At 42.0% G+C, this 144,179-nt stretch overlaps 1 protein-coding gene and 2 pseudogenes across 1 annotated transcript; 1 reads left to right on the top strand and 2 right to left on the bottom strand.

Annotated features, from left to right (window-relative positions):
• Window positions 1-10,664: 10,664 nt before the first annotated feature.
• Window positions 10,665-106,790, bottom strand: CD44 (CD44 molecule (IN blood group)). The gene is given in 25 exon segments (XM_066639190.1): window positions 10,665-12,959; window positions 17,774-17,852; window positions 21,049-21,132; window positions 23,330-23,515; window positions 25,218-25,359; window positions 25,856-26,055; window positions 26,705-26,887; window positions 28,035-28,208; window positions 28,448-28,627; window positions 30,008-30,190; window positions 30,616-30,798; window positions 31,995-32,138; window positions 32,973-33,140; window positions 34,761-34,946; window positions 37,037-37,246; window positions 39,744-39,854; window positions 43,742-43,752; window positions 45,595-45,717; window positions 46,098-46,161; window positions 49,903-50,028; window positions 50,945-51,112; window positions 52,769-52,840; window positions 54,887-55,023; window positions 59,182-59,347; window positions 106,601-106,790. Coding segments are annotated over 25 exon segments (3,564 nt in total). The 5' UTR covers window positions 106,668-106,790; the 3' UTR covers window positions 10,665-12,742.
• Window positions 106,791-135,159: 28,369 nt separating this feature from the next.
• Window positions 135,160-135,276, top strand: LOC136638017 (5S ribosomal RNA; annotated as a pseudogene).
• Window positions 135,277-141,054: 5,778 nt separating this feature from the next.
• Window positions 141,055-141,174, bottom strand: LOC136638285 (5S ribosomal RNA; annotated as a pseudogene).
• Window positions 141,175-144,179: the final 3,005 nt, after the last annotated feature.

Genomic DNA, 144,179 nt, shown 5'->3' on the forward strand with positions numbered 1-144,179 from the left:
CAGAAAATATTCAAGATGTTGCCATATACCTGAAACGGAGATGTTGCAAATGCACAATGCTAGTAGGAAAGGGAATCACTTTTTGCAGTACTGTCCAGGGTGGTGATGGTGGTGTATAGATCCTTCTCTAAATCATAGTCAGAAGCTGACCTCACACAAGAAAATCTTAAGAACAAAAACAAAAAAACCCCATGGTTTTACTGAGCACATAAATCCACTTGGTGATACAGGGCTGGCTTCCTATCCCATGATATCACCTTCTCTATGTTGTCTGCTGAATAAATTCAGCGGGTAGAATGAACAGGGCTTGCTTCCTACCCCATGATCTCCCCTTCTCTGTTTGGACAGGGGTGCAATTTTGGTGCTTGCCATGGGAGCCATTTTTTCTAGATATGCCACTGGCTTGAATAAATGGGTTTGGGCCACTAATATGCATTCAGACTTGTCAAACTTTCCTTTTAATTAATCACTTTGATATGCAAATTGCAATAATTCCTAGACAAACTGCCATCAAAGTGTTTCATTTTATTGTAGCAGGAAAAGGGTACATGTTTAAGCAGAATATGATCTAATCTAGGGCTTGTCACCTTTTTTTGTGTAAGTCCCATCTTTTGCTGGTATTGTTTTTGTAAGTACCATGACTGCCACTAGAGATGACAGCTGGGCACAGCAGTGGGTGCCTTGCCCCACGATTGAGGCTTCACTTTGCATCCTCCTTCCCCAAAGTGTTTCCCTGTGTGCTATATCTTTCCCACTGGTGTAACAACTGGTGCACCAACTCCTTACCACCGGGTTAGGCCAGGCAGGGCAGTGCCACATGGCCATCATGACAGTGAGGCATACTATAAAGTATGCCCTGCCATACTATAAAGTATCAGTGTTTGAAAAGCACTGATTTAGTTTCTTACTGCTGGAGGTGTTGTTGCTCTAAATTTTTCAGGATTCTTCCAGAATTATGTAGGGTACTATGCCGCTACTCAATAAGAAGAAATCCTCATAGAACTCAAGTGAGCCATGTTTCTCCCCTGTGGCCCCTTAAAGTGCATGCCAATAATGTCATGGCCATGATGGAGTTTGCAGCCATCCTAGTCCCCTCTCCATGCAGAGAAAATAAGATCACTGGAGATGAGGCTGCATTGCTTTGCAACAGCTGCTCTAACCATGTGGTTCCATCTCCAAAGCTTTTGTTTTCTCTTGATCAATAAGGTGTCAAGATGGCTGTAATGGCAGTGGATTGAGTTATGGTTCAGTGAAGTATTGGGGGGAAGGTGGGGAGGAATCCAAGTGTGCAGGACAGCTTTGGGGGTGGAAGGTAGATGCAGTTGTCACAGAAGGTCATCTAAATGTGTCAGAAGCATAAGCATAATGGGATAGAAATGTACGGTTGGTGGTTGGTGCTCAATATTTGCAACAATTAATACCCTCTTTTCATTTCCATTTGCAGTTTCCCCTAATCTTCTACCTCTTCCTTTATTATTCTTATTCGTTTTTAACTGCTTTAGGCATGGTTTCAAGGAAAACTGGTGTAACATTTTTATAAACCAAGTTTATTCTTGATCCCACAGCCTAATCCAATGAAGCGTGATGAGTAGCCATCAATCCACTTTCTATAGGCTCCTTTTTTACTTTAAAATGACATCTGCTGCTAATTTTGCTGATCCAGTGAACTATTGGAAATGTCTGCCTTGGGGGAACCTTAGATTCAACCTAGTGGTGCTGCTGGAGTTGCATTTTCAGAAATCTTCCATCAGTTTGGGTTAAACCGGCTTGCGCTCCAGCCCAGTACGGAAGTGTGTGGCAATTCGTTCACATGAGGCATATTGCTGCATTCATCTTGATGTGTGTGCCTAAGCTGAGTCCAGAACCAGACCCATTTCTGTGTTACTGCAGGCTTTCTCACCATGCCTACAATCAGTGACATAGCACAGATGCTTGGGTATGATGGTTTTTTTCCCTGCACTGTAATTAAATGAAAGCAATACGAAGTCATGACACACTATCTCAGTTGTTTTGGAGCGACACTAGCCAATGAGCAAGCAGAAAACCTTTGAATGCAATCCTATGCATACTTTGGAGTAAATACCACTAAAAGCCCAATCCTATTGTTCCCCCTTTCCTGCCTATGCACAACACCAGAATGGCTACTGCTGCATCCTGTGGTGGAGGGAGAGGCAGTCCTGGCGATCTCTTCTGTGTTAGGGACCAATTTTTCCCTTACCCAGGGTAAACCTCCTTGGTGCAGAGGGGACAACTCAGACTTGCGCTAGTTATATAGCTGGCACAGGGCCATATAGACCCACGCTGCGGAATTGGGTCTGGGAAAGGGTTAGGATTCAGCAGCAGTCGCTGACGCCAAACCTGTCCTCTTCCCAGTCCTAATCCACCCACCTCGCCAACGCCCCCTGCCTGTTGCCGCCTCATTTTGCCCTCCCCCACCCCGTTCTGTTCCTCCTGCCACTCCTCCTACCTACCCTGTGTTCTTACCTGGATCGACAAGCAGCTCTAGATGCGCTGGCGCCAGTGGGAAGGCTCTGGCCTTCCCAACAGCATCCCTGACAGTGCGCTGATCGCATATGCATAAGATTGTTCTGCTTGTTACCGTAACAGAATAAATTCAGCTTTTCAATTAACTGAATTTAGATTTAAATATCTTATTTACTGCTGTTGGAGTAAAAGGTTTATTGGAATATAAAAGGAAACAAGCCCTAAGTGCATGCACATGGAGATCCCAGGGGTTTCCCTTTCTTTGAATGGAAGGAACGGGTCCATTGGCTGGATCAGGAAGATTATTTGAAATTATGTTCCACTTAAGTCAACAGCCTGTCCAGATAGATTCTCTAGGATTGTGGTTTAGCTTAACAACATATCCTTCAGCACTGATGGTGCCAGATTGCACCATCCTGGAGCAAAGCCCTTCAGTGCCCTTTGATGGTGTTTTGCGCACTGCCACCAGTACTGAGGGTTTGGGGGCCAGCCTCGCAATGTGGGCCCTCTGAAGAGTGTGGACCCCTGACCTGGCCAACCTCTGAATCATACCCCCCTCCCCCAGTGCTCCAGTATCAAATTATAAAATGTTAATTCATAAGCCCTTAAGTGAAGGGAAACTGACACAATTTCAGGCTGTGAATCTTTCACATTAGCAGCTAGTATTTTATACATAACGTAGGATATTCCACAGGGACTTTTGTATTTTTTATTTGTTTTCTACGGATACAAAAGATAATTTGCAAAACTTGATTATAAATTAATTGTTTTTAGTTCGTGCTGTAGTTTCCAACATTCCATTTTTAACTTTTTCCAAGTGTTTGCTTCAAGCTTTATAAAATATGGCAACAAAAATCTTTCTTCCTTCTTAGTATGAACTGTAATTTATGGAATGCATGAGAAAACTGTCTTTTTACTTCTTGGATGTCACTTCATTACTGATGTAGCCATTTATGTATTCAGTGTGTATCTTTTTTTTCCAGAAATCACGAACTACAGTGTAGACTGAATTAACATATTTAGTATCTGTAATTTACAGATATGCAGATATTTTTTCTTATACTATTTTCTATACAACCTTTTTAAAATGGAAAGAGTTTAAATATCCTTGCAGGGAACCCATATTAAGGGGGAAGTGGCAGATTTTCTATAAATAGATGGACAACAATTATCCGTTTTGTCACATTAAATTAACCCTATAAACTTGACTTATAACTATAAGCAAAGCACAACTAGAAATTTGAGGTGTCTTGGAATGCTGCAGTTCATTATGGAATGCTTACATTGTTATAGCAGTCTTTTAGACTGATCAGATGAGCAGATGGCTGTTCCATTATTTTTGATAAATGATCTAGTTTTTACCAGGAGAATTCTGAAGAGTTTTAATTCAAAACACACATAGGGTATGGCCTAGATTACTGTAGTATTGCTTTATCCTTTTGCTATCCTATTGCTTTATCTTTTGTTCCCAAATGCCCCTATCCTAAGTGCATTTACTAGCATGCCCCAGAATCTGCAGCTTCAGTATCCACCATTTCAGTTATCCATGGATACCATAGATACGAGGAAAACCTCTTTAAAAGATAGGGGAACAGTTTTTTAAAAAAAATCTTGTTTTACCAAGATTTTTAAAACTTTCCCCTATCTTTTTAAAGGTGTCCCCAGTATCCACAGTTTCAGGTATCCACGGGGGAGTCCAGAATGGAACCCCAGTGAATACTGGGGCACACCTGTATTTGAGAGTAAGTCCATTCTTTTCAGAGGAACTAAAGTCTGCATACTTTAGGTTTACAGCAAGATTCAGCAGAAGTCAAAGACTAGTCAGGCAAAGTTACTGGTAGTGCTGGATCCAGCTAGTTCAATAGGGCTCAAATGAGCATTGTGATACGTAGGGGAATGTGCAACTGCATTGGAGTATGTCAACAAATTTTTCTTGCTAGACTAGATGTTTTCTGAGACCTGGTCTGCAGTGCTCTCACTGTCTGATTCAGCTTAATGAGTTTTCTTTGAACTGAGTTTTGGATGGTCCAAAGATGCAATAAAGGAGGCAGCCAGCAAAGCCAATAAGGTGTAGTGGTTATTTAATAAATATTTCCCCGTGCATTTCACTGATCATTATCAAAGACATTTGTTTGGTATTGAGTTATTTCTTTATTACACTGCCTTAAGACAGCTGTGTTGCCATGCACACCTGAGATGTAGTATGTTTCTAACCTACTATTGAGAAACTTCTATGGATGAAATCAGCAAAAATGCATCAGGAAATGCTTAATGAGTAACTACTATACCTTACTGATTTTGTGTGTTGCACTCTTTTTGGTTTTTGATGTGCTCCCGCTTATTTTGGTCAGGGAATACATGGCCAAGCACTCAATATAAATTCATCAGGCAAAATAAAGTTACACAAGTTCAAATGGTGCAAGGAACTACAGGATTTGGGATGTAATCCTAACCAGCTTTCCAGCACTGATATAAGGGCAATGCAACTCCAAGGTATGGGAACAAATATTGTCTTATCTTGAGGAGGCCTCTGTGACTGCCCCCCAACTGCAGGATGTGGCACATGCCCCATTAGCACAGCTATGCCACTGCTGGAAAGTTGGTTAGGATTGCGCCCTTGGTCTCTTATCTGCCTTTTTCCAGCGTACCTACGGGACCGTGTCAAAAGAGTAGCATATATCGAAATACCTCCTAATTTTTAAAATTTATAAGAAAAACAGTATATTTTTCACTGGGATGAGTGGATCTGGTGGTTGTTTTTAACCCCCTTTTCTAACAGGTAAATACAAAATACCTATAGTCGTATGGCCTTGCTATTACCCAAGCACACTGATTAAGCAAATAAAAATTCTTATAACCCAAGGAACAGTTTAAATACAATACAGACATTGCCCCTTTTGGCCCACCAACTGCCTCGCATGCAACAGAGGATATGACCTGAAACCATCAGTGTTCCACAAAACAGGTATATATTTAATTGTGAAACCTGTTGTACATGCCTTGCGTTTGGGTGAGCAAAATGTACAGTAGACAATAAGAAGTGTGTTGCTGTATCATTATTTTGTAATCCTCTTATATTTTAAAGCAGAGTTTTCAGGTATTCTCATAGTTAGAACCAAACATAGTCTGGTAGCAAGACAAAGTACTAAAAGTAGCTGTAAAAGCATGACGCTCTTATAAATACCCGTTTTGATGCGTCATTTTCCGCATGAAGAACAGTGCCTCTCCGCACTTTGTGTAGATAATGTAGCTTATCTTGGTGTAATTTCAGTGAAATTGTGTATACAGTATTAATAGTTGCTATTTGATTTTAATTTAATTTAACGTCCATTGAGCTGGAGTAGAAATTTTATAACGTGTATTGAAAAGAATTTTTGTTGGGTTGGCTTAGGTTTGGTTGCTCTTTTGAAATCCCCATTCCCAGACATTTAATAGAATAATATCTGAAGATGGCTAATCATTTTTATATGTTGGTAATATGAAGAACATGTTGATGCATGTCGTGGTTGAATAATTGTCAAAGTATTATATTGAGCCAACTCATTGTAAATATTTTAGTTTTTGTTTATATATATATATATCTCTAACCAGCAGCATGCATGTGAGTGTGTGTGTAAAATCCCTGGCACTTAGTGAATGTGATCGATTGTCTGGACTTGCTGCAATGTGAATGCAATATCATTACTACATTAATGAATTAATGTAGGGGTACTGTTATTCTGCGTTTATATTATTAATATAACTTCTTCTGTATCTGTGATATGTTGGAAATATAGTGGCATAAAATTAGTAAACTGCTGCATCAGTTAGCACATGGGTCATAAGGAAAAGCCAGCCTTGCTGTACACTTTGCTTTGGATGCCATGTTTATCTTTTTGTGATTGCAATTTAAAATTTTGCTTTGCAACATGGAATCCCCAGTCATCCGACAACATTTCAAGATTCCTTAGATGTTCATTTGCTCTCACTGATTACAATCTCCATTCAAGAATCTTCAAAGACTAACAGTACAATCCTATACGTATTTACTCAGAAGTAAGTTCCATTATATGATATGGGACTTAGGGCGCAATCCTAACCCCTTATGTCAGTGCTTTCCAGCACTGACTTAAGGGCAATGACGCTCCAAGGTAAAGGAACAAAAATTCTCTTACTTTGAGGAGGCCTCCGTGAACAACACCCAGCAACAGGATGAAGCACAAGTCCCATTGGCACCGCTGTGCCAGTGCTGGAAAACACTGACGCAAGGGGTTAGGATTGCACCCTTACTCAGGTAAATGTGTGTAAGATTGCAGCTGAAGCCTACCGTTTCGTTTTAAATCCAAGTTTAAGTGAAACTAGAATGTATGGTATTTTCATCCCTATATATTTATGAACAACGCTAACAAGAACCAAAAGCACAAATACTGCTTCCATTAAAAAAAAATGAGCACATTATGAAGTTTTGAAATCCAGAACATGTTATCTGTGGGGAAGACAAAAAGTATAGTATTTTTGAGGTCTGCTTCATACCTCTCGTGTTCTTATAAACACCTCTTCCTCATAATTCCATGACCTGATACTCAAATTCTATGAGTATGTCTATTAAAATACTGTATAAACTTTTGGCAGCTGACCGAAAAAAAGATTCAAAGGCATCTATCATGTTACGTAATTGATGTTAGATGAATCTGCAAGAATTGGAAAAGCAACAAAATGTTCTTAGTTTATAGAGATTTTGTATGCATTTAAAAGTAACCTGCACAAACCTGTATGATCAATTCAATTTACATAGGGCATAAGAACCTGTGCTGGGCTGGGTCTAGTACAAGGAAGTATATTTGCATGCAAAATTCACTATTGCCTTCACTTAAGAGAAATAATACCTTTTCTGTGGCTTGTACATGGAATAAATGGTTTACTATTGAGGTAGGCTACAATTATCCCTTAGTCAGTTCTGGCTTTCTTCTTGTGACTCAACTTTAGCAACTGCTAAGGAGCAAGTCTGACCAAGCAGCGTGATCCTGGAACCATGAGTGAGAGGATCTTCTAGAACAGGGGTGCCCAAACCCCTGCCCTGGGGCCACTTGCAGCCCTCAAGGACTCCTAATCCAGCCCTCAGGGAGCCCCCAGTCTCCAATGAGCCTCTGGCCCTCTGGAGCCTTGCTGGAGCCCGCGTTGGCCTGATGCAACTGCTCTCAACGTGATGGCCAACTGTGCTATGTCTCACGTGAGCTGTGTGGCGAGGGCTCCCTCCACTGCCTGCTGTTTCACATCTGTGATGCAACAGTGGCAGCAAAGGAAAGGCTGGCCTTGCTTTGTGCAAGGCCTTGGGCTATTGCAAGACTTTCATTCATTCATATGTTTCATCTCTAATATATTCATTTATTCAAATTTATTCAAATTTGAAATGTAAATTATTTTCCCCCATCCCCCAACACAGTGTCAGAGAGATGATGTTGCCCTCCTGCTATAAAGTTTGGACACTCCTGTTCTAGAATCAGGTATGACAATAGGAAAATCCTCATGATTCCAATGTGTGTACATATGTCCCTTTCCATGGTGCTCATGGGTCTTGGGATCACCACCAATGTGTACACAATCCCTCAGGTTGTATATTATGTGGTCATCCTCCAATTATTGCCTAACCTTAGGCACAGCCCGATGTATGTCCAAACATACCCGTTCTAAGAATTCTGTCAAAAGAGAACTTTGATTGAAAATGTTCACCTGGGACTTGTAATGATGTATTGTATAGTACCTGTACCACATGTTGTGTAATGTCTAATGAGTGCAGGTGATAAAACTTCCTATTAACTGATTACCTTCTTGTGTACTGTAGTAGGAGCACCTGATTTATGGAGCGTATTTTTCATAGTTCTAAACCTCCTAATCTTCCTTAACCATATATCTTTAGTAAATATTTGCTTTTTAATACTTTCTTATTGTGTGAACTGATTTCTGTAACTTATGTATAAAACAAAACTGGATATTCTTTATATACTGGAAATAATCTGCAAAGACAATATTTCACTAAGTGTTGTACTTTTTATGTACATATCATCAATAAATGTGGATTCATAATTTTCATGGTTAGCAGGAGTGTGAGTGTGAGTCTTTTACTGTTCTGAATCATATGTGACTATGATAGATAGCTCCTTGCCCAATAATATCTGTCATTTTTCACTGGGCATACGTAAGCTTTTCTTACATGCAAGAGCCATAGGGCACAATCCTAACCAGGTCTACTCAGAAGTAAGTCCTATTTTGTTCAATGGGGCTTACTCTTAGGAAAAAGCATGGTTAGGATTAGTTTTCTGTGAATTGGGTACCATCAGTCAAACCAATTGTGCTACTGACAGATATGTGCCTCAGATTTGTATATACACCAAGGTTTCTTTCATCCTAGTCCTTATAAGCAGCCAGGGAAATCCACTCCTTTCTGGCAAAACGCTGTAAGACCAGTAGTGGAACCAGAGGAGTGGGCGGAGTCAATGGCTAAGGGGGTGCGGCGACACCGGGTGACATGCCAGGGGGGTGACGCACTAAAATCACGGCTTTAGGAGCTACCCTGTCATGCCATACACCGTTGGATGCAGAATGTCCAGCAGAGAGCAATGCAAATAACAGAATTGAAAGAGCTCCTTTCCTTCAAAAGTTATGGTAAAAAAACTAGAAAGAAAAAAAGCATGGAGCCCTATGGAAAGTGAAAGTGAGCAGTATCGCATGTTTATGCGTGAGTAGGCATACTTGCCTTAGTCCGTCCGAAAGAGCAGGCTGAGAGGACTCCAAAGACGTCAGAATGGTCCTGATCCAATGAATGCAGCCCCCCAAAACACCCGAGAAGGAGGTCCCCTCTCCCAGCTGCAAGTCTATTGAGCCCTATGGAAAGCGAAGCAGCCTCACGGCTGCGTTTACTCACAAGTAGGCAGATGTGCCTTGGCTGGTGGTCAGGACAGGCAAAGGGGAATGTGAGGACACCAGAATGGTCCTGAGCCGATGGAGCTGGAGTGCAACAAATGCTCCAGATGGCAGCCCCCCCCCCCCCAAAGGACAAAAAAGAGGCTTGAACTGGTAAGGGGAAAGTTTTCTATTTTGCACTTGCAAAACCAGGTGGGTCTTTATCTTGATATACCTGAAATAGAAGAACTTTAAACTGGGCACTGGGAGGACTGGAAATCTCACTGATTCTTTTTGGGGGGTTGTTATTGCAGGCAGGTTACAGAGTAAGCTCCATTGACCACTATGGTACTTACTTCAGAGTAGACATGCATAGGATTGGGCTCACAGGCTGCATTCCTACCCACACTTTCCTGAGAGTAAGCCCCATTGACCACAATAGGACTTACTTCAGAGTAGATTCACTTGGTGGAACAGGACTGGCTCCCCTTGATTTAATTATTTCTTTTCTTTTAATTTAATTATTTATAATTATTTATTTTGCTTGGTGATGTCACTTCTGGCCATGACATCACTTCCAGTGGGTCCTGGACAGATTGTCATTGTAAAAAGTGGGTCCCAGTGCTAAAAGTTTGAGAACTGCTGCAATAAGTTGACACGGTGTGTGTGTGTGTGTGTATAAAACTCTACAAGTTTTCAAAATCACTAAAATCAGAGTTTGGAGGAATAATCCCATCATGTTATATATCAACCAATGCGTAATTTCATGCAGAATGCAATGAAACAAACCACATTGAAACATCTGGGTTCTAACAAAAGGTACAGCCAAAAAAACCAGTGGGGGCAGGGCGATGGCACATCACCATGCCCACCACCCGGGCCGTTGCCCTGCCCACTGCATGGGGTGATGCGTAGGCCTCCCGCACCGGGTGACGCGAATCCTAGTGATGCCACTGGACGGAGTTGTAAGTCCTGCATGACTCTGAAACTTGCCATGTAAGCAGCCTCTCCCTCTTGCTCTCAGACCTTGTCTGGGGGCTAAAGCAATGTGGAGGAGATGCCTTCACATTGCTTTTGCTCCTCAGAATGGCCCTGAGAGTGAGGGGAAGGACAGATTACACGGTGAGTTCTGGACCTGTGCAGGGTTTACAGCTCTGCCGCCCCCCCGGCTCCGCTAATGTGTGAGACTACACAAATGATCTGTATCAGCAAGATGGTCCTCTGCGAGTTTTTTTTCAACAACTTCCCTCACCAAGGCCCTAAATCCCACTTTTAAATGAAAATGCTGAGGAAAGCCAGAATACTTTCGCACATTTTATTCATTCATCTTGAGCATGACCTTTGAGAATATTTTAACTTTTACATTCATTAACCAATAAATGAGATCATTTCAGTAAACCAAAACTGTTGTTGATTGACAACAATAATTTTAAAACTCCTTTGCAATCTTCAGTAAGGGTATATATATTTTGGATGCAACCTGTTCCATAAGAGTGCTCTGTGGGAGTGGGGAGTACATCAAAGGAAAAATGTTCCATAAGATTGCATCTATTCTGGAGGCATTGACTAACAATAATCCCTTCTCTGCTTGTTACTCAAGCAAACATCTCCTGAAACCAGTGTCTTGAATACCAAGTGATGTAATGGCATTCTGCTTGTTCAGTGTGCCACCAAAACCGCAGACACGGTCCACTTGGACTGAGAAAAAAAACTACAATAACAGAATGGAGGCCTTCCAAAGGATTCAAAACAAAAGCGGGCAAATGCTGGGAATCTGAAAAAAGCATCCCTGAGTGAAGAAAAACTAGGACAGTTTGTGGAAATGGGGAATGAACGCTGCAGTTCAGTTTTGGGGTTATCGCTGGACAGCCTTTGACCAGGTAGAGTCTGTCTGGCCTTGGGCTTTCACGCCTGCACAAAAACACTGAGCTGGCAAGAGCTGGCTGGCTGAAACATCAATACTTTCATGCAGGTGGAGTCTGTCCGGCCTTACTTTCATACCCACACAATAGTGTTTTTCTGAGTTAACGCTGATTTCCGCTTCTGGATAAATGTCTAAAAAGGAACCTGGACATGTCAGGGACTGCCTATGATATGAAATAGCTAATATGAGTAAATGGATTAGATAAGTATTGTTATCTTACATGTAATACTCAAAGCAGGAAGAGATATTATCTTATTTTTTAGGATAGGCTGACTTGCCTGGGAGAAATTCCCTTTGAACATTGTGGGAGTTACTTCAGAGGGAACATATATAGGGTTGCACTGTATTGTATGTTTGATGTGCACAGAACTAGCCTTTCACATGCACATTTGCTGCTAGGATGGGAATTGTGCCTGCAAAAAGGTGGGGCAACTGCCTGCATTGTTCTTGGATCTCTAAATCCAGCATATAGAACTCCATGTGCTATTCCTGTCAAGCATTGGGAACCAGCCACAGGGCAAAAAACAGCTGATTGAAGTGAGGACCAAACTCAGCCATATCAGGCCCCTCGAATTTTATGTATGATAGGCACAAGGGCAATCCATTGACCTGCATCTGAATTAGGGTTAACTTGCGCAGGAATCACTGAACTGATTCAACAATCTGATGAATAGGCCAACTATGAACTCCACAGTTGGAGTAGATAACTGAAACTCAAAGATAACACCACAGATTTTTTTAGATTATAGAGAATAAAAATTTATTTGCTATAAAATTGATTTTTTTCTTTCTTGTATTTTCACTCTTTCTATTAAAAAAATGTTATTGGATAGCCATTGACCTTTTTTTTTTTTTTGACAAATTTGTCTTTCAGGTTTCATTCATTGCAGCACATCATTCCAGAATACCAAGAAGCGAGTGACATTTATTCTTTACACATTCTTCAGGGTCTTATGACAAATTCCAGTACCCCCATTTTGAGTAATGACACCTATCTTGTAAGCTCATCTTTCTAAGTACATACTGTGCAGTCATAGACATGTTTGGTACCTTAAATGTCCTGATGGCTAGACATTCTAGTGGCTCAATTTGGATATAATGAGGGACGGTTGGTGCAAGGAACTTGTTAGGAACTTATTATTACTTATTGACTTATTAGGGGAAAAATAAGTCAAAGTTGGTATTCTGTCTTATCAGATAACTGAGCATGAACAGAACATGGAGGTTGTTGGTAATACTGTGAACACCAATTTGGACTGGGCAAAGTTATGCAATGTTGGGCAGAGAAAAATGAAAATTTTATCTTGTATTTGACCATTGAAAAAAAAGAAGAAATGTATGCTTAATTATGCTTCAAAGACATCAGTAGCACATTGCATTTGTGAGTTCTAGTCCCAGTTTCATATGATTTTTTCTTTTCCCCAACTCTGAGCCAATGGGACTGGCTTAGCTTTCTTACACACCAGTCTTCAAGTCCATATCTTGTTGATTTTGTGTTTCATCAATTGCGAGGAATTCATCATGTGGGCCTGTTCGGTCCTCTGACAGCTCTGTGTGTACCAAGTGCGTCATTTCTTGAGATTTACTGGCGTCTCCATTCAGTCCCCCCATGTTTTTGTTGTCTGCGGCTCCTTTGCCATTGTTGATCACAAGCTTTTGCTTCTGTCCACATCTAAGAGAAAGAGGAAAAATGGGAAGTCAAAGAACACAGCGACATTATGAATCCCAATGAATCTAAATTTTGTTTAGAATGGCAAAGTTTTACACTAAATGTTAGCTCACTATTCAAGGGGAGGCAAATTTTAATGAGCAGATGTCATTTTTTATTTTGTGTCTATATTAGTCAGTGGGCATGATCCAGGCCAAGAACCTAGCCCCCTTTCCCTGCCCAAAAATGCCCCTGAGTTTCTTTGGACTAAATAGCAGGCATAGGTCCAAGGAGACCCCCTGAAGGCCAGATGGCCCAGAGGGAGATAAGTAAAAAATATTTTCACTTACCTCTTCTGGGCTGTCTGGTTGCCCCCCCCCAATAGTATACAGTGCATGCTTGGGCAGCAGCGCAGCATGCTATGGACTGGCTGGAGACAGGATTGGGCCCTCTTATGTAGTAGATTTTGATTATTAAATTGCAGCTTACATTTCTTTTTAATGTCTTAAAAAAGAGCAATATTAAATTTGTGCTAAGTTACTTAAATTTAATATTTAAATTAAATTAGTGTTTTAACTGGTCAAAAGACAGCCTTCTAAAATTTGCTTTAACAGACAGGCAGCCCAATCCTATATTGGACCTATGGCAGTAGATTTTGTGATTTGCTTCTGTAAGCCCTTTTTCAGCACATGGAAGCCACTGGAATCATGGGTGCTTTTGAGCCATAGGTGCAAATGGTCAGCAGCTCTGGACATGTGCCAGAACTGCCCGGATGCTGTCCCGGTAAGGTAAGTTGGCGGGATGCTCTGCCAGTAAGGTAAGGTGGTCTGTGGGAGGATTGAGGCAGAAATCGGACCAGGGACACGTCAGGGAGGATGGCAGTGGTGGCTCCAATATCCTCTGTCCCCGGCCTGGGCCCTAAATACCCCATTGTACCTAATTGGATTTATGCCATCAAAGGAGCTGGGGTATATCCAAGTAGACCAATTGGGGACCAGAGAGTAGCGGAAGAGATAACTATGAAAGTTCTGTACTAACCTCTCCACTACTGCCTGGTTCCCAGCTGGCCAAAAGCATGCAGTGGAGGCTGTGCAGGGCTGCCACATGCTCTGGGTCAGCCCAGGATAGGACTGGGTTTGCATGGACCTACTTCCATGCAAGCATGCTCAGGATTGCAGTTCAAATCATAAAATCATATTAACACGCTTTGGCCATCTGGATTCCACAAGGAGATAGAAAGTATTACACATGGCAATTCATAAGAAAGGCAGCAATGAATACTGATTCATTCAAAATGAATCAATCCAAATTGATTCAAAATGGATGATCCAAACAAACCATCTCATACATTATGGAGAAAAACACAAAAATTCTCAAGAGTCAATCAGTATTAAGACATAATTCCTTTTGAACTCCTAATATCAACACTGGTTGTCCCTGGCAAATGTGGCGCACACCCTGTCCTTCAATATACGTCCTCCAAATGTTCTTTACACTGTATTAGCAATAATCACAGCTTTCTCAAGTATTTCCTATTGCCTCTTCCTCTGGTTTTTCAGAGAAGGGAAGTGAATCCCAAGAGGACCCTAACAGGACAATTCAGATGCATCACATGAAAACAAATTATTTACAACTCTTCCCAGATTTAGAAATGGGCTATGCCAGATGCAAGGGAGGGCACCAGGATGCTGGTCTCTTGTTATCAGGTGTGCTCCCTGGGGCATTTGGTGGGGCTGCTGTGAATACAGGAAGCTGGACTAGATGGGCCTATAACCTGATCCAGTGGGGCTGTTCTTATGTTCTTATTTAACCGCTTGGAGGCAGGCTGTGCAGCATGGCCCTTTCCCAGTTTGAAGAGACACTTGGCCAACAGACTGAGGCAAAGAGGCAAAGAAGGAAGGCCCATAGCCAGGGAGACACCCCAGGGACAGACTGCACCTGCTCCCAGTGTGGAAGGGATTGTCACTCCCGAATTGGCCTTTTCAGCCACACTAGACTCTGTTCCAGAACCACCATTCCGAGCGCGATACCATAGTCTTTCGAGACTGAAGGTTGCCAACAGAACAGAATTTAACCAGTCCCAATGTATGCATCTAACAGAGTGTGTCCATGTTGTTGCAGCCAATCACATCTTCCATTTGTAAATGTTGAGTGTGAAACCCCTCCAGAATGAGCCTTGTTTCTTGCTGGATACCCCCAAAAAAGAATCCATCTCCCTGGAGAAATATGTAATCTGTTCAGAAGAGCTATATTACACACATTGGAAAAGTAGATTTTCCAATCTGTTAATCTACAATTAGATTTTTTTTAAGTACCACTGCAGTAAAATGATTTGAAATCCAAAAGTTACATTGCACCTCAGGGTACACAGTTCAAAATAAATTCAAGTGGAAACTGAGCTAAACTGAAAAGGAAAAAAAAAATCACAAGACTTGATACGGGCCTGAAAGAAACTTTGTGGCTCATTTTCCTCACATACCCTGTGATCTGATGAAGTCAGAGGAATTATCTGCCTAAAAGGACATCTGAGGTTACAAACTTTCTGTACCCGGTCTTGTTCCAAGTTATGAAATGGGGGCAGAATAATATATGTGACATATTGATTTCTAAGTGTACAAAACTATAGACTGTCTCCAAGTGATCCATCCATGGGGATAAGCAGCTGTGCACGCATATCCTTAATTTACACACACATCTCATCCTTCCTCTGTTTTTAAATGCTTTTTTAAAAGCATTTCTAATCCTTAACTTGCTGTTAAGACAGTTAAACATGCATTCTCCTTCATAATGTTAAGTTAGGATGTCCTAAATAATCCACCTACTTGACCTTTAGTACTCAGATAAAAGGGGAGGGGGAATAAGGGAGACTTAATAAACTCCACAAGTCTGCAGACTGCTCCCAATTTTAGACAAACCATGTCCCTCTGTTGGCTTCTAAAAACAGCAGCAAAAGAAGCCATCATAAACTGTGGGTGAGAGGAAGTTTCTTCTCCAATGAATGTGCTGCATGTAATGAATGTGCTCTAATGAATAACAAATATTACTATAGTGTTGTAAAGTCTTCAAACTTATATCAGTTCAGTCCAGTAGATGTGCATAAAAGTTGCCTTGGTGTTTCATAAAGCACATTTGTTTCATATATTAGCTTTGGTTCTAAATGCCTTGCTCAGTTGAAGATCTGAAATAGCTCCATTGTTTTAACTGGTGGTCCAATGAGACTTTTCTGGAGTAAGGGCCCAATCCTACCCATCTTTCCAGCACCGGTGCAGCCACAATGCAGCCCTGAGATAAGGGAACAAATGTTCCCATACCTTGAGGAGGCCTCTGCGACTGCTCCACCACCACAGGATGCAGTGCATACCCCATTGCCACAGCTGCACTGGCACTAGAAAATTGGATAGGATTTGGCCTTAAATACTCTGAGTTTTATAGCCCATCAAGAGTTGGTTTTGCCATGAGGCAACCTGAATGGATGGGACCAAGGATAGGTCAAGGTAATCTGCTTCTATGACTCCCAAATTCTGACCCCCAAATTCTGCAAGCCACCCAAATCCCACCACCCACCCTCTGCCAGTGCACAACGGCCAGTGTGCACCAGCATCCCTGTGCGCACGTCACCATCTTTATCATCCTACTCCCACTCCTCCACAAAATCTCCCTGCTTTCAGTATTTACTCCACCAGCCACTTTACAGGAAGCACTAGTGCTAGAAGAGTGCAGACACCAGAGAGACCAGAGAATGTACAAGAAGAGGATGGGGCAGCTGAGTGGAGTGGCTGGGTAGGTAGTGGGCCAGGGGAGGTGATCAGCAGCAGCTTGTTGTCTTCTGAGATGAGGGATTCAATGGGTCTCATGGATCAGCAGGCTCTGGGTGGGTTATAGGTGCCACTAATGGGTGTGTGGATACATATATAATCATCTGTTTTTAAATAGAAATTTAAACATTTTAAAGACATTTAAGTGGCCTACAGTGATGGGACAGTAGTAGGGAATTTCTCCAAGATGGCAGCACCCTAGACCAGCAGCTCAAGGAAAACTATGCTTCACTGTGCATTCCTGGTACCATGGTAAAAGTCTTGTGCCTCCCTCAAGACAGAGGGTGACCAGGTGTAGTGGTTGGCCAAGTTAACTGAGGTTTGGGAGAAAAAGAGCCAATTAAGTGTGAGGACTTAAGGGACCTGAAAATGTTCCTGTTTATTTCAGGATCAGGCACTATACTACTTCTACCAGCCTTCAAAACGTTGGTTTTGGTATATAGCGTTTAATGTGCTGAAATTCTAAGGGAAAAATTTTTTGATTAAGAAGCAATCATTTTCATATTGGGCCATTTGTGTGAAGTTGCTCTTTGCATTTGATCTTGGCTGGTCTCTGCTTATCTGCCACTCTGGAGGGAAAATTTTTTTTTAAAAGGTAGGCAGTCTCCTGCTTTAAAAAATAAAGAAAAAGAAAACCCCACCACCAAAGATCTGACAGGGACAAATATTAGTGAACTCTAATGCTTGGAACTCAAATTCATGAATCAAGTTATGAGACGGCTAAATCAGAAGGAAATATATTGGGTCTAAACTGTACAGCTAGCAATTATTCAGCAGGAAAGAATAGTTAGGGTGGGAGACAAGGCCAAATCAACATATTAATGCAACTTGGATGGCAATATTTTGATAAATGGGACAGTCCCTGTTGTGTGTTTGACCAAAGAGATCATGAAAAAAAGAGATGCTCCCTCCTCTGCATTACTTTACTGAAGAAGTCAGGAAATGTTTTAGATGTTCCCAGCAATAAAAGTAATGGTACATGTTGGCATCAAGAAAGAGAAGACTACAAAAGGGGTTCCTTACCTCCTACGACTGTTCACAGCAATGCAAACTCCAAGTATCAAAGCCAGTGCCACGAGAGAAGCAACTATGATCAGCCAATCTGTGGTGGGAGTGGGAGAAAAGAACAAGGGGCATTTTCATCTTGCTTGTCATCTGACTAAAGATGTGACAGTTTTCTTTCCTCATAACCTCCTGCGCTACCTGAAAATACCCCTTTTACCATGTTTTCCATTTCCTGTTAATATGTGAAAGAATGGGGTTCTAATAGTTCATATTTGCTGCCAGAGTTGGTCCACACATGAATTTCCCATCACAGTGGTACATAACTGTGGTGTGAAATGTGTTTTGGGGTGAAGTGAGAGGTACACAGAGACAGCTGCAGATAGTCCCATGATTGTGACAGCTGGAACAAAACATAGCCGTGATTGAGAAAATGGCCACTGGTAATTTCCACATAATTAATTCCTGATTCATGTTAACGTTTCTCCATGGGTCGGTTCATCCTCACAGTGCACACACACAGCGTACATACATTCTAGCTCTCTCCTTGCCTCCAAAGGAATACAGGGCCAGTCCCTGGGCAGCCCAATCCTGAGCTGCCCTGCACCCAGGGGAGCAGCAGCACCAAAATGGCTGCCACTGCATCCAATGGCCACTGGGCAGCTGTCAGCGTTTTCTTGGGGGAGGGGGACATTCTTCCCCTCCCCCCCCGGGTAAGGGAGAAGCCACCACAATGGGACTACTCAAGTCTGCACCAGCTATTTAGCAGCGCAGAGTAAAGCAGCCCCATGTTGGGCCGGAAGGACCAACATGGGGTTCTGGATCTGGCAGGCCCCACCCCTTCCCTCCCACCACCTTCTGCCCTGGAATGCCTATCTCCACCCCCATTCACCGCTCCACAACCTGGAGCAAGGGACAAGCACTGGGCAGCGTGAGATAGGCCTCCAGCCAGCGGCTGGTTTGGCACAGGCTGCCACCCATGCTGACCCAGCAGTGTCGCAGGCATGTCTTATGCCACGTTTGCAACATTCAGCACCGGGAGGGAGGTGTGGCCCAACAGGATCAGACCCTTAATCCCTTAATGAATCTGTCACCACATGTAGAGGTTCAAGGAAACAGACTTGAATTAGCCCAGATGCAAGAGGAGGGGCTAGAACATATCCATGCTGTGACTATACATGTCTTTCAGCACATGAGACTGGTTCATATCATCCAAACTGGTGCCTAGTGGTAATCTATTCACAAAAAAAGCCTTCATGAAGGAACTGTAGTGCTTCTTGTGTGGATTAACTTCAGTTCCTGTCAGGACTCTGCTGACTGCTGTCTGCAGTTCCTGTCAGGACTGCCTGCTACACCAGAACAAATCTAATTTTTCTTTAATCTTAAACATCTTACATAGAAATGAGTATTCTGTTTAATCAAGCAAAATTTTTCCCACACAGACAGTGTTTAGGACAGAGGAATGAGACTTTAACCCTAAAGCTACTACAGTTTAAGTCTCATTATTCGCGTGGGTTCCAAGCACTCACCTGGATGGCAAAAAATGCACTATAGAAAATCAATTTAAAAAACAGTTTCTTTGCTCCTTGCTGACCTTTGTGATGTAAGATAAGGGTCATTAAGAAGACAATCCATCAATCAGTCCTCCTCCAAGCTTCACTTAGTCCCTCCCTTCACCAATGCAAAGTGATCACCTTTCTTTCACATGCTCAGGAGGAAGGGAGGGGTCCACCAGAGAGAGAAGGATTGATGGATTGTGAGCCATCAATCTCTCTCTTGTTAAGGAGGCTATTGCTAAAGAACTGTTCAGTTTTTCAAACTGATTTTAAAGGGATGCATTTTTCCCCTTCTTCAGGGATCAGCACATTCCTTCTCATTTGCAGTGGCCATTCATGTTGAGTCAAATCCATGTATAAAAAATCCATGTATAAATAGGCTGGACCTGTACATATGAAATCATTGCAATAGAATTCTTCAAAGCTGATCCTGTAAATGTCAGTTTCACATCATTTCAGTAAAATTTCTGCAAGCAACAGTCTGGGGTCAGCAATGACAGAAGAAGCAGGAAGGAAAACCCTTCAAGCTTTGGGAAGGGGTGGGAACTCTTGGGCACTGGAGTCGGTGAGGACAGGGGCAAACCATTTATCAACAAAGAAATTTAAGTATTTTTAGAATGTTGTGACCCACATTCTTCTAACTAAACCCAGAAGAGCACTGTCAGTAGCTAATTTTACTTCGTGAATACTGAGACATATTTACCTCATGGTGAATTTTGACCTCAAAAACTATAATGTGAACAGATCTTTAGTCACTGCCATCTGTATTATGTCATGACCCTTTTCTGACATATAGCTTAAGAAGCAGAGATGATGTGAAAGTTTACATCACATTAAATTCAAAACAAACCCTAGTTTCTCCTCTCACAATTCTTTAAAACAGTGTTTCCCAAACTGTGGATCAGGAGCCACCAGTGTGTCATGAGCTGAATTTTTTGTGGGTTGTGAAAAGTTTTTGAATCTTTTTTTTTTTTAAACTTTCAAGCACCCTTGCCTGGTTTGCAGAAGAAAATTGTTAGTTGGAATGCTAACCTATGTCATACTCTTAATTTAAAATATCACATGCTCTGATTTTCTCTAGTAATTAGTGTGCCACAGATCATGTGTGAACCCACTTTCAGCCATTTGTCTGGCTTGGAAGTCCCTAACTGCACATCTTGCTCTTTAATTAAGCCTTCTGGGTACCCTGGAATGACTGTAAAGATTTGGGGATACAGTCCTAGGGAGAGTATAGCAAATGTCTGCAGACTCATCTTTAGCAGTCTTGAGAGCACAGTAGTGTGACAATTATTAATAATTAATATTATTAATAAAATATTTCTTTCTAGATTTTTTTAGTCTTGGGTGCTGCGACAGATTGTCATTTTAATAAGCGAGTTTTGGTGCTAAAAAGTTTGGGAAGCAGTGGTTTTAAAACAGGTTTTGATTCTTTCCTCATGTGCATCAGCTCAAAAGAGTCCCTTAAATATGGAACAGCCTGTTCCAAAAAGGCATAAATATGCCTTTTCTCAGGTTTCACGGTTACCTTCCCCCTATTCTTTCATCTTCCATGCATTCTAAGGAACTATGCTGTTACTGAATGACATGTTAAATTGACATTTACTTAAAATGTTCAAAACATGTGAATTAGCCATGGAGTTTTAAAAAAAATATTGCCCACATAGGTGAAACCACTTGACCGCTAGAGTAACAAACCCCCACCCCACCAAATCATTAGCATTTAAAAGTACAGAAATCAACCTGGTATGATAGCCTTTCGACGTTCGGAGTTCGGTGACCCGCTCTGTAAATCTGGATCTTGCCCTACGGATTTTCTGTCTTCATCTGGATTCAAACATAGAGGAGAGATGCACATTACTCTCAATATGAACGCCAATGTGGAACCTATGGCTTTGCTTTTTTTCACAGTGAGGACATAACATTCGTAAAAGAAATGCAGGAGACATCCCATGTGGTTTCTATGTCATGTCCTTTGTAGAAGTGAATACATTCAGAGAGGCTTGTATTTGAAAGCCTTGCTGAATGAGGTACGATAAGTTACCAAAATAGATAGATAGATAGATAGATAGATAGATAGATAGATAGATAGATAGATAGATAGATAGATAGATAGATCCCTGATTCAAACCCCAAATAGATTTTGAGATAATAATTGTGCTCAGAAATCATAAAGATAAACAATTCAACCCACTGGAATGGATTAACGTCAATTACCTCTATTTAGAATTTAAAAAGTAATAAGCATCTACATTTATTTCAGTTTTAGTACATCAGTTTCAGAGTGCAGCTCTGCACAGAATGGTCTGCAAAATTCTACCATGCAGGAGCCCATATATCACAACATCTAGCCCAACAGACACACAATCAGCTGGCTAGCTGTAGATCTCCATTGGCTAAAACCTGGCCAGCAAATCAGAATGGAGCCAGGCCCAGCTTGTCACATGTAAGGCACCAACAGGTGACTGCACATTGCAGAAAAAAAACATACAAACTGATTAAACTGAATTATGAAGTGAATAATGTACATGACAAATTATCATCTATAGCTGATGAGGAAAAACAATATTCATGAACTTAGCCTCACACTGTATTTCCATATTCACCTAAGGTAACCTATGAACTGAATTACCATGAGCCCTGTCATTTCACAGCATATAGTCTAGAATGAGGTACTGTGCTGGTAAAATGTCCAGCTGAAACCATTATGGTGTGGTACCAGAGGGGCTAGTTGCATTCAAAAGCTTCTCTTACTGGGCATATGCTGAAACTACAAACAAACTTGGAACAGGAACTTTGAACCTCAGGAAACAGGTCACAGGTTTCAAAGAACAGCAAGTAAATACATGAATATGCAGTCATTCCTGTGGGACACACTGCAGGTGTTCAGGGTTACAAAAATAAGTCTTTTTTTTTTTTTTTTAATCTAACATTTATTAGTAGGGTCTGTACATCATTGAAACAATTCTACTACAGTACTAAATGACTGCTCTGAAACTTCTACATTGTTAACATTTTATTTAGTCTCATCTTGAAACTTGTGATGATTCAATGGTAATTGCAGATAAATAATCACACATAAGAATTGATAGGCCTGGATGCAATGAACATTCCCATGAGCATTCCTCTCACATAAAATGCATCCAATATGACCATTCAATGAGAAAACATTAAGACTTACATCCAATGTGCATTTGTATCTGCACCAGTAGTAAATACAGAAACCTGATGGATGCATGATAATCTCCGTTTTATGGAGGAAAAGTGCATCATAGGTTACAAGTCATGATCACTAAATGCAACCTCCAGGTTTTAGAGGTAGCCAATCTCTGAATGCCAGGTGCATGAGAGCGGCAACAGAAAACAGGTATCTTATCTTATGTGCTCCCAAAGACATCTGGAGGGCCACTGTGAGATACAGGAAGCTGGAACCTCGGCCTGATTCAGCAAGGCTCTTCTTCTTATGCATTGTTTCTCTATAGTTTTAAGTCCAAGCAGCTGTTCTATGACACCACATTTAAAGAGGTTACTAACTCCCACACGATCCATTTTATCACATTGTGGGAAACATTCACAATCCAGTGTTGACGTCTTATATCACCCTGGGCACAATCCTAACCAGGTCTACTCAGAAGTAAGTCCTATTGTGTTCAATGGGGCTTACTCTCAGGGAAGTGTGATTAGGATTGCAGCCTCTGTCTATAAAGATATTTATGCAATGATTTGTTAATTATTACTAATTTAAGAAAAAAATCTGAAAGTGAAGGAAGGCACATTGATTTGATCTCCTTCCAAAATCAGGAGTGACAGAAGGAGTGTTCAGAAATAATCACATTGCCTCCCAGCATTCAGTAAAATAACATTCTAGTCATGCATCTTTTAAGAAGCCATAGGAAACAGAGAGAAAGTATTTCCATTAGCATTTCCATTTATAATCTAGGAGTTTCCACACCATATTTCCCCATCATTTCGATGTATGCAAATGTAAGGATTAGATGAAGTTCCTGGAACTTATAACGCTTACTGGCAGTAGGAGACGATGGCTGTCTCTCAGAACCACTGTTAATTTCAGGGAAAACTCCAGGCATCTTCTCATCCTGAACGTTATCTTCACGATGTTCATCGTTACTGTTCCATTCAGGTTGCAACCCATGCCACTTGGGATCTTGCACTGAATCTTCATTTTTGACTTCATTATTGGTGACCACCGCTGTTGTAATGAATCAACTATGAACTTGATCTTTCCAGAATTAAAACCTCTTAATATTGTACTACTCTACCAAATACTTAAAAAGAGGGAAATAGGAAGGGCAAGTACTGGTAGCACTTTCTCACAAACAAAACTTTCAACATTTTCTTTTATTGCTGAAAGTTACGGTTTACTGTGGAAAACTTCAAATAGCAATGGCCAGAGAAGCAACCAAAAGTCAAAGTAGCAAGAGAAGTACCCCTGTAGCTCAGACAGAAGCACCATGGCATCTGAGGGTGGAGTCCCATGTTACATTTGATAATGATGTTACTTTCAAGTCTCCGCACACAGAAAAGTAAAACAAGAATGAATTTCATGCAATCGGAATTCAACAAACCCATGAATTCAACACCACATCCGAGGAATATGATACTAAAAGTTATAATGTCAAAGCAGTAAATATTCTGATAACTGGGAAGCAACAGCCACCAGCAGCACAAGTAGTCCAAAGCAAAAGGCGGAATGATGAAACTGAATGAATAACTAATATTACCACTATGACAACAGCTATTACAGATATGCTAGTAGTCTAGATACCATTGTATCTTTGTAAAAGGCACAAATGTGTGATAGCGAGAAGAAATTGACTCTATAACCGACCCCCAAAACTATCACCTCACCACATTATCAGCTTGGAGTACATCTCAAAATCATGGAACGCAGTAATCATATCAATGCTGCCATCATAATATTTAAACATAGGCCTTGAGAAGTATGGGATGCAAAATAACCATATGCAATACAATAAACGTTATGTAAGTATCATTGTGTCTAGATACCATGTCATGGTGTCAGGGTAAAGAAAAAGGGGGGGAAGTATAGTTCAAAACCCTAAATCCAAACCAGTACCTTGCTCATAAATCATTACCTAAAATTGTTTTAGAAAACAATTTTTCCATAGATATAAACTATTTTCAACATGAGATGTGAGCTAGGAACATTTGGAGCTAGGAACAGCACAAAGGTGTTGCTAGTGCTGAATACTTCACACACACACATGCTTATAAACTCAGGCCATGTTTAAAGCAATCATGTAGCCAGGTAAGCCTGCACTTCCAGTTCACATGCTGCTACTTCCACACTAGCACAGCAATTATTCACTACCAAATTTAGCAATACAAATTTAGCAATACAGCAATATATAACACGTATAAGACTAAAAAATATTAAGCCAGGAATATTGATTGGGTAATTTCAAAATCTAAATTTAAAGCTATTGTGAAGGCATTTGATCTTCAGTGCTGATTTTAAAATATCTCTTTTTGACATAGTACAGTCACCATGTAGCATCTTCAACCCATCTTTCTCCCCACTGAGGAGTTTCACTATGTTAGTTACCATAACCCGAGATTTTCTGGTCAACAGTGGTTGTGAGAAATAAGCCTCAGACACACACAGATATATAGTGTAAATATCGTAGATATTTAGATATATATGTCCTAGATATCTATAATCAATGGATGCTGTGATTCACCTTGGGGATTGAGATCTGAGCCATGAACCAGGTGGCAAGGAAACAATTTATACTTTCAGTTTCTCAATTTCATCAAAATTGAAAAAAAAACAGCAACATAAACCATGCATGCAATGTTTTATATATGTAGTACAGACCAACAATTAATAACAGACGGGTTAAAATAAACCCACCACCATTATTGAATACCTGTGTGATCAGTTTTATTTTTGCGACTTATTCGAGGAACAATGCCATGAAATAAGACATCCTCTGTGGATTTTGTAGGATACTTTTCTTCACTACCCCTTTGTATATCATGTATCACTGGTTCTGGGGTTGAATCTTCTTCCTTGGCTCCATTAGGAGAAACTACATCAATAAAGTAATTGAGAATGAAAAAATATCACAAAAATCAAAGTGTTGTATTCTGATCTACTGGCCTATTATTCTCCAAGTAAAAGGTGTTTGTCTCTTATCCAAGCAATAGATGGAAATATATTTCAATAAACCCATTTTCTGCTTTGGAAGTATTTGCTACAATTTGGAAATTCTACAAGGCACACTTCTGGGTTATGATAAAATACAACGGCAACTAGCACTATGACCTTGGACAGTTGGTTGATTCAGCGAATAATCACAATGGACGAGATTTTAAGAGAATCAAGAACTTACGGCCCAATCCTAAAGAGGCCAGCTGTCATTGGAACACCTCTTTTGCTGGCCTTGACTGGACAAACCCTAAGCACAGAGATATCTGACTAAGATACCAGGCATTTAAAACATTATGTGATGCTAATACAATTTTAATAAAGGTACAATAATGAAATTCATGGTATAATGTATACTTCATTTCATGTCTCATGATGAAATATACCTGTATATAAAGGATCATGTTCACTTTCCCTATTTGTATCAAGTCCCGTCAGTATACCATCTCTAGAAGTATTAGTGGGATATTTGTCTTCCGGGTCCTGGCCTGGCTGATGAACAGGAGGTAATGGCTGTTGAGTTGAGTCTTCATGATAAACATCATTGTGAATGACAGCTGTTTGATGAACCAATGAGGAACATAGGATTGGATATTCAAAATTCAACACCAGTGTCTTGCCCATTTCAAACGCCTCCACCATGCCCAATATTCTCAGCTATCTCTTGCCAGTGCAAGAATTTAATAGTGTTAGAAGAGATTGTAAACTTTGGTGCCTCCGGACCTTTGTCTACAAAACTGTTCTCAACCACTGACACTTCTTAACAAAGCACATTACTACATGGGTCTATACAGTTCTCCTTAACATTTGAAAGCTGCAAGAGCACAAGGAAAGAATGAAAGTCCTTTTGGGATCTGAATTTTCATAATTATCAGATAATGCACTATCTGAATTATTGTTGTTTCAATTAGGAATACTGGAATAAAATCAGATCCAACCAAATGACTCCAACATCTTATTGTATCAAAGATGACCACATATCAAGTGGCTACATACCACATTTCTGGCCAGAGAAGTAGTAGAATGATAAAATTCTCCATATTACTTCACAGGATTGCCAAGTGGTTCACCAAGTGGTTAGATACCCACCATGGTAAGTTATCTTTTCATATGTGGTCATCTGTTTTCACTGAATAAAAGACCCCATTAAGAAACAGACTCTAACTGAACTCCCCACTTAATTAGGAACAAATTTGCCACTACTACCTGTATGGGAGGTTCTATCTTCAATATCATTTTCAGCTGGAGAAATAATTCCAACCAGTGCTTCATCCTTTGTGCTGTTTGTAGGATACTTTTGTTCATTACTCCATTCATGTCGTGAAACATGCAATGTTGGATCGTGAGTAGCATCATCTTCATGTATGGCATCATCAGTGGAATTCACAACTATTATAATGATGGTAGGACCAATCTTTAATGATGCTTGATAGCCACTTCCCACATTGTTTACACAACACTATGAACTCAAGCAATATTTCTTAGGGGGTATCCATTCCCAAGATTTGGTGAATGTCAGTGGAAATTTAGCCTTAATTTAGGCTGAATTAATAGACTTGTTATGGTTGTTGCCATCATTAGGGGCCACCACTTGCAATGATGGTGAGCTAAAGTTTAAATATTATGTTTTCATGACCAGTTCTCATATAATTTACATTAAATTATCTTATCCAACCATAAAGTGGAAATCTTCCATGTTTTGGAGAGAGTCAGAAACTTTAATCTTTGATTTTATTGGAATTAGTACTGCAACTTAACCTATATCACGAAGGCACCTGGCTGACCTATGGGATAATTTTAAACAAATTCTCCTTGTATAGCTAGTACTTTATGTGAGTTCTACTTTTCACGCAAAATAGAAGGAAAGCCAGAATGGTGTTGGTTTGGAAGAGATTCAGGTTCAAATCCCTACTCAGCCATGAACATTCCTGAGTGACCTTGGGCCAATCACCATCTCTTAGCCCTACCGACCTCACAGGGTTGTTGTGAGGGCAGAAAGAGGGGAGGAACAATGTACATCATCCTGAGCTCCCTGGAGGAAGGATGGTATAAAATTTTGAAAAAATAAGTAAAATTATCTGTAGATATATTTGCAAGAAGCCTGTCTTCACTATGCCAGCCAGGACATGCCTCTGGGGTCAGTGGATATTGAGTAGAATCTTCGTGGTCAACACTACCATTGGGAACCACAGCTGTCACAGTACAGTTAAACTATTTTTAATAGTTTGCAGCACATTCTTTTCCAAACTATGTATTGAGAGGCCCATTACTTGGCCTTATTACTCAGCACATGCAATGATGACTTTTGACTTGTTTTATTCTGAAAAGCAGTTCCTTGACCCCTTTGGCAAATATGGGACAATACCAAAAGCAGATTGTGATACAGCACATGGGGAAATTGCATAGTTTAAAAGAAAATCAAATGCATTCACTATCTCTTGAATTTTCTTAGTGGGCCTCTCAGTAGCCATTGACTACAAAAATATTTCAACAGCTATCTAACAAGAAAACAAATTTCCCTATTTTTGAGTTGTACCTGTATGAGAATTTTCATGCTCATGTTTACTTAGAGGAATAATTCCAGATAGAGCCTCATCTCTCGATGTGTTTGTAGGATATTTGTCTTCATCTTCCCACCGTGAAGACACTTCATCCCTATGTGGGTCTGGTGTAGAATCTTCTGGTTCACTGCCATCCGCGGAGATCACAGCTGTTACAATGCATGGTTGAAACAATTTAAAGGATGTGCCTGCAGAGTTGCTTCACGTATAATTACTGATTGTGTTTTTATGTAGATTATGCATATCATCATAATTTTATTGCAACTCCGAGGGGCATTATTATTAATTGATCATTGAAGGCAGGCAAGCACTCCAAATGAGATAAGGTAATAATGTGGCACATCTAGAGAAATAACACATGGAAGCATAGGTATTGTGTTGCAGGTACCTTTATCCGGAGTCTCTTTCTCATGCTTGCTTTCTCTTGCAGGGAAAATTCCAAAAGGTACATCCTCCGTAGTTGTGTTCATGTGGTTCTCATCTTCACTGCCCCACCCAGGATGTATGTCATCTACTAGTGGCTTTTGCGTAGAGTCTTCCTGCTTGCCATTATCACTGGAGGTAACAGCTGTTGCAATGATGGTTTGAACATTTTCAAATGTTATGTCTGCATTGTTACTTTTCCTCAATGTTTAAGTGCTGTTTTATGTGAATTGTATGACTACTACCAGAATGTAATTATAACACCCATTTAATCTGATGGAATGTCATATACAATTTACATCTGGACAGAATGAGTGACCTCAGTCTCATGTGACACCAAAAAAAGGAACAAAGTTAAAATTGTTTCATTAGGCTTAGTAAAGGTGTTTCTTTTTCAGGATTTTTAAGGAAAAAAATAAGAACATAAAAAAAGCCCTGCTGGAACAGGACAAAGGCAAAACTAGTCCAGCATCCTGTTTTCTACAGTGGACTACCAACAGCGCCTGGGAAGCTAACAAACTAGTAATAAAGGCATACCTCTCTCTCACAAGTGCTCCCCAGAGCTGATATTCAGACGCATTTAGCCACTGAACATAGGTAGCATATGACTGTTGTGACTAGTAGCCACGAATGGGCCGTAACTCGGATGACTCAGACTCGAGTCATGAAAACACACGTTTTTCGTGACTCGTAGGTCTCAAGTCACACGTGTAAAAAAACCTGGACACTGACTTGGGACTCAGGGGTTTTATCCTAAAAACGAAAAGACTCAAATAGAGTCAAGTCAAGGCTCACTTTTGTGTGTGCTTTCTTTTTCTGGTTTGTTTTTTTTTGGGTCACTTCTGTGACTTGACTCACTTTTTGAAAAGACTTGGACTTGAATAAAAATAACTAGAAAAACAGCTATGGATTACGCACAATGGCTGCCGTTATGACTCATGGGGAATTTGAGTCAAGGAGCAGAGACTCAGGACTTGACTCAAGACTTTGGCGCTGTGGCTCTGACACATCCCTGCTAGTAGCCATTGATAGATCTGTCCTCCAAGAGTTTCTCCAATAAAGCTAATTCAAGCTAGTGATCATCATCACATCACAAATTCTACAAACCATTTATAAACTCCATGAAATAGTTCCTCCTTCTGTTTATCCTCAATCTCCTGCCAATCAGTTTTATTGGATAAAGGGAGAAAAACCTCTCTCTCCTCACCTTTTTCACACCATGAATAATGTTACGTCTTTCATGCCTCTCCCTACTTGCCTTTTTTCCAACTTAGAAAGTGCCAAATGTTAAAGTGTTTTCTCAAAATAAAAGTGCTCCAGCACTCTGATCACTTTGGCTACACGTTCCGGACCATTTGCACCTCTAAAATATCATTCTTGAGGTGCAGAGACAAGAACTGTACACAGTATTCCAAATCAGACCATAGATTTGCAAGTAATGAAATCCACCTAAAGAAATCACCATCACCAAAAAAAAGAAGAAGAAGAAATTCAAAGACGTAGAATTTCCGTTTCTGCCTGGTACCTGTATGAGATGTTTCCAAATCCTTTTCATGCTTGCTTTCGCTTGAAGAAATACCAGGGACGATATCATTTCTAGACGTGTTTGCAGGATATCCATCTTCACTCCCCTTTTCATAATGGATTCCATGTGTCCACTGATCATGAGTAGAATCTTCATGGTCAGTGCCACCAGTGGAGACCACAACTGTTACAATGATGGTCAGATCAGGTTTTTAATAGCACATCTTCACAATGGTACCTTATATTATTCAGTGCTAATTATTTCTATTATGCAAACGGTTCCCAAACTTTTTCAACTGGTGGTTCCTTTGACCTACTGGGTCATTGGCTGCAGCTCCCCATTAGGGCTACAGTCCTATACATTGTGTAGGGTGGTGGGTTTTTTGCCAGGATTCTATGGCTCCCCTGCCTGGTTTCCACAGCTCCCTGGGGAGCCATGGTTCACAGCTTGGGAACCACTGTATTATACTATAACAGTATTTAAAGCTGCAATCTTAATTCCTGCTGATGGAAGAGGAGGTCAGGTCAGGATTGTACTCTTTATGGAAATGACAATAAATTTATTGTTGGTACACAGAAATAAATGATTTTTGCTCTTCTGGCAGGTACCTGTATAATTGGATTCATTTTTATGCTCCTTTTCAGTTGCAGGAATAATTCCTGGTACTGTTTCTTCACTGGATGTGCGTACAGGATGTCTGTCTTCATTGCCTCGTTCAGGATGCATGCCATGCACTACTGGATCTTGAGTAGTTTCTTCATGTTTCATCCCACCATTAGACACAACATCTGCTTTGATGATGAAGCATTTTGATAAATTTAATATATGCAGAATCAACACTGGTAATATTGTGTTCTCTTCACTTTTGTCTCCTATGTACCTTGCTGTTTAACTTCAACTGCATAGCTGATGCTCAAGGAGAGGAGCAGAAAAAAATGCCCCTTAGATGTCTTTATGCCACTCATTCCACAGAGCATCTCAATCACAAATGCTTTTAAACAAAAGTGCTTTCAAGCTCTAGTAATGTCAACAGCATTATGGTAATTGATAAGGTTCTGTAGCTAAGTAATAACCAAGTTAAAATGGATGAAAAGAGCAAGAATGCAAAAAAAGTAAAATTTAGTATCACAGAAAGTTTTTCATCCTGTGTTAAGTATGTGAATTATTCTGGAAGCCAAGGTAATGAATATGAATGTAGTTTTTTTTTTTCTTAGTTTGATTCTTTTTTATATCTTAATTTTTTTTGTTTTCCAAAGAGGTAGAATAGGATAATGAGAACGAAGAGATGTATTGAGCAGGTGCAAATAGGAAAATGCTGGGCCAGACTGGAAGATCTATGTGACTATAATGATTAACATAGTAAAAGTAAAATAATATTTCTGTTTATATCATCCTTAATGAGACTAATGTTAAGCTTCAGGGAATGTATGTCAGAAAATCTCATTAGTAATAGGCCCAACATATTTATTGTATTTTTCTGGCTGTCAACGCTTGCAAACTGCAACAAAGATGTTTATAGTTATTATGCAGTTGCAGAGGAAAGCAAATGAAAGAGATGAAAGAAATATGGTATTGGCAGTTGTCGCTTGAAGTATGATTACAAAATGTATAGTCCTTTCTAGGGAATAATTGCTAATAAACATTATCCAATGCAAAACATTACATTATACGTACAAGGAATGCTAATAATCCAAGAGCTGAACTACAAACTCTTTGTGCATTAAACCACCACAAGGAAAAACCAGAAAACAATCCCCAAGGAAAGACTTCTAGTTATAAAGCCATAAAAAGGTTGTATAAAACCTTTTATATGTTATATAAAACATAAATCATATGGATGAGTAGCAATTTCTAGTACATCCCAAATCCATTAGAATTAGAAAAAGATGAGACACGAAGATCGAGAACAATATTCTGCCCAAAGAGGAAAGCCAAATGTAAATATTCTTACAAATGAGGTTATGAGTAGACTGATTTTTATTCTTACTTGGAGGAGTTAAACCATGTACAACATCATCCCAAGTAGTATTTGTTGGATGCAAGCCTTCAGAGCCCCATGTGGGGTAATCAAGAATAGACTGTGAATCTCGGGATGTTTCTTCATGTGTGGATCCATCACGTGAAGTCAAAGCTGTTACAATAATGGTGAAATCAGTGGGCATCTTATTACGTTTAGAGGAATCTCCTTTGTTGACTTCACTTTTGCAAACATATTAACAGGCTTTGGTTTTTAGTATCCTGCTGCAGCTAAGACAGTCAGAAAGAGTTTTTAGTTTTGTTCTTTGTGATCGCTTTTATTGTCAAAGGCTATCTTGCCTTCTCAGGTCCAGTTTCAGTTAAACTAACCATGTGATTAGAGGAAGGTCAAGAAAAGGAAGCAGCAAAATCCACTTCTTCTCTCATTCATAAGAATGAATAATTATAGCTTTTCACAGCATCATAAACAATAATGTTGATTCCAGACTTGGTCTGGAGCAGGTCAGTTCACTCTGGTTCAAATCACAATGTAATTTACTGTTTAATGAACTTGGTGACAAAATATGTATGAGAATTTGGGGGAAGGTCGTGCAAGAAAACCTTAAGATGAAATAACATTTAAAATAACACTAATTAATCTTCTTACACGACAAAAGTGGTTTATCTGGCAATTTGAAATGTCTCAGTCCTGCAATTCAAGACTGCAATTCTATAACCACTTATCTGGGAGTAAGTCCCATTTAACTCAATACAATTTACTTCTGAGTAGACATGCATAGGTCTGCACTGATAAGCTGATTTTAGAGACCTTATATCTGAACTTGAGAAAGATTTTATTGACAGAAACTACAGGCCACAATTCCACTGGGGACTCAACTTCCAGCTATGGATACATAATCATTGGCCAAAATAAAGCAACATACATAGAATTTGCAGTTACACTGAACACAGTAAGATTCCATGAATGAATTAGTCCTACTGGAAGTACCTGTCCGAGAAGACTCATTCTCATGTGGAGGAATAAGTGTTTCTAGGACACCATGGATTGTTCTGTTTGTAGAAGAACTTGTTCCACCCTCTTCTTCTGGTTTACCAACAGGTGACACCTGATCTTGGTCTGATCCTTCGTGTTTGGAACTTTCATTGGAGAACACAGCTGTTGTGGTGATGACAAATAAGGCTGGAATAATTATTTTCCTGCTTTGGCTTGTCATGTATTCAGTAAATAATGACTCTGATCCAGGGTTCTGTAGGGGTTTTGATGTGCTCACAGACCTACTTTACATATAGGCTTCCCCATCATTTCAACTGAACATGGCATCTCCTCCATGCATACATCCTTTTTTTATACTACCACCTCCAGTGAAATAAATGGGAAATCATATAAGAATTTCTTATGTACACTGAAGCATAAAGTGATAAGCAAGAAGCTACTACACTGAGATGACTGCGTGGTTCAGTGTCATTCAGAAGCTGCTGCCTGTATTTAAAGCATCTGGTTGGCCCAACAGGAAGTATAAATTTGCTACATGCAATATAGGTTAGGATAAACCTATGTTTAAGGTTTTAAGCATTTTATTTTTTTCAATTAAATAAATATAATTTCTTTCGTTCGGTGAAAACAACACCAGAGTGACCAAGACATTCTTAACCAATTAAGCTGAAGTATTTAAATAAAAATCAGTATCTTCATAGAATCAACTACTTGCACTGAATTTCATTTGTTTAAATCAATTTACTCTCACTTTCTCCAGTTTATTCAGGTTTCATACTACATTAAAGGTAGTATTGAGGGTGGAATCCTGTACACAGTTACCAGAGAGTAAGCCCCATTGAGCAGAATGGGACTTACATCTGAGTAAACATGCATAGGATTGCACAGTATTGGGAAATGTGCATCTAAAGCATGGGCTTTACCATAATCTCTCATGCATCAAATACTGGTCTACCAAGCTGCTCTAACATTTTGGTCATCCATGGCTGACTCACATATAGCCATGGATATGAATCTCCCCAATGTCCTCTTGCAAGTTGGATAAACAGGAACAGAAATTTTTCTATGAATAGAAATTATAAACCAGGATGACTTCCAGGGCAGATCTTTGATGGTTGTGCACAACACATAACATAATCTACCTGCCTCTCTTCCTTCTGTCCTTCTACCTGTCCTCTCTTCCTCCATATATTCACATATTATGGAGGCGTTATTGAGAAATCTAAGCTGCTCTTTGTAATAAATAATTTTTTACTGATACCTGTAAATAGAATAAAGCAACAGGCATTTGAAGCTACACTTTTCAACATGCGAGAGAGAAGAAACCCAATCATGGAAAGAATTAAAAGAATTACAGGCACTGTGCTGCTTAACAACCTTCCACTTAATTACAGACCACATATATACTGGTAGTCAAAGCACAATAAAGAGGCTCTTAATGAGGCAGTCATATCTCCCATAACCTGCAGCATAGTGTCTGTTTACACAACAAAGAGGCTCTTAATGCAAAGAAGAGGCAATCTATTTCCAGCAGCCTGTGCAGCCAACTAAGTGCCTGACAGGGAGTGTCTGTTTACACAACAAAGGCACTAGATTGGGCTGAATGTTCGCTTAACGTCCTACTCACATAACAAGAGGGATTGGAGAACACATCCCCATCGTTAAGTGGCGCATGCCTGTATTTTAAATATGCCACAGACCTGTGTCAGGAAATCAATGAAGGCTATTCTAACAGACAACTAATTCTAACACAGAGCAGTTATTAATTATTCATACTGATACCTGTATGAAAAGATTCTTCGTCCAGATTGTTATCTTTTTCATGGGAGGGAACAAATCCTGGGTGCAATACATCCGAGGTGCTGTTTGTAAGTAAAACGTCTCCAGTTTCCAATCCAGAGTGAGCTCCATCTAGTGGATGCTGTGTTGAGTCTTCCTGCTTGAAGAAACCATCACTGGAGGACACAGCTGTTATGATGATGTTTGGAATCAGTTCCAATATTATGCTTGCTGAACAACCATCCAGACTGTTCATTTTGTCTTGTTAAAATATACATGGCTTGCTCATTAATTTATGTACACAGGCAAGACAAGGAGGAAAGTAGATACGATTTTGGAAAGTACTGATGAATTCACAGCCACCCAGTGTCATCACCATCACCGCAGTTTTCAGAAGTTGTTTATTTTCCAGACAGTGACCCAGAGCCCAGAAGTAACAGCATCAGTAGTGAATGAAAGAGCAGTACAGGCAGAGTAGAAGTAACAACAGCTTGCACCTTTAACTGATCTATCAAATATCTTTGATAAATCCCAAGACGTCATATGATTTGGATTCACATAAGCATCTTTAAGTCCTCAAACGTGCTCTTCTTTGTCTTCTTTATTTCTTCTTCCTTTAATTGGAATTTTACTTGCTGATTTGTTTTTGGATTTTGTTCCAGGCACTAGGCCACACTTAGGAAAGGAAACAAGGATTTGCACTTTCAACTTGAGAAAGTATTTGGGTTAGCACTGCATGCCATGGATAAAAGTTCAGCCATTTCAACAGAGTAGCTTTGTTCAGTTTTAAAGGTGCTGCTGTTAAGAAGATGAAGTCGGAAACATCTTGAGGTACCACCACCAGATCTATCCTGCAGAGTCAAATTCTTTCCCAACATGCAGCAGAAAACGTAATACATTAAACATGATGCTGACAGTCAAAGGCCAGGGTAAGAGTACACACCTTAGGTATTGAGGAATATTGCAATTAATCCCGCAAGATAATAAAACACCAAGAACACAGAAAGTGGTAAAGAAAATAAGGTAAGCCCATTCTATCAGTAAGTCTACATACCACCATAGGAAAGAACAGTGAAATTGTAAAGTGTGTGCATGTGCGAGAAAGTGGAATTAATTAATATTTCATGCTCTAATTTTAACACTAAAATTATCCCCTTAGGGTGAAATCCTAACCCCTTATGTCAGTGCTTTCCAGCACTGACATAAGGGCAATGCAGCTATGAGGTAAGGGAACAAACATTCCCTTACTTTGAGGAGGCCTCCGTGAGTGACACCCAACTGCAGGATGCAGCAAATGTCCCATTGGCACCGCTATGCCAGTGCTGGAAAGCACTGACATAAGGGGTTAGGATTGCACCCTTAGACTCCTAAACGAATTTGTATGCTAATGCATTTGTATAGTGGTTTTAAAATATCTTTATTTACAGCAAGGGATACCATCACAAAATCCATTTTAGTTGTTCATTTTCTAAATACAGAGCTGATCTGTGTTGGGTTTGTGTTTCTGCTTTTTGAGAAACACCAAAAAGCAACCTGGTTGGCTCTGGCAGTCACTCATCATTTTTCAGTGGCTGATTGAGTGGCTGCTCCTTCTGCCATTGCCAGCATGACAAAATGATCCAGTGTAGCTCCTTGTTTAGCAAAGAGGCTACTTTAGTTATATGTGCATCTGAAAGCACTTCAAAAGTATTTCTTTAAAGGTATGGTTGGTCATGGGTGACACATCAGTTTAGAACTTCCGCAAACTTCAGGAAAGTTCTGAATCTGTAATCAATTTAGACTGGCACTTGTGACTCACTCTTTCTTCTTACCAAAGCCAAATATTTGAGTTTTGGGTTTAATGGTTTTAGTACATGAAGCAGAACACATCTGGACAAATGCCTTCAAATGTGTGGTTCAGCCTCTGCTTTCTTTTTAAAGTAACCACAATATATTATCTGCACATGTTGCAACAATATGTACAATATGTTGTACTAATAAAAACTTGACAGTGCTTCTAGTTATTAACTAAAAGTTTTAGGTCCCGATATTGTGAATAAAGTTGGAATCCTAATCAATTTTCCAGCACTGACGTAGCCGCAATGCAGCCCCCAAGGTAAGGTAACAAGCATGTCCTTACCTTGAAGAGGCCTCCTTGACTGTCTCCCGACTGCAGGATGCAGTGCACACCTCATTGGCACAGCTATGTCAGTACTGGAAAGTTGATTAGGATTGTGCCCTTCATTTCATACAAATATAAGACAGGAAGGACTTTCAAGATGATGCTTAATTATTCATACCGGTACCTGTAGAATGTTCACGGTCACCTAGAGGAATAATTCCAGGTGTCACATCCTCCCTTGTCTCATTGGTTGTATATTTGACTTCACTGTCCCATCCAGAGTGTACACCATGTAGCAATGAATCATGGGTGGAGTCTTCCTGTTTGACATCATTGCTGGACACCACAGCTGTTGTGACAATGGTTGAATTGATATTGATTTGAACATCTGGGATACCACCAGCAATATTAACATGGGTTAAAATACCCACTGGTATTTTAAGGACAAGTTTGCACATGTATGTTCATAACCAAGTGAGGAGTTGCAACTTAAATGTAATATTTTCAAAAGACAATTAACACATTTGGTTGAGAGTTGTCAAGCCTTGCGCAATCAAGCACATGTGGACCAGAAGTATCTTCCTCTTAGGTTTCAAACACTAACCTCTAAGGCTGCATGGTTAGACTGCATGTCATGGTAACAGCAAACAAATCAGCGGGAAGAAGACCTGAACATTTCTTGAATATCAGTTCTGAAAACATGAAAATATGCCAGCCTTTTTTCTGCCTGATACTATCTACTCAGTCTGTCCACAACAATGACCATGAGGTCACTCATTTTTCAATAATTTCCCACCTTCATTAACAATGTGATAAAATGCCCATTGCTGTGTTGCACAAAGACAGTACTTTTTGTTTCTCTGAGGCGATGAACTGAACAGTGGAAAGAAACATTTTAGTTTTATTTCCAGATAATGCCATTGTATTCACAGCAATGCCTATAAAAATGTACAGTGCTCCTGGTTACTACTTTGTTTCGGAAGTCACCAGATATCATAGCACTTTGCTGAGGCTGAAATCCTGTACACACTTATCTGGAATTTCATTAACAGAGATCACTTTAAATAGACATGCACAGGATTGCACTGCCAGTATACTCGTTTTTCAATCTATTTAATAAAATAGGGTTGCCAGCTTTTTTGGGGCACTGCTCTTGTGCCTTTAACAGCATCCTAAGATGCAAAAATCAAGGCATGAAACCTTTCCTGGAATGGATAAATGATGAGGAAAAACTGCACATGGTATATTTTTCTACATTGGGTACTCTTAAGCACAAGAACAGGACCTATTAAAAAGTTGGCAATCTGTATGATACATTAATTAAATGCACGTGTCCAACTGCTACATAATATTACTTTGTAAAATGGATACACATTTCTTTAGAATATGTCCTTTGATGGTTTGATTTAACCCACTATAGAAAAGAACCATAGTGATGTGTATTATTCATCTTGTGCAGATACAGTTCCTTCCCAAACACTGCTATCCTGATTTTCCACTGATAGCAGGTACATTAAGAATTATTGCAGCAGAAGCAGCGCCAAATGAAAACAAATCTCTTGACCAATACCAATGAATTGTATTGTCACCATTATGAGAGGAAATCATACAAGAGTTATGCAGAAAACATGAGTTCAATAAACATATTATTCAATGTCAATTGTTGAAAGGAAGAAGAGCTTCCACCACCACCACCACGAAAACACACCACAACATACCACCATCTGTTTGAAGCCATAACAAAAGAGCAGTTCGAACTCAAAGAATGTAGCCATAGAGATTACTTGACATGAGATGAGTTAGAGAACAGGGGTTAAACAAAAGCCTTTCTACTAGGTACACTACTGAAGTCAGAGACATATTGAGTGCAGTGTGCTCACCACAGAGATAAAAGCCCAATAAAATATAACCAGAAGCAGCTGCGTCCCGTGCAAAAGAAGTCAAAGTATGGAAAAGAGGTTTTTATCAAGTAAAGGGTTGTTTCATAATACACATTCCAAGTTCAAACCCCTGACAGGGGTAACTCAGTAACTCAGAGTGTGGCCTCTGTGCATTTAAACTAAGTCCAGATTTACAGTAAACATAACATTCCTCATCATTGAGCATCCCTGAATTTCCATTTTCAGCACATCCAAAAGAATGTAACCTTCTGCCATACAAAACTAAACTCCTGTTCTAAGTTAGGCACTACAGAGAAATACTTATGCAGTAAAACAATTCACAGGCATGTAAATCATACTTCTCTATGAATCTTTTGTGTATTATTATTAAAAATACTTATAATCAAACATGTATCATCAACCATTAATCTTTCATAGTATACAGCATGGCATGGCAGTATGATAAATTAATTCTGGATAAAACTTGACATTTCTGAACTGGATGGTATCTTGTGAAAATTATTTCTGGAGAACCAATTATTATTTCTATATCGCTTAACATGTACACACTCAAACTAGTGTCAACTCTTCAGAGCTGATCCAGCCATGAGGCCAACTGAGGTGGTTGCCTCAGGTGAAATACTGGTAAGGGATACCCACCCACTGTCTCCACTGCTCCTTTCCTACTCCCTGCATTCAAAACGAAAGAAGATAATGGGGCAGAAGAGGAAGTATGGAGTTAAGGAGAGCAGTGGACTTCTCTTCTCCATGCTCTCCTCTTTCTCCACTTCCTCTTTGCTTCTACACTTCCTCCTTTGTGCCATTCGCCTCTTCCTTTTCAAATCCAGGGAGAAAGCAGAACAGAGGCATTTGGCACACCCCTTCAGGTGGCAAGAGGTTTTGAGCTGGTCCTACAACTTTGACTGAGACATATTAATAAATTTTCATTATGACACAGTGCAAAAGACTGTAATTAGTTCTCCTTACTGGTATCTGGTGACTGACCTTCTTTACCACCATTGTTGTTCCACTCACGAAATGATTCAGGATATAAGTGCCCAGACCCTTCTTCTCCATCATCATCACCATCATCATCATTTTCTTCAGAACTCTCATCTAGTGATTTGATTATGTAGACCCATGATAAGCTTTTAATCTCTTCATCCATTTGCCCATTACCCAAACAAATATAATCTTAATTTTTTTCTTGCCATTTTTCATGCTAGAAGTTGAGCCAGAGGCATAGAACCAATAGGATAATAAGCACAGAACCAATACTGTAATAGAATTTTCCTTGCTTTAAAAAAAATCATTGACACAGATGCTATCCAAATTGGTATGACATCAGAGGTCAGCCAGGCTGGGCACAATCCAAGTGCCCATGCTCATCTGGGTGGTTCGCCTGGCTGGGCAGATCCCTGAATCCTCAGTACCTGTGGGAGAGTCTAATGAGCCATCAGGGGCAGATAGGAGTATCAATGGGGGCACCAAATGCATTGATCCCAGCAACCTGGCACCAATAGTGAATCTAAATACGTAATATTAAGTGGGCTTCAAGACAATGGAAGGATCAGAATTGTGCTCGATGCCTATGACTTAGTGCAGAGAAATTAAAAGTAATTAAAAGAAATGAAAAGACCTTGTGAGAAGTACAATAGTGTCGCGATGCATTCCTGCTCTAACCTGCATTATCTTCTGTCAGTATGACAATACAATGTCATACAAGGGCTGATGAGTGATAGTGATGGGCAGGGTGAGGACATCTGAGACCCAAAGATCTGGGAGATTTTTCTGGGAGTCATTTCAAGATTTTTTGGGGTCACATGGAGAAAAGTAAGCTGGTACAAATCTATACATTTTGTTTCTTTTTTTAAACAATGGTATAGAACACCATTGAGGCTTGACAAGAAGTAGAGTGGAAAGGCTTTAGGGCCCAATCCTATGGGCTTTAAGTGCCGGCACTGAGATTCACTGCTGGTGCTAGGTGTTGTAAACATCCCATAAGGCATGCTTAAGGCACTGGGGGAGAAGGGAGTGCCGGTACTGTGCTTTGGTGCCATGTGGACGGCCGGCCAGCACTCTTCCATCACTGGACAGCAGTGAATATTTTAGGTGTGGGGGAGAGGCGGGAAGTGGGCGGAATGGGGTGGAGAGAGGGAAGGACTGGGTCCCAGTAGGGGGTGGAGATGGTGACAGGCTTTGTTGCTTTATCCTCTCCTCTCCCAGCCTGGGCAGCCCGACAAGAGTCTGCTTGGCTTTGCGCCTGCTCAAATGCGGGTGCAGAACCAAGGAGACCCACTGCCATCGGTTACTGTCTACCTGGGGTAAGGGAGCAAACGCTGACAGTATCGTGGCACTCACAGGATCTGGCAGTTGCCATTTTGGTGCTGATGGAGCTGTGGGTGCCAGGAACCATAGGACTGGGCTGTTATTCCCATACCAAGTCATTTGCTCAAGCAGTGGAAATGATAGCAAAAATCACACTTCCAATGCTACATATACGACTGGGGCTGGCTCCATAGGATGTCAAATTCAGGCATTTCTCAGGGTCCATGGCTCATTTGCAGCACCATTTTACATTGCACAGAGTATCCAAGATAATCACAGGAACAATTCCCAGCTTGCACACTTTCAGTGTTATGGGGTCTTATCAATGACTTGCCCAAAGACTCTCCCCCCCCACCCCCAATTCTGGAGCTAGCACTGACCAGTATATAGAAAGTAATCATATGCAGATGCCACCATCCCCATTAACAGGATGCTATAGGGCGTGATTAAATGTGTATGTTATTAGTGCAGAAAGTATGTGGAATACATGCAAGTGACAACAGAGGAGAAAGGTTCAGTCTAAATGAATAGAGAAACTCTGGATCATTTAGACATCTGAATAGGTGGGGTTTACTGTGTAGAACAAACTTCTCTCATAGAATATATACATAGTCTCTTAGAATTAGGTATCACCATCTCGTATGATCACTGTGCTGCTTCTGACAATACTATGAAGGTCTTATTTCTTTCTTGTTATTCATTAAGCATTGAGACAAAGTACGATAAAGTAACACTTAAACTTGCTTTACCCCAACTTCCTTCAGTGGACTGCTGCACTTCCTTATAACCAATATTCGGCCAAAACACAGAATAATTCCAGTGATGCTGAGTGGAGGTTTCCTCCTGTGAACTGTGATGAGGGCTGACAGCTGTTCAGACAATAGCTGAATGAGTGGTGATATTTTCATTTGTTAAGCCAACATTTCCCAGCTAAGCTACTGTCCATCAACACCTTCCTGAATAAACTGACTTGTGCGCCAACAACGACATGAACAAGAAAAAGAGGTTTCACGACCACGAGTTTGGCACTTAATTCAAGAAAGCAGTGTCTGTTCCAATGGTAATAGCAATAAGCATCCCCAGCAATTGCAACATCTATAGGATCTACCAAAAACCACACGACTTCTAAATAAGCACTAGAGCTAGGTTAGCTTTGAGCGTGGAAAGGGGGCAGGGCATGGTATGAATAACAAAGCCAAAAACAACAGTCACCAATAAGAAAGTAAAATAAGCACTGAGAGAGGGAAGGCCAAGTGAACACATTTGTTTCAATCTTTTTCTCTGCTTTCATACTGGCACCCTTTTATAGTTCCCACAAGGCTTTTTATAGACACATGATTACCAGATTGTCCACAGACAGTTTACTGTTTTTATTTTTTGGAATCATATTTTTATTGTTAACTGTGATTTCATTGTGTTTTGCAAGCCCCTCTGGCTTCCTCCAAATTATTTTTTTTATAATAAACAATGCAACAGAAATGAAATGTTCCCTCTTACAACATATGCACACTGCATTTGGGTGCCTGTGCACATGTGTTTTGTAGAGGAACAGTACCAATAACACATGCAAGCATCGTTCATAGTTCACACATCAGAATATTTTGCACTCCAGTATTCATATCTGACTATAAAAAGTCTCCTAGAAAATAGTCCCATCTAGCTTAGGGTCAAGACGTAATCCCCCGCCCCTTTGTCACTAGAAAACCATTGGTTGCATCCACACCTTGTGTGAGTAAAAGAAAGTTCAGGGAGAGAAACTTTACACACCAACTCCCTACAACAGCCTCCCTGAAAAAAGCTTCTCCTGAAGATCAGAAATCTTACAGAATGAAGCAGGGCGGGCCAAGGGGGCTACAGGAAGTGAGGAGAATAACTGGAAATTGGGTGGTTGAACCATCTGTGAGTGCTGCTTCTGTTCATGGAAGACTGCTCTATCCAACATTTGTAGATTTGTCCTTCTCTCCCCCCACATCATCCAGCCCCTTCATGAAGGCTCTCCAACTATTACAAGAGACTTTGAGACTGCAGGCAGTGAGCCTCCTTTCACCACACAAGGTTTGGATGCAACCCAATGCTAATAATTTGAACCACATCCACTGAAAATTCTTAAAACTTTTTTCTGTCAAAAGCTGTCACATGATCTTCTCTTACTTCAGCAGAAAAGATAGTGGAAATGGCAAAATACTTTCTGACTCTAAAAAACATCATTTTGAATGTGATTTTAGTTATGAAATTCCTAATGATGCTGGAAATATATGCTGATTCTTCTTTATGAATGCCATCACATGTTGGTTTACAAGTGGCAATATAACCCACCTATTCTGCTGCTCTAGTACAACTTTTGGGAAGATCCTTCATACTTTCCAAGAGATTGTATGATTTTGCTAATGAGTCTTTCTTGAAGGATAACTACAAAGATGGTGGGAAGGGAGAGACTAGGAATAACAATAATATCTTGTTTCCTTACTAGTACTTGGAGGATACGGTTCCTTGACTTCACTTGTGTCCCACCAGGGAAGCACAGCTGGTTTGAGAGTTGCTGATATGGATCCTTCTTCCTCCGTGTGGCCATCTTGAGTCGTCACATCTGTTGCAATGATGTTAAATTCCCTGTGAAACTTTCAACCGGTGATCTACCTCCCACTTCAGTTTCACATAGGCCTTTTTGTGCTTACAGTCTTTGTTGCTGGTTTACATCAAGAAGAGAATGGGAAATTCTCATGGGAGAATGGGAGTACTTTCCTTTCCCTATGTATATATGAAATGGGCCTCTTTAAAATATCTTATTAAGAAGACTTTTGTTCATTATGAGGGATGATGCTATGAAAAGCTCTCGCATATGATTTAAGACAAAGGAGAAAAGTGACAAGCCAACTTCAATGGATAAAGTAAGCTTGAAAGGATCACCAAAGGAACTGGGTCCAATAAAGGCATTTTACCAATTTTCTGTCTCTCTCATTTTGCACTGTTAATTAGCCACAGAGAAACTACTGGTTAGCTGCCATTTTTTCCCAACTGCAACTCTGATTTTATTTTCAAAGCATGCTGAACAGGCATGGTCCAGAATCCTTAAATAGGAGGAAGCAAATAAAAGGCTTAGTGCCTTTGTTAGATACTATAGAGTAATTACTGTAATGACTTTGAGGTTCAAGGTGAACTCCTGTGTTCTGTAGACTTGCCTGAGCCCATCTTCAGCATCTATAACATCTCCCTGGTAGTTTCAAATTTATTATAAGCCTATACTCTTGCCGAAAAAGGATTATGGTTATGTGTCTTGAAATTGAAAGTCTGTTTTTTAGTATGAAAAAGGTGCTCCAAATAAAAGATGCCTCTGAGGCCTGAGAAAATTCTATCATTTACGATTTCTTATTTTACAGCTAGATTTGTTTTGCTTTTACAGCTAGATTTGTTTTGCTGAGAGAATACTGAAGGAATTTAGAGAAAGGGTGGTTTAGAGAAACTATCCACTGTCACAGTTTTGTTCAGCAGATACAGTGTGACAGGAAATTATATTAACAATGCCTTCCTGAATTCAATAACATCTTGAAACTACAATGTATGCATGTTTGACAAGATAATGATTCCATGTCAACAGGCTTTTGTGACAGTTCTCAGAAATATATAGCTAAGAAAATTTAATTGGAGACTCAAGAAGGAGAAGAGGCACTGAAGCAGAAGGGAAAAAAGCCATGACTAAAACATAATTGTTGAAAATGACAAAGCAAATGGTAGAAAGTCCAATGCAAGGCTATAGAAATCTTTCTTCTTCTCGGATTACATGGTAAAAGTATAATAAATATCTGATGAAACTGGCTTATACATCACATTTAATGTTTGTACAGTGAACTCAGCATTGACTGTTTTTTTAAAAAATGATGAGCCACAGGATAATAAAAACAAGTATTTGGACTATCCAAATTGGTAATCACATTTAGTATTTAAACAAATCACACGGAAGACAGGACCACAGTCGTGTGTGAACAAGTAAAGATGCGTGAACGTGTGCAATTTGTGTGAGCATACCTTTTCACAAGCAACTATGGGAAACCCTCACAGGCAGAGATATTTAAGGCATATAGCAGCAGTGGATTTGCTAAGCCTTCACCTAATCCCCTCCAGCATGGTAACTGCTATGCACATGTACAGATACTCCGAACTGAGGTGGTGATATAGTTATCAATGGTGAATGCAGGCTAATGTCTTGGCTGGTTTTTCGCATGCCAGGAGAAGAACTTGAAAAGCTTACTTGAGCATCATGCAGATTGTCAAGGTGTGCACTGTTCTACAGATAAACATGACAGCTTTAACACATGATATCAGTGCACAAGCTCAACAGTTACCATGCTGGAGCTGATCAGATGGCTCTGTTCAAAATGCTTGCTGGTACGCTTTGGTCACAGGAAGCAGACAACATGAAGCAGACTAACAACAACTTCTGATCAAGAGAACCAGTCTCTTGCAAATTGGAAAAAAGCATTAACTAAAACATTTGTAAGGTATTACCCTTGTTGGAGGTTGTGTTGTTTACCCCTTGAGCTCTTCAGACTGCCACCATACAGGAAAATTTCCAGAAACATGATCACCCTGGGTAGAGTTTTCATGATGCTTCCCATAATTTGACACCTCGCCAACGGTAATGATGGCACAATAACTAACATATTGAACATATGCTTTGCACTAACCCCATTAGCGCTCATTTGTGTAATCAGGACTTTCATTTAGCTCACAACGAAGGGTCAAAGTCTGTGTTCTTGAATGATATTAATACTGTTTCATAGCCAAATAATCTTAAGATGAGACAAATATATGATGCAATACCAGTAAAAGAAAAAGAAGTAGGGAAAACAATTTAAGTTGTAGGAGCAAAATAATGCAGGATAATGCAAAATAAAGGCATGAAGTCTGAACGTATTTGGAGAATAAAAGCAAGCTGTCCTTTCCACAGTATATAATGAGGCCAATTCAAGAGCACCCCAGTAAAAAGAAGTATGCTTACGAGTACTTTGAGAAAGCTGATTCTTGCCATCATACTTAATTTCTTCAGATCCAGGTTTTTTGTGGTCTTCTGCCAAATCTTCTAGCTTCTCATATGAATCTAAACCATTAAGTTAAAGGATTGTGAAGATTTGCATTTTTATCCATGATAAACTTCCATATCTATCCATAACTGGATAAATAAAATCAGGAATCCAGGTTTCTTGCACAGAATAATTCAAGGAGTTACTTGTTGATTATTTTCCATAATTCTTTCTTCTGTCCCAGGTCTTGGTCTTCTCTTTGTAGAAGGTGCAGAGCAAGAAAGAACTGGTCCTTTTCTATCATTGGTCCTTTCCTCATCCATTCATTTACATCGTTGTAAGATGCAGAGATGTAAATTTGATGAAGAGCATTCTCAATGATAAACAGGGGACGCAGAAGCAATCCAAAGGGAAGATCCTTTGAGGAGAGGGGGTGTTCAATGAGGAAAAGAGCTCATTGACTAGGAAAAGAAACAGATGGTGGAAATTTCCATTTTGGAGCAATGGAATAAATGATTGTGAAGATGGTTAAGAAAGTCATGCCAGAAATCCAGCATGCTTTTTTCCCCCCAAAATGACAAACTCATTGCTAGCACATTTATTCTCAGAAGTGTACTTCTTAATTCAACTTTGAATTCTAAAAACATGCACAAGGAATTAAATGGATCCTGAGCACAGAGTGAAACATTAACCATTTCCATGGATTGCCATGATACAGTGACATTCATGATTCACTGACAACCAAATTTATACGTGGAGGTTAAAAAGCTTAACTTCAGGTCCATTCATTCCCTGAGAAGCAGAAGCGGCACAGCAGGCTTAACAATGAACTAAGGACTCCTCCCAAATGTATGATTGAATCCACCGGAGCCTAATTAAGTCTAGGAAGGACCAGACAGTGTGAAAGGGGATAGCACATGAAATGATTGGCATGAATACATATGCTGGTAATCCATAGCATAAAACATGCTACAAAATGTATTCAGTGCTCACCCGTGTAACTGAAAAAGGGCCCAATCCTATCCAACTTTCCAGCACTGGTGCAGCTGCAATGGAGCCCCAAGGTAAGGGGACAAATATTCCTATACCTTGAGAAGGCCTCTGTGACTGCCTTCCCACCACAGGATGCAGCACATGCCTCATTGGCACAGCTGCACTGGCACTGGAAAATTGGATAGGATTGGATCCAAAGTCAATTACCAAAAAGGGAATTTTAAGCATTAGAATTTTAAGCATCGTGATACCTCATTGCAAATACTGTACACCCAGAAGCAACAGAGGAACAGTGAAAGCCAGAAGGAGCTCAGAGGAAGACAGAGTCATTGACTGAACCACCACAGTGAGCACAGATCACTAGGTCAAAGATGATCCTGGATCCAGGTATAGAATATAATTGGGGAAAAAGGACCTTTTTTCAAGCTTGAATTCAAAATATCATAAGTAGTTAATTATCCATGCATACATTCAAAGAATTGTTGCCTCTATTTAAGGAACAGATACAGGTTACAAAATACAAGCAGTTTCACTGGTTATCCCCTTTATACTTGCTATCAGCTAATCCTTTTCATAAACCGATATACTTGGCAGTATCTAGCTTATGTTATGAATTTGCCGTGTTCCTTCACAGTCTGAATCGCTAATCTGTGCATTTCTTAGCTCACCCTTGAAGCAAGAAAAGTCTGAAAAAAATTAAGAAGGCATTTATAATATAAATTTTCTGTTCCCAATGCAAATTGCCCAAAATGTGCTGTTGCAGACCACTATCTTAAGGCAGCAATGGATTTGCAAGTACTATACTGTATTATCTCTGGATTCGTGAAACAAAAAAATGCTATAGCTAAAATTACACAAGCTTTATTACGCTCAAGCCAGTTGGGTACAACATACAACAATAATTCAGATCTGTATTGCTATGTGTTCTTTTGAATGAGGAAATTTAATTGCACGCTTGCACATACTGTACCAATATGCACAGATACAACATGTGATCCCAGCATGTAAGAAGGTAGAAATGTCAGTGCAAGAAGAAAACACGTTTCACAAATCCCTAACACCAAACTTCCTCCTCGAAACCTTTAGCACTGCTCTTGACTTCAGAGTCAAGAGCTGTAATGGAACATTTCTCCATAGTACCCAACCATGTAGAAGAGAGCAACCATCGTCGATATCCTGATGACAATTCCAATTATACCTTAGCATCACCTCAGAGAGTTGGGGTGGGGGGCATTCTTATAAATTTAAGCAACAGGACAAAGGTGATAAAACCAGGGTTCTAATTTGTGAGACCATATATATTTCTATTAATATAACACAGAGAATCTCCTCCATTGATGATGCCATGTGCAAACCACCACTTCTCTAAGGAACTCAAAAAGTTAAAAAACTGATAAGGAGAATTCTCAAGAAAGTTGCAAAGTCTACAACAATATAAAAGGTAAACAGGCACATACTTCATTGGGATGGGATGGGAGGGAGGAAACTAAATGGCAGTTTTCTTCAAATCTAATGCACCATGATTACAAAAGGCAAAAAGACATACGATCCCTTAGTAACAGTTCATATGAGAAATGGTTATTTGGAGGAATATCAAAATGTCCTTGGCTTTCATTCTGATAACTCAACCACATTTTTCAAGAGACACAAAAAACACTGCATTAAAAAAAAATCCTCAAATGTCAGAAGAATTTACAATCCCACCAGAAATATACTGTGTAAATTTTTGCACATGTGTGAGTGATAATGGTGACTAGGTGCCAAAAAGGCAGACATGGTCTACTTCATATGTATAGCAAATTAAGCTATAACACCATCCTTAATCATTTCTTTACGGAAAACATTCATAAATGAGTCCATCACAGAAAAAGGAAATCCTTAAACAGCATTGTTCCATCCTTCTAACACACCATTCAAGGTCAGCCATCATATTACATCAACTGTTGCTCTTTATTAACATTGAGGAGCATGTTAAAATCACGGAATGCATCATAGGAAAAAAATCTATTTCACAAATACAAGGGGGTTCTCTGAAAACCCCTTGTTTCTTCTTCTATGCTGGCACCTGGAACTTCAGACAAAATAACAAGTAGCAGGTATGTAAGTTTCTCATTAAAACACTGTACCTCTGACTGCCAATTCTACAGACAAAACCAGAAAAGCACTGACACTCCATAGGACTCCTTCACTGAGGCCCAAATCCTAACCAACTTTTCAGCACTAGCATAGTGGTGCCAGTGGGGCATGTGTTGCAGCCTGCAGTTGGGTGCCACTCACTGAGTCCTCCTCAAAGTAAGGGAATATTTGTTCCCTTACCTCGAAGCTGCATTGCCCTTATGGAAGTGCTGGAAAGTGGGTTAGGATTGCGCCCTGAGACCGTCTTAGTCCCATGTATAGCTCACTACCATCAGATGTAGAACATCACATGTGATCAATATATGCCACCCATGAGATCCATCACTACCATTTTTTGAGACAGACATATCAATGGCTAGGGTCAATCATGCCCAACATACCATGGTGGTGAATCCATGGGAAAAAGCATGCATTCACTCAAGGCCCACTATGGCATCATGCCATCTTCAGAATATACACAACCAAGAAATTGTGAGAACCTCCTTCTATTCTGTTTGATTTCTGCCCTTTTCTTTTTTGTAACGGATATTACTCCTGATATAACAACTTACTCCACAAACACATGATTTGGAAGATATTTGAAAATTAGAGTTGATAATTCCTGACCACAGGGGTGGTCAGGATCTACCAGATGCTAAAGAGAAGCTTTACAAAAGTCTACAGAAGATATGAATAGTGCAATTCATTACCTTTTCTTGTCGTTTTGGAAGAGTGGTCTCTAGAACCATCTTGTCCAGTGCGATCAACATGGATTCCTGGACCAGCAGTTGAATCTTCATCATCCACATTATAATGGTTCACTGTGGTAACATCATCTACATAATGATGAATAAATGAGTTGGAATCTTTTCACTTGCTAAGCTATCACCCACAAAATATTCATTATTAATTCCTATAAGGGTTCATTTCATTTGATTTTTTGGGCCACATAATGAGATTTTTTTTTCCTGTCAAAATTTTTAAACATATTGTATGTGCATATTGTATGTGCAAGTCTCTTAACTCTCCCTTGTACTGTATTAAGTCAAAGAAGAATATAGGATACTGCCACTTTTGATCTGATGAAAGAACATTATGATTTCACAGCTCATCTTCCACTTCATGTTTCAGGAATCCATTAGAGGAGTCAACAGCTCTAATCAGAAGATCAAACAAACATGAGTTGTATACTTCCCGAGTATGAGTTGTCTCCTTCCTTCTCCCCTTATTTTTTTGTCTCTCATATTGAGGCTGAATTCAAAGCCTCCTGGTTTGTTAAACCAGTTTCCCAAGTTATCTGAATGGGGAAACTGAGGTTTAAGTTCTGCCAACAACCAACCACACATGGTTAACCTTTTCTCATCACATCACAGCTACAACAAACATATCACTACTACACTCTAAGTATCCATGGCAGCTCTCTGTTAGCTAATAAGAAGGAGGAGAATTTTCAGCAGAAGAGCAGTGCACATAATTCCAATCATGGCAGATGCTCTTTAAAGTAAAAAAACAAAAATTGCATGTGCATTTGGGCAAACTTCATGTTTAAACTACTATGCAAAAGTATTGTGTTTGGTCCTAACAAGGTTTTTCTCTTCTGGACTATATCAGTACTGGGTTAGGTGGCCCACTTTTTCGATTTGCGATATGGTCATTCTTTACATTTATGATATATTAATATAGAAACGAATAACGGTCATAGATTGCTACTTTTTCTTATTATTATTTGTTATTCGATTATCTCAGTTATACCTGCAAACTGAGTAAAATCATCCAACGGTCTGAGCATAGTTGGATCTGTAGTTCCATTCTCATTTGCAGTACCACTACCCACAATACTGTCATCATCTCTAACAACTGGTGGTCGTTCTGTGTACCTTTCCCCCCCGATAAAACGGGATCCATCAGCATTGGAAATATCTGTTGTAAAGAGAATGGAGAAGAATTTGATAAAGCTCTTAAGTTCAATACCAATTAACACCTGCACTGAAGTAGCCTAGGAGTAGCACCCATTCACAGTCATAGCTCAGGTTAGGACCACAGCACAGAGGTAGTGGGTATTTAAACATTTATTTCTGCTCAGTCTTCCCAGTAAAACTCTACCTCCCTGCAGTGGTTATTTAACCCCCAAAGTGCAATCACACTTTTAGGGTTAAATGGTCACTAGGGGAACTTCAGTGGAAAAACAGCACAGAAATAACATATCCTTTACCTTGGTATCACAGTCATGATTCAAATCATGGTCACATGGGGTTGCTGCACACAAGCCTCTAAGTACATAGCAACAAATTTAGTGTCACGTAGAGTTTGACTTTGATTCCTGATCTCTGTAGAAAGTTGATAAAATTCCTGGATTGTAAGGGACATGTAGGCTTCCATTTATTTTGACAAAATTTGTTAGGCTTAAGTATCCATGACAGGAATCCAATTAAGGGCTTACAAAAAGTGTTACAACTTGCTTTGTTCTCCAACTGTTCTATTATTAGCTGTGACATATACAATATAAATGTGCTTCACTGCAACCTGAAACCATTGCTTTGTTTTTTTCCTCTGACTGTGTTTTTGGTACACTGTGCCTACAGTCTTTGAGGTTAATGAACACATTTGCTGTGTTTCTCATTAACATTGTAATCAAACTTATATGGCTACCCATCTTTCCTGCATATCAAGCCCATGTTGTTCTAGATACAATAATGTCTGTGTACTTGATCAATTGTCCAATACAGTGTCCCAATTCACAATGATTATGTGTTTCCTAATTCTTCTTGGAGTATTCAGAATAGACAACATACACAGGGTGGTGAGATCCAATGGAGGACAGAGTGCCTATACCTTTAAACACTGTATAGAAGAGGGAATTTGGGCAGGGTTTCAAAAGCTGCACTTGCCCAAATTCCCTCTTCTATATGATGCTTAAAGGTAGAGGCAATCTGTCCTCCATTGGATCTGAGCACCCTGGACATACATATACACCCCATGCTAACGCTGGGAAGTTGCAGAAGTTATTCATAGGACACCATCAACGTGCATGACCCTTTACAGAGAGCAGAAAAAAAGAGAAAAGTCTAGCCCAAGATCAAGTCTCATTTTGGCACATCATAAAAGTAACAGAAAAAAAAAAGCAGCATGAACATGCACTTGCTGCAGCTTCTGTGTGCAAGATGTGGAACCTGTACAGTATTCCTAAAAAGACATTCCATTCAGAACAGACACAGAAAGCAAAGGTGTCTCCACAGGGTCTTTGAACATTACTTACGAGGATTCTCTCAACATCAGCACATTGTTAAAATCAGTTGAATAATAAAAATTTTTTTAAAACAACTCAGAACTGTCCTTCAAAGCCTAATTCTAGCAGAAAATATAGACTGTGGTTTCAAATTAAGTAGACAATTATCAGATCAAATTGCAGTAATTATTCAAATATCTACGGTAGATTATTCCACTTTATACGAGAACTCGTAGAACTTTATACACATTCTCTGGATGTAGTTTTAGGACACATTACAAATCTGCAAAAAGCCTCACGTGCAATTTATAAAGCTGGCAACATAAATATATACAAAATGCAGTTCATACCTATGATGCTTTGGTCATACGGCCAGGCAGAGTACAGTTTTACTACTGGTTCACAAACCAAAGGTCTTGTTTCTAAAAGGAAGAGAAAAGCCTATATATTATCTGGATACTCACTGCAAAAAAGGAATAAAACGAATCAGAACTGAAACTTGAAATTGTGGATTTGGACTCTAGTTTTTCAATCTATACTCTGAATACAAAGAATATGTAAAGTATCTTTCCTTAAAAATAAATGCAAATTGAGTCCAGATTTGTTTCTGGTTATCCAGATTCTGGTTATCCAACATTGAATCCAGAGAAGATCTTATTTTACAATAATTCATAAAGCCAATATTGGTTCATTATTCCCACATATGAAATATAATAGTTTGCAAGATGATATCTTTGGAGTATTACTACTTATTGCACAACAGTGATCTGATCCAATTTTCTGTAGATTTCATATTTCAAAAATGTATTACTCTAATCCAATTTTCCGTAAATTTCCCACTAAAGGGTTGGGTGGAACTTGTATCCAATGTTTCACAAACCGCTAACTAGTTTTATTTCTGTATTGTTACTTGGTAGCCAGGATTCTGGCAGCATCCAGTGCTTATGGAACCCTGATATATTTGTTTCTTTTTTGTAAATAACATCTTCTGTTGAACCTATTTTGGGGCATTTTTATTCTTTCAATTAAGAATTCATCTGTCCCCCATACTGTGGAGAGTTTGGCAACAGCAGGAGATACGTCCAGTGTTGTGAAATGGCTGCTAACAGAGCGTGGAGCACTCCTTCAGTGGCCACTTGGAGAGTACTGCTACAAGACGTGACAGAGACCCTGTCCGTCACCAGACCTATCCACAGACGTCAGAACAGGAAAGACAGTGGTGGAGTGGGGAGGGTGAGAAATAAGATGGGAAGGGAAAGGAATGGGTGGAGAGGTTGCAGGAGGGAGTAGATCTGGTGGTAATCCCACTTTTTGCAGCTGCCCACCTTTTTTCTTCAGACTTGAGCCAGATAAGAGCTGGCACAGGTCTGAGAAAACCCATATCCTAACCTCCTTCTTGGGCCTAAAAGCCTCACATGGGACTTCTCAGACTTGCACCAGCGATTTTGCTGGCACATATCCAAGTACCCCATTGGGCAGGCTGGGCTCAACAGACAATCCCAAATAGGGAGATCTCAGATGATCCCAAACTGGAGCGTTATACCACCCCAGCTAGTGGGAACTTGTTGCTATCCCTTTAAGGGGGGTGGCGACATTGCAACAGCGGCAGTGGGACTTCTGACATTGAGAAATTCTGCCATCGTTGAGAAAAAAGGGGGTTTCCAACTTACCTGAGGGTTGTGCTGACCCTCTGGAGGGGAAGGGGGTGCAGCTGCCTCTGTGGGCCTCCCTGAACCTCAGAATGGCTCCCTGATATTATTGTGACCCACTTCCGCTTTTTATCCAGAGGGCTGGCATGACCTCCAGATAAGTGGGAAACCCCTTTTTTCTTGGAAGTGGCATGCTCACGGAAATGCCATTGCTGCCACCACCCCCACAACTGCTTACTGCTGGTGTGCATTGTTGCAAACGTGCCATAAGGCACGTTTGCAAGCCCTAACGCTGCCCGCCTCCCAGGTCATGCCTCCTCCCCACCCTCTCCCCATCCTCCGTCCACCTCCCCCTCCCGGAACGTCTCCTCCCCACCTCCCACCACTTTCCTCTCCACTGCTCGGCGGTCCGTGCGAGCACCGAGCAGCAGAGGCTGGGCATCCGTCCAGCTAGCACAAGCGCTTGCCCAGCGTTAGGCATCGCAAACATGCCCTATGGCACATTTGCGACAGTGCGCACCAGCAGTAAGCCACCACATGGAGCTCAGGATTGGGCTCCAAGTCTCCTATCCTGTACTTTTATGGTGTGGGAAATGGTATTTGGGATTAGTATACAAAAGCTAAAGCAGCTTCAGCTTTCTAACTTTCCTAGAAGCAAGAGAAATCTATAGTTGGAACCCCTCTGGTTTTTAAGCAACATCATATGGAAACTGCCTGACCGCCAATTAACCTTCAGCCATATAGAAACTTCCTTGGATACATGCACATGTGTCTATTAAACATATTCTTTGAAAAGCATGAGAATAAACCAAAACATACCTGATGCATTGAAGCAATACGTATCATACTGATCAGATATATTTGATGCAAGTATGTAAATTCCAGTGTTATTCGCCGCACAGAGGTAATAAGGTTTCTGTCGAGGGATTACAATTTTGTCTTGTATGTAACCATATCTATGAAAGACAGATAGAAAGAAATTGTTGTGTTAGTATATATAAGCATATCAACAGTAGACACTATGAAATGCAGCAGTCCATTCAGCGCTGGTGCTGCAGTTCCAGTTCTGGCACTGGGTGTCACAAATGTGCCATAAGGCATGTCTGCGCCACCCAGGAAGTAAACAACACAGCTGGGAGGCTTGGCTGCCCTAGCAGTGCCGCAGCGGAAGACCCAGGTGCTGGTGGAGAGGAGGTAAGTGCACAGCAGGGAGTGGGAAGGCTGGCAGGAGAGTGCGGGAGAGGCATTTCTGGGCAGGGGTGGTATGGGGAAGAGTCAGGCTTGGGAGGGGGTGGGACTGGAGAAGACCTTCTCTGATGAATCCTACCCCCCATGAAATAGCTGGTGCTGACTCAAGTAGCCTCACTGAGCAGGCTGAAGGATTACTCAGAGTAAGAGAACAAATGTCTTCTTCCTCTGAGTAGGCCTGCAGCCTGCTCGGATCCAGTACAGGTCACCATTTAGCTGCACTGCTCCTATGCTGGATAGAATTGGCTGCTAGTTACTTATCAAGCATCTGGAAAGGAGTCAGATCTCCCATACTGTGGATTAATACGGATTCAGGAAAGTGACTTTTCTTCATACACACCCATACAGATTCAAACATGCACACACTCATACTTGTAACACAGTATACATTATACCCTTAAGGGTACAATCTTAATGGCAGTCCCTTGTGCCGGCCCAGGAGGGTCACAAACGTGCCGTAAAGCACATTTGCACCTCTTCGGGAGCAAGCTGCGTCAGCGAACGTAGATGTGCTGGAGCACAGAGGCTGCATCCAGCCTCGGTGGCAGCTTGCTCCAGATAGGTTGCGTCCGCCAAGTTCGGTGGGGAGCGGGAGGTGAGGCTGGGACCCAGCGGATATGCCGGATCCTAGCCCCCATTTGCAAGCAGTGCAGAGCAGCTTCAAGATCCTGAAGTAGCGCAAGTTTAAGGAGACCCATTGGGGCTGAGGTGACTTACCCGGGCCTAAGGAGAAGATTTTCTCCTTGCCTCCAGCTGAGCCACTTTGGGCCCCTATCTTGCGCTGGATACAGCACTGGCCTCCTGGCCTGCCTGTTCCATTGCAAGATAGAATTGCACTGTGAGAATGCAGTATATGTATTATATACATCAGCATATCAAATCAGTGTATCAAATGAACATTTGAAGTTACCTTACATTGAATTGAATTATTGTTCTAGCCCAGTGGTGCCTTCTTTGACTGCTTTGCAATTTATTTTTTGATTTTATATTTTGCTCTCCCATAGGCTCAGAGAAGCTTGCAGCTTCTTTACAGTTAGAAAAAATGCTGCAAGCTTCTCTGAGCCTATGGGAGAGCAAAATATAAAATCAAAAAATAAATTGCAAAGCAATCAAAGAAGGCACCACTGGGCTAGAACAATAATTCAATTCAATGTAAGGTAACTTCAAATGTTCATTTGATACACTGATTTGATATGCTGATAAAACATCAGCAGATGGGTACTGCTCACAGTTTAAGCAATCATTCCATTTAGAACAGGAGGGAATTTTCTACTGTTCCAATTGCCTGGTTTGAGAAATCAAGCACTGTGTTCTGGATTGCAGAAACTGAGGCAGTGAGTGAGTGCGTGAATGAATGAGTGGATAGTCTCACATTTGCTCAAAGAGCTGTACTAGGCAGCTGTTTCAGCACTATGACTCTGTGAATCCACTCCCTGCATTTACTTATCTGCATAATAAACTGGCAGCACTGATGCAAACAGTTATGCCATAGCACATTTAATATGGAGAAGAGGCAGGGCTCAAGTTCTAGTGCAGGTGCAAGCATGATGAAATACACCACCCTCCAAAGACAGCAAGGCTTTAATGAAAAACTGAAATGTAGCAATAATTTACTCTTGGAATGCTAGCTGAAATATATAATATTCCCCTTGCTATTCTATATTGAGCACAAGGCTTTTCAGCATATGTTGAACATCTTAAATGGTAGTTTCAATGGAGTGGGTGGGTAGTAAAATTATGTAACCAGTAATGGTTGTTTTGCAATTCTATATCAGATGTCTAATTCCTCTAGATTTAGTTTTCCTTAAATCTCCTTGGACAAAATTAATGAATTGCCTTACTCTCCGAACTCCACCCTTTTAAAAAAAACTGTTACTGATCAGCAGCAATATTAAGCATGGTGAATGCATAGATTCTGGTTCAGTCTGGTTTTCACTTATACGGTGGGCCCTCCATACCCACGGGGGTTTGTTTATGTATTACTTACAGTGTATGCCCATAAATGTCTACTCAAAAGTAAGTCCCACTGATTTCTATGGGATTTATTCCCAGATAAGTGGATGGGATTGCAGTCCTACATGGGCTTCTCGGACCTGTGCCAGCTATGTAGCTGGCACAAATCTGAGAAGCCCCACTGGGCAGGCTGGGTCACATGGGGTAAGAGGACAAATGGGGTAAAACAGTGCTGGTTACAGCATAGGCTGTTTAGCCATGCTGCACTGGCTAAGACTGGGCTGTCAATCAGGAACTCTTTACTCATCTCAGTTACCTCTGAACTGATTACGTAAGTGATACCACACATATAGCCTGTTCTGATGGCATGCTGTCAACTGGCTTACAAAAACCCTGCTCCTGACTGGCATACATAGTATTGATCATAGTGCTGTAAATTCACATCAGATTATTGCTCCTCCTCTGTAACTGGGACACTGGAAGTTGATTTATTTGAGATATCATCTTCAACTACAGTTTTTGTTCCTGAAGACCAAAATCAGGACTCTCTGCAGTATTTTGTACTCAAGACTTGCCCTTCTGTGCCACTTTTAAGTGGCTCTTAGCCTTTTTGAGGATGCAGGTAGAGGAGAAATGATTGTGACATATGCTTTGTTCAAATATTAATAAAGATAGCAAAAAAAATTGCTACTGAATTGATCAGTAATTCTCCCTGGAAGGCTGTGTACAATCCCTGACTTATAAATAATTGAAATAACCTTTTAATCATGAGCCTCAAGATAGGGTGGACTCAAGAGAACATGGAATAATTAGATAAATAACTTCTGCTCTTTATATTGTTAAAAACATTATTTTGCTAATAACGGAATTTCTATAACTTCACTGACCAAGATGCTGACCAAATGATTTCTGATAATAATGTTAATAATAATAATGTGGCTCTTTTTCCTTTTTTCACTTATGGTTCTCCATATGGCATTACTTTACACCAAAAATAAGAGAGATTTTTGGAAAATAAATTAAGGCAAGTAGAGCTGGCCACTACTGGCAAATGGGCCTGCAGGAGACCTTTGGAGAATGCCTTCTGGAGACTATGTAACTAATAATAGCTGCATTTGACATTTCATTCTGAACAGAGTTAAATATTTTCAAATTAATTGCACCAACTGTAACTAACCAATATAATTATTTTTTGTGCTAATTAAGCTAATTACTTTCCAGGCCAGTGAATGTGTCATCCCTACTATACGGAAAGCCCTCTCACACAAGTTCAGCAATTGTGTGGACTACAAACCAGAATAAACATCTATGTTGCTTTAAGTGACAGCAACCCAACCTTTTGACAGAAGCAGGGGAGGAGAAGTTTGCCCCAAATGTACAAAAATGAAGGTGGTATGCTATCATTTTGTTTTTCTTCCATAGTGTTAGGTGGATCCTTAGAGGAATTAATTTTTAGAAGGGTTCCATACATGCATATGAAGGAAAACAAGTCTGCAGCTAGTTTCACATGTTAATTTACTTGGGCGTATACACATTTCAGGATGTAATTCTAATTCACTCCATGGCCTAAGGCCCAAATTCCTTCCAGACTTTGCCAAGCAAATGCTCAAACTGCCCTGCGGTGCCTATGTCTGAAGAGATGGGCAGGAAAGCCAGTAAATATTTATTGTACTGCAATGCCCATGATGAGATCTGATTCAGCACAGTGACTAACAGGGTGACTAAGACTGTGTGCCACAAGCTTTGTCACACACCCAATGATGGGCGCTGGAAATGCTTTCAATCTATGGGTTGCATGTGTATTGATTGGTTCATGAGCACTGTCAGGGGAAGCAAAGCAAACTGTTCAGTTGCAAAAACCAATCACAGTATCCCTTTGAAAGTATATCTTATCTGCACCCTACATTCCCTACCTGCAGGTTTCAAACCCCAAATCATAAGCTTTCTTCATCTGATCCATTGTTGGAATGGTGCTGTTGAGGGCTGCGCAGAGCGCAGTCGCGTCTTCTCTTGTAAGACTGTACCGGCGATTTTTCTCCACATGGAAAACACCCGCATATCTGCAACTTATATTCAGACCTGTCCATGGGAGATAAAACAAGATTACATAGTCAGATCAGCTACATGAATATTTCAAACACTTAATAAGAACTTCAGAAAAACACTGAATCATTTATCTGACCACAATAATTTTTAGCATTCCATGTCACTCAAGAAGAGAAGCGTTGTTGAATAGTGACAACAATACTGAAAGTTTTTTACATCACATTACTGAAATTGATATTTTATGCCAATAAAGGTCTTACTGAACTGAACTGAAATGGATATCTGCATCTGCAGAACCTAGAAAGTCCTCCAAAATAAAGGTGATGAATTCTAAGAATATTCCACAGGCTGCACTGAACTGCACAAAACTGGAAATTGTATTGTGACTGTATCACATTAGATCTGCTATATTATCTATATCCGTGTTTGTCAAACTGTGGGTCGGGACCCACTAGGTGGGTCACGAGCCCATTTCAGGTGGGTCCCCATTCATTTCAAGATTTTATTTTTAATATATTAGACTTGATGCTACAATGATAAGTGACTATGTTTGGGGAGATGTTACAGACCTGTACTTTTAACAAGCTACTATGCATATTCTTTTAACAGTGCTAGTAAATGGAACTTACTCCTGGGTAAGTGTGGGTAGGATTGCAGCCTAAGATTAATAAAAGTTTTCCTGCTTGATGTTGTCACTTCCGGTCATGACATCAATTCCAGTGGGTCCTGACAAGATTTTCATTCTAAAAAGTGGGTCCCGGCGCTAAATGTGTGAGAACCACTGATCTATATTATATATATATTGGTTGTTCCCAAATTTTTCCTCAGTTCTATAAACCCACCCCCAGTGGCCCTAACCTATCCGATAAAAGGCATTATTCAGAATCGCAGTTTGCAAGACCCACTGAAGCTGCAATCCTATCCACACTTACCTGGGAGTAAGTCTCATTGATCTCGATAGGACTTACTTCTGAGTAGGCATGCATAGGACTGTCATGTATGAAGATCATAACCATAACATTCAAAACAGTAACAATTGCATATTTCTTCAAAATCCAATTAAAAGTTTTTAGTTTATTCCACAAAATGGATCAACTTGATCCACTCATGCCAGCTTTTCAGATAGCCTTTTAGCAAGCATCTTAGACATCACATTTAGTAACCACTGTTCCATAAATTTTTACTGGGATGGATGGGTTTAATGAAGTGATACTGGTTTTCCAATGTCTGGTTTAAAGTCACTTAGCTGGAGTCTTAAATTACTACTGGAGTGAATATCTTTGCTTGGAGAGATGTTGGATGACCATAATAAAACCACATTGCACCATATATGATGTTGGAAATGCAACAAAGAGCTTCTTAACCAGAGTGCAGGACAGCGATCAGAAATGATATTCTGTAATTAAAATTCTTAATACAATTTCTTAAACTTGACTTCAGCTCAGGGTCACCTTGTAGTTCAGTTTATTCGTCCTCCACTATCCCAAATTCTTATCTAAATATGGATTTATCCAATCTAGAATTTACATCAAAGGAAGATCCTCAAATCACTCAGACATATCTTCTTACAACATATCCAAATGGTCACAAAAAACACAGAAAATCATTGTATCCCACCTTTCTCTTCTAACTCAGACAGGCTCAGAAATTGGTATAACTCACTACAGCCCATATTGACCCTGAATTGAACTACCTTTGAAATAAGCATAGAGATGTCAAATAAGCAATGCCATGCCTGATCTCTGAGTTTATCACTGAGCGAAACATTCATGTCTCAAAAAATTCCACATAGGTATCAAAAAGGTCATTAACGGGTCTCACACAATTCTCTTTTTAGAGTCAACGAACTTCAGTGTGAAGCAGCAAATGATTAATGATGAATCTTTATCATTCTCAAGATCACAGACCTCTGGGAATGGGTGATCATTGAGAGCATGGACTTTAATTTTATTTACTTCAGTAACGGGAGTGTACAATGACTTGTGCTGGTGATCACAGAGAGCTCTTGCAACTAAGGTTGGTAATGAATGACATAGTAAAAAAATTTGGCATTGGTTTTTACAAATTAGCATCACACCCACCGTAGTGACCAGTCATTGAAGGTGCTCCAACAGTTGCACAAGAAAGTAGGTTAGAGCCCAATCCTGAGCTTGGCACGCTGGCGCTGTGCCGGCGCACACTGTCACAAACATGCCATAAGGGATGTTTGTGGGCCCTAGTGCCACTAGGCTGGTGCCAGGCAAGCGCAGGAGCGCCAACACTCAGCAGTCGCCCAGACCACTGAACAGTGGAGAGGTAGGTGGGAATGTGGGGAGGGGGGGAGGAGGCTTTTGGGGAAGGCTAAGGGAGGGTGGGGAGAGAGCAGGGAGGTGGTGTTCTGGGGGAGGGGGCAGCGTGGGAGAGAGAAGGGAGGGAGGTGGGAGGTGGAGCATTGGTCCACAGGATCCAGAGCCTCCATATCGGATTCAGTACTCGACACAGAGGCTCTTGATTCTAGGTGACCCTTGGGTTGCACATTTGGGTCGCCGTAGAATCAAGCAGTCCCATTGCAGGGTTACTTGGTTTGCCCAGGGGAAGGGAATGAAAGTCCCCTTCTCCCGAGGAGACACTGGTGGCTGCCTGCAGTGCAGAGGATGCGGCGGCAGCCATTTTTTGCGCCACTGCAGCCCCACGTGCCACGCAGCTCAGGATTGGGCTGTTAGTAAATGGAATGTCCTTGTCTTTAAAGAACAGTTCAACATGAAACATTGACTCTGTTCTTAGTTACTTTGCAAATAACGCTTGAGCCAAACCTTCGTCTTTTATAACGCACACTTAAGACAGACACAAAGATTTACTGCCTGGCAAAGCTGACTCATCCAGCTGTAATGCAAATTCTGTTTATTTTAGTAAGCTGCACAATGTACCTTCCACATTTTCAGCCATTTCGTCAATGTGTCTTTGCACTGAACTGTTGCTGAGAAGGATCTCTTAATAATATCATAGGGCGACTGATGCAAAACTGTACTCAGAACCTCACTAGCTACTGTCAGGATGAGTTCATCGGCAATTGTCTGTGGCTTTCTAGAATTAGCAATCAACCATGAAACACTATATGATGCACACAAACCATCAGTGCATCAGCCTTCCAAAAAAAGCTTGACAGTGTTGGCTGCTACAGCGGTGGCATCGTATAATTGTACAATATACCAAAGAAAGAGGAAAGGTACTAAGGTTGCCAATCAGAAAAATAATCCTGGCCAGACCTGAACTGTACACTGACCACAGCTTCATCTTCAAAAATTAACAGGTAAGGCTTTTCACGGCATGGAGATAAGCATCAGCACCTGCCAATATCTGCAGATCAAACTACAGACAACAGCACAGGAGCAGGGACCAGTAAAATAGCTGGAAGCTCAAAAGAAGTCACTCACCTAAGTTCTTGGTTACAGGGGAGGGCATGCATACATGAAGCATTACCTGCAACTGCTTTCTAATACGTAGTATAGTATATGTCTTTGTCACACTCAGCAGAACTGCTCAGAGTGTGACAGACTACAGAAACTGTCTACTATTTATCGGTGGTAACTGTGGTTTGTTTTTACTTTTTAGAGCATTCTATTTGTATTCTGTGTTTTATACTGCAGAATGCAGTGGTTCCCAAACCTTTCTGACTTGCGGCTCCCTTGATCTACTGGGTCATTGGCCACGGTTCCCCATTAGGACTACAATTTTATACATTGTATAGGGTGGCAGATTTTCATGAGGATTCCACTGCTGCTCTGGCTGGTTTCCGCAGCTCCACAGGGCGCCATGGCTCACAGTTTGGGAACCACTAATGCTTTGGTGTTTTAGGCAATAATTAAGACATTATGGCTGCAATCTTAACCTCACTTTTCTGGAAGTAAGTCCCATTGAACACAATAGGACTTACTTCTGAGTAGACTTAGTTAGGATTGTGCCCTATGTTTTGTATCATAACTGTAGTGAAACTATATCTTTTGGAAACATGCAAGCAACTACTGTTAGCTGCAATCTTATCTATGAATAGGTATGGTTGGAAAATGAAAGCATATAAGGCTACAGTATCCCAACTTTGCAATTTTCCTAGTTTTATGCAATCATCAATAAATACGCTATCATCATAATATATTCCTATAGCTTCATTTGCTAGTCTTTGCTACCTCACCTCCTAACACTGTTTTCATTTTAAAAATTTCTTTCGGTCTATTTTTAATGTTTGTCCATATTATAACTTAGAAACTTTGACATATCTTTAGACCTGAAATTAAATTTTTTCATAAGTTGCTTCACTTGGAAATAAGTTTCACTTTCATAAATTTCATAAGTTGCTTCACTTGGAAATCTTTTATAACTAATTCTAGGACTAACTTTTTTTAAAGTCCTAAAGTCCACTTTTTTTAAAGTGTTAGGCAGTAGGTCTCTATAGAAATAGGTGCCACTAGGTGACGTATGCATTCCTTATTGATCTCCATCCCTCTAGTCCTTCTATCACGCAGAGCTGATCTATGCAAATTGTCTGAAAAAGAAAGTTATTTTGTGTCCAAGGGGCTTACATACAAAATATGTGCTCCAACACTTTGTCAGGAGTCTTGAGGACTAGAACATCTTCATAGCAAATCCATGTCAAACAAGTGCTTTAATCATAATCATAATCATAATAAGTGTATTGGCAACCTTCAGTCTCGAAAGACTATGGTATCGCGCTCTGGATGGTGGTTCTGGCACAGTGTCTAGTGTGGCTGAAAAGGCCGATTCGGGAGTGACAATCCCTTCCACAACGGGAGCAAGTGTAGTGTGTCCCTGGTCTGTCTCCCTGGCTATGGGCCTTCCTTCTTTGCCTCTTAGCCTCAGACTGTTGGCCAAGTGTCTCTTCAAACTGGGAAAGGCCATGCTGCACAGCCTGCCTCCAAGCGGGCCGCTCAGAGGCCAGGGTTTCCCACTTGTTGAGGTCCACTCCTAAGGCCTTCAGATCCCTCTTGCAGATGTCCTTGTATCGCAGCTGTGGTCTACCTGTAGGGCGCTTTCCTTGCACGAATTCTCCATAGAGGAGATCCTTTGGGATCCGGCCATCATCCATTCTCACGACATGACCGAGCCAACACAGGCATCTCTGTTTCAGCAGTGCATACATGCTAGGGATTCCAGCTCGTTCCAGGACTGTGTTGTTTGGAACTTTGTCCTGCCAGGTGATGCCGTGGATGCGTCGGAGGCAGCGCATGTGGAATGTGTTCAGTTTCCTCTCCCGTTGTGAGCGAAGAGTCCATGACTCGCTGTAGTACAGAAGTGTACTCAGGACACAAGCTCTGTAGACCTGGATCTTGGTATGTTCCGTCAGCTTCTTGTTGGACCAGACTCTCTTTGTGAGTCTGGAAAACATGGTAGCTGCTTTACCAGTGCGTTTGTTTAGCTCGGTATCGAGAGAAAGAGTGTCGGAGATCGTTGAGCCAAGGTACACAAAGTCATGGACAACCTCCAGTTCATGCGCAGAGACTGTAATGCAGGGAGGTGAGTCCACATCCTGAACCATGACCTGTGTTTTCTTAAGGCTGATCGTCAGTCCAAAATCTTGGCAGGCCTTGCTAAAACGATCCATGAGCTGCTGGAGATCTTTGGCAGAGTGGAATAATAATAATACAGGTATTTATATACCGCCTTTCTTGGTCATCAGATTTCTCCTCAGACTTTATTCAAGGTGGTTTACAAAGGCAGGCTGTTCTAAATCCCCGTAGGGATTTTTACAATTGAAAGGTTCTATCTTTCAAGAACCACAACATTTCAGGTGGATTTTTCTGATCTGGTATCACATTCTGGCCTCCAGTTTCCTCCCACACAAGCTGACAAGCAGCTCCTTCATCTCTCACATGGAGGGCAGCCAAGACGCTTCTTCGCTCACACCAAAGAGCAGGTGGAATAACTCGGCTCGGCTTGTCAGGTGCTTCAAGGTCTCACCATTCACGGTGTCGGTGGCCTCGAAATGGCGACCTGCGGATGTTATCCTTAGGCAAATGGAGGCTCTACCCTCTAGACCAGACCTCCTGCCCTTTAGATGAATACGAATAATGACTTAAGACCCTTAAGAGCATCAAAAGGTGACCTATTAAGAAATATCAGTTGTATGGCAATGAAAGCCAGCAGTATAAGGCATATAAGTAAGCAAAAGAGAGGCGCAGGAATGGAAAGACTTCCATGCCATAGATCAACCAGTAAGGGAGAGATGTACAAGTTGCACCAAGAATCAATGGTGCTCAGATATATTCAAGATGAAATTGCAAAAAACAAGTAGCTAGTTACTTTTTCTATACCTCATTTTAACCTGGAATATAATGTTGTTGAGAAATGAAGACATGAGACATGAAGGCTGCAATCCTAACCACACTTTCCTCAGAGTAAGCCCCATTGAACAAAATAGGACTTACTTCTGTGCAGACCTGGTTAGGATTCTGCCCAAAGTCTGAAATATGGTGGAAGGAGTTACATCCCTCCTTCCCATCCTCTCCAAATGGTGCCCCAGTTACTGCTTCTGAAGCATGACTGGTGCACCCAAAGTTCTAATTTCGTTAACTTTTTCACTGAGATCACAAAACTGGCTCTCAGCAATTTCACTTTTGCTGTGTCCTTCATAGCTGGCAGGCACTGGCAAAGCAATGTTATTTTCCTGACACCCATGTGATGTTCCATAGCTGAAAGCCGATATTGTTTAATAATGGCTTCTAAGAGAGGGAAAAATTGCACAGCATGCCATAATTGTCCTAATCATTAATCTAACCCAGACCATGAGACTTTGGTGACTCAGCGTGAAGTCATGAAGTGCCCCTGAGCATGTTTTGGATTTTAATGAGCATGGAAATATTTAACTCACAAGCCTCCTCCTTATCCTAGCCTTTCCTGAGAGTAGTCACTGTCTTCATTTCTGATCTGCTTCTTATACAGTAACCTCTGGAGAAGAACCTTGTCAAAGATCATGGTTGGTTAGCTGTGGTCCACCATGCTGAGGGAGGAATGAAAAGTAGACCCAAGAGCTAAACAATTGATTTTTAGAGCTACCATCATAAGGCAATGATGGTAGATATGGGAGATCTAAACTGGATACCTTGCCTTTTGAACCATTACACAATCTTTTCATAAGATGGGGATAAAATCTCTCCATTTCATGTTTAATGCACTGCATTAAAAAATAGTACAGTCCACCATACTGTTTCAATCCAAATTGCTCTGATTCCAAATGGTAAAATACACATTACACACAAATGCATACAACATAAAGGGGATCCCTTAATGAAATGCACAAGTCCCATCCCCTGACATACCTCAGTTTTAATCTAAAAACAGGAGCTAAGAAGGCTACTGGTAAAGCTAAGAAGGTTGCTGGCCTACATAAAATGTAAGGCTCCCTTGCAATTTGAGCACTGACGTAAGGCTGTCCCAATGGCACAGTTTCAAAATGAATCCTTTCTGAATGGAGTGTCAAGTGGGAACGAGATCCTTAATCTTTTCCCCACCAGCAATGTCCTGACCAAAATTGCATCTCCAGTTATTTTTCCCCAACAAGATTTGAAACATAGGCAAGCATGCACTTGCACAAAGAGAAAAGCCATTTGGGTGAGGTGGAATGGAAAAATAAACAGAGGCAAAATGTTTGAGCACCCACTCTCTACCCACTCTTTTTTCAAGATGAAACTGCTTTACTTCTTTAGAAAAAGCTGCTGCTTGGACTGCTTACACACAGGCATTGATAATAATTTGTCTCTGCCATTTGCTGGTGACCATTCCTTTTTTTAAGGGCTTCTGTGTCTTCTTAGATCCACTTTCCATATAAAGCTATCTGACAGGATATCACTCCTGTGTGGGAAAAGCCACATATACATTTCACTAGAGGTTAGCAATTTAGATTTCTGGGAACTACATTGTTCTGCTAGAGACGTAGGAGCTACCAGCATAAAACGGCAGCTCGGGGAGGTGCAGCAAGCTGCCCAGTATTCTGCCCTTACGCCAAACAGGTTGGACTAGGTTTGGATCTTGGGTTCCCAGGAGCTGAAGAAGACAAAAGAAATTAATTCAAACCAATGAGGTAAGAGGAGCAGGCAATAGGTGGTACCTAATCAAAGTACCACCAGAAGTAACTGTCGATGACAGTTCTGGGTTGGGAGGTCAGATGAAATGTGACAAACACCAGTAACAGCTCAAGGTGGATGGGAGGGATTTTTTGAGCATGGAAAACCATGCTTTGGAGCTCTATCCACCAAGCTGAGCCTTCTACCACTGTTTGTTGTGTCACATTCCTGGTCTTGCTCCTGGGCGGCATGTGTCCAGGGGTCCTGTAAGTACCATCAGACACCATCTCAAGTACCACTAGAGATACCTGTACCATTGGTTGAGAAACACCACTCTAGAGTTACTTTCTACCTACCCCTAACAAACAGCATCATGTGTCATGAGTATACAACTTTGGGTGCAATCCTAACCAACTTTCAAGTACTGACTTAGCTGCAATGCAGCCCCAAGGTCAGATAACAAACATGCTCTTATCTTGAGGAGGCCCCCTTGACTGCCTCCCCACTGCAGAATGCAGCGTATGCCACACTGGCACAGCTATATCAGTGCTAGAAAGTTGGTCAGGATTACACCCTTTGTGTACCAAACTCATGTGGAAATGGGCACATATGTTTTCATCCCACATGATGTAGTACACTGTGCTTTCCCACACATAAGTGACACCTCTAGTAAGTTGCTGCGTGGCCTTTAAAATGGCCAAGGGTTGCGAACTAGGAGCCAAAGAGTCTTTTTTTTTTTTAAACTCCTGCTAACATAACTCGTCCAGAGCTAATCATTCACAGCACCCTGGCTTTGCATCCGTTACTCGCAATAAGTATATGCAAACATTCCTGCCGGAGAATGTTAATAATAGTGAGGATTATTTTCTCCTCAGCGCTTTCTGTTCTTTTTAAGGATGGCACCAACATGCTTCACACTCAGGCAGGGTGCTCTTTGATACTTTTAAAACCAATTCTGCCATATAATTAGAAGACTCACAGGCACATCAAAGTGACTGTGGCAGCAAAGTGTTTGCAGAAGTATTGCTTTGCCTCATGGAAAAAAAAACGTACATAGAACTGGTAGTTAGACGTGCACCACTGCAGTTTGTTGCTATGGAGACCAGGAAGTGCTCATCTAGCTATGCTCGATGGATTTTCCTTTCTGGTTTGTGTGGTTCACAGTAAAAAATATATATATATAAAAATAAAAAAAGGCAGAGCAATGCACAGGATGTGAGAAAGAGAACTTGCAAGCTGAGATAAGATTGGGGTTTTGAAAGTGTGGGCCATCTCTATTGTGTACATTTTAGATAAGTTCAGATTTAAACTGCGGCACTGTATTGGCTTTCCCTTACTTGGAATTTGCTCTTTCATGAAGTGTTTAGTGTACTATATAGGCACACAAAGGGCAAATGAGTCTGAACCGTATATTGTTTTGTTGTAACAGAATATGCTGGGTCCCCAAGTAATGGATGCCCCAACTTGTGGATGGCCGCACCAGCACTTTCACACAGGTGCAGTCCGTCTCATATTGTGTTATTGCACAAGAATGAAAGGATGGTTCCAAATTACATCCGTTCCAAGTTCCAGACAAACCTCCAGAACCGGCATATAAGTTGGGGACTTATGGCCCAGTCCTGATTTATGGAAGTGGGACAACGTGTTTATCAAGCCCACACAGGTTCTTTCGTCACATGTACCGTGCTTATGAACCGTGGTTCAGCTGCACCACATGGATATCTCTAATACCAATGAATCAAATTTGTTATACTGCTGATATCTCTCTAGTTCTAAGTGCTAAAGACAAGGACAAGCTGTAGTGTTCAGCTTTGAAGGCGCCAAGTCCAAGTTAGGAAAAGCGTTCTGAAATCATAGCAATCACAGTATAAAATATCAGCCAAATCCCCACAAAATATATGATGTGCGAAAGCCAACTCAGATACATCTTTGATTAGATGGTTTATTTTCCTTTAATCTGGTTTCCGTTTACTGGCTCAAATATGCCAGATGGTTTAATGCAAGCTCTGTCAGGAGACAAATCATTGGGTGCAACCAAGAGAAAGTTCACCAGGCTGAAGCAGCACTAAAATAAATAGCTATAAATTGGACTAAACTACTTAACTGGCTGCTTCTGTCCCACTGATTGCTGTGACCAAGAGTGGACTGCTCAGTAGGTCTGAAATCCTTTCCCCCCTGCCCCCATTCTTAATGCATGGACAATGTCAAACCTTAGAAAGTTTATTTGCCAAAGGATTTTGCAATGACTCTCAAGCATTACCGGCAATGGGATACAGAGGCTTTTAGAGTCTGTATCATTTTAAACTGAAGGGACATATTGGCTGTCTCAAAGCATTATTTTGTTCAAGTAGGGAAGGTTAACTTCTGTGTTCTTAGATCTCATCTGGAGGCAGTAGCCAAAGACCAGAAATATATGAGTCATATTTTCTGACAGAATACAACTGGTCAGGTCCTAGAATCCAGCTGGTGCCACTAATCTTACAGTTACAGAGCTCTTGCTTTAAAACAGTGATTCGCAAACTGTGAGCAGTAGCTCCCCAGGGAGCCATGAAAACCAGCCAGAGAAGCCACAGAATCCTTGTGAAAAACCCACAGCCCTATACATTGTAGCCATAATGGGGTGCCACTACCAATGGCCACTACAAATGGCCCAGTAGGTCAAGAGAGCCCCCAGTTGAAAACGTTTGGGAACCACTACTCTCTAAGACAAGGATATCCAAACGTTTTGGCAGGAGGGCCACATCATGTCTCTGACACTGTGTCGGGGGCCAGGAAAAAAAGGAATTAATTTACATTTCAAATTTGAATAAATTTACATAAATGAATATATTAGAGATGGAACTTTTATGAATGAATGGTCTTGCAATGGTTCAAGGTCTATAAAAGACCTTTCACAAAGAAAGGCCAGTCTTTACTGCTGCTGCTGCATCACAGATGTGAAACAGCAAGCAGTGGAGGGAGCCCTCATCCTACAGCTCACGCAAACAGTTAACAGTTGGCCATCAGGCTGAGATCAAGGGCATCAGGCCAGTGCAGGCTCCAGCAAGTCTCTAGAGGGGCCAGCCAGAGGCTCATTGGAGACTGTGGGCTCCCTGAGGGCCGTATTGGGAGTCCTTGAGGGCTGCATGTGGCCCCAGGGCTGGGGTTTGGGCACCCCTGCTCAAAGATATTACATAAAAACTCAAAAAAGCTGTAACATTAGAGCAGCAGTTTTCAATCTTTTTCATCTCGTGGCACACTGACATGGCACTAAAATGGTCAAGGCACAAGTTTTTTTTACCATTGACAAGGCACATCATGATGCTGGCAGGAGGTTCAAATCCCCCAATTGCCCTCTTAATAAATGACCCTCCCCGAACTCCTGCAGCACACCTGTGGACCATCCACGGCACACCAGTATGCCATGACTCAGTGGTTGAAAATCACTGCATTAGACTGTAAAATCTCTATGGTTGCAAAAGAAATATTGGGTCACATTTAAAAAAAAAAATTGATAGTGCTATGCAATGGTGACACTGCAGTGGTGAGTATGAATAAGATCTGGAAAAGCAAAGATATCACCTTAAATTCAAAAGGCAGACTAGTTAGAGCAATAACCTTTCCTATAATGATGTACGGGTGTGAGAGTTGAATAATAAGAATGGCTGACTAGAGAAGAATTAAACGCTTTTGGATTGTGGTGTTGGAGAAAATTTGTCACGTATACTATGGACAGCCAAAGTAACCAATAGAGGTTCTGGATCATATAAAACCAGATACATCATTAGAAGCCAAAATTGCAAGACTACACCTGATTTACTTTGGCCATGTCATGTGTTCAAATTCACTAGAGAAGTCAATGATGTTAGGAACTGTCCGTGGAACAAGAAGGGGCAGACAAAGAACATACTGGCTCAATACCATCAAAATAGATACAAGATGAATCTCCAACAACGGAGAGAAGCTGTACTTGAGAGGGTAGCATGCAGAGCTCTCGCCTATAAAATCTCCAAGAGTCAGACACAACTGAATGGATAAAACACACATAGCACTATCTGGTGCCAAGCAGAGCTACTTCAGCGGCTGGATCTGGCCTGTAGGTTCCCAGTTGGTCACCTGTAACATAAGTCACAAATTGCTTGTTTCAGTCCAGCTTCTAAGAAGGCTCATTAATACACACGAGCACACCCTTTATTCATGGAACCCAACTTGTGCTTCAATCTTCCTTTTATATTGCAGTTCCTCCAAGATTAAAGTCTACATTCCTGAGCATGGACTAATTTACTGACTTGAAAGACATCACAATATGAATTCTGTGTTATCCACAACAGCTTATAATATGCCCCACATCAAAGAGGCAACTCACTCTTTTCCCCACCTTTCTCAGTCAGTACAGTAACCTCAGCATAAATCAGGACTGCTCTTTGGAGTAAGACTTGGGCTTTGTAACTGCAATATTACAATGCCTAGACTAGCACTATCCTATGTATAGGATACATAGACTTACTCAGAAGTAAGTCTCATTTTGTTCATGGGTCTTACAACCAGGAAAGGTTGAATAGCATTGAAGCCTAACAGCACATTCCTATGCAAGTCTATTCAGAAGCAAGCCTCAGTGAGACTGATTCCCAGGTCAGTGTGTGTAGGATTGCTGCTGGGTAGTCCAATCCTAGCTTCCCAGAGCCTGGAGGAATGGGGGCACCAAAATGGCAACCACTGTATCCTGTGAGTTCCAGGAAACTGCCAGAGATCTTTCATCTCCTTCCTCCAAGGAGAGGAGAGCCCCCAGCCTCTGCAATGGGCTTCCTTAAGTCTGCGCCGGCTACTTACTGCCCCTAAAGGAGCTCTATCAGCCAGCTGTGAGACTTATCACCGACTGCGCTTTGGAGTTGTCTTCCTGGTGCCGGCCCAGCACCAGCACTCCCTTCTTGCCAGTGCTGTAAACATACTTTACAACATGTTTACAATACTTAGTGCCAACATTGGGCTCCAGCGCTACAGGGCCAAAGAATTGGGCCCTTAGTCCCTCAGGTTAAACATTACTGGGTTTTGCAATACTAATGTAAGAGTCACTGTGTCAGGTCTATAGGATTTTAATATGCATGGAGGACTTGATTCAGCAAACCATGTAAACACAGATTCAGATTCATTTTCACAAGAAGTGAAAACACAACAGTAAAAAAAAATATGCTCAAATCGTTCTAAAAGGGAAACAAATGTTTAAGACTGCAATCCTAATAGATCTTAAGAAATAAGCCTCACTTAAATTGGCTAGAGATAGTTCTTACATGTTTAGGAGAGGGATACGCATCTTCTGAGTAGGAGTACCAATTGGACTGAAAATAAAGATATGCTTTTGTTGATATAGATATGGTTTTATGATATAGATTTTCACAATAATGGAGAGGCACTACAGTATTCTTCTTTTATTATTATAGAGCTAGTCAATGATAGCATAGCAGCTTGATCTGTGCCAGCTACTGACATGTTTGCAACAGAAGTGGGAAGTCAAAAGAACACCTGCCTATGACACGAGATTGGAAGCAGGAACATAGTATCATCATTACCCATCCAACCTGCATCTGCATCAAAAGATAATGGGTTTCTAAACATTCTTTCAGGAAACCATTTCCATGTCCATTTATCTACCAAGGAAGCCCTGTGCATCTGCTGCAGAATGTCAATGTATTGCAAAGGATTCTGGGAGTATGCGTTAGGTTGCCCACTCAGTTTATATCTGGCTATGGGAAGGGCCTGTTATGCTTACATATGCAAAATAAGCATGTGCTGAGAATGGTGGGGAAGCACCATAGCATTTTGCCGCCCTTTACCAAATGCTCTGGATCAGAGGTGTCCAAACTTTTTGGCAGGAGGGCCACATCATCTCTGACACTGTGTTGCGGGCTGGGAAAAAATAATTAATTCATATTTAAAATTTTAATAAATTTACATAAATTTACACAAATGAATATATTAGAGATCGAGCTAATATGAATGAATGAAGGTCTAGCGATAGATCAAGGCCTACAAAAGGCCTTGCACAAAGCAAGGTCAGCCTTTCCTTCGCTGTGCTGCTGCATCACATACGTGAAACAGCAAGCAGTGGAGGGAGCCCTCATCTCACAGCTTACATGAGAAGTCCAACAGTTGCCCTCACACTGGGAGTAGTTGCATCGGGCCAGCATAGGCTCCAGCAAGTCTCCGGAGGGCCAGAGGCTCAGAGACTGGGGGCTCTCTGCGGGCCAGATTGGGTTGCTAGGCAAAGGCAAGCAAAAGGGAGCAGACCATTGGGTGGATTGAGTGGCCAGAAAGGAGCTTACCTTATATAGACTCAACAGCCATTGAAGCTCCACACTGGTGATATCAGTATGACAGGCAAGCTGTCTTCCTTGAACCTTCTCATTGAGGAGTCTCTAATAAACTTTCAATGTACCTCAGGGCTCTCTGGAGCCCAGTTTGAAAATCACTGTTCTAGGTGTTCCAGAGTTGCCATGTAGGAAACTTCTTCCATATTGACTTGTCTATTATGGAACTTCTGTGAACTGTAAAGTATTCTGGAGAGTGTCCTGGGCTGATGTGCACAATGATCTGACCTCAGCAGCAGTCCACATGAACCGACTAAAACAAATCTATGCTTCCCTGCAGCTGCAAGAGAAATGGGCAAGGAGTCCTTCAGGGAAGCTTCCCTCATGTAGGGGCTGTGCACATATTTTTCTCTTCCTAGGTACAGAATGACTGCAACCGCTACACAACTCCATGTGAATGACTATACCTAGATTCATTTTTATAGATCAACAATCCATATACATTAACCATACAATACAGACTGTGCCTGTATTGATGGAATGTGTGAACAACTGTACCAGTTCCAGGTTAACGACGATTATAGTGAGGGTACAGTTTAACATATGAAGACTCCTCGACACTGAACTTTTCAATAAGGGACACTCTACAAACTTCTGAGTAAGCCCAGGGTTTCCTAAGGACAGTCTGAAAGCCATTGCTCTGTCTCCATGATGGTTAGTTGGTGCAATGCAAAGAAAGTGAAACATACTTTGAAATTCCATTGTACATGGTACAATGACAATAAAGTATCTATCTATACTTACAATCCATTTCATTTACGAAGGTCAGGACTAACAACAGTTTATTTATGTATGAATTTATTACATTTTGGTTCTCCCTTGTGCAGATTACACAGCACCTTCCAGTTTATTTTCAAAATAATCTTGTGGGGTGGGTTAGGCTGATAATGACTGACTAAGGTCATTGAGGTCCCAGTCTTACCCAACATCCCAGCGCTGATGCAGCCATGAATCGTGGGGGGGGGGGGACTGTCACAGAGGCCTCATCCAGATAAGGGAATGTTAATTTTTAATTTTTTTGTTCCCTTTATTCAGGGCAGTACTGTGGCTGCACCAGCACTGGAAAGTTGGATAGGATTGGGGCCCCAGTGAGCTTCACAGCTGAGTGGGGACTTGAGTCTCCAATCCTAATTTGCCAACATTGACGCTACACCAAGTTGGTCACCCTTGTAACCCTCTCCCTATGAGTATTGTAGCTGAAATTTCCATAACTGGTGCTCGATATGGCTGCATTAAGCCAGCTTTATTAACTGTGGACAAGAAATGAGTAACACCGAGTCAAGAAAAATGCAAGCACGTTGTGAAAGTACAAGTAAGAACAAGATATATCTTTCAATTCCTCAGCAGCTGCCGCATTAATTTTTTCTTTCTTTCTTGAGTGCCGCTTATGAATGTTCCAAATATGCTTTCTCTCTTTGACGACCGACCGTTGCTCTGGTAAACAGAGATAGTTTATACAAGTGTCAAAACGCTTGCTAAACTATCCTCCTGGCTATGCTAAATATTATGCCATTAAGCTTCACCCAAAAATAGAATAGGACTTTTCTGGCTGCATCAGAACACAGTGCAGCTGTAGAGCAGAGGCAGATGCTGCAACTGAAAAAACCAAAGAGTTTCCGCGGTGAAGTCACAGTTGTCCATTTAGACAATGATCAGGCATGGCCCCTGGAGATCAATAAAAGCCAAGCCACCGGTGGAAAGGGGCCTAAGCAGGAATAGAGAACTTATAGTGTGATCCCAAGGTTACTGTGCGAGAGGGGTCATCAGAGTTTAACTTCTCCTGGAATCCTTTCTATGAAACTAGAGCCCCTTGCAGGAAATGTAAAGTGAATGAACAGTGCAAATTATATATGAACACATTTACCTTGCAAAAAAAAGAAAGGCACTCTGAGCCTTAAAAAAAAAATACTTTGATTGAGCCAGAAGAAACTCCATGAATAATCTTATTCTCCAACCAAGATACAGTCTCATGCTGCACATGCGGTCAATTAAATCAGCCTCTTATATTCAAAAGGCCTGTGATGTCATCATTATTCAAACACTACTGACCAAGCATCTTTGAATAAGACATTTACAGGGCAAGCCTATTTGTAGTTACTCAGAATTTCATTTATTTCACTGGCACTTACTCCTGTGTAAGTGCATTTAGGACCGCAGCCTTAAAGCACCATGATAAAAGACAAAAAGATAAAAGCTTTCTTAACTGAAATTTAAAAAAACACACCTTGCATCACAAACAAGTTGGTTGAATGTTCCATCTAACATGACACAAAAACTATCCAATCCATATTCTTTTATTTCCCAGCTGTTTTAATGGAAAGTTCATTAGGGAAGGAATAAAACCAGACAGTAGCCAAACGCAAAAAGCACATGCTGAATGCTAAACCATCTGTTGACTTTAAAGTCATTAAAAGCTTTTGTATGCTTTTTTGTATGCAGCAGCAGCAAAAAAGGGGAGCAAAAGATGCCTTTTCAAGATCCTGAATACCAGCCAGCGAATACAAACATGCATGATGTTCACTAGTAACCTTGACAAAAAGAACACAATAGAGTAAACTTATGCTTGGAAAAGGAAAAAAACAAGCCAAGGCCCAGAAACAAGTGATAGCTGTAGAATAGGATTTTTAAATAAAACTGCATTAACCAAATTCATGGAAGGATTTATGGTGCCTCAACCCAGTCTCTCTTGCTCTGCTGTCCATTTTCACAGTAGCTTTTTACGTACGGCCATGTTTCATACAGGTCTCCTCCAATACCTGGTTGGCATGCACAGAGAGAGAGAGAGAGAGAGAGAGAGAGAGAGAGAGAGCTTCCTATCTCTGCCACATGCACTTATTTCCTCATCTCTCTCACATTTTACGATTCCTCCCTCTCTGCCTGATTTCAGCAAACTTTAGTTTGCCATGGCACAATATGAAGTGGATGAACTATGGCTTGCGCAAGCCATTTGATCCAATTGTGCTTTGTTGTGATGCCAATCAGGGAAAGTAAGGTTTGCAAAAACCATAATTCTCCTCCAAACCAGTTCAAGTCATAGTTTTCAATTTTGTTGTAGAAAATCATACTTTGCCAGATCTGGATAACGCAACAAAGTAGAGTTTGTTCAAACCAAGGACAGCGGATGGGAATTGGGGTATCTGAGGGGCAAAGGAGAGAGCATGAGAGTCCCATGCTCATTATATCTGAACCAGGCCACAGTCATTCTACAGGTTGAAGGCCTTAACTTTCTTATCAGTTAGTTGGCAACCTTCAGTCTCGAAAGACTATGGTATCGTGCTCTGAATGGTGGTTCTGGAACAGCATCCAATGTGGCTGAAAAGGCCGATTCGGGAGTGACAATCCCTTCCACACTGGGAGCAAGTGTAGTGTGTCCCTGGTCTGTCTCCCTGGCTATGGGCCTTCCTTCTTTGCCTCTTTGCCTCAGACTGTTGGCCAAGTGTCTCTTCAAACTGGGAAAGGCCATGCTGCACAGCCTGCCTCCAAGCGGGCCGCTCAGAGGCCAGGGTTCCTCACCTGTTGAGGTCCTTTCTTATCAGTTCTTTCATTTTCACGGTATGTGGAACAAAAGTGAGAAATCCCTTTATATACTTTCTCTTCCTTTCACCATATTGATTTGCTAATGAAATGTCTTTCAACAGTATTTCATCTCACATTAAAGTGAATATCTATTGACTTCTGTCAGAAGAAGCAATCCCAGTTTTAGGAGAAAGAGAAACATTTTGGTCATATCTCAACAATCCTGATTTAGGATTCCCTGCTAACTGGATAAGAGGCACTCTTTCAAGTGGGTGCTCCTCTTTTTAGCAGGGGAAGAGTAACTAGCCCACCTCACCCCAGCAGTGTCTTTTCTAGTGGCTGTCTGCTGGTGTTCTTTTCAATTGTTTTAGATTGTGAGCCCTTTTGGGACAGGGAGCCATTAGTTATTTGATTTTTTTCTCTGTAAACCGCTTTGTGAACTTTTAGTTGAAAAGCGGTATATAAATACTGTTAATAATAATAATAATAATAATAATAATAATAATAATAATAATAATAATTTAAGACCTGTGAACTTCAACCACAATAGTCAATGAGAACCTTTGCTATCTATGGAAGAAAAAACTGTAATCCATACATTCAGTTGGAAACAAAGCTTCCACCCCTCTCAACACTATAGGAGTAGTACTTACTGAAAGTATGTACTACTTACTCTTCTGACTTCAAAGGGCATGTTTGCTGGGACTAAACCAGAGTTTGCTGTGTTTGGGAAACACAAAAACAAAAAAATGTGAAAAAGGCACACGACCACACACTTATAGACATGCAAAGGGCATATGCTTCAGCTTCCTAGTACACATCTACTTTGTTTCGAGAGCCATATTTTTTCTTTCATACTTCACAGATTTAGATGGTTGCTACCTCTCACCCTGAACACCAGGTGCATGCCTTTAAATCTTTCAGTGGAGTAGAGGAGCAAGAGAGGCTGTTCCTGCCTCCTGGCCTGTCCCTAGTCCTGTTGTTTACTTCCATCACTCACATGCTGTGTACTACACCTGGAGACTATCTGCAAGTAAGCAAGTGGACAAGAGAATCTGCAAGAAAATGGGCTGGAGGAGCCATTACTGGCTTTTCTCCAACTATATCAGAAAATGTAAAGAGTCGTATATAGAATGAGAGGTGGACACCCTACATATAATCTGTAAGTGTTGTTACAGCAACGTTCTTACCATAACCTGAAGCAACACTTTCCTGTCTGGGTTCCTTTACTCTCATGTCAACTCATATGAGTAACTGAGGAGTCTGGATAGAAGCATCCTCCCCTACCCCTTGCCACCTTTTGGGGAATTACTGTCTCTAGGATACTGCTCCAGCGGCAACAGCATTATTGTCAAGGCAGAAGGATGAGATAAACATTTCTTACATTTTCCTAACCATTTTCAGCAGTCTAGTTCAGTATTTATATAGTTTGGCTTTAAAAGTATATGTGTCACATTATTAAAATAGTCCTAAGGTCTGGAGAAAACACAAATGGCATTTCCAGTTTTACCTAGGAGGAACACAGATGGAGGACAGGATAAAATCACACTGCTTCTCAAGTCATTGAAACAAGATATTTGAAGTGCAGAGGTAAGATACATTTCAATGTCCGAAAGAGCAGGGTTTGCATCAACTACGAAACACATTAGACCTGGGCAGAAATTCAGTGAAGTGGAGGATCATAATTGTGGTGACAGGCTCTGCATCTGACACCAATGAGTGGATCATAACCTCTTAAGAGTCGATATGCAAACACTCCAATTGGCACAGTCTCCATACCATACACACATCTGCGCACATTCAGATTGTACAACTGGAATCTACACACACAGATTGCAGTTATTACAATCAACATGTAGACAATCAAGTAAGCAGAGGGGACAAGTCATTAAACATAAGTACAGGACTACTGTCTACAAAATTGATAATGTTTTGGTGCTGCCTAAGAGTCCAATGACATCTGAAAACTAGAGCTGGAAATCTATAAAAGTTCCAAAACTTTCTTTGTGTTTATGGCAAAGATTAATTTTTTCATGGTAGACAATTGCCAAATCAGCACTTGGAGTGCACAAACTGAATTAAGTACATAACCATCTGACAATAAGAGCGGAAGCCAGGTGATGTCAACAGAAAGTGTGTCATTGATTTCCCTACGCTTTGAACCTGCAATAACTATTAGGAAGCATAAATTTTCCTATGTGTTCACTTTAGCATGTGAATTCACTGTCATCAAAAGCTTTGACAAAAGGGACCCGAGTCCCTGGACCAGCTGATACTATCTGCTGAATCATCAACTCCACAAAGCAGGAAACACAAATTATGGCACCATATGGCCAAACAGTATTTAAAATACAATATCTGAGCTTTTTTCCCCCCGTTCTTTTTTTTGGGGGGGCACACATGGTACTGATCACTCACAGCAGGCTGATCATGCCTAATGCCAGAACAACAGATTTGCTGGGATTATATTAGATTACAGAGCAGACCTGTCCAGACTTTGTGAGTGCATGGATTGTGCTGTTGGGATGCAATGCTATAAACTCTTTCCTGGGTGTAACTCCCTAGCACGTAATGTACAATTTTAGTGCAGAAAATTTTGTACCATACAATGAATGCATGGAGGTCAGACTCGCACAATCCTGTTCCCTGCTGTTCAAACTCTCGTATCATATCTGAAAAGGACTATATCTAAAACATGTTTTAAAGTTTTGGTTTTAAACAGAACCCATGGCAAAGCAATAAAAGTGCCATAAAATTAATATACGTAACAATCAGTCTGGATTGCATCTCTTATTCCTCAGTATCGCTTGGGTCACTCTTGTAAGGAAGAAAACAGGGCCAAACCAAACAGTAATTATATTAGCAAACCTGGAGAAAGTCAATTAAGGGCCCAATCCTAACCAATTTTCCAGCACCGGTACAGCTGCAATGCAGCCCCAAGGTAAGGGAACAAATGTCCCCATACCTTAAGAAGGCCTCTGTGACAGCTGCCCCACCAGTGCATGCCCCATTGGCACAGCTGCACTGGTGCTGGAAAGAAAGAAAGAAAGAAAGAAAGAAAGAAAGAAAGAAAGAAAGAAAGAAAGAAAGAAAGAAAGAAAGAAAGAAAGAAAGAAAGAAAGAAAGAAAGAAAGTTTTTTAAGTTAGAATTATTCCCTTCCTCCCTTACAGAGGCCATAGATCCACCAGCTGACCTGTGAGAAAAAGGAGAAGAGCCAGTGAAGAATAACCACCACTACCACCACCACCCCACACACACATTTCCTGTTGTAAAGATTTCCCCTGGTTTGATTTTATGTAGGCTTTTACGGAAATCTTGTTGGCTAAGTGGCAGTCTTCCAATAAATCAGATAAATTCCTGGACGGTACCATTTCAGTTGGAAGTATCAAGAGTTTGAATGTTTCCCCATTAAAATACTTCTTAAAAATGGCATTTTACGGAGAACGTTTTAGGCTTGTCTTTCCCTTGACTTGTTCGTTTTGTTACTTTATAGAATGACAAGCCATTCAGTCCCACACCTGGAGTCTGAAATGAATCAGCTCAGCTACGAATCCACCACGTGGGACTTCTGCAATTCTATTTCAGTGCTCAGAGAGGAGCTAGCTCAGAATTGCGAATCAAGGAAAAACACCTAAAGAATATTGCTGGAACAATCAAATGCCACACATCTGTGTGCTGGAAGGACCAGCTCACCAAGATTGCTGTGAAGCACAGCCAGTCACAGTTTTATTGTCATCTTGGGGAGGTGGGAGCCATTCTCCTTACTCTGAGGAAGGACAGGAAAAGTCATCAAGTACTCAGAGTTAACTCTGAGTTTTGAAGCCAGCTTGAGCTCTGATGTAATGACAGCTGCTGCCAAACAGCCTTTTAAGCAAAAGCTTAGGATCCTTCAAGGACTCTTTGCTAATAAAAAAAAAAACTATAACAGAAGAACTGCCACGCCAAGCCCTTCTAGCCTTTCCCAAACACGACCCTTCTCTGGAAAAATGCAGCAAATCCAGAGCCCTAGACAGGTATGCCTTCTCATATGCAGAGAGTTCCCATCCTGTAGGAGAGAAAAGGAAGCACCTGAAAGTTTGGGTCCCTGTGTCTGCTATAAAGTCATTTGTTCTTCAGTTTATAAATGAGAAAGCTCAAATTTTGGCACTGGGATACTTGCTAGGGTCAAGCACCCCTTAATCAAGGATCTCATTTTTGGGTGGTAGAAGCCAAGTGCTACACGAATGAACTCTCAGTTAGCCAAGTGCTACACGAATGAACTCTCAGTTACGGAGCTGACATACCGATTCGCTGAAGAGTGACTGCTGCACTGAGGTTAACTTTTGAACGGCACAGATGCAGCGTTGTAAGCGAGATGAATTCAAGCCCTTGAATTCATACCCAGCAACAGCTCAATGGGCCAGCTGAGTTGAGAATAAAAGGTTTTCATTAAGGGAAAGTGCTAATGTAAATGAAGCCTACACCTTCTGCCTAAACAAACAGTGCAAGAACGGTCATCATGGTGGCAAAGCAGTAGAAGCAGCCAAGCTTTTGTTTCATTGAAAAGTACATGCATGGCTGAATTGTGTCACTCACATCTCTGGCAGGCACAGCATACTGCTCTACCAACATTCATTTGTGGAAGTGGGTGTGCACAAATGAACATACATTGCAGATCGGAGCAGGAATTAATGCAGCTGTAACTGGAGATTACCTTGCTTTCCCTTTCCATCATCCCATGTCCCACAACGTCAGGTCTGATCTATCCAGATACAAAATGCTAAAGAATTCAAAGAGCTGCCCGATTGCTTAGCATTTCCATGAACTTGACTGCAATATAATATGCTATGACAATCAATGGAGAAAAAGAATTGTATCCTATGCAATACAAAAGAAATACAATCCTGTTGCAATACAATCCTATGCAATCCTGTTGCAATACAATCCTATGCAATCCTGTTGCAATACAATCCTATGCAATACAAAAAAATTGTATCCTGTTCTATGCTTGGGATCATTAGAAAAGGTATTGAGAACAAAACAGCTAATACTATAATGTTGTTGTACAAAACTGTGGTCAGGCCACACTTGGAGTACTGTGTCCAGTTCTGGTCACCACATCTCAAAAAGGACATAGTGGAAATGGAAAAGGTGCAAAAGAGAGCAACTAAGATGATTGCTGGGCTGGGGCACCTTCCTTATGAAGAAAGGCTACGGCGTTTGGGCCTCTTCAGCCTAGAAAAGAGACGCCTGAGAGGGGACAAAATTATGCATGGGAAGGATAAAGTGGATAGAGAGATGCTCTTTTCCCTCTCACATAACACTAGAACCAGGGGACATCCACTAAAATTGAGTGTTGGGAGAGTTAGGACAGACAAAAGAAAATATTTATTTACTCAGCGTGTGGTTGGTCAGTGGAACTCCTTGCCACAGGATGTGGTGACGGCATCTGGCCTGGATGCCTTTAGAAGGGGATTGGACAAGTTTCTGGAGGAAAAATCCATTACGGGTTACAAGCCATGATGTGTATGTGCAATCTCCTGATTTTAGAAATGGGCTATGTCAGATGCAAGGGAGGGCACCAGGATATGGGTCTCTTGATATCAGGTGTGCTCACTGGGGCATTTGGTGGGGCAGCTGTGAGATACAGGAAGCTGGACTAGATGGGCCTATGGACTGATCCAGTGGCGCTGTTCTTATGTTCTTGTGTTCTTAACCTCAGTAGCCTAACTTTTTATAATTCATGTTGATATTAACGTGATCTCATCTGGCTATAGCAGAGGAGGAGACAGGACAGCAAGCCATCTCCAGGAAAAGGTGGGTTTTAAGAAGGAATTTGAAGGAAGCATCTCACAGGGTCTGAGAGAGGCAGTTCCAATCATAAAGGGCAGCATTTATAAGAGTTAAAAAACAGTAAGGCTACCAGAATGGCCAAGTTCAAGAAGGGGCTTATTTGTATATCTTATTTTCAGTTACAGGTTGGGTATCCTTAATCCGGAATTCTGAAATTTAAACCATTCCAAAAACAGTAGTATTTTTGGCGCCAACATGACTTTTTTGGAAACTTTTTTGTGTGCTGGCGGCTGCCTGCCAGGATAGTGTAAAACAGGTTAGGGAATTAAGGAAACCCCAAACCCAACTGCTTTTGCACTGGGCACTACTTTAGATCATTCTCTTAGTTCACCCCCTTGCCATGATCTCGCAGACTCAGTGGAATGCACTTTCACATGGCCCCAACATTGCTATAAGGCTCTGCAAGACACTATTGCTTCCCCCAAACTGCCACCACTCTTAGTGTTGCCACTGCTGCTGAAGAAGCAGCCAGACTAGCAAAAGAGCTGTTGCTCCTTGAAAGCTCACATGTGGGCCTGCGGGCCTCTCTGCTGCTCAGCATTGGATCTGCTGAAATTTCATGTTCTCCCACTTCAGACCACCACTGCTGCGGAGGAGCTACCAGGTACACAAATACAGTACTCCAAAATCCGAAATCCAAAACGCTTCCAAGCAGTTCATATAAGGGATACTCAATCTGTATATAAATTATTATATAATTTGTCAGCATGCTTACAACAGCTCCTTGTAAAGCTGGAGGGAAATGAAAAGTGCTGTGCCACAAGGCTTTATAAATGACTTAGGTGCCCAAACCCTGGCCCTGGGGCCACTTGCGGCCCTCGAGGCCTCTCAATGCAGCCCTCAGGGAGTGCCCAGTCTCCAATGAGCCTCTGGCCCTCCGGAGATTTGTTGTAGCCCGCACTGGCCCGATGCAACTGCTCTCAGCGTGAGGGCAACTGTTTGACCTCTTGCATGAGCTGTGGGACGAGGGCTTCCTGCAAGGCTTGTTGTTACATGTCTGTGATGCAGTAGCAGCAGCAAAGGAAGGGCCAGCCTTAATAATAATAATAATAATAATAATAATAACAGGTATTTATATACCGCCTTTCTTGGTCTTTATTCAAGACTTTATTCAAGGCGGTTTACATAGGCAGGCTTTATTAAATCCCTTATTAAATAGGGATTTTTACAATTTCAAAGAAGGTTCTTTCTTTCAAGAACGACTACATTCAAGGTGTTTCATTCCGATCTGGCTTCACATTCTGGCCTCCATCCTCCCACGCTCAGAGCAGATGGAATTGCTCGGCTTCAGCTTGTCAGCTGCTCCAAGGTCCCACGGTGCCGGTGGCCTCGAACTGGCGACCTTGTGGATGTTATCTTCAGGCAGACGGAGGCTCTACCCTGTAGACCAGACCTCCTGCCCTTGCTTTGTGCAAGGCCTTTTATAGGCCTTGAGCTATTTCAAGACCTTCATTCATTCATATAAGTTCATCTTTAATATATTCATTTATGTAAACGTATGTAAATTTATTCAAATTTTAAATGTAAATTAATTCTTTTTCCCCCGGCCCCCGACTCAGTGTCAAAGAGACGATGTGGCCCTCCTGCCAAAAACTTTGGACACTCCTGACTTAGATGAAGGAGCACACAGAATGCTCATCAAATTCGCAGACAACACGAAACTGGGAGGAGCAGCAAATACCCTAGAGTTCAGGAACAAGATCCGAGATGATTCTGACAGAATGAAAAACAGAGTAAATGCAAACAAAATGAATTTTAACAGGGATAAATATGAAGTTCCGCATCTGAGTAGGAAAAACCAGAATCATATATAAAAGATTGGGCATATCTGCTGGAGCAATAGTACATGTGAAAAAAATTCGAGGGTTTTAGTAGACAACAAGCTAATGTGAGCCAGCAGTTTGTGCACAAAGAACTTGAATTTGATTCTAGGCTGCATGAAGATGCATTGAGACTGTGAGAAGTAATGGAACCACTGTATTCAGCTTTAGTCAGACCCCACCTGAATACTGTGTCCAGTTTTGGGCTCTGCAGTTTAAGTGGGATATTGACAAACAAGTGGGTTAAGAGGAAGGTGGCTAGGATAATGAGAGGGCTGAAAACTATGACATACAAGGATAATTTGAAGGAGTCGGACGTGTTTAGTTTGAAGACAAGACATCATATCTATCTTCCATGAAGAGCTGTCATATGGAAGACAGTGGATTTGTTCTTTGTTTGCTTCAAAGGGAATGACCAAGACAAATGGGTTTAAAGTATAACAAGGGAGATTTTAATTAAATATAGGAACAAATTATTTGGTACAAAGTATTTGGTAGGGCAGTGGTATTCAAATTGGGGCGTCGCAACGCCCCAGCCTGTGGGTCCTGGCCTCTGCCCCCTTAAGGGGCGGGGGCAGCCAGGAGACAGGGGGAAGGCAGCAGCACGATCCACAGGATCGCACCGCTCAGGGGGGCTGCAGGGGCTTGGGTGCACTTGCCCAAGCCTCCTGCAGCCTCCCAGGGCTGCGGGGAGCCCTGCGCAACCTTCGGCAGGGCTCCCCAGGTCAGGGAAAGGGAGAGTGGGGCTATCTGCTCTGCCTCCGCAAAAGCGGAAGCAGAGCGTGATCACCCCACTCTCCCTTTCCCTGACCTGGGGCGCCCTGCAGGCGCTCGCGCAGGGCTGCCCGCACACAGGGACAGCTGCTGCAGGGACTGGAGGGTGCATCCCAGTCCCTGCAGCCCCCTGAGCGACGCGATCCTGCCTTCCCCCTGCCCCTGCTGCCTCCCCCCTGCCCCGCAAAGACTTACTGTGGGTTTCAAACTCCAGGAGAGTTTGCCAGACTCCCGGACCAGTCTGCCTCAAAAGGTGGAAGACTCTACATTGTTGAAGGTCTTTAAGTATTATTAACAGTATTTATATACCACTTTTCAACTAAAAGTTCACACAGCGGTTTACAGAGAAAAATCAAATATCTAAATGGCTCCCTGTCCCAAAAGGGCTCACAATCTAAAAAGATGCCAAGGAATACCAGCAGACAGCCACTAGAACAGACACTGCTGGGGTGAGGTGGGCCAGTTACTCTCCCCCTGCTATAAAAAGGAGCACCCACTTGAAAAAGTGCCTCTTACCCAATTAGCAAGGGGTTGGACTCAATGATCTTGAAGGTCCCTTCCAACTCTATAATTCTATGAGTATTTAGTATGATGCAGTATATGTATAAATTCTATCTTTTGTATCTTGAAAATTCATAATGCTAATAAGGATAACACTACTAATATCAGAGCCTTCCTTAAAAAAAATCAAGCTATTTAAGGGCTCACACTCTTTCTGTCATTTCTCACAGACACCAATTACGACTTTCAATTCTGGCTTGGCAGTAAACCATAGTTTGTCCAAACATGGCCTGTGAATCCTGGTTAGCTTATTCAATCAAAACAAACAACTATAAAAGAGGATTGGAAGTTTTTAATGCATATGAGTAAGGGAGGTGGAAGTACACAAACCCAAGGCCAATGCCTGCTCATCCTCAGAACTTTAAATATGGGTTAATTTTCCTTCTTAATTGCTTCAGTAGCCTGTGGTTTGAATGTGAAAAAAATGATTATTTTGGAAAAAAAAAAAGTGCCCTACTGAGCCACAAGAGTGTAGCTTAAAAATTTTAAATTGGTCAGATATAAGTGTTATTTCAGGAGAGATGGAACATAAAGTCAATATCCCAGAAAAAGGAATAAGGCACAGAGTACTGAAAAGTACAAAAGTAGAAGGAAATGTAAAAAGTAGCCTCAAAGAATGGTGGTATCAGTGGACTGAAGAGATTCCTGGAGTGAGGAGGCTGAACAAGAGAAAACAGGCAGGAACGCTTCATGAAGAAGACAATAAATGTCAGATTAATGCTGAAAGGGAGAGGAAGTTGGCGACTGAATTGGAAATGAGAAGGGCGATGGTCTTGACTGGTGCCTGGAAGTCAATGACAAGGTTCTTTAGAGAAATTGGGGACATTACTTAGCAACCACAAAAAGATTTCATTCAAACTGGAACAAGGCTTTCCAAATATCGAAGGTAATTCACCAACTAAGCAAAACATTTCATTGCTAAACAGGGACTGGCATGGGACTGTGGGGGGGGGGGGAGAAGCTGCCAGGTGGATGATATGCATCTTTATAGCCAGTGAATTTTCAGACACATGCCCATTTAACTCACACACTCTCACTTGACAAGCGCCCTGTACCTGCTAGCTGAACTGGCTCAGCAAAAGAACAGGAAAAGCAATCCTCACTGAGTAGCCAGAAGGAATCCATATAAACACTAATAAGCAGAGCTCTAAAGCAGCATATAATAAAAGCAACTAACAATTTAGTAGTCTGGCTTTGCAAAGAAACTGCTTTTGATAGTTGCTAATGAAACACCAAAGACATCTTATTTTTTAAAAGAACAAAACCATTTAAGCACTTTAAAGATATCGTCGGTCAAGGAAACAAAACTTGGCTGGTCAGTATGTTTTTTTTCACTAATTCTTGGCATTACTCCACTAAGATTAATGCTGCCACTTTCCTCCTCCTCCAGTCAGGTTCTAATGCATTGATTCATGCGATATACAATGATCAAAGCCCTTACAGCTGCAATCTGAACACATTCCTTACGAAGGCCTGCCTGGCACCGACCTTGCACTTCTTCAGGAGATGTGTAAAAACCGGGCTTTTCCATTCTGCTTATGCAGGGCGCCATGTCTGGGAATGGGTGGCAGGTAATGTATTTTTCAGTTATGGATGTTGTATCTTTTTGCTGCCTTTCGAATTTAAATTGTTTTCTTTTATGATTTCAATGTTGTCCTATTTTGTTTTCTTACATAATTATGTATTTAAAATATTTTAACCCATGTTTTCCCTACCATCAGGGGACGCATGAGGCTGCTTGCACCAGGAAAGATAACATACAATAAAATGACTGACATCACACAAAATTAAAAAAAATAAATAAATACAAGACTGAGAACAGCATTTTACTGGAAGCTACCTGGGGTTTCCCCAGCTAAGTAAAGCAGAACAATACTGTCTTAAAATTAAAAATGTGAATAGTGTATCTAAGGAAACAGTTGCATCATCATTAGAGATTATCTACAATGTGTTAATCATAATAGAGCTACTTCCCCCAAATTCCTTACTAACTTTAAAACAAAATCTTTTAACTCAGTGGGCTTCATTTTGCCACGACCCCAATAAATACGTATATAAATAAATAAACTATGAGACTAAAGACCCACCTCTGATCCCACCCCTGCTCCCAGGACCCAATCTACCCACCCTTGCCCCCATCACCACCCCACCCTTGCCTCTTGTGTCTTCACAACAACCTTGTGAGGTAGCATCCTGAACAGGGCTTAGGAGCTGTGGGGCAAGTCATTAAATATTAAATATTAATATTAAATGAAATATTTAAAAAACCTTGGTTTTGTTAAGGCAATTTGTTAAGGCAATCCATTATTGGACTGGATGCAAGCCCTCTTCCTGCACAGGTTTTGAAAGGTTGCCGTGATTCCCCCTCCCAAATGGGGTTGCTCACACTGTTTTAGACAGTATTCAGTGGATAAATGGACCGCCACTGGCTTCTACAAAGGTAAGACAGTACCCTTCTGCTTTATTATGCAGTAGCTGCTATGTAACACATATTATTATCCTTCTTGAAAACTGAGCTGCAGTTTTCCATCCCATTGTCTAAAACTGCCTCTGCATTGGTTGATGGAGGTGGTTGAGTCAGATGGTGGACTGGGGAAGGGAGCGCCTGCCTCGATTGCACTTTCTCCTCCCAGTCCCTGGATTCAAAAAGGAAAAGACAGAGTGAAGGAGGAAGTGCGGCGCTGAGGAGCGTGGGGGCGACCAGAGAACTAACTGCTGAGTAAGAATGACAGCATTTGACATGCCACATCAGGTGCCACTGGCACATCTTGGGCTGGGCTTGCTTAAACCTTCCGTGTATTACATCATAAGACACCTACGCTTGCAAAATGTTGAAATTCTAAACTTGCAGGATAGACACATACAGGATGTCTCCAACTTTTCTGTTACATCACCTTTTTCCCTTCCAGTCAAACTGATGCAGAACTTCCAAAGATCAAACCAACCAAACTGCAGTTATCAGAGAAAACACCCAATTGCTCACTACAGTGTTGGCCACATTACAAACTCGTGTTGTCTGCCACCCTTTGCTGTGATATCTGAGAAACTAATGTTACGCTTGAATATTTGTCTCTATCTGATTGTGCATTTTGAATATTTATACCCCATCTTTGGACTGAATAATTCTGAACATAAGAAGAGCCCTGCTGGATCAGGCCCAGGGCCCATCTAGTCCAGCTTCCTGTATCTCACAGCGGCCCACCAGATGCCTCAGGGAGCACACACAAGACCACAAGATACTTGCCACCTCCCTGCATCTAGCACTCTATTTACACTCATACACACACACCCCCAGCCAAGACACCAGATGGCAATTGGGTTTAACTTGTGCTACTTTGTTGAACACAGTGACCAATTTATAATGCATGAAACCTAATGAATATACCTTCCGTCCCTCGCCAGTCTGGGGTAGGTGAAAAATTGGGAGGGGGGAACATATATGATGATATATTCTTATCGTATACAGATACACTCACTGCTATTTGTTTGGAAAGAGGTATATGGGTTATTACATTAATTTTTGTCCAATTATGCTGACTGCCAGTTTTGCTTCTGAAATTCATTCAGTTTAATAGTCCTACCTTTAAATTCTTAAATGGCCTGAGGCTAGTATATCCTAGGTTTCTCCCATAAGAAATGTTACGACCCCAAATTCCCACACCATGCAAGTTACAGCAGCTTCCACACCAACAGTTTGCTCCAGAATTGACATCATTCATTCATTCACTCTGCTATTATGAATAATTCAGACAATATGACTGCCAAACTACTGCATTCCAATAGTCCCAAAGTCCCATGTTCTGCACTGTCATTCTATCATTTTTCAGACTCGGTCGGTGGTGCTTTTTTTTTCCACTTGCAATTCAGTTGCAGCACCAACCTGACGACCATTGGTGGCAGGGGACCATTGGAAGCCCAATGCAGAGTTTTGCATCAGAGCCCCCAGCAAACTGACACCAGCACTCTCTCTACACTAGCTGAAAAAAAAAATTAAGAAAGTATTAGTTACCATCCCTCCACAGCATATGATCTCCAGTCCATCAAACTTCAGGAGGATCAACTCTGTACTGCACTAGAGCTGCACAAGATGCCCCTCAGCTCCTACCCTTCCTGACATTCTTTTCAAATAACCCAAATGTAATAATTAAAAGCATTTAATTAAATAATTAAAAGCATTCCTCTTGATATGCTGCAACGCAAGTGTAGTGAAATTTCAACAAAAGAAGAAGAGGAAATCAAGACATTATTGAGACATTATTGACATCAATAATCAAGACATTATTGAGAACACTGCAGAAAGGGCAGAAAAGATCAGAAAGGCTCAGGAGGTCCCTAAATAGTGGATCTGAAGTGAGATCTGTCCAAACAAAGGGAGGTTGTGTGCTAAATAGAGAGGGTAAAGGCTGTTTTAGATACTGTCAGCAGAATGACAAAAGGCATGAAGGTAGGAACTGGAGAAGTTAATGGCTGGGGAGTTGGAGCAGAAGAGCGTTTGGGAAGAATATGACACTTTGATTTTAAAATGGAGATTCAATTTGATTGGAGTGATATGTGGTGGTGAGGAGGGAAGCCCCCCCCACCTAACTGGGAAAAAAACCCCATCTATAGAGATAGTAGAAAAGAGGGGGCTGAGGTTGGCACATGCAGTAACGTGTTCTCAGCTGTCCAACTCCAAGATGTGTAAGTGCAAAGGCTCACAACCAATCAGAGCAGCCAGAAGGCAGAACACTCCCTCATTTGAACGGGGCTGATAGGTCTATGAGTTTGGCCAGTCTGCTTCTAGTCTGCTCAGCCACCCTCCACTGGATCCTGACAATCAATTACATTTTATTCCCATGCTATGGTCAGTGTCTGCTTAATGACACTTAATGGGGCTGTGGAGAAATTTTCCCAGACTTCCTGCATTGATCTAAGCGGGCGACTGGGTTTCCACCTGCTTCAAAGTACTGGCCCCTGATTTTGTTTTGTTCTTCTGTGTTACAGTGCACTCTTTTCCAGTAACTAGCTGTCTCAACTTGCTTAGATGTGTTGGGCAATGGGCAGGGATCATGGCTGGAGGCAGTAGAGATTGCACCTTGTTGCCCTGCCCTCCTTGGGGGAGCCCTTAAGGGACACTGGGGGCGGGATTCACAGTTCAGCCCACTCAGAGGGGGAGCCTGACCTTGGAATTTCTTCCTTTGGCAGGCAGTCTGGGGAGTTGATTGGCCTACACCCAAGTACTTTCAGACACACCCTGCCACCCCAGTTGTACTCCCAGAAGAAGGGCTGGAAAAACAGCATTGACAGTAGGCAGGCTAAGAGTTTGTGGGATTCCTGCCCTTGCACAGTCCAAAAGCTGTGTATATTTGCCTTTGGAAGTTGTAAAAAGCAGTACATTTGTGGCTTGCTACATAACTCTTATTAAAGTGGGATGCGCCTTCCTCCTCCCACCTTGCCTCACTTCTCACTGAACGAACAAATGGGAATAGACAAGTACACTTGTAAAGAACTTTGAAGAGGAGAAAGAATACCACAATCATATAGATTTAACCTTTGCCAGCTTGTAAGCCTAATGGATACAGACCTCAGGAATTTTCATTGACATGCTGCTTTCATCAAGCATGAAAGTGAAATTGGCTAACCCCACCCCAGGAGACAATAGCGGGCAAAGTACACAACATACAGGACTGCTCTAACATCCTATTAAAAAAAAAATCAGTGCAAACTTTGGAAAGGGATAGTTTCAACCAGGACAGCTGGCAGCAAGGAGGGGGCTCTGAAATCTTAAGCCACCCAAAGTTCCTTCTCTCATGTTTGCTTTCCCCCAAGCAGCTTTATTCACACACACATGCACAAGCTGTGCTTGTATTGAAGCTGGAACTTAGCTTAATGAACTACCATGAGTGGTGTGTGCTTATACCTCAAAGCTCTTTTAAGGCAAAAATACATTTTTATTTTGCCCTTCCTGCAAAGTCCGCAGAGTATTGTACAAATTCTCTACCAGTTATCCTCACTAATACCCTAAGGTTGCTAGACTGAGAGACTGCGGCTGGCCCAAGGTCATTTGATAAACTTTGTGTCTGAGCAATGATTTAAATTCAGATCTCTCCAGCCTAAGCCCAAGAGTCTAAGTACAACACCACACCCCTGTGACTTAAGAACATAAGAAGAACCCCACTGGATCAGGCCAAAGGCTCATCTAGTCCAGTTTCCTGTATTTCACAGTGGCCCACTTGATGCAGGTAGGTAGGTAGGTACGTAAGTAGGTAGGCAGGCAAGCAGGTAGGTAGATTGCAGGTAGGTATGAAGTCTCTGGGTTGGCCAAGCATGATTTATTTTTTGTTTTATGAATTTCTATATTGCTCTTCAACAATGTTTCCAAGACAGTTTTTAAAAAGCCACGATAGCATCAACTATAAAATGCAATCAAAACCGTGATTAACATTTCAGCCCAATGTTGCATATACGTAACAGGGACCAAATGTGTGCACCTGTGGGCCTGGCAAAAATGGGTTAAAAACAGCAATTCAAACAATGTAAAGATCAATTTAAACGGTTGGAGAGAGAAAAAATTCTTCACCTGGCACTCAAAAGACAGCAGTATGGGTGCCAGGCAAGCCTTCATGGTGACAGAATTCTACAAATGGGCATCATAAATTGAGAAGGCTTCTCTCTCCAGTTGCCACCTGCCTCACCTCAGATGATGGAGACACCTAGAAGAAGGTCTCTCAAGACAAATGCGACACATGAGCAGGTTGCTGCAGAAGCAGGTACTCCTTCTGTTATCCAGGTCCCAGGATATGTAAGTGTTAGTAATAACAACAATATAGCACCATCAAATGCACCTGGCACTTTATATAGAATGAAAGGAAGGTCCCTGTCCCAAGGATCTTACAATCATGATACTGGTGCAAGAGAGAAAATGGATCTGTAAATGTGGCAAGACTTGAAAAGTAAGCACCAGCAGTTTGAATAGTGCTGAGAAGCCAGTGAACCAGTGGTGAACATTATGCACCAGCAATGGTTCTTCAATGGTTAGTCAAACAGCTTATTTTGAACAAACTGCAGCTTCTGGTCAGTCTTCAAAGGCATTCCCATACGACACTACAGTAATCAATCCCAATTTAAACAGTAGGAGCCAAGGGATTAAATTAGCAGGAGCTGCAAACTAGAATGCGACAGACAAAAGGTTGCAACAATCCTACGTCTAATACAGTGGTTCCCAATCTGTGTGTCACTTCTTCCTGGCTCACTGGGCCAAGATCACATGAGATCTCATGCTATTCTTGTGAGATCTCATGTGATGGCACTGCCATGACTGGGCTCTGTGGACAAAGGGCACCATGGCAGTGGTAAGTTTGGGAACCGCTGCCCTAAAGAAATTGGATCAACATCCTCCTGCTCAGTTCTTCTTTGACCACCACAGGTCTAATACAACAGAAAGAAGGGATAACAAAGAGTTAACTCCAGAATGAACCAGGACTGGACAGAAAAGTAAACTAAGGAGTCTGGGTAAGCGGCACAAGAGCAAGTAGAGAGAAATAAAATGAAAGAGGAAACAAAGACAACCACAAGCTTTACTCGAGATGTTGTCATTTGGAATGAATCATTTTTTCACAAGCTTTTTTACTGAGTAACACTCTTTCCTTTGACTCTTCCAGTTAAATGCGTGGTCCCTCAAAGGTTTCACAGACAATGTCACAGAAAGTTCCCCCAGTCACAAGATAAACTTTACTTAGCTTTTCCAAGTAAAGATGAGGGTAGATTTGCACAGTGACCTTGAAAGGGGAAGGATGTGCAATGTATACCTTGCACATTTGACCCCTTGCACATAACATGCTCCATGACAACACTGGCTCACAAAGATACCCTATTCAGACCATTTATTCAAAAAGCAGAGGCAGAAGATGTGAGATCCATGTCTGCAAGGCCAGGATTGGTCTGAAACACCTGACTGATATATTAAGGACCATGCCATGAATCCGCCACATCTCAATGAGGTTCAGAGGCTATTGGTATGATGGTCATTTTCCAGAGCAGGCAGATAGAAGGCCAAAGGGGTGGGTGGTTCAGGGGCAGGTACATAGTTGAATCATACACATGGTTGGGTTCCCAAAAATTGCAGCATGAGGCAAGGCAATACAAGAGAATAATAGGGTGCTCAGATTAAGGAACCACACCTGAAGTAGCAGTCATAAACAGATAGCTAGTCTCCTCAAATCATCTGACCCAGCTATGTTGATGAGCAGCTGAACCCTCTCTGGCCATCCCCTGAGTGTTACTGCAGCACAACAAAGATAAAGCCAATAAGTCCCTCTCCCCTCAGATCCTCCATTTTATGGCCTGCCCCATCCCTGGCTCTCCTTGACTATATAGCTGGCGTAGGTCTGAGGAGACCCACTGGTCATCAGGGGGCCTCCTGATCACTCCACCACCACCATCATGCACCTCCATGGCACGCCTGTATGCTACAGCATGGGGAGGGGGAGTGGGATTTGGCTGATAGGCACCTAGGTTTGTTGGCTACTGAAAGTCCTCCCACTGCCTTACAGCCTCAGATAAACTCAAACATCAGTATCATCTTTGCAGGGCTTTGGCTCTGTTGTTGTTCTATAATGCTACTTATTTGTATGTAGGATCTAGAGGTGGCTTCTTGCAAGGGATTGCTTTTGTTGCTGCAGTCTGAACTTTTCCCAGCATTGTTGGGGAAAATAAAGCTGTCCCTCCAGCTATGGGACTGATCTTGAAGGATGTGGTTCACAGAAGTTGTGCATACAGACTCACAATTGTACAAAGAGCTCCCCATCCATGCCACTCTGAGGCTTTGTGACAATTTGCTTTATTTCTTATTTCTGTACAGGCCGAGTTGTTTCCCCACAGTGCCACTCAAGCATGGGAAAGCTGATTTAGGGTCCAATCCTAACCAACTTTCTAGCACCAAGGTAAGGGCAATGCAGCTCCGAGGTAAGGAAACAAACATTCCCTTACCTTGAGGAGGCCTCCGTGACTGGCACCCAACTGCAGGATGCATCACATGCCCCATTGGCACAGCTATGTCAGTGCTGACAAAATTGGTTAGGATTTGGATCTTAGTTCTTTTGTTTAAAACAGTGTCAAATGTCAGCGTTCCTCCTACCACTTAAGAGTTGTTTTTTCTTTCCTTTCCCCAAAAGCTATGCTCACTCCTACTCCAAGTACTTTACCTGTCATTCTTTTTCAGATTCAAAAAATCAGCAGTGGCAGAAACAGCAAAAAATCGCACCCCCTGCAGCAAGGCTCATCTCTGGCAGCAAGCAAACCACCCAGGACATTGTGTACAGACAGAATATTGTGCTCCTGCCTCTGAGTTAAGGGGAACATAAGCATACTGCTAGTGGAAAATCTGTTGCTTTAAATCAGGGGTGGGCAAACCCCGGCCCGTGGGCCATTTGCAGCCCTCAGGGTCCCCCAATCCAGTCCGCAGGGATCCCCCAGTCTCCAAGGCCTTATATAGTCTTCATGTGTTTTCTGTTTTTCCCTTATCATTATTATAATTCCCCCATTGCCTCTGAACAACATATGACTCCATGTGTTTCTAGCTTGGTCTGTATGTTTTCATTGTGCAAGACGTACGTGGCAAACAGTTCATAGTTCTCATGTGGTTCTACAACTATATTATAGTTCTCATGTGTACGATAAATAATCTCAGTCAAATTCATTCATTCATATTAACTTCAGTCTCTAATGTATTCAGTTACGTAAATTTATTCAAATTTGAAATGTAAATTGATTCTTTTCTTCCTGGCCCCCAACACAGTGTCCGAGAGATTATGTGCCCTCCTGCCAAAATGATTGCCCACCCGTTTGAAATCAAACCCTGGATTCCACATTTAGTTTAACAAAAGGAATATGAGCATGAACAAACAGTAAATTATTTGAAGTTATGCAGTACAAATCGATGGTAAGGCCACACCTGGCGTATTGTGTCCAGTTCTGGTCGCCACATCTCAAAAAGGATATAGTGGAGATGGAAAAGGTGCAAAAGAGAGCAACCAAAATGATTACTGGGCTGGCGCAACTCCCTTATGAGGAAAGGCTACAGCGTTTGGGCCTCTTCAGCCTAGAAAAGAGGCGCCTGAAGGGGAACATGATTGAGACATACTAAATCATGCAGGGGATGGACAGAGTGGATAGAGAGACGCTCTTTTCCCTCTCGCATAACACCAGAAACAGGGAACATCCACGAAAGTTGAGTGTTGGGAGAGTTAGGACAGACAGAAGAAAATATTTCTTTACCCAGCGTGTAACTAGTTTGTGGAACTCCTTGCCACAGGATGTAGTGATGGCATCTTGCCTGGGTGCCTTTAAGAGGGGATTGGACACATTTCTGGAGGAAAAATTCATTACGGGTTACAAGTCATGGTAGGTATATGCAAGATAGAGGTAGGCTGTCTTTGCTTGCCAGATGCAGGGGAGGGCACCAGGACGCAGGTTGTGCCTGTTGTCTTGTGCGCTCCCTCGGACATTTGGTGGGCCACTGTGAGATACAGGAAGTTGGACTAGATGGGCCCTTAGCCTGATCCAGCGGGGATCTTCTTATGTTCTTATGCTGTAATTGTTAACAATTCTCTTGAGTTATTTGTTCCAGAATCATGAAGATTCCATGAATTCTATAGATCACCTAATCTTGCATCGTTCTCCAAGTATTGCAATTATAACTGTGCCTGTAGATGTAGAGACTCCAGAGTAAAACCTGCTTTGCAGCATTGAGGATTGCCCATCCCAGGAAAAAAAATATCCCTGCTCAACTATGACAGCATTTTGTAGATCACGTACAAAGGATCTCCAGACTCTGGGAGGTAATGCATCATTTCAACATGGGGAGATGAGGCACGAAAGATGAAGTTGCAATGCTTAGCATGTCTGTCCATGCATGCCACACCCTTTTGCCTAGAGGGTGCCCACCCAGTAGCAAACAAATAAACAAGAAACACTGGAAGGAAAAATTGGTAAAGTACTCATTTCCCCCATGGCTTAGCCCTGCATAGCAGTTCCCAAAAATCAAAAGCATACTTATCTCCAAGACAATGTCATGACAGGCAGTATACTGTAATCCATTCTCGTTCTGGGGAAATTCCTTTAGTTACAAGATGGAAACTCATGCCAAAATCAACCATCGCTTTTCATACACTAGGCTGCTTGTCTACATTCTGCGATCACTTTGCGAATGGCATCATTATCGGCAATGAAGGAACACAGTCTTTGTAGGCCTCCTCCCTAAGGCCTCCCTAAGGTCCCTGTTGGACCTTGGAGTGCCAGAACTAGTGCTATGCCAAGATGAGGTCCTTTAGGGCAGCGTGAAAACTGGGCTGCTGCTGTAAATGGCAATTGGCTCGGTACATGTGGCAGCGAGCCCAGAACGCTCTACTGGCGCTGTTAATTTAGCAGCAGATATATTCAGTGGATGGGGAGGGAAGTAACGGCGCATGCGAGGGGAGGAAGAGGAGGGACTGTGTCGAGGGAGGGAGAGCAGTTACTTGTGCCGGATTCTGCCCCAAAACTCCTCCTAGAACACCCCTTTACTCTCCTTGGACCTAGCCAGCAAAATGACTGACTCATAGGCGATTGGGCAACCACTGGGCAAGTAAAAATTTTATTTACCTCTTGCAAGCTGTTCTACCGCCTCCCCTATACTATCTAATAACTGCCATGATATAAAGTTTCCTCTGAAACTTGAGAATGTTCTGTACAGGCAAATATTCCACTGAATGGTGGCACAGCACGTAGCATAGCCTCTGTTGGTGTGGCTGCATGCTATAATGAAGCAGGGGATAGGACTAGGCAGTAACTTCTGCAAATCCAAAACACAGTTTGATGAATTGGTGTTGCAGATCTTTGTGGTAGTTTCCTAGTTTTAATCCTTCGGGGTTGAAGCATTTGTGCCATTTCTTGACGTTTTCCAGGGAACAGACATGAGCCAACCCATGATTACATTTTTATGTTCACCTGACTTTTAGTGGGAGATTCAGCCTGGACTTCACTCTCCCACTGAAATTATAGTCAGCAAAAAAAAGCTGTCTTTGGCCACACAGTGACCAATCTTATTCGTAATTAAATGTAAAACAATTAAAATAAATATGATCCCCAAAATACGTTTACACCAGTTAAGCTGCTGAATTAAAATAAAACTCCTTGTGATAGCTCACCTATTCTGCAGAAATAGCATAAACTTCGCAGAAACAAAGCAAGCTACACTTTGCAATGAGTTAGAATTTACAGAGCACATGATTTAGAATTTACAGCAAAAGAGAGTTGCATTCATTTTTGCTTATACTGTAAGTGGGGCCTCGGTATCCGCAAGGGATCAATTCTCAGACCTCCCCCCCCCATGGATACCGAAAACCATGACTAAGCAAATCTGCAGTTTTCAGTCCCTTAAGCCCTTCAAATGGGGTCAATGCTCTGCTTCGGTCACCTCTGGAGGGCTTTCTGAAGCCCACAGAGGATGCGCACATCTGTCTGCAGCCTGTGCAGGCTTCAAAATGGCCAAAAAGGCCAAAAAATGCTACCCCGAGGACTTCCCCAGCCTCCTAATGTCTTATAAAGTATTAAAAACATCATTTCTGTTTCCCCTCTGGAAATTAGAAGTAGCATTTTTTTGGACTTTCAGGCCATTCTGAAGCCCACAGAGGCCACAGGCAGACACACACGAGCTTCAGAAAGCCCTCTGGAGGTAACCAGAGCAGAACTCTGGTCCCCTTTGGAGGGTTCAGGTGGAGCCAAGTTTGGCTCAGCACAAACTGAGGGGACCCAGAATGAGCCAGATATAAAATGTGTGGATAAACAGACTCCACCTATATTATATATGACACTCTGGAGCTTCTTAACATTTTTGCTTTATCATGTCTCGGTAGAATATTTACCTATGCAAGAATATACTTCAAGCTTGAGTAGAAAAGTTACATCATGGCTCAGTTATTAAATAGAATTAAAATTTGGTAGAATGACAGTTTGATCAAGACAATCCTTTTAAGATACCCTCTTCACCTGTTTACTTCTCTGATCTTTTTATTCCACTTGTTCTACTTCATTTAATTCACACCCAGACATCCCTTTCATGCTGTGGGTGGGGTCATCAAAAGCAGGAGCACTGAAATCATAGCCAGCTGCTGTTATAGTTGATGCACACTACAGGAGAGGCTACATGTGGTTTGAAGATCAGGGCACTGACAAGCTACCAGATTTGGCATTCACCTCTTTGCAACTAGGATTCCATCTGCAGCATCAGTTGTAAAACCCCAACCGCGTATACTGTGGTTCTGAAATTCTCATTAAGAGGATTATCATTTCAGCAAGGGTGAGAAGCAACCATGTCTATAGAGAGTCCAGTAAAAGTCTTCCTAAAATGTATGGTGAACCACACTTGAAAGGTCAGGTGGGGTTTCACCTGGAACCTGCAAAGGGTAAATAGAAATCAGTAGGAGAAAGATGGTGATTAAAAGCCTTTAAAGATGGCACTTCTTTAAAGCACTTCTCTGCAGTAAAACATCTAAAACGTATACATGGATTTTAACGTGTGCTGTTTCACTGTGTTTCATTGCACAGAGACAACACAAACAATTGTGGCTTTCCAATATAAAGCACATGTATATATGGTCAAACACATTTTGTCACTTGCAACAATACAGCCCAATCCTATCCACACTTTCCTGGAAGTCAACCCCATTGACACTAATGGGACTTACTTCTGAGTAGACAGGCACAGGATTGGGCTGACAATCCATTCCCAGTATCCACGGATCCAGCATCCATGGATTTACTCACCGCAGATGCCAAACACCATGGTTAAGCAAATCTGCAGTTTTCAGTCCCTTAAACTCTCCAAAGGGGACCAAAGATCTGACCAAACCAGAAGTAGCTTTCTGAGGTCTCTTCTTATGTCCTTAAGCTTGTTAAGCGCTAATTGCTGGGAAGCCCACAGCACCTTAAGCACTTCAGAGTGTAATAGACTGTATAGCCACTATGCTACTAGTGACTGCAATGGGGGGACTAAGAAAAAACAGCTGCCATAACATTCATTCTAATGATATCAGAGCCTCCCATGTTCCCAGCTGGGTGCTATAGCATAAAGGAGTTACAAAATTACACTATTTTGTTCTTAATTTCAGGCCTCCAGCACTTAAGAACATAAGAAGAGCACGCTGGATCAGGCCATAGGCCCAACTAGTCCAGCTTCCTGTGGCCCTAGTCCATCTCACACAGGTCCACCAGATGCCAGAGAGCACACAAGACAACAAGAGACCTGCATCCTAGTGCCCTCCCTTTCTGAGGTAGCCTTTCCCTATTCTGAGGTAGCCTACTTGTTTTTGAGAAGTATCTATGCTATCAATGAGGAAAACCCTAAGCTATCAAATGGACAGAGAGAGAGAGTCATGTTGAGCTGCTGCAAATGTTTCACCTAGTTTAAGGAGAAAAAGGGTGGAACGGAAAACAGGACACATGTCATAATTGCCTTTCTTAAGAAAGTATACCTTAGAAAGGTAAGTTCTCAAGTTGAGATAAGTACACATAAAATAACATAATAAAGGATGTAGGGAAAAGTCAAGTACCTTTTCTCTTAGGACATCTCTCTGCTCACCTAAGAAGTTAATTATGTAAACTGTAGATCCTGCACTTCTCCCGTGCTGACACATGCAAGCCATGTGAACCAATGAGGAACTAGCACTGAGGGAAGCGCCGTGCATGTCTGGACATTGTGCAGGTTGCCACTAAATGAAAAATTTGCCTGCTGAGTGAAGAAATGACTTGTCTGAATCCCTGCTTTCCCATGTGCTTTTTTCTTAATCTGATCATCTTCTGTGGGTAGCATTATTAACAGACCTTTTAAAGCGGTTGCTGCTGAACATTCAACTAAACTCAGAAACTGATTTATTGGCATCCAGGTTGAAGTTTAAACCTTTTAGTTCATAACACAACATCTGAGTTTTGTTTCTGAAAGTCTAAATCAGCCCTGCTCAAACTTTCGAGCTCTCCACGCCCAGAATGCAGTCCCCATCTGGACCACATCCGAACATTCTGCACAGCCACCATGCAATGCCCTCGCTGTTCGGACGTCAGGCACACTCTGGGCAGTTGCAATGTCTACCCAGCGACCCGGAATGCTGCGCAACAGGACATCCAGGACTGCCCAGAGCATCCCTATCCTCTCAACGGGGAGGACATCGTATGGAGGCCGCGAGGAACCAAAAGGTCCGCTCACCAGATGAATCTGCACGGACACCAGATCCGGCCCTTGGGGTACGGTTTACCCTCCCCTGGGCTAAATGATTAGAAGAACTAATACCGTTTGTGAGTGCACATTAGATGTTAAAAAGTTATACTATTTGTTCTTAATTTCAGGCCTCCTTTTATTTTTGAGAGGTATCTATGCTATCATTATCAATGAAGAAAACCCTAAGCTATCAAATGGACAGAGAGATATGAGTCATATTCAGCTACTACAAATGTTTCACCCTGTTTAAGGAGAAAAAGGGTGGAACAGGAAACGGGACACATCCCATAATTGCCTTTCTTATGAAATTGCAGCTTAGAATAGAAAAGTATTCAAGTTGAGATAAGTACACATAAAACAATAAAATCATGATGGAATTCTGCATGCAGATTATTTGCTCAAGTTGCAACTTGGAGTAACGTTTTCGTTTTAGCTTTTCCTTGCATAAATCCTATTGACTATCACCCTCAATGCAAAGTTGAAAACACCAGAAATAAAAATCCTAAAATATTCCAAAATCTTTTTCTCATTAAGATCCATGTTTCTTACCCATTACTTTTGCCAATTTTTATGGCATGTGTTATTTGAAAGGTCACAGACAGCAGGGCTTGCAACATTTTTATCATTAACCCATTTTTGCCGGGCTCCCAGGTGTACGCATTTGGTCCTTGTTGCATATATGCAACATTGGACAGAAAATGGCTTAATAGGATAGGTGGAGTGTCCTGCTTCCTTTTCCACCTTTTATTTCCTCCTGAAATAGGAAACAAATGGCATTGGTTCTGAAAATGCCATAAGGGTATCACAGAACCTCACTCATAACTCATGGGTTCTTTGTTGCTCTGATATTTTAGCATTTCAATCTTTGTAACATAGATACTTCTCAGATTCAAAACAACTTGACTTGACTTGCACTTGGCTCAAATTGTGTCTAGAGCAGGGGTGTCAAACATAGGGCCTATGGGCTGGATGCCGCCCCCCAGATGCTTTTTATCCAACCCCATTATAAATGGGCCCTCTCAGAGCTACCCTTTCAGCAGCGCCTTTTCTGCTGAGGCTCTGGGAGGAAGAAATGGCAGGAAACCTCAGAAGGCAAGGAGTGTACTGGGAGAAAAGCGAGACCAAGAGCCATGAGAGAAGAAGACACTGCCAACGCACTGGGAGAGCCCAATTATCACATAGGCTGCCCTTTCAGCAGCGCCACTTCGCAGATCACTTCTCAGCAGCAGAGCTGCCAAGTGACATTATGGCAGAAGCAGTGCTGCTGAAAGGGTGGCCTGTGTGATAATTGGGCTCTCCCAATGTGGTAATTGCATGCTCACATCTTGAAAATATGAACAAGATTTGCACATTTTCTCTTCTGTCATTTGCAGCTCTTTGGGAGCAACAAGTGTTTATTTCTGGCCGTCATCTGCTTAATGATATCACTTTCTGTTTAATGATGTCATTTCCAGCCCTCAGCAGGCACTGTCCTAGATTATCTTCTCCGGACACAGATTTTAACTCTGCCGGTTCTGAAAACTTAGCCCAGTGATATTTTACAATATATTGCTCTGTAATATCAGGCATTTATAGTTGATATTTGCATACTATTACAGATAGTTCATCTCTCTCTCTCTCTCTCTCTCTCTCTCTCTCACACACACACACACACACACACCCAGAGAGAGAGAGAGAGAGAGAGAGAGAGAGCTAGTATCTTGACAGCTTTGGACAGGAAGCAAAGCTTAAAGAAGGAAGCTCACACCCTCAAGGTGTGAAAGTGATTCCCTCTAGCCTTGCACAAAGTAGATGGCTAACTGATGCCTCCACTAATCTCTGACTACTAGGGAGCAGAAAATACACCAGTTGCTTTCTGACCAAGTGATGTCAAACCTTACATATGTCATCACATAATCTGCTTCCTAAAGCTTAACTATCACTTCCCCATAAAGACTCTTCCAAGTTTCCCACTAATAGTTAGAGGTTCTTACAGATATTCCTCTCAAGGATTCAGTGTGCCAGGTGATGGCCCAAGGGGTTGGGAACAGCAGAGAGAGAAAACTTAAAAATGGAACTCCTTGCCGCAGGATGTGGTGATGGCGTCTGGCCTGGACGCCTTTAAAAGAGGATTGGACAAGTTTCTGGAGGTAAAATCCATTACCGGTTACAAGCCATGATGTGCATGTACAACCTCCTGATTTTAGAAATGGGCTATGTCAGAATGCCAGATGCAAGGGAGGGCACCAGAATGAGGTCTCTTGTTATCAGGTGTGCTCCCTGGGGCATTTGGTGGGCCACTGTGAGATACAGGAAGCTGGACTAGATGGGCCTAAGGCCTGATCCAGTGGGGCTGTTCTTATGTTATGTTAACAAGCAGTGGCATAGCTATAGGGGGGCCAGCATGGTACTGAAGACACTGCAACACACTGTGTAAGTGGCCCCTCCCATTCACCTTCAGAATCACTCCGGGCAGCAACAGCAATGCGCAGGCACTCGAGCTGCCTGGAATGACAGCAAGTGGGAGGGGCAGGATATATGGCACACAATGCTTCCCACTGCGTTTGAAGATCTATCAGGAAGGCCAATGGCACTAACCACACCAGCGTTGCAGTCCCCTAGGAGACAGCAATACCAGTGTGAGCATCTCCCAACAAGAGAGGAAAGCAATCATATACCTGCTTGCCTGGGAGCAAGCCCCACTGAATTAAGTGGAACTTACTTCTGAGTAAACATGCATAGTCTTACAGTGTTGGTTCCCTAAAAACGTTCCCAGCTGCAGTGCTGGAGTAACCATGCTTCAGCAGCTCCCACACCACAGCTGGTAACAAATAAACTGGACCTCAGAAATGATCTACTGTAGATTAAGCAGGTCTACATCTGATCCACACTTGAATGTACAGTTTGAATGCATTTCTCAGAGGCATTGTAGACCAGCAGACATTTGGCAGCTGGGATTTAGAAGATCTGGGCTCAAATAATTATTTGGCCATTGCTTTCTGAATGCCTTGCGCAATCTCTTAGCCTCAAGTTTCCCATCTGCAAAATGGGAATAAGGTGTGTCCTCCTGGACAGGACTACTATAAGAAGAGTGTAAAAAGTGTTGTGTGTGTGCCTGAACCGCATTTATTTTCAATATATGTCACAGAATTATCTCATTTTATCCTCATAATAATCTTGTTTAAAGAGGCAGTGCTGAGTGACTTGCCCAAGGCCACCTAAGCCACCTTCACGGCTGAGCAGTCATTCCTATCCAGGTGGCCGAGGTCCAAAACTGGCATTCTGTATCTTACTACATCAGCCAGCTGAAATTCAACATAAATGTTAAAGAACAACCTCAATTCACTATAAAAATGCTTGTGGGTTTGGCTGTGCTGTGGCCAGAGGCCTTAAAACATTTTAAAAGGAAGCGGTTTGAGAGAAATTCTGCACCTCGTGGATAGATAACTTTTCTTTTGTCCTACTACAGTTTCTAGTCAAATGGTTTTCAAACAATAGAGAACCTGCAAAATGGTTTACCAGAAGTGGAAGTGGGACTTGTGTTTGCACCACATACAGGGACTCGGCATCTGAACATCTTCAACTTGCAGGGGGGGGGGAACTGTCTCCAACCTGAAGTACAAAATGCATTGCACAGAGTGGGCCAGGACCCAGGGCTGTTACAAAGCCATTTCTGACTACAAAGCTTAACTGGAATGCCCTGCATACCAACCGAAATATAGTGTAGCCATAATCTAATACCTTGCTAAGCCCTTAAAGAAAACTTTCCTGTGAAGCATGCATGAAACCTGCCATGCTCCTTCCCCTCTCCCTTAATAACACTGAGGACTAGATTATTGGGAGAGGGGGGAATTCCTTCTATCTTTCCTACAAGAAAAAAATGTTATGCCCAGAGTAATTGCAGGGTGTGCTTATTTATAGAACATTTGGCAGTTCATAAAAGGGTATATTAGCTGAGCAAGGGATAACTAAATAAGCAGAATTATTCTGTGGCATGCATACATCCACCTCATTTGTCTTGGGTAGAGCACCTCCTTATGTTTGGAAAATGCACACTCAGGTACTTTATTCATGTTTTAAGGTATTGTTGAAACCCTCAAAAAGTGTTTCCAAGTGCAACCCTGGAATTTTTCTCCCAGTGCTTCCAAAACGTGTTTCGAACTGTGCGCTGACACACCCATTTGCAGAGCTAGTGTATAACTACCAGTATTGTTCCAGTTTGTTTCTTGATGCTCAAGTAAATATAAAAGCAGTAAGAAGACGCGGTCTATGAAAAAGAGTTTTGTTCAACTCTCAGGAACTGGTTTTGTGGAACAAAAATAAGGGTGAAAGGATAATAGATTCCCTTCAAAGCAGCTCAAGGCAATTTCTATTACAATGGGTCTCTGTTAAAGGCACTGTTATTTCTCGGCAAGTCGTGCTGGTTCTGTATCACATCAAACTTTTTAAGAGCATTTTGTCATTGGGAGCATGTGATTTACTTAAACACATAAACCACTTTTGTTCCCCCAATGAGTGTTTATTTCACGATTTGCAGGCAGACTTCAGAAAGCTTGCAGGAGGCGAGGGGGGGTAGAGGAATGACTGAGTTGCCCATTCCTACTAGATCATTTTTAAAAGTTTGCTTCTGAGTCTCATCAGCTATCAGCAAAGTGCGGCACAACCACAGTTCCTTTGCCCTTCCAGATTCCCTTCCCAGCTTGAAGCAGTCCTGAATTCTGCACCTCTGTCTGGCATGCAACAGTTCCTCCACTTCAGCAAGAATACAGCTATTGTAAAGTCCAAGGGATTTTCTTTTCCCCCGATCTGTCTGCTCCCCAGAACCAGGGGAACACAAATAAATACATAACTGTGGTTTCCACTACTGAATAAGGACCAGATGCGGTGAAACTCAGTTTCTCTGCCATTCTCCAGCAAATCCATAGTTCAGTTTTCCCTAGCTGCTATAGTATACTTCAGTGCATATATATCTATACATACACATCCATATGCATGCACAGCTTGCAAAAAACACACACACAGTTTGCATTTCAAGACTGTTGTCACTTCAGAACTAGTAAGATGTCAGTGAACTGAAACTCCTTGCAGGCAGTTGGAGAGCTGGGGGAAGTCTTGTTATCTGCAACGTGTTAAGCTAATCGCCTTGCATAAGCCATTTCATTCATAAGGCACTTACCTATCTCAGCCAGACAAAGCTGCAACAAATAAAATCCAATCACTGCACCCAGCCAGAACTTGGCCATGTTTTCTCCTGGAGTGAATGTGCAAGAGAAGCCAAAAGTTCCACTCCCCAACCTACACAAAGGAGGGGGGGGGGAATGTCCCAGGTCTTGTTCAAAACTCTGCTGCACAGCAAGCCAGCCTCTGAAGTGTGCTGCAGTCCTCTGACTCCCAATTCAAAGCAACTGAAGTAGTGACACAACAGGGAGGGGAGCTGAATCCAAAGTCACACCCATGTTGAAACAAAAAAGTGACTGAGCAAAAAAAGGGGAGGAGAGAAGGCTGCTACTTATGAGTAAGCAGTTACCACCAGCAGATTTTCCAAAGAGGCTCCAGAAATCTTTTACTCATCACAGGGAAGCCAGAAATCTTCCTGGGGCAGCTGTGTTGGATGTTGCAACCTCGGGGGGGGGGAGGGGAGAAAACAGTTGCTGTAGGTTTCATGGCTTTTCCAGATTCTACTAGGACATCTCTAGAGTGAAAGAATTTTGAGTGTTTTGAACACGATTTCCAGTATTTGAAATATCATTTTTTTTATATCTATGTTTTTCATCCAACTTCTCAGCTTGAAGTCAGGTAAGCAGACAACGCTACATTTATCTGTGGTTCTGCCAGCCCATCTTCTTACGATCCAGTCAATACACATAAATCGTGAACCCCTTTTCCATTCAGTTTCAGCTGAACCTTTTACATTCTCCTTTCCCTACTTGCTTCTGGGTAAATATGACTTCGTCATGATCCCTCATTTACACCTTGCGCTTCCAATCTAGTGCAGTGTACATGTCAGACCCATGGTGAAATGTGCATAGAATGCTCATGCATCTTTCTCTAGGGAGAGATGTGCCATTTTCAAAGGTGACACTGAACAGCAGAAAGAGGAAGCACCAGTTATTCACACTTCCTCTCCCACTTTTGTGTAATCTTTGAAACTATCTTCAAGAGTTTAAGAAATGTGCCACATCGTGTGAATGAGAATCCTAGGGTCCTTAAGGAACGCTGTTGAGAACAGGAAAAAAAAAATCTATTTTTGAAAATGATGTTTACTGTTATTCTTATCCTCCAAAGCCAACACAGATGCAGACTCAGTTTACATGTTCAGAACATCATGGGTCCAAACTATTGTTTTCTCCTTTATTATAGGATGTGGAGATCTGTAATTTGGATAGTCTGCTTTAAAAAAAAACAGCCAGGGGGACAAGTGGATCATGACTGTGATACACAGAGTGGGGGACAGCCATAGGTCTCTGATATTGCTGTTGTCCCCCCTCCTCCAAAGGACAAGGTATACGTACCATACTGGTTTACCAATGTTTTTTCCAAAATACAAGCCTTGGGGGGGGGGATTTTAAATTGAATTTTAAAATCCCAGCAACATGGACTGGATCTGATTCCATTTCCCTCTCCCCACATAGCAATTACTAAGTGTTCTTAAACCCATGAAGGTCCAGATGTCATGAAAATGAAATAAACCAAAAATATTTATTTTAGGGCCATGTGAACCCAGACCCTGGAGCCGGATCCAACATTCACACGGTTCCATCCGCCCGGTGAGCAAACCATTGAGCATATTCAAAGCTCAATGAATAAGAGCTTTCAGGATTTAGTAAGACATCAAATGTCTGCCCAGGTGGCCTTTCAATAGAGCAGCGGCACTCAAACTTGAGCCTGCCGCACACCCAGGATGCGGCCATCTGAACCACATCTGAGTGTTCTGCTTGGGTGCCGCGCAATGGCCTCCTCTTTCAGAGGACAGGGACACTCTGGGCAGTTACATCTATCTGGACATCCTGTCCCGCAGCCTTCTGGGATGCCAGGCAGATGACGCAACTGCCCAGTGTCCCCATCCTCCAAAAGAGGAGAACATCGCATGGCACCCGAGCAGAACACTTGGATGTGGTTCAGATTACCACTTTCAGGGTGTGCAGCAGGCGCAAGTTTGAGTGCCGCTGCTCTATTGAAAGGTCACTTAGGCAGACATTTGATGTCTTACTAAATCCTGAAAGCTCATATTTATTCTCTTATTGTCACTTGCATTGTTGTGCTGTGTTTCCCAAACTTTCTAGCACCGGAGCTCACTTTATAAAACAACAGCCTATCAGGAGCCACCTAGGTTTACCGGGCTTTATAAAAAGAAAATCTAGGAATGTTTATTTATTTATAAATAATAATGACCAGAAAAAAGACCCTCAAACGTTATCTCTCTGTATTTACACATACTTGCACCTCTCTCTGACTCCATCTCCTCGCTTCCTTTCCATGTCTCTTAACTGCGTCCTGCATTCTGAATTCACTCAGCACTCATCATTATGGCGTTTATCCCCCTGTTCTGTCACTAACAGTGCAATTCTATGCATGTCTGCTGAAAAGTAAGTCCCAGTCAGTTCCATGGGACTTACCCTCAGATAAGTATGTATGTATAGGATTGCAGCCTTAAGTTGGCCCCACCTTTCATATTCTATTTAAACTTCAATTTATTTTCAAATGTCCTCCTTCTCTTGCTCCCACTTCATTGTTTGTCTCTCCCTCTCCATTTCTTTCCGACTCTCTTTTTGCTCCTTTGGTAACTTTCTCCTCTCTCAACCCAAAATTATACCCTCCATGCCCTGATTGCATCCTTTCATCTTTGCTGCTCCCTACCATTGGTATTCTTTATTTCTATCTGGCTCCTTTAATTACTATGTTTAACACTTAGCTCTTCAGTCTTGAACTGGTCTTTCTCCTTTCCCTTTTTCTTTCTCTCATCTTCCTTCAGGTGTCCAATCTAAGAGAATAGAAACCTGAAGGACAGGTATGGGCTTTCTTTTCTTTTCTTTTTTTTTGCTTTGTTTTGTTTTGTTTTTCCTTTATGGGTAGTCACTGTATGCACTTTAGAAGTTTTGTAATACTGGAACATGGGATCCAAGCACAGCTGAAACAAGGCAATGGTGCCATTGTTCACTGATTAAGACAAGTGGTGAAAGCAAAAGCAGGCAACTTGTTCTGAAAACAGCCATCAGTGAATTGACCTAGAAGTACCCTTTCAATTGCATCATCAGTTCCCACAAATGTTGCATTTCCTTTTCGTGCAAACACACAACACACATATTTAACAAGTAATCAAGTCCCACTAAAATCAGAGGGGGGCATTCTGCCATTATCTTCAGTAGGAGGATCAATTCTTCCTACATAACACAAGGAATAAGTGTGTGTGTGTGTGTGTGTGTGCATTAATGATAGCTATTTTTTTGTTTTGGATATATTTAATCTTTGCTTGACATATCTTATCTCAGCAACATTTTGCAAAAAAAAATTGCACTGCAAACTGGCAGTTGTAGTCCTGGGGGTGCAGGGGGAGAAAAGTCCCAGGGCGTGGGACTGTGGGGGCAGCAGTGCCACACCCACCACACCACCGTTGCCTCCTCCATTCATCTTCTGGAGTCCTTCCAAAGGCTGGGGAGGCCCCACGTGATGTCCCTTGGTGCTCCAAAAGCCTCCTGAGGTCTTCAGAACACTGTTAAACAGTACATCCGGTTTTCTTCTGAAAACTGGAAGTATTGTTTGACGGCGCTCCAGAGGCCTCAGAAGGCTTTCGGAGTACCTAGGGACGCTGCACGAGGCTCTGTGCAGCAGGAGGAGGGCATGTCCAGAGGGTTGGAATGTTGCAGTCCTGTGTCCCGGGGCAGCACAGGGGCCAGGCCCACAACTACATAATGGTGTCACAACTGCAAAAATTCACATCAAGTTGCAATATTGCAATAACTTTGCAAGGCACACGCAAGGTAAGAACTCTTCCAACATGGCTTTGCCTTGTTCTCTAAAGTTTCAGTTTACCCAGTCCTGTGTGAGTTCGGCCAGGGGCAATATACATCATGTCCTATATACAACACAAACCTGTCTTGGTTATATGTCAGCTTCATAATAGTGGCTCCCCCCCCCCAAAAAAAAAAAAAAAAATTATGTGAAGCGCATTTTGGTGAGGATGGTGAGAATTCTCTGTTGAGATCTTAAGGTACTTTCCCCATCCACCCATCCACCCACCCACATGCACAACTACAGTCCTTATGGTTTTCAAGAAGAAGTGATTGCTAAGCCCATTTTCAGACTGTTGCAGATATGCTCTCAGAGAATGGGAGTGAGTTCTGAATAAACCACACCCCTGTGACCACTGTGCCAGTTGGTGATCCTCGTTAACTTCATGTGGGTTTTGGCCTCCTTCCTGAAGGCTACAATGGAAAGTGCCTTCAGAGCAAGGTTGCAGTGCCGCATTTGAGCCAAGATTTTCCCCACAGAACTTTGAGATGGGAATCGTGCTTTATGCCTGTGTGGCAGATGCTGTAGAATTGCCCTTTCTTTGTGGCGCCAAGCACTGTCCAGAACAGGATAACAGGTTCTGTGGTCAGTGCTGGTTTGAGCCAGAGAGTCTGTTCCGTTGGCTTGAAGGCAAAGCTTTCTGCTGGGAAGCTAAGCAGCCATTTCTGTTCCTGCCAACCTTTTTGTTCCCTTGTGTAATTTATGGCCTCTGTCCCGCAGAGCAGCAGGGGGGCAAACAATGGCTCCAAGTTGTTTTGCTGAAAAAAGGGAAATAATCAATAATGCTACACAATCTTCTTATCCTCCAGTCTGTTTTCCTATAAAGTTCCAATTACTCAAATGACAACAAAGGAAACTATTTCAGTACTTGTTCAGATACCATACCTTTCTTCTCCTTGTCATTCTCTGCCTGTCTCATGTGGCCCACAAGACAGCACAATGTCAAAAGCATACTGGCATGGCACCCCTCTTAATTTTGTACAGACACAGTCCTTACCAATGACAATGACAACTTCATATTTGTACATCGTATGCTATAGAAACTATCACGTACATGTGTAGCATCATTGATGAATGGCACCCATGTGCTTGTTGCTTACACACACACACACACACACACACACACACACACACACAGAGTGCTCCACTCTTTTTCCCCCAACTTACAGCCCAATCCTGATCTGGGGCAGTGCTGGCAGCTGACATGCTGCCCTGGCAACTGCCATCGAAAAGTGCTATAAGTAAGGCATTCCTGTGCCAGCAGAAAGGACACAGCACTCACCAGCAAGACATAGAAGAGAAGCAGCGAACAGTAAGTGCTTCCACCAGCTGGCAGAGAGGCTTTTCAGGGCAGAGGAAGTGTGGGGGAGAACTGGGTGGGGGAGGGAGGGCCGGAGGGAGGATTGGGCCCAGGAGTCTGCTTTGGACTCTGCTTCCAAATCCTATGGCCCCTCCTGGCCCATGAAGTCCTACACAGGCCTCCTTGGTTCTATGCCAGCAAAACAGCTGACACAGCTCCAAGGAGATCCATTGGGGCCACTGGGGTTCAACAAATGTTCCCTTACCCCACGGATACTTGAGCGGCTGCCCCAGCCCCATAGGATACAATAGCGGACATTTCTGTGCCACTGCATCATTGGATATGGCAGGAGTTAGGACTGGGCTGCCTGAAAGATCAGGAAAAGGGAGAGGATCAATCAGAGGATGTCCATCTAGTAGTACTAAGGGAGGGGCACTCTCCATGATAATTTATCTTCTCCAACTGAGACACTGAGATAATTTCTTATCTCTAACTGGAGGGAACAGGAGAGAAGTGATCAGAATTCAGTTCTTCCGTACAATTCAGCTCATTCCCTCGTCATGAGAGGCGGCCTTTTTACAGGTGTTGTCGCCTATGGAGGTGGGAGGGGTGGTGGCAAGAAATGGGGCCTTCTCTGCAGTGGCACCAACCTTATGGAACTCCCTCCCTCTCAGTTTACAAACTGCTCCCTCCTTAGAAGCTTTCTGGCAGGGCCTAAAGATGTTCTGGAGACAAGAAAAAACCATGAACTCGGAAGGCTAATCTGAAAGTTCATGTTTCTGAGTTCATGGTTTTTTGATCTGGGTCTTTTAATTTCGTGCCGTTTAGATGTTATGAGCTTTGCCCTTCCTTAAAGCTATGGGTTTTAATGTTTTATCATGATTTTTAAGGTTGTTTTAATGTTTATAAGATTCAAATATAAATTGTTTTAAATGTGGCTTTTATGTTGGTGAACCGCTTTGGGTGCGCTTCAGGGAGAAAAGCGGGGATATAAATGGAGTAAGTAACTAAGGGCACAATCCTAACTTGTGCTGGAGCAGGCTGTCCAGTGGCCAGTCACGCTGCACTGAACCCAATGGGTCTAGTCAGATCTGCACCACCTCCAGAGATGGCACAGATCCAAGGAGAGCAGAGCAGCCAGAGGCTACTCTGAGCCGCCCAGGAACGGGTGTCAGGATCTAGCATAACTACCAGGTCCTGGCCCCGCCTCCCGCTCCTGCCCGCCCCTGGGAACACCCACCACCCACCCTCCCCTGCCCTGAAACACCTCCTCCCCACGCCCCCCAGACCTCCTGCGTGGGGCACAGGGAGGCCGGTACAGATTCATGCGCTGGCCTAGCTCCCCTCCGAGTGGTGCAAACTTGCCTTACAGCACGTTTGTGACCCCCTGCATTGGCACAAGTGACTTCTGCCGGCCTAACCTGGGGGTTAGAATTGCGCTGCCCCAACTAACCAACTAACCAACTAACTAACTACATACATACATACATACATACATACATACATACATACATACATACATAATATTGTTTTTTCCCTGTAGGTGGTTTAAAACCACTTTTGGGTTTTTTTTTTCTCCTTAGGAAAGTCCCTAATGAAAACCTAAAGTTTGGTTTTAAAAGACATTTTCAACAAGATACAAATGTAACATGAAAACAGAAGAAAACAATGGTTCAACACATATGAACCCATTCTTGCCCAGGCCACAGGTATACACATTTGGTCTCTGTTGCGTATATGCAACATTGGACAGAAATAGCTCATTAACATCAAGCACAGACCTAAACAGCCACATTTATGTTGTGTACCAAAGAATGTGGGGATGAATGTTCCAGGCGCCTGTTTCCATTATAACATTTCATTTGACCATAAACAGTCACTGTTTCATGTATCTGATCTTCACTGCAGTAAGTGACTCCAGTGTAGGAGGAAAGGGAATGAAGAGCATGATAAGTTTAGAGAAAATAATAGCCATCCGTCTCTTTCCACTGACTCAGGTAATAACTGGTTATGTGCAGTTTTGGAGAAAAACACACACAAGTGACTCACGTGACGGACATAAGAGTTAAAAAGAGAAGTCTCAAACTTTATTTTTGACCCAGAATGCCTGCACAAGGAAAACGACTAGTCTTTTTTCTTTTCATGGTCTATAATGAAATGAGAGTCAGTGACCAGTAGCATTAGATTTGAAGCAGGAAGACTGCTTCAAAATCCTGCACAACCATGAACCTCACCAGGTAACTAACCAGTTAGTCCCAATCTCTCTGTCTAAATATCTCATAGGGTTTTTTGAGGATACATTGGACAATGCCTGTCATACACTACCCTGGACTTTCAGGAGGAAAGCTGAGATTCAAATAAGATGTGCCTGGAACTCCCTCCCAGAACACTTCTCTTTCTTATAGGGAATATTTTGATTTAGTTCCATAATCCTCATGCCCCACTACAAATCGGCTTAAATTCATGTTATTGTATTTGCACATTTTTTCTCTGTTATCTTTGCCTCTGCCTTTCCCATCTTCTTCAAAACGGAACACATTCTTGGGGTGGGGAACTTGCTTTTTTGCTTTGTAAAACTACAAGCCAATTTTGTTTTTAAAGAACTAGTTAAAATATTAGATTGGTGCAAATTACATCGGTAAAATGCCAAACTAAATTTTTGGTTTGTTTTTGACAGGAGCAAACTAACATGAAAAGCTCATTTATGCTCTTGCTTCACAATCATATAGTGGATTAATCTATGTGCATCTTCCTGATGTGTCTTTGGTTTATTCTACCCATAGAGGTGACTTCCAACTGGTTGTCACACCCATTATAATTTTCCCTAAATACTTCCAGTGCCTGTCCCTGACAATAGCCAAGGGAACACAGTTTAAAAGAAAACATTTCTTTAAAATAATCTATTAAGATGCTGGGTTTCCAAAACAATAGTTGTCCTGTGACCATATGTTTTTCTCTCACAATAAATTCTTTCCTTTTGTCACCCCAGGTCTGCAAGCAAACCATCAAAATATGCAGATATTTGCCATCATATCCTGAGTAAACAAAGAAAAAAAGCATATTTTTTTAGACAGTTCAATATTATGAATTTAAAGAATGCTGAAAAGAACAAAGCCTTTCAAATATGGTTAAATATTTGATATATTTTATCCAACTATGGAAAAGTGTTTCAAAACACAAGCTAAAGGTGGTACACTCTACATACATGATGTCCTGGAACTTACAGCAAACTGCACTTGTACATACATACATACATTCTGTATGCATCGAGGACATTATATCATCAGCCTGGAGGGAACATGCCACATGAAAGTCCCATTTGAACCAAGGTTAAACCTCTGTTACTGATATCCATCTCAAACTCTTCCTCCTGAATCCACCATAACCAAATATCCAGAAATGTAGGACAAATCTGCTATGACTACTGTTGCTTTCAGGCCAGCAAACATCCTCCAGAGAGAGAGGGGGGGGGGTCTGTACTATTTAAGTATAGATTTTGTACTTCAGCTCTGCATCTGTACCTGGGATGTATAATGTCAAGATGAGTAGTGTAGACAAGGTTGGTTAAAGGTCAGGCTGACTAGCAGCGGCACAGGTGCTCGAAAAACACAGCAGGCAGGCACCTCCGAGCATAAATCAAGGTGAAATGGAAGGGCAAGCGCTGTAGTGTAGGGTCAAAAAGGCATGTGGAATCAGCATGCAGTCAAATAGGAAAAAACTAGGGAAATGGTTCTAAAAAGAAATCTGGAAGAAATTGAAACAGAAATGGCAAACAAGGCACAATTAAAGCTGCTGGTGTTAACCTGCAATGCCCCAGGTTACAAACACAGGAGATTGCCTCCTCCTCATCAGAGCTGCCATCAGAATTATCTGAAGGTTTAAGCATTTTAATAATGCAGAAAAATATTGCGAGTTGTAGCTCTCAACTTAACAGCTTTCCTTCCCCCTAGAACAGGGGTGCCCAAACCCCGGCCCTGGGGCCACTTGCGGCCCTTGAGGCCTCTCAATGCGGCCCTCAGGGGGCCCCCAGTCTCCAATGAGCCTCTGGCCCTCCAGAGATTTGTTGGAGCCTTCACTGGCCCGATGCAACTGCTCTCAGCATGAGGGCGACTGTTTGACCTCCCGCGTGAGCTGTGGGATGAGGGCTCCCTCCACTGATTGTTGTTTCACATCTGTGATGCAATAGCGGCAGCAAAGGAAAGACCAGCCTTGCATTGTGCAAGGCCTTTTATAGGCCTTGAGCTATTGCAAGACCTTCATTCATTCATATAAGTTCATCTTTAATATATTCATTTATGTAAACTTATGTAAATTTATTCAAATTTAAATGTAAATTAATTCTTTTTTTCCCCAGGCCCACCGACACAGTGTCAGAGAGACGATGTGGCCCTCCTGCCAAAAACTTTGGACACCCCTGCCCTAGAAGGCCACCAAAATCTAGGCATCTTTTGGAAGAAGAGCCTTTGGGTGATTAGCCACAATAGAATGGGGAGAGGGAGGTGGAATCTGCAACACTTGCATGCAGTCACATCCTGTCCCTATCCTTTTCTGCTGCCATTACAGTCCTTGGTTCTGCTTCAGCAAAATAGCGGGTGTAGGAGACCCATCGGGGATCAGAGACTTTCCCCAAGGTTCCCTTACCTTGAGGAGACCTCCAAGACTGACCCCTTATCACAGCACACATGCATCAGCAGAGGGATTGGGGCTGCAATCCTGTCCATACTTACCTAGGAGTAAGCCCCATTGACTACAATGGCTTTGCTGTTAGTTAGGATTGGACCTAGGAAAGCAGTAGAAATGCATGCTCAGCAGAAATGCCTGCTAACAGTGACCATCTGCAAGCTGAAATATCTAACATGTAAAGCAAAAAACTAATATCTGTAAAACCTTTGGGAATGCTGCTTTCAAAATATGTTCTGCATTGTAAAAGCAACATTTTTATTATCTAGATGCCACCAAATCTAGGTTTCCTGCTTTGAGATTTCAAAACAGAAGTGTTGTATCTGAAAGTGGGACTCAAAGAGGCAACATTTTGGAAAAGCCATCTTCAACATCAAAGTTATGGAAGGAGGGATATGCAGTTCATAAACACAGAGACACACCAATTCAGGCTTGAATGGCTTCTGAACTGAATTAGTAACAGTGGAGCCCTGATCCTTTCCCTGATCATGATCAGCTTCCCCCTGGTACACAAACAGAATAAATGCAAGCAGCAGGTATATGTAATTAAAAATTGGCATCATATCTGTCAAATCTCTCTGCCTCTTAAATAGGTGCATTTGGAAGAAATGAGGTAGGTGTACTTAATAATGCTAGAATACTGGCCCTTAGCCAGGTCAGCTAATTGCATTCTAGCTAAACAAACATTTACCCGATGCTTTAAATTAGATATGTTGTTGTAAAAAAATGAATCATGTCAAATAGCTGCCAAACTCCACTTTAGGAAAGTCTGTGTTTCAATGGTTGATATGTGCTCTCTCCAGGCAGAAATCAATGTTCTTCTGAGTGTAAACCTGAAGAGGACACGTAGAAAGATATTAAAAAGAGGAAACCTATGCAGATGTAGCCTTCAGATCTTAGGGAAAGACCTATGTAGATCAAGTGTTTAAAAGTGAGAAAAGTAAATGGCTTGGATCACAGAAAGAACAAGGACTAGGACAGTGTTTCACAAACTATGGGTTGGGACCCACTAGGTGGGTCGCAAGCCAATTTCAGGTGGGTGCCCATTCATTTCAATATTTTATTTTTAATATATTAAACTTGATGCTACCATGGCATGTGACTACATTTGGGGAAATGTTACAGATCTGTACTTTTAACGGGCTATACTTTTAACAATGATAGTAAATGGGACTTACTTCAGGGTAAGTGTGGGTAGGATTGTAGCCTAGGATTGTTAAAAATCTTCCTGACTGATTATGTCACTTCCGGTCATGACATCACTTTTGGTGGGTCCTGACAGATTCTAAAAAGTGGGTTCCTGTGTTAAATGTGTGAGAACCACTGGACTAAGGGATTTACATACACACAGGACCCAAACCTATCCAACTTTCCAGTATTGATGCAGCCATGCCAATAGGGCATGCACTGCATCTGTGGTAAGGTAAACTCATGCCCCAATCCTAAGGACCCCTTATGACAGCAGCCATTCCCTTCCACTGTCATAACTAGCAATAGAACCATTGCTATAGTCCTAGGACCTGGTCAAATGCATCCTAGTGTTGGAATTTGCATCCATTCTGGACATTTGTGTTCCAGTTTCTGTATATTTGTATTCAATGTAGTTATTGATTTTTAAAATGTAAAGGTAGGGTTAGGGCTGGGACAAGAGACTTAGGATATATAACATGGTTTTTTTTGCCCATGTTTGCCCATGTTATACTTTGTTGCCCAGTTATAGTGGGATGCAAATGATCAGACAAAAAAAAACCCAGAAGCAAATGTCCAGGGACACCAATGACCAGGACATATTTGATAGGACACAAACGTCCAGGATGCAAATACCCTAGTACCTTTATAACTATCCCCTAACAGGAGATGTGGTCTGGAGGCTGAGCTGTCTTGTCTGAAAAAGCTATGCATCCGGGAGCGGAGACAACTGTCTATTCTGAGGAGTTGAGTGTGGAGGAATCAGCTGGCAAAAAAAATGGATAACATCCTTGAGAAGCTGATCTGAAACTTGGTTTGCAGCTGCCTGCAAGAGCTTGGAAAGCGCAAGAGCTGGCAGCCAGGATGATGACTGCACTATGAGGGAAAACACCTAAAGAAATGGAGGTTCTATGAGATTGTCTCATAGAATAATACTTGTAAAAATCTCATTGAAAAAATGGATTTATGTTCAGCCTGACTATGTAAACCATCTTGAGGGCCCAATCCTAAGGATGCAGCACCGGCCCTCCACCAGTGCCGAGTGTTGCAAATGTGCTGTAAGTCACGCCTGTGACACTCACTGCCGAGTCAGTGCTGGTGCCAGCTGAGCACCAGTCCAAACTGAGAGCCCAATCCTGAGCTCAGTGCTCCAGCTTTCTGCTGGAGCGCACAGTCGCAAACGTGCCATAAGGCATGTCTGCGAGGCTTACAGCTGGGCGGGTTGTGCTGCAAATGGTGTGCTGCTACATGGAGCTCAGGAACCAACAGCAGAAGCAGCCAGCTGCGTCCAGCACTCACCAGTAGACTGCCTGACCCCACGAAGGGAAAAATAATGGCAGGGGCATTCCTTGGGAGGGAAGGGAGCATTCCTGGGAGGACGGGGCGAGGGAAGCAAGCATGTCAGGGGAGGAGAGGGTGTGTCTTGGCAGAGCCTCCCAACATGCTCCCTTCCTCTGCTTTGACTTGCACCAGCTATATTGCTGGAATAGCTCCAAAGGGACCCATAAGCAATAGAGGGGCTTACAGGGTAAGGGGAAATATTTTTCCTTACCTCACCCAAGCCTCCTGATCACCCCCTCCTACCATAGCATACAGCGCTGCCTGTTTTGGCGCACCTTATCCTATAGCGTAGGGGAGGATGGGATTCGGCTATCAGTCATTGCTGCAATTTTTACATCGCCTGGCAGAACTCAATGCCAACCAAGTGGTTTTGGCTGAGAACCAAATTTCATCCTCATTTCCACAATTTAACACTAAAGAATACTGTTCATCATGGCACTTTGGCAAGCCTCCAAAACAAACCTTTTAAAACAGTCATTGCTGACATTTATCATTAAATTTCAAGGTAATTGGTAATGATTTTCCTTAATGGTAAGTGACAGAAAGGATGGCAAATTTGGTCAGTGTTAGACAAAGGCTCTTGGATTTTGTGAGTCATTAGAATTTGTTTTCTCCTTTTTGAAAAGAAGAGATACTTCAGAGGGTCCCTGCATCCCCCAATCGTGCACATTGAAGTGCCTTTCTTCTCATAGTCTCAATAGGTTTTTCCATATCCAGCATTGTTTGGAGGTCAATTTTTGTTCCTTGGTGCCAACCAAACATTTTTTTCCTGAGCCTGGTGGGTTAGACTGTCATAGAATGGTAGCATTGGAAAAGAGGTCATCTAGTCAACCCCCCTGCTCAGTTCAGGCAGATTCTACAACATTCCTGGCTTGTGGCCATCCACCCTGTGATGGCAGAGCCAGTGAAGCAATGAGACCCCAGAACTGCATGAGGCAGAACTCCTCCAGTGTCTTACAGCTGCTACTATTAAGATATTCTTCCTCATGTCTAATCTACATTACTTCCTTGTTGTTTCAACTCATTGGTTCTAGTTCTGCTCTCAGGAACCAGTGTTGGCATCCTTCAGTCTCGAAAGACTATGGTATCACGCTCTGAATAGTGTTTCTGGAACAGAGTGTTCTCTCCAGTGCACGATGCCTGGGTAAAGTAGATATGGAGGATAGACTGTTTCCCATGCAGCAAATCCCCCCTCTCCACGTCACTGAAATGGTCCAATGGAAAGGCAGAGGCCAATACGGTTGGTTCCAGCGGCGTCGCAGGAGTTGCCAGAACGTGACTGTGTTCAGCCATGAACTGCCTCAGGGACTCCAGCTCCGGATTTTGCCTCGAGGTTGACTCCTGAAGCCTTTTCCATAAACTGGATGTAGCCACAAGGCAGTGGAGGTTTGGGATCAGAGTTTTCCTTCTCTCAGATGAGCTGCCTTCCCAGGCTAACGAGTCCCTCAGGAACCACAGCAAGAACATCCTTCCCTTCTTCGGCATGCCAGTCTTTCAGATACTGGAGACAGCTATCTGGAGATATGACAGCTGTCTCCAGTATCTGAGGAAGGAGAAGATGCTCTTCCTGTGGATATCTCCACTTTGCTTCTCCAGGCTAAACATACCAAGCTCTTTTAACTTTTTCTCGTATGACTTGCTTTCCAGGCTTCTTGCCAGCTTACAGTCCAACCTGATGGTGGTTTGGGCTGTTGCGCAGCGGCCATTATGACAGTGGAAGTGATTTCTGCTGTCATAAAATGGCTGCTGATGAAGCATGCAGCTCTCCATCAGCAGCCATCCTGTGAGCGCTATAGCAAGAGGCAGCAGCATGGCAGCCTCACTGCCAGACTGGGTAGGGGGCAGACTAAGGGCAAAATAGGGGATGGGAGGAAGTGGATCCAGTGGCAATTTCGAATCCTGATTTGTTCTTCCAGGGGGTTAGCTACCCTTCCCTCCAGCTTTGTGTCACCTGAGCATTTTTGATAACCATTTCCCTCTTACCTCCTCATCCAGGTCATTTTAAATACATGGAACAGCACAGTACCCAAGAGAGAGCTCCAAGGCACTCCACTCGATACATCTCTCTCCATTTTGATGTGGAGCTGTGTAATAGCACTTACTGGGAACAACAAAAGCCCCCTTTTAACCCACCCAACAGCTCTACTGTCTAGCCCACATTTTACAATTTTATCCACAAGGATATCATGGGAAATGTTGTCCACTGCTTTGCTAAAATCTAGGTACACTAGAACACTGTGGTGTTCCCACAGCCTACCAGACTAGTCATTTGATTGAAGAAGGAGATGCAATTAGTTTGGCATGACTTGTTCTGGACAAAACCATGCTAGCTCCTAGAAATCACGCCATTATTTTCTAAGTGCTCACAGACATTCCACTTCATAATCTGTTCCATGATCTTTCCCGGTACTGACATCAGGCTGACAAGTCTATAGTTACCTGGATTTTCCTTTTTCCCTTTTGTAAAGATAAGGAAGTTATTTGCTCAGCTTCAGCCCTCAGGGAGTCTATGAGTTCTCAAAGATCACATCTATAAGCTCCTTCAGGAGTATGGGGTGTAATTCCTTTAGTTCTGAGAACTTCAGTCCTATATAATCTCCATACCATCACCTATCTTTTTACCTGTTTCGTCAACTGCTGGTGTTAACCTTTAACAGCCTCAACTGCCTAGGACCAAGATACATGAAAAACTGTTGTCTTCCCATAAGGAAGCCAAAAGACTAACCAAACCTACTGAGTAGCATCTAGCTTGCACCCTGCTCCTTTCTGCTTTCCTCCTGTTACTAGGGAAACTAGTCGTGAGTAGTTGCCACCACCCAAAGTTAGGAAGCGAGAGAGAAAGAGACTACTTTCAAAATACAATTCTCCCAGATGAAGAGGGAATCTCAAGATTCCAGGGACTTCCCTTAAAAACCCAACTGAGCCATGACAAGCTGGTCTGTTATGCTATATGCCCCAGGCCTGTAGAGAATTTGCAGGCTAGATAGAGCAAGGCCCTGATGTCTTGGCCTGCATACAGTGTAGCATCATGGGAGTGGCTGATGCAATACCTGGTCACCCGATGTATCACCAGATGGTGAGTCATAGGATCACCAGATTGTAGCTTGCCTCTGATTGGCCAGTGCCAGTATATACTGCAGCCAGCGCAAGCTGCTGTGTGGGAGATGTTATGTGGAGTGTCTGCCGGAAGCTACGTCGGTGTGGATCATGATCAGAGTGTCGAGAAAGAAAGCTATCTGTGCTGTTGCTTGCTAAACTGCCTTTGAACTGTAAATATTGTACATACTTCAAGTAAAGGAACATCTGGCGGTGGAACTGCCGTGTGTCTCCTTATTTCCCGGGAGTACTTGCCTGACCTTGCGTCTCCGGAGCTGCGGTGTCGGCTGCGTACTGCAACACTCCTGAGTGAACCTGGATCAAGCGAAAGAATCACTAAAAATATACGAAGTTTATTTTAAAAAAGCTTACAAGCCTTTGAAACCACAGGGGAGATCACTGCAGATAAGAAATAAAAAAGAATAGATCTCCCTGAAAAATGAGGAGGGAGGCAAGGAGATTATAATGCAAGCTGAAAAATAAACAAATCCTGACACAAACTAAAGAAGAAAGAAAAAAAGGGGGGGGGGACACACCAGAGATTTTCACCACATTACCTATGAACTTACCTGGTTGTTGGCAACCTTCAGTCTCGGAAGACTATGGTATCACGCTCTGAATGATGGTTTTGGAACAGCGTCTAGTGTGGCTGAAAAGGCCGATTCGGGAGTGACAATCCCTTCCACACCGGGAGCAAGTGCAGTCTGTCCCTGGCCTGTCTCCCTGGCTATGGGCCTTCCTTCTTTGCCTCTTTGCCTCAGACTGTTGGCCAAGTGTCTCTTCAAACTGGGAAAGGCCATGCTGCACAGCCTGCCTCCAAGCGGGCCGCTTAGAGGCCAGGGTTTCCCACCTGTTGAGGTCCACTCCTAAGGCCTTCAGATCCCTCTTGCAGATGTCCTTGTACCTATGCCATAACTTACCTATGCCATAAGAATTTCAGAGGCCTTGGTCTGTCACACATCACTGTTAGTGAGTAGGTGCAAGTTGTGCATTTCTATTTTATTTCTTTAACGGTTTTTAATTATTGGTTTTTTGTTTACATGCTCTCAGATATTTGTAAGCTACTTTTGGATATAGGTTTTATAGAAAAGCAGGGCAAAGCTGGTTAAATAGCAAATAGTGCAATAGGAGAAGTGCAAAATTTTAAAGCTGCCAGGGAGGGAGATGCTAGTGCATTCAATATATTGTGTTCTAAATAAAAACACCACAACTTCAAGGTAAGTGTGAATAAGACTGACACCTGCATGTGCTACTGTAAACATTAAACACTGACCTGGCAGAAGAATAGCAGTCCTATATATTTACCTAGATGTCCTAGCGCATGAGGTTCTCAAAGCTTATTGCAATCTCCCAAAAATAATACTATATAAATTGATAGGGAGACCCCCACATATTACAGGTATTGATTTCATTAGGATTAAGTAGGCTGGCAGGAGGTAAATAAAGCACACTTACCTTTGCATGTTAAATGAATAATATTTGTCAAAAATCCACTTATAACATCTATCAAATTCAAAACTTTTTCATTCTTTCTATTTACAACTCAGTATATTTCTTTGTGTTATGCCAATAAAGGTTGTTAAATAAAATAAATAACAAATCTAGAGAAAACTAAATAAAAATATATTTCTTTGTGAAACCAAGAAATAAATAACACGCTCCATACTTTCTTGCTTTTAAGCTTACTTTAATTCTTACAACTGGTAGTTCCTCCAACTCCCACTATAAACCTGATTTTAGTGGCAGCTTAAAAACAAAAACACATTGTACGTTAAATATAGCTCCTTCTTTTGGAGGACATTGCCATCTCAATTGCCAAGAATGCAGTCTGTTCAAAGATTACTATGGTAAAATCAACTGGGGTGAATGACGGAATGAAGTCAAAACGAACATCTGAAGCTTTTGGTCTTTTCTTTTTTTAAAAAAATGTTCTTTAATATGGTGCTTAACCCATTTTTGCCTGGCCCACAGGCGTACACATTTGGTCCCTGTTGCTTATGGGCAGAAATGTCTTAAATGTTCAGAAACATTACATGCCAGAACAATTCTATGTGCTTGTTGATTTATGTTCAGTGGGCCTATCTTTCATAATGCCACATGTGAAATCATATAACTACACTTCTGCTTCTTCTGTCTGAATTTAGCACATCTACAGAAAATATTTCAAGATTTCATAGATGAAAACAAGGGCTATTTAATGGGCCTATGTGGTGGAGCCTGATGTCCTAGGGCAGGTTTTCTCATGACCCACATGGTGGGCCACAACCCAATGTCCTGTGGATCCTCACTTGGGCCCTCTCACATGCCCTTGTGTCCAGTTGGTTCCAAATTGGAGTCCTCCTGTCGCAACTGGAGGCTGCACCAGATCTCCGCAGGCCTCCAGAAGCAGCTGGAGGCCAGTGCATCACCCCCATGTTGGACCACCTCCAATGCAGTGAGTGGGGCAATGCCCTGGGTGATGGGTGTGGTTTTTGGCTATAACTTTTGATAGCATAATTTCAACACAGTTTGTTCCATTGCATTTTGCATGAAATACACATCAATACACATCAGGCTTTCGACCTGGTCAGCAGAGACGGCCTCTTCAAGATTCTCCCCAAGATAGGATGTCCACCCAGGCTCCTCAGCATCATCAGATCTTTCCACAAGGACATGAAGGGCACTGTTGTCTTCGATGGCTCCACATCAGACCCTTTTGACATCCGAAGCGGAGTGAAGCAGGGCTGTGTTCTTGCGCCAACCTTGTTTGGGATTTTCTTTGCTGTCCTGCTGAAGCAGGCCTTTGGCACTGCAACAGAAGGCATCTATCTCCGGACCAGATCAGACGGAAAGCTCTTCAACCTCTCCAGACTGAGAGCAAAATCCAAAGTCCAGCTGAAATGTCTGCGTGACTTCCTCTTTGCCGACAATGCAGCTGTCACTACCCACTCTGCCAAAGATCTCCAGCAGCTCATGGATCGTTTTAGCAAGGCCTGCCAAGATTTTGGACTGACAATCAGCCTGAAGAAAACACAGGTCATGGTTCAGGATGTGGACTCACCTCCCTGCATTACAATCTCTGCGCATGAACTGGAGGTTGTCCATGACTTTGTGTACCTTGGCTCAACGATCTCCGACACTCTTTCTCTCGATACCGAGCTAAACAAGCGCATCGGTAAAGCAGCTACCACATTTTCCAGACTCACAAAGAGAGTCTGGTCCAACAAGAAGCTGACGGAACATACCAAGATCCAGGTCTACAGAGCTTGCGTCCTGAGTACACTTCTGTACTGCAGCGAGTCATGGACTCTTCGCTCACAACAGGAGAGGAAACTGAGCGCTTTCCACATGCACTGCCTCCGACGCATCCTCGGCATCACCTGGCAGGACAAAGTTCCAAACAACACAGTCCTGGAACGTGCTGGAATCCCTAGCATGTATTCACTGCTGAAACAGAGACGCCTGCGTTGGCTTGGTCATGTTGTGAGAATGGATGATGGCCGGATCCCAAAGGATCTCCTCTATGGAGAACTCGTGCAAGGAAAGCGCCCTACAGGTAGACCACAGCTGCGATACAAGGACATCTGCAAGAGGGATCCGAAGGCCTTAGGGATGGACCTCAACAAGTGGGAAACCCTGGCCTCTGAGCGGCCCGCTTGGAGGCAGGCTGTGCAGCATGGCCTTTCCCAGTTTGAAGAGACACTTTGCCAACAGTCTGAGGCAAAGAGGCAAAGAAGGAAGGCCCATAGCCAGGGAGACAGACCAGGGACAGACTGCACTTGCTCCCAGTGTGGAAGGGATTGTCACTCCTGGATTGGCTTTTTCAGCCACACTAGACGCTGTGCCAGAACAACCTTTCAGAGCACGATAGCATAGTCTTTCGAGACTGAAGGTTGCCAATACAATACACATCAAACGATTGTATAACAGGATTGTACTCTTTGAACGTACCAAGATTTTAAAATTTTGGCCAGTAGTGGTGTCACCTTCCCATGTGTGTCACGCAATGCAGCCCACATCCCCACACCCCCTAGTGATGCCACTGGTCTCATCCTTTCCACACTCATCTGCCCTCCCCCTCCAGGTAGAACAGTACTGGAGACTGGGCCCATAGAGCACAATCCTCCTCCATGCCCTGAGAAAGAGTCAACAGCAGTCTCTGGGTAGCACACAGTGGACCCAATCCTTTGCAGCAGGCAAGAAGTTAATCTAATATTTTGCTCTGTGGGTGGGGGTAGATTTGTTGGTAATTACAAACCAAATTGAACTGAATGCAATTAACGGCCCAATTACTCCTGAAGAGCTTCTTGCAGTGGCTGACCATTGCTTGGTCAACCCCCCCCCCCCCAATAAATCAGTGAAATGTTACAGGTCTACACTTGTCAAATCAAAGGGGTAGGTATGTACATTTGAAACAAAGGCCTTTGAAACCAAAAAGGCATTTGCTTCAGACTTGACAACAAGCAAGTTTATTTTCAGATGAACAGCACACATTTCACATCTTCTTCTAGCCCAATCTTGTCTTTCAAAAACATGTAGCAACATGACTAGTCAAGGAAGGAAATAAATAGCCTACCAAGGTTTGGAAGTCAAATGATTCTATTATGGTCAACATATTGCACATCAGATGAGAACAGCAGAGCTTTAATTAAATAGAAACAAAGAGAAGGCGAGGTTATACAGCTTGTTTTGTGTAACGCTTTAGACATCTTATTTCAAACAGATGGAAATTGATTCTTGGACAAGGTGAGATGTTAAGTGGCATTTGGAAGTGGTTCATTATGAACACATTAAAGAGAAGAATATTTTTTGTAAACAATGCTAATACTGTATTTAGATCTGGTGTGCGATTTATGAGAGCTAATGCTCATTTGTGAGAGCTAATGAGCTAAGGGACTGACTGAGCTGTGAATCAGTTCAGTCTGAACGGGTTCACATCTCACCTTTCCTTGATCTCTCTAGGTGCCCTCAAGCAAGCCATTTCCTCGCAGCCTCAGCCCCAGTATGAAGATCATACTTACCTTACAGGGTTGTTGTAAGGACAACATCAAAATAATAGCCCTCGGTATCCACAGGGGATCAGTTCCAGAAATCCCCACAGATATCAAATTCCACTGATAAATCACTGGGGAGGGCACCAGCAAACTGGAAGTGCCTTCCAGTTGTGTCCAGCAGACCCTCTGAGGCATAGGGAAGTCTCCCTGTATCTCAAAAGATGTCCCGGATGTGAATGGAAGATACTTCTGGTTTTTCCACAAATCAAAAGTGCCTCCTAGTCATGTTCAGGAAGGCATGGGGAAGCCTCTTGCAGGGAAGCCACTTCCAATCACATTCAGGAAGTCCTCTGAAACCTTCCAGCCATAGGCTTGGCATCCATGGATATTCAGATCCACAGATGCTGAGCTCCCGGATAAGAAGGGCACAGTGTAAGGTGTTTTGCTCACTCGGAAAGCGTTATACAAATGATAGTCCAAAGTCCAATTTAAGCATCACTTGTGAAAATAGGCCTGCGCTGCAATTCTATGAACACTTACTGGGGGGGGGGGCGGACTAACAGCCAACCCTGAGCTGCCCATTGCCCAGAGGAGCAGTGGCGCCAAAATGGCCACCACTACATCCTGCTCAGGCTGAGCAGCTACTGGCTGCTCCTTGGGAGAAGGGGACATTTGTCCCCTTCGCCTGGGTAAGGGAGTAGGCCCCCCAATGGCTATTTTAGCTGGTGCACAGTTGAGAGGCCCTGTGTTGAGCCAGGAGCTCGACACAGGGTTCTGGATCCAGCAGAGTAGAGCTCCGGATCCAGCAGAGTAGAGCTCCGCTCGTCCTTCCCCCTCCTGCCCTGCTCTTTCCCCCTTCCCCAGAATGTCTCCTCCCCCTGCTGCAGTTCACCTCTTCACTGCCCGGAGCTCATCCCTTGCTCCAGGCAGCATACAACAGGCCTCCAGCTGGTACTAACTCAGTGCCAGTCAGCACTGAGCCAGCACTAGCACTGACCCTGCGATAAGTGTCGTGGGTGTATCTTACAGCATGTTTGCGATACTCAGCACTAGCAGAAGGCCAGCGCTGAGGGTTCAGGATCAGGCCGGCAATACATGTCCCTTAAGGAAAATCCCATTTGAAATTCTCCAGAGCAGAACAGTTAAGCGAGCAATCCTGGTTGGGCCTTATTGTTGAGATGGCAATGTTCTCTCAAAAAGAGGAACTATATTTAAAACACAATGTGTTTTTGTTTTTAAGCTATCACTAAAGTCAGGTCTACTTAAAAAACAAAAAATACAAAGCATAGCTAGTGCTTAAGAAACTTCAAGTCAACAGCTTTAGTCATCTCAGGTTTCTTTTCCTGTTTATAACTTGAAATTTTACCAGAAACAGGAAGGAAGACTCCTGCATGTGTGATTATATAATTAACTGAAAATATATTATATACAGCTTTATATATACACGGTATTAGCAAGCCTGTTTCAGATATATGCTCTGTGAGTGGTATTCAGACTCTGCATAAAATAATTCTTCAGATAAAAAGTTGATAGTAAAGAGTTGCTTTTTAAAGAATGCTCTGAATTCAGAGGAATGTCTATCATTTTGCTTACAAAATAAGTCACTGTTTGCTTGCAAGCAAAGCTTTGCTAGAATCTGCAGGCTCAGGCTAGGAACATGTGGGCACAGGTTTTCCCATTTCAATGAATACTTTGGCACTGACTTTAACTTAAATTAGTTTACAGAGGGGGTTAAGATTATTTGTAGATCATCATATAAAGTGCTGGAAGGACGCATGCTCATGCAGGCAGACAGGAGGCTGAAGCCATAACCAAGAGTTTCACATAGAGAAAAATAGGAAGTGGTTCAGAATAGCATACTAAGCATAATTATAAGATCCACACATTTCAAATGCAAGGGAGGACACCAGGATGCAAGTCTCTTGTGGTCTTGTGTGCTCCCTGAGGCATCCGGTGGACCACTGTGAGATACAGGAAGCTGGACTAGATGGGCCTATGGCCTGATCCAGTGGGGCTCTTCTTGTTGTTGGCAACCTTCAGTCTCAAAAGACTATGGTATCGCGCTCTGGATAGTGGTTCTGGCACAGCGTCTAGTGTGGCTGAAAAGGCCGATTCGGGAGTGAGGGGCTCTTCTTATGTTGAAATATAATACACAACCCACCTACAAAATATTGACGTTGTTTATTATATATATATTTTTTAATTTACCCTACACTTTCCCCTCCTGTCAAGGTGTTCAAGGTGACATAAAGCAGAGGAATACATATGAAAGACAAATCAAAATTAAAATATATGAAAAACCCAATGCCAGATGCAAAAACAACCAGCAAAGCCATAACTCAGGAATAAATTATTAGCAAAAGGCCAAAAAGCAGAAGAAAGTCTTTTGTGCCAGAACTGAAACAAAAATGGCACTAATCTTACTTTCTCGGGCTTCCTACCCTAATGTTTCTTTCCCCCTTTGAGGAAGTTCACACAGCAACTAAAGTTATGTCGGTTTAGTGATCCCAGAGAGCAGAGATTTGAACTGAGAGTGTCTCCACTTGAGCTAAACATTCTAGAGACACATTCCAGGAAGGGAGGAGTTGTGTCATGTTGGCATGATGGAACCCTGCTATGTAATGACTGATTCATATGAAGAACCCCTTGTAGATAGTATTACAAGAGCTGCATAGACCCCTTACTAAAGCAGTTTTCAATAGCTGCAACAATTTAACTATGCAATAGATTTTAAGCCATTTCTGCCCAAAGTTGCGTAAATGCAACAGGAATCAAATGTGTACACCTGTGTGGGCTGGGCAGATTAAGCAGGCCCTGAGAGCCAGTTCACACTTGAAAGTACACTTATGTATGTTCCTTATCACTGATTATTCTGTAATCTTATCACTGATTACTCAGCCCTTCATCATGTCATACAGCTAAATGTGTGAGCTGTTCTGTTGAAAAGCATGGCACCGGAGGTGAGATGCTACAAAGGGCCTTTCTGTGATATTTGATCTCTGATGGCTCATTCACCCAAGCAAGCTGCTATTACCTGTCACTATCAAGTGATTAATATGCATATATAAGCATGCTTATACTTGCTTAGTAAGGCAGATGGAGTCACAATGGAGCCAACATGGGGCTCAATGTGGATGGCGTTTTGCCCCGATCCCTCATTAGGCAAGCAGAGAGTCAGTCTGGTATTAGCTGGTCCTCTTTTTGAGGAATTTTTGGCTCCTCTGTCTAATTGAGTTTGACCGGAAAAAATTTTCAGACTGGCCAAGCGGGTTAGTTTTAGTTTAGCTAAGTGGTCACAACTGGCAGGTAAGTGTGGGTTGGGGATTAGCATGCTGCAATGTACTCTGATTTGGCATCTCTACCAGTGGAGTTGCCTTGGCATCCAAGCTGTGTTGCTACAGCATTTTTACAGTGTTGTGCCAATGTCCATGGTGCATCTCTCAACAGGCAGGCTTCTACACTGGCAAGGCTGTTGTTGTGGTGCTAACATTCGAAGAGATACACTGGAATATCTCAAAGACAGGATTCGGCATTTAGAATAGGTAATTTTCCATCTCTGTCCTTCCTGCAACCTGTAACAACTCTTCATCCCTCCTAAAACTCCTCAGTGACTAATCTCCTGCTCGTCTTCTTCTCCCCATGGTTGGGTCACATTGGTTTCAAGTGGAGGAGACCCACTCCAGCTGGCAGCCTGACTCTCTATCTCCCCTCCTTTCACTTAATCCATGCCTGTCCAAAAGAGTTCCCAAATGGGAATAATTTTCAATTATCCTCTGCTCACGACCACTAAATGCAAAGCAACTAGTCTTATAAGTAAAATTGTTCCCCTTGGTTTTTCTATATCTCTTCAATAAAACCTTTTTTTATTATTTTATTTTTTTGGAAACTCAGTCCCTTGGCTACTGCTAGCCAAGTTACAATCCTATCTTGTGCTGCACTGTATCCAGTGCAAAATTGGGACCAAAATTGGCTCAGCTGGAGGCAAGGGGCAACTCTTCCCCTTACCCCCGGGTAAGCCACCACAGCCCCAATGAGTCACCTCGGACCTGCACCTCCTCAAGAGATGAGGCAAGTCCAAGGAGAACAGAGGGGCTCTGCACTACTCAGAAAACGGGGTTGGGATCCAGCATAACTCCCAGGTCCCAGCACCACCTCCCGCTCCCCACCTGCCTACGCCCTGCAATGCCCTCAACCTGCCCTCCCCCGACACCAGAATGCGTCCCTTCTGCCTCCTCCCTGCGTCCTCCCCACCCTCCTCAGACCCTTGTGTCAGCCGAGCTTGACCAATGCAGCCTTACCTCTCTGCGTCAGCGCAGAGGCTGGATGTGGGCTGGTGCATGTCCCTCCGCCGGCCCAGCCGACACACGGGACTTGCACTGACCCAGGGCACACTTAGGATTGTTCCATTAGAGGCAGTTTGTTCATTCAGCTATCAGTCAGCAGCCCCACAACAGCCATTCACTGCATCCTTGTATTGACCTCTCGGGTTACTGAGTATAAATTCCCCCAATTTAGTTTTAATTCTGGGCTGGAAAACCCCAGACCTGAGACAGTGTGTTTGCATGGATCATGGTAGACAAGTATATGTGAAGGGAACCTTCACTAAAGGGGAGCGCAGAGTGTTAGTTTTGTTGAGTCTGCTGCAAGTGACCTATTTAAAACAAACCCAAAACCCAACTAGTTTGTGCCTTATTGGGTAATGTGAAGGCAGATGATTTTGTGAGACAATATTAGTGAAATTTCCTGTCATGCCGATTTAAATTGAAGACTGAGAAAAGGGATGACCTTTCAAATCTCTGGAGTTACATGGGCAAGAATGTCCTTTATCTGTTAAGATAAAAATGGATTGCTCCCCTTGCAAAATGGACACATATACATTTGTTGCCTAAAGGAGAAAAAAATTATTTTGGCTGTTAAATAACAGTATTCACAGTTTGTTATCTTTTGTTGCAATATTTGCATTACACACTTACTAGATAAGAAGTACACATCTGAGGTTTTTGAAAAATTGCTTATTAAGTACATTTAACTATAGTGGAGGAGTGCATTTTACTGGAGCTTATGTGAGCAAAACTTGTTAATAAAAGAATGATAAGTCCATCTGAAAGTTGATATGGACTGATAATTTTGAAACAAAACTCAGCTCTTTAGTCAATGCAAAAAAATGCAGACTTTAGCATAAAATGTATTAATATATTGATGATAAATGCATATTGCATCTGAAGTAAGACTATTATTTACAATCTTAACAAATAATTCATAGAAACAAATGTAGCTCTATGTTCCATTAGTTTCTGGGCCACTTTCAAGGTGCTGGTATTGACCTTTAAAGACCTTCATGATTTGGGTCCAGGTTGCTTGAGGGAACGCCTTCCCCCATACATTCTGGCCTTACCTACAAATGACCATACATACAAATGACCCTTAGGTCATTTGAGAGGGCTCTCCTACAAGTGCAACCTTTGTCCCAAGTTAAAAGGATGGCAGCACAAAGGTTGAGCACTATCTGTAGTAGCACCACACGTATGGAATTCCCTGCCAGGGGAATTAAGAACTATCCACTCCCTCATTGCTTTTTTGTGGGGGCTCAAAACATTTGTTTCATCTGCCCTTTGGGTGACAGGTTGATGTCTGCCCACTATGCTTCTGTAATAGTGTGTTGGTTCTCCTGCCTCTCTCTGGACCAAATAGTTGCCCCCCCCCATGGTGTTACTGTTTTTTAGTGTTACTGTTTTTTAGTAATGACTACTCATCTTTTGTATACAATGTGCATTGTATTATGGAACTATGTAAGCTGCCTTGGTCATTTGCTTCAGTATGAGAAAGGCATGATTTCTACCCACCCTCTGAGACTTCATGGGCATTGTCCACACATTTACAATCCCATCTTTCCAACTGAGAACTAGAATCATACTTTAAAAAAGAAAAAGTAAGATAACAGAGAATCTTACGGTGCTGAATTTCATACCAATATCTGCACTTAAATTGCATCATTGTCCTGGAATCAGAAGCAACTGATCATCCAATAGGCAACTGCTGAGATATTAGGTTAAAATAAATCATTCAATACTCTGTGTAGCTCAGTTTTAAAACTCATTCAGTTTTTTCTCCCACATCGATTCAGTGAAGTCCCTATTGTGCAACTGAAACTCCTAGCTATTCTTGGAAGCTAGAAAGAAATTGCTAATGGCAAGGCTTAGCCAGAGGAATAATATATTGTGTCTACTACCCAAAGAAATCACTATGGTGACAAGTATTGTGTAAGAACCTAGCAGACATATTGTAATAAGTAGTATAATTATATTTTACAGGGTTATCATATCATAATTAGTTTTTTTTTTAGGAATTTCTATAAAGCTTTGAGTGACTGTTGTTATAAATTATAATTAATTAGCCATGGATAAGCCATGCACTATTTATAATTAATTAATGCAACAAGCTTACTTAAAATAAAAATTGTCCAAATGAAACTTGGATCTTGAGCCACTCTAGATCACTTTACAGGCGTTCTGTGGCCCCACTGCTAATCTAAAGAAAACAAAAAGAGTAAGCTTGCTGTTCTAAAGTTGAAAAATAGTCCATCTGACAACCTTCATGAGTAGTCTAGACAAAAAAATCTTTAAGTAACTGGACTAATATTTTTTAACTGATCACAGAAGCAGATTCCTTTACAGGGATTCCTTACAGGGATCATTGCATTGCAACCTATAGCTCAAGATTATTGTCAAAGACTTCTGTAAGGGAAACTCAGGATTGGGTTGGACCCTAGAAGGTAGATGGTGGAAGCTTGGTTTCAAATGGCTGACATCCCTCTGTCCAGTCGCAATAGGATTGTGCTATAGACCTGGATGCCTGTTAAGGACATTCTCGTACCATAGTGTTGTGAGCTCTGGGAGGTGGGTGAGTGCCAGTGGATCAAAGGAAAGGACTTGGATGCTAAGGAACTACAAGTTTCTACACAAGCACAGAGGAAGAAGTAGGGTATGCGCATCCTTAGCCTCACAGCCCATTAAACTCTCAGTCCTGGCTCTGGGTCTCATTGAACTGTGGCTCAGATTAAACATCTCTATCTAGGAACCAATTATAAGAACAATTTTAGATTCATTTCCCCAATATAAAATATCCACTACATAAAACCAATATGCCCAGTAGCAGACTATGCTTGAATTCTTAAGGGGGTGTGCATATGTGGATGAATTTTATATGTATAGGAGCTTTTTTATACATTTGGGGGAAAACTGCGGAATCCCTTACCACCCATCAGGAATAGCAGCCCATCAAAACTGGAACTGTGTGACTGCGTGGCTGAACATATCTACTTTCAATGGATATACAGGTTGAGCCTCATTATTCGCATGGGTTCCAAGCACTCACATGGATGGCAAAAAAATCAATTTAAAAAACAAAGTTTCTTTGTGATTTAAAAACAGCCTTGCTGACCTTTGTGATGTAAGATAAGAATCATTAAGAAGACAATCCACCAATCAGTCATCCTCCAAGCACTTAGAAAGAAAGGCACCTCACTCAGCCCTTCCCTTCACCAATGCAAACACCTTTCTTTCATGTGCTGGGGGGGGAAGGGAGGGGTCTCCTGGAGAGAGAAGGATTGATGGATTGTCAGCCAGCTGCCCCCCCTCTCGTTAAGGAGGCTATTGTTAAAGGACTGTTCAGTTTTTTAAACTGATTTTAAAGGGATGCATTTTTCCCCTTCTCCAGGGATCAGCACATTCCCTCTCATTTGCAGGGGCCATTCATGTTCAGTCAAATCCGTGTATAAAAAAATCCATGTATAAATAGGCTGGACCTGTACATCTTAACAGAAGTTTACTGACCATCAGCCCAATCCTATCCCCACTTACCTGGGAATAAGCCTCATTGACTTTAATGGGACTTACTTCTGAGTGGGCAGACATGGGAGTGGGCTATAAGACAACTGCTATTGAACACATGTTTATAGGTGTGCAATTTTTCCCCTGTAAGCATTAGTTTGTTTTAAAAAGATCTGTTACCTAATTCAGAGTAGTCCCATAGGCTTGGCAATAATGATTTAGCAAGTAGTATAATGAACCAAATCATACTCTTGGATGAGGGTCTGTGAACCAATAGGAAACATTTAATTCCTATGTAGTTTTGGCAATCTGCAGATGTGGCAGCAACTGTTACCCTGCACATGCCCAATCTCGTCTGATCTTGGAAGCTAAGCAGGGTCAGGCCTGGTTAGTACTTGGATGGGAGACCGCTTGGGAATACCTGGTGCTGTAGGCTTGTACCATAGTCTTTCGAGACTGAAGGTTGCCAACCAGATGTGAACAGAGCACTTACAAGTGTGCTGCGCATAAGTGTCCTCAGTTGAAAAGATTTAAATATAAACAGAGCCAACTCAAGATCTCCTGACACCTGAGGCAGCATGGAAACCGATACCCCCCCTTGCTCAGTTATGTGCCAGCCTCTACTCCTCCCATTGTAGATCAGGATTCTTATGTCCTCCACATTTCTTTTTCCTCTCTGTCCCCCTCTTCCTTTTCCAATACAGGATACGAAGGAGGAGGAGGAACCGTGAAAACAAGGAAACTGACCAAGATGCCCCCATCACCACCAATATGCTGCCTGAGGTAACTGTTTCAGTTAGCCTCGTGGATGGGTTGACGTGGAACATGGGCACAACTATTGAGCACAATTCTTCTTTGTTTTCTCTTGCACATTCCCTTCTGTTGTTTGCAAAGAAACTCACCTGCTTTTTTCATTCATTTTGCAGAAGAATGAAGAAATGTCCAGATATTTTATGTGCATGCCCACACTTCTTTCCGAAACTGCCAAAATTTTATAATATTAATGGACATTCTGACACGATTGCTATAAAGAGTAGACTCGGCAGTGTATAAATAAATAAATAAATAAACAAATAAATAAATAAATAAATAAATACTCTCTCAGGATTAGGAAATTAAGGCCCATTCCTGAAATCAGTCAGCGCCGGTGCTGAGCTCTAGCACCGGTGCTGGGCGCCATCAGTGTGCCATAAAGCACATTTACAGCACCCGATGAGTAAGAAGCGCCAGCGCTGGGCCTGTGCCAGTCAGGCGTTGGGCCTAGTGCGAAGGCAGAGGACATGCTGCTGTACGTGCAACTCTGGGGGGTGAGAGGAGGGTAGGGTGGGAGGAGGACCTGGGGCAGGAAGGAGCAGGATCAGCAGAACTCTGCTCCACCGTATCCTGAACTCCATGTCAGGCCAGAAGACCTGACATCGAGTCTCTCAAGTCTGTGCTGCTTCCCAGCACCTGCTGAATTTCCCAGTAGCCGCTTTGGCACCATTAATCCAGCAGGTACCAGGATGCTCAGGATTGGGCTGCCTGTTTCCTATAACGTCAATATTTGGCTGACTGCTCATATTGTACGTGATAGAATTCTGGCGGGCCCACTCTTTGTGTTAGGCAAAGAATCCAATAGGATGGAATGCAGGTCATGGGTCCCAAGCTTAATAAGACAGGAGGCTAGTCAATGGTTCTTAACAAATCCCTAGTAGCCCTGAATGGGGGTTCTCAGGACCTTAGTACATCTATCTGAAAGGAGGAGCTAAGATGCAGATGTCAAGTGACTAGGGGTGCAGTAATAAAGGGAAACAAAACTCTGGGACTTCTGCAGCAGGAATAATGATGCCATGAGCAAGAGCTCTCAGGTGCTACCTTTGAAACTTATTTCAAAGGATCTTAGATGAGAAGAGACTACAGGCTCACCAGGAGGAAAATTGAGAAATTGGCCAATGGATATATGCTAATATCTAGACCACTGATTTTCACAAGACCTCCCTGAGAGACAGTATGTTACATAAATGCTACAATACTATGCAAATTTATCTGGATTAAGTCCTATTGAGCACAGTGGAATTTACTTCTGATGAATCATGCACAGGCTAGCACTCTAATATAGCTGATCGATCTGGGATCATTTTAAATCCATTTTTTTAAATTTCTTATATATTTGTTTGAAACCATTGCAACCCCCCAAAGGGTTGGGGATGAAATAAGCTAGATCTTTAGATGAAGTATGCTTAGTTTCAAAGTAGAAATTAACGGTAGGAGAAACAAATACTCAAATGAAGAAATTTAATATGTTGGACTTTTCTTTTCTTTTGCATAGTCTTGGTGGGGTAGCAGCTATGATGAATGTCATGATGAACTCCTGCACTTCACAATTTACTACAGTATCACTGCAGATCACTCGCTTCTCCATTTGCCTGGCCAGCGAGAAAGACAAAGGAATCATGGGCTGTAGATACTGGAGAAGATAGAGAATGAGATGGAATTCTGATCTAAGGGAGACTGCAATGGAAGCTAAGAAGAGCTGGCAGCTAGTAGCTGCAGATATATATACTTAGAATTCCCATGCTGATGTTGCTTGCTGGATGAAGTGACACCCCAGGACACACCTTCCAAGCCCACACCCTGATCTGCCCCACCTTACCTGTACCCCTCCAAACATACTGCAGCTCTGCTCCAGTTGTGTCTGGAGGTTGTTCTGAGGCCCAGGGTTGGAAGGCCCTAGAATGTCTGGAGGGCCTGAAGAACCAAAAGTGATTCTAAGGCCTCCCAAAGTCTCAGAACACCCTCCAGAGGCAACTGGAGCACAGTTCCAGTCATGTTCGGAGGGAGTAGGAGGGAGTAGGACCCCAGCAGCTGCAGAAAGGATGGCAATGCTGCTCCCCACAGAGTGCCACCCCCTGAGCGACACAACTGTTGCCCGAGCACATGCTATCTAATGCCATCTAAATGCTGAAACCGTGTATTTGTCAATACAGCAAGTGTTACAAAGACATCATAAGCCTCTAGTAATTTCTCCTCTAAAGGAAGTCCAAAGTCGAGTAATACTGTATTCCCTGAAATTTCCACTTGGTAGGATAAGTGGGGCATAAGCATGTAACAATATAAAGTATTTTGAACATTCTAAAGCAGTATAATTATATCAGTGTGAAATATTATTACCATTTCATTCATTAAATATGGCACTTGCCACCAAGGTTGAATCTACACATGTAGCAGAATGTAGTGGTACAATCCTAAGGTGGTAGAAGAGAGACAACATTTGCATCAAATATTATAAGAACTTCCCCAAGATAATGGTTTTTGCAATATGCAATGTTTGGGAGTGAAGTCTCACAAGATCTCGGGCCAGCCGGAGGTCGGCATGCACCCATGCCCCCCCTTTAATTTGCCACTGGGAGGGCTTTTTTGGTATGAAAATAAGGAAGAAAGTAGCTGTGATGTCAATCACATCAATGGTCCTAGTGCGATTGGTTTAGTTTCTGTAAACAGCACAAGGGGGGGGGCGAGAATCATCCAATCATGGATTATCACATTTAGTTTGGCCCCATAGCATCTTGTAAAGTAGCAAGTTAAAAATCTGATATATTTTTCAGGGAAAAAAATCATCTTGCAAAGTCAATAGATAAACATTAAGATTCCAATGACTAAATGACCCCTGAAAAAGTTGTGGTGTTTCACTCCTAAAAAATTGTGGTGAATAATTTCAGAGCTCATCCTCTAGAGTGTTAGTCAACTTTCTCACCTATTGAATAAACTCAAACTTTACAGTAGCTGTGAAATTTCAATTTGTCCATTCAATGTATTGTTGTCAATTCAAAGTACTGTATTGTTCAACATCTCCAAAGTGTTCAGTCTGTTTTAAAAAGCAAAATTCAAATCTAACTTCACCCCAGTCACAGCTTCCCATAGAAAAGAAAAAGATTGTTATGAAGCCATTTGGTTCTGCATTTTTGAAAGATTGCTATCTGAAAAGGAAATTCTCTAAACCAAGAGCTTGCTGCTGCAGCAGCTACAAGTGAGGGAAGAAGCATACAGAGACATACAGATTTGCCCAAAATATAGAGCCTGATCATCAGTACTAAATGAACAGAATGAATGTAATTACTCTGTGGAACACCTTGCCACAGGATGTGGTGATGGCATCTGGCCTGAATGCCTTTAAAAGGGGACTGGACAAATTTCTGGTGAAAAGTCCATCACAGGTTACAAGCTGTGATGGGTATGTGCAATTCTCCTGATTTTAGAAGTAGGCTACCTCAGAATGCCAGATGCAAGGGCGGATGCAGGTCTCTTATTGTCTTGTGTGCTCCCTGAGGCATCTGGTGGGCCACTGTGAAATACAGAAAGCTGGACTAGATGGGTCTTTGGCCTGTTCTAGTAGGGCTTTTCTTATGTTCTTATGTAACAGGGTTGCCAGGTGAGACCAGGGATCAGAGGATGGTACATCAGAAGTGATAGCATAATTGAGAAGTATCAAGGAAAGCTTCATCTCTACACCACTATACATGCTGTATGTTAAAATCTTTAGTTTTTCTTGAGTGTGCTGTGCTAGGTCCCATGTGGTAGAATAGATAAATATTTTATTTCCATGTCTCGAGTGTGCTATGCAGACACAGCACAACATTATGCTGTCTACCCAGAGGCAAGTCCTACTGTGTTCAATGGACTTACTCCAAGGAAAGTGTGCATAGGATTGCAACCTTACCCTTTTTCACATAATTACCTTCTCCCTGCCTATCTGTTGTGGCCTTAAAAAAAATAAGAAAAAAGTGTTCCGTTTCTACACTGTCTGAGCCAAGTACTTGGAGTCAAGCAGTACCCAAGCAGGCAAGTGATCAAGTCAGGAAACAGTAAATCAAACAGGTAAGTGTGTGAGCAGGGACATGAATATCCCAGAGCAGCTCAGTCTGTGCCTGAGTAATATTTTCAGGCAAAAAGGCAAAGCTTTTAGAGGAAGAACTGGAATCATATTGGCCCCATCCAGTAACCTGACTCATGGTGAGCAATAACTAGCCTCTGATCATCTGCAGCAGTAGAATTAAGAGTATAGTAATAAGTGTAGCAGAGAGTAGGCTAGCAGTGATAATCTCTGGCAAGTAGTACAGGGGCATAGAATGCAACCAGGCATTATCTCAGGAAATTGATTCTAGGATCTCCCATGTTTTAAAAAATTGAAGAGCAGTTGGTGCTTGCATGCGTGTAAGGAAGTGATCAGAATGGGACTGTGAGGCCCTGTGAGCCAGTGGGTGGTATTGATTTATTTTTAAGTTCATAGACTGCATTTAGCAGAAGTCCCAAAGCGGTTTACAGTAACTCTTAAAATATAATGTAGCAGTTCCCTTCCCCAGGCATGCTTTTTTTTTTTTTTTACAAGAAATGCTGCTCCCTGAAGTGGGTATCACCTTGCAAGAAAAAAATGTATCATGGATTTCTTCTGTGGGGCGAGTGTCACTTTCGGGGGGGGGGAGGAAGGACAATGTTAATTAGGAATACTGTTGGGAGCGGAGATAAGCTCTAGCACCATTGTCCCTGTCCAACCCAGCCCTGCCTCTGGTTGTTATTTAGGATTTTTAGGGGGAAAAAAAAATGCAGATGATGTAGTCCTGGAACTTCCATTGTCACATTAAGTTTGATCTTGATCAATTAGTGAAATAAGGTGGGGATATAATTTCCAGCCATATTCTCCAAGAACCACAGTGGGTTTGTTTTCCAAATACTGTGTCCACGCATCATGCTTCACTGCCCCACAAGATACTTCACTTACTCCAATATATCCTAACAGTAGGAACACAAGAATTGCTTCATGTTGGCCCCATGCTACATTTTCTTATCTAGCAGCCCAGTCCTATGTAACTTCCCGCACAGCAATGCAGCGGCACCAACTTGACTTGTCTGCATAGGCTTTTAGAGCAGGGGTTCTCAAACTTAACCTCACCTTGACCCACCTGTTCTGTGGTGGAAGGCACAGTGACCCACCTCTTTCTCTGGGTCTCTGCAGTCCCCTATAAGCAACCAAAAATCACTTTCAGGAAACTGGAAGTAAACCAGAAGTTTTGTTCCAGCTGCTTCTGGAGGCCTGCAGAGACCTGGCGTGGGCTCCAATTGCATCAGGAGGGCTCCAGTTTGCATCCACCTGCATGCAAGAATGTGTTAGAGGGCCCAATCCAGGACCCACTGAACATTGGTTGGTTGGCAACCTTCAGTCTCGAAAGAGTATGGTATAAGCCTACAGCACCTGGTATTCCCAGGCGGTCTCCCATCCAAGTACTAACCAGGCCTGACCCTGCTTAGCTTCCGAGATCAGACAAGATCGGGCATGTGCAGGATAACAGTTGCTGCGGATTAGATTGCGACCTAATAAGTGGGTCATGACCCACAGTTTGAGAAACCCTGTGTAGAGTACAGCAAAGCAGAAAAAGATTTGTCAGGAAAAGGAAATTTCTAGTCATGATTAAGGGAACAGGAAACACTTGGAGATTTCTTTGAAAATACTTGGCTTAAATATCAAATTGCACAACAGCTTTTATGGCAATATTCTTGCAATGGAGCATATTTTGAGAGTTTCGAAATACACTTTTACAGAAGTTTTCAAAATAAAAACCCTGATCCATTAATGTTAAGATTTGTTTTCATTCTTAAAAAAAGATTTTTTTTTTTTAAAGTTTACACCCTGATCACATGGCTTTAGAAGAGTTTGGAAAATTAACTAATAGATCGGTCGGCACAGTTGGAAGTTGCTTGGAAGTTGCTATCCCACCCCATCTGCACTGGGCTTCAAGACACAGAATGCGTGCAGATTCTGCTCCTCCTCTACTGTTAACAAGAAGTAGAAGTCTGCCTGTTAACAGGCAGGAGGTCTGGTCTAGAGGGTAGAGCCTCCGTTTGCCTGAAGATAACATCCACAAGGTCGCCAGTTCGAGGCCGCCAGCACCGTGGGACCTTGGAGCAGCTGACAAGCTGAAGCCGAGCTATTCCATCTGCTCTGAGCGTGGGAGGATGGAGGCCAGACTGTGAAGCCAGATTGGAATGAAACACCTTGAATGCAGTGGTTCTTGAAAGAAAGAATCTTCTTTCAAATTGTAAAAATCCCTATTTAATAAGGGATTTAAATAAAGCCTGCCTATGTAAACCGCCTTGAATAAAGACCAAGAAAGGCGGTATATAAATACCTGTTATTATTATTATTATTATTATTATTATTAACAGCAATCTGGCACAGAACAATTAGCTTACTGTATATGCCTACATGAGCTCCAAAATGAGATGGCCTCACTGTACAGGTAGTAGATCCACCTTCTGTGAGCAGTTTGTAGTGAAGTCTAGAAACTTTAGCCTCCTCAGACAGGCATAGTACTAACTTATCATGCTCTCAAAAGTTACATCCTTTTTTTTTTTTTTAGATTTGCGTTTAGAATGAAGAGTCTGGCCTCATTTTCCATTGCAACTAGTAGATTGCCTTGCTCAAGGCGATTCAGGTAATATTGTTCGACATCCACTTATGCTCAATTCAGCTACATATTAACTAAAAGATTTGCTGTTTGACCTCTCACCTGCTCAAGTGAGTTATGAAAACAAATGCATGCTGAAGGTGTGTGATTATGTGTCTTTGACACATGGGTTCCAGAGGTGCTCTATGATGGGTCTGTTTTCAAAATAGCCAGGCTAATTATTCTTCAGGGTTAGAAAGCAACTGTTCCATTTAAGATTCTTGCAACTTGCCCCTGACCAAGGCTGGATGCTTTATCAAAAACAGGATATTGTTGACATTTCAGTAGAAAATGTTTCCTGTTCTTCAAAACTTTCGTTGAACCAGAAATACTATCTTTTCCAATCACCTCTCTCGGTATCTATCTTGCTTTCTCTATCACAGTGTGCCTATTGTGGAATATGCATAATCTGAATTACGTTGCTGCTGGAGCATCAAAAGGAAATAGGTATAGGGGTGAATGAGCAGAATGATTTGTGGACAATAGGGTGAGGGGAAAATCTGTTTGCTTTGAAATTTGTTGGGTCCTTATCAATACACTAAGATTTTTTGAAAACCACTAAATATTGCCATATCTGTATTGATTTAATACATCTTCCTTAAAGCAGGTGAAGCTTTTCCCCACTTACAATCATGCTGGGAAAAGTTTCACCTCCTAAATTTCTTTGTGGCAAACTGTTGTTGACAGTAGCAGAGAAGCAGGCCAAGTAAAAGAAAGTGGCAATCCTACATTTCACATTTGTCTCTGTGGTTTGCTTCCATCCACCCTGAAGATGCTGTGGACACTGGAAAATATCATTCCTCATTTCATATAGAACAATAATTGCTGTTGATCTGCCCTGTTGGTCTATCAAAGACAAACTGCAACTTCTAAATTATTTCTAATTATAACTTCTAATTATAACTTCTAGTTATTTGATTTTTCTCTGTAAATCGCTTTGTGAACTTTTAGTTGAAAAGCGGTATATAAATACTGTTAATAACAATAATAATAACAATAATAACAATAATAATAATGCAAAGTTACTAATGGCAGTTCTCACAGCCAGCTCACCCACGAGGATGAGACCATTGTCTCAGGTGCCAGATTGGCAAGTAGTACCTGTCTGTCTGCCTACCTATCACCTCTGCTCCTCTCCTTCTCCCAGCCCTTTTATCAACTCCTTTCTCCAGGCTAGGCTCATTACCCTATGTTTGAACAACTAACAGTCAGCAAGTGGATAATTATTAAACCATTTCTGTCCAGCCCACAGGTGTACACATTTGATCCCTTTTGCATATATGCAACACTGGGCAGAAAAGGCTAAGCTTAAACTGAGGTCCAAAACTCTGTAATTTGATTTTGTTTATAATACTGCATAGTACAGCCCAGGACACTTCAGAGTTTGTGATGGAGCACTAATCACAAATTCCCCCCCCCCCCAAAAAAAACACCAAAATGCCTCTAAAAAGACACCATGATATAAAACAACAAAAATTGAATAAATACCAACAAAGTTAAAATCCTACCCCAGCAGTTTAACTTCATCTGGTAAAAACCAACCCAAACAAAATGCTACTTGAAGATCCTCTGGCTCTGAATTTGCAAGAAGAGAATTCCACAAGTAGGGGTCAGCTGCTAAAGACATCTCTGAAGTTCCTAGCATTGTATGCATTTACTATCCAAGCACTGCAGTCACATCAGATGTCTAGGGTGTCATAGGTCAAATACAACTCTATGATTTTTGCCTGTAAAGCTTGAGAGAGTCAGTGGAGTCCCTGGAGTGTTGATGGAATGTCCTCTTGCTGATTAGTCCCTTCGGAACAGGCTAAAACATTTGCTTTAGCTGTAATCATCTTAGCATCTAGGGCAGGACCTTGTT

Source organism: Tiliqua scincoides, chromosome 1 (genome assembly GCF_035046505.1).
Source record: "Tiliqua scincoides isolate rTilSci1 chromosome 1, rTilSci1.hap2, whole genome shotgun sequence".
NCBI classification, from domain to species: domain Eukaryota; kingdom Metazoa; phylum Chordata; class Lepidosauria; order Squamata; family Scincidae; genus Tiliqua; species Tiliqua scincoides.